Raw genomic sequence first — 137946 nt, 5'->3', positions numbered from 1 at the left:
TGTTGTATTCAGATTGGATGGTAAATTTTTTGTAAACTTTAATCACTGTTTATTCTGCATTTGTTGGAGGATAGGGTTGATTGCTATAAACCAGCAAATTATATCAATTCCCCAGAGTTGAAGCACCAAGGGGACTGCTCATAAGGATATCAAAGTACTAATACAAAGAAATTAATGCAGATATAGCATGGATTTATGAATGAATTAGACCAAAGTTTTCCTCATTTAATGACTTTTGGATCTTGGACAATGAGACGTAAAGCTGAGCTGGGCTGAAATGTTCAAGGAAATTGAAAGGAAAGCAGCAACTGCTACATTTACTGGGCCGGCGCTGGAGAGTCCTCTTCAGCTTACTATGAAGGAATGGTTATCATTCTTTTTAAAAGTGAATCAATGTATATGAAGGAATGGTTAAATTAATAGAGAAATAAAGAGATAAAGGCGAAGTAATGAGGATTTTCAAAGATCGTTGTCAAAGATTAAATCCTGATCACTCAATTATTCGTGACAAACATGAATATTTACTTCTATACTATGACTTTGTTGGAATTGAGGTATCAATTTAATATTTATTTTATCCTCAACAATTTTTTGGCCAATTATACTAAAGAATTTAAATACTACTCTTTTTTATTATGTTTTGTAAGAGCCTAAGACTCAGAGGATTATAAATTAAAATCAAACAAGAAAAATATATATTTTTAAAGCCACTTTTTTATACTCCTTTTGCTTCAATTCTATTAAACAATGCTAAAAATACTATATGAAAAATGAAATTAATATTTTAGTAGTTTGATATGTCCTTTTCTTTTATTAGCCAATTGATAATGATATGGATGCCAAATTAATAATATGCACCCTAAATATTTAACTATGGGTTAAATTATAAAACCAATTAATCTGACGAAAATTAAAATTTAATCTTTACATAATAATTTGAACAAATTTAATCACTGTACTTATCGAGATGTGAAACACCAATTCAAAATGTAACAAATTTAAAAATTGTTGTTAAGTTGTTTATGTGGTAATTTTTTTTTGGGTCATGTGGATTGAAGATGTGGTCTTTTTGGATATGTAAATTAATTTGGTGGTTCATGCCATTACGGCTCTTTATTGCCTCTCTAAAACTTAATTTGAGGCATGGGAAAAACTTGCTCGACTTGATGCTAGTATAGTAATATGGTTCATGGAAAGGAATGGAACAATGAAATTTTTTTTCATATATTGTTTGAAATAATAGGTATAATGAAAATATACACTACAATATCACCGCTATCCTCGATGCAAAAAAATTTGGTTCTTCATAGTATCAAAAACCATGAATGTGATTATAGAAAAAGATTCACTTACGTTAGTATAATAATTTTATGGTAATAAAATTGATATCAATGGAGGAGTTAAATGGCAAAGAAGGATAATAAAATTGATATCAATGGCGGATTTAAATGGCAAAGAAGGATATCTATGGATTCTCTCAAATATTAAACAATAAAAAATTTGAAAAAAAAAATTTCTCTGCAGAAAATGTCTTTTTTGAATTCTTTTTTCATTAATAAAATTAATAAATTTATAATTATTTTTTTATATTGAAAGAGGATATTACCATAAAAAATATTGGATTAGCTGACAACAATTTACATGATTCTCAATCATAAGAGCGATGATCCATGATAAGAAATCTACTATATATTAATCATGCAGTAGATTTGTTTTATTTGTCAAACCAATTATGGTAATAATTGATCCGAAGCAACCTCAATCACTCAACAAGCTAGGGGATTGAAATTCCTTAACCTTGGAAGCAAAAGCTGGACATGGCTTGATAGCCAAAAACAAAAGCGTAGTACTGCTTCTGTCAAAGAGGGGGTAAAGAGCTGTCCAATCACAATTCAAAGAGTTTCCTGATATGGATAAGAAAGAGGGTCACCTTAGCTCTAATGATTGTGTGCATATCCGTTAATGAACAGGACTATGCGTGTGAAAATGAGTCATGAAGTAATTGGTAACAATCGATATCGAGGAGAGGACCAAGGGAATCCCGTAGCAACAAATGCATACTGAATTCAGAGACCCAAGGCAGGCAGTAAATGAAAAGCAAAACCACCATATATATACATCGGACTTCAAGGCCAGGGCCTTGAGTGCCAAAGCACCCCTTGGCCTTGGGAAAGTCGATTTATACCAGCACAGAAAGGTGAGGAAACCGAGTGTCAAACTAGCTTTGTTTCCATGTATGGCAATTGAGGAATCGTCACACCACAAAAAGACAAGGAACCATCCCATTTTTCTCAGCTCCACCCTCTCCTATATAAATTCAATAGTACTGCTGCTATGCTATCAAACAGTGTGCGTGTGCGTGTGTGACATTGACATGTGACTGTAGCATCTATCTCTTTCAGCTTTCCTTGTTTAATATTGCACCCACAAAAGATGGAATGCATCGACAGGACCCAATCTCTTCACTATCTTTTCCACTCTCTTTCAGAAACCAGGTTCCCCATCGGGGCCAATGAATGTTACCCTAGATTTTCTTTTTGACTGTGGATCTTGGCTCCAATTCCCCCATCCTCTCTTAAAAGATCAGAGATAGCCAGTACTACAGGCCACTCTTGCTATCAAAAAAACCCTAACCTTGATTTATTCTGAAACCACACTCTTCCTTTTGATAATATGAACCTTGATGAGAAAGTTGGCATGGACTTGGTTCCACAATCCGAGCATCTTTGCTATGTCCGATGCAACTTCTGCAACACTGTTCTTGCGGTAATTTAAGTTGTAGTAATAGCTATCACATAGTTTGGGGTCTTTGGGCCATGTTTACTTCCTCATGACCTTGTTATTCATAATGAAATTATGCTACATTTTTTTTTTTGACGATGATGAGATTTAGTTTGGGGTTTGTATATTTTTAGCTCTCTCTTTCTTTCCTTCATCGTTTTGTTGTTCCCTTGAATTGTTTGATAGGTTGGGATCCCTTGCAAAAGGTTGCTGGACACCGTGACAGTGAAATGCGGTCATTGCAGTAACCTCTCCTTTCTCAGCACTAGGCCTCCACTGCAAGGTCAATGCCTCGATCCACAAACCAGCCTCACTCTCCAGGTACGTTTCCATTTTAAATCAAGAGAAAGAAAAAGATTATAAAGGTAAAGGCAAGTGCAGCCATTAGTTTACATATAGTAAGGAAGCAAAATTTTCCATTCTTTTTGGATTCTATAATTATCTTGTTCACAATTTTATGTAATTCCCACATATAAAAGTGAAAATATTGAAAAGATTTGGTGTGATTAGTAATGGAATCAAGTTGGTTCATGTCAAGGAGAAGCAGAGTTTCTGCGGTGATTTCAGGAAGGGTACTCAGTCTTCATCGCCATCCTCATCAACATCAAGCGAGCCATCATCCCCTAAAGCACCTTTTGTTGTAAAACGTATATATAGAAGCTTTAATTTATTATTCTGCCCTACAATATTCCTTTTGGATTTATGGGAAACCATTTTTTTTGCAGCTCCTGAGAAGAAACACAGGCTCCCATCTGCTTACAATCGGTTTATGAAGTAAGGGAATGACGATTTTACAATGTTGATTCTGCTTTGAAACTGTATTATGTTTTAATTTTCGCATATCCTATTTCTCATTGAAAGAGAGGAGATACAGCGCATTAAAGCAGCAAATCCTGAGATACCCCATCGAGAAGCTTTCAGTGCAGCAGCTAAAAATGTAAGTTTATATTGTTTCATCCCTTGAGAGCTTAATTTTCTTTAGTTTCTCATTATCTTTTTTCTTTCAATAATAACCTATTAAGAGTATCCTCAATTTTATCGTTAATTTTCATGATAAATTTGATTCTGACATTAATTTTTACGAGTTTTTGGACTACAGTGGGCCAGGTACATCCCAAATTCACCAGCAGCATCATCAGCTTCGGCAAGCAGCAGAAATGTAAGGAAACAAGATACTATTATGTTTGACATGCAATCAAGCATTAGAGAATGCTAAAAATCTTTTGATTTTTGCAAAGGGAACTGATGCTTTTAGGGTTTCAATCAAATTTTGCAGGATTAATGAAGTGATAATACATGAAAGTGCAACAAAAACAAAGCTGAGAGACAGCCTGGGGATTTGGAGAATGACTACTAGCAAAAATTTAGGTTATATTTAACCTAACTTTGTGCCTTAATCTTTCTTAATTTATGATCTAATTTTAAGGTATCAGTCTTTTAATGAACAACTATCCTAAGTATCTGACCTTTATATTCATATATATTATTATTCCTATATATTGTGCTAGACCTAATTGTTTCTATATATATGCTTGCCAATTGTTATCATTGATCTCCATATCACCGCTAAAAATAATTACTGGTAGTTCTTCTTAAAACAATAGTCTTTTATACTCTTTTGTATCAATGGTATAATATTAAAAAGTTTATGACGAAGTTAATTTGGGTAGTATAATGCCATCCTCATGATATTTCGATACGAGATTATGATGTTGCAAATAGATTGAAATCAACCCAAAGAACATTATTTTTCTTAATTAGATATTGATAAATTATTATATCACTCAGTGAACATTATAATAAAGATAGGAAGTTAACAGTGTAAAATTGAATATTTCATGTCTAAAAGTGATTGACATTGTAGGAATTACTATATCCAGTTTTTAAAATTTTATGTGATTTGCAAAAAAAAAAAAAAAAATGAAAGAAGATGACTATTGACTAATGTCTTGTTATTATTAATTTCCATGTATAAAATATTTAGAGTTTTTTTTAAACAAAATTTAAATTTATTATTTTATATATTGATATTGAATTAGGGATATAATCATAAAATGATATCACAATACAATAAAAATTTTGTCCATATATCTTATTATGAAATGAACTCATAGTTAAATTCTAAATTTGTGATATTAAAACCCTAGATTTACCACATGAAACAAAATACTTTAATTTGACATTTTGGCTTTGGTCATACCATTTTTTTTTTTTTTGCTGTTTTAATTTAAGAAAGATAAAAAAATTATAAAACAAATATTTTGAATTCAAGACTGTTTGACAAATCTCAAACAAATACCCCTAATTGCATGAGATAATAGTGTTTGACAGTCTCAAACTTCACCAAAGTTCATAAGCATGAAGCACAACCAGCATTTCAATTCCATTTGGCACAACTTTTCCTAAACAAACTTACATGAATACTTTTTAGATTGTGCAAAGTGTGATCTAGCAATTTACTTTGCCACTTAGATGAGCAAGGCAATTTTTAATTAATTTCAAGTGCTCAACTAAATGTGTCCAAGAGCAATCAAGCTCGAATAAGTTCAATCCAATTTGAATCATATTTGTGTTTAGGGTTTTAAATTCGAGTAGGTTTGATTCAAAATATTTAATTTAATTAATTAATGAAAAGATTATTATTTTATATATTGATGGTGAAATTTTTAAATTTTGCAAGCAAAATTATATTGTGATTATCATATATGATGGAAAGAAAAAGATTATAATTATAAAGTCTCTTTAATAATTAATTTATTTAATAACTTTAAAAAAACTACATGACACTAATCAAACCTTGAAATCTCATCTTTCTGTTCTGTCTTCTTGTTTGTTTTTTGTTTTTCTTGTTTGTAGCAATGAAGAAGATCTGTTTATATTAAGAGAAAATCTCAGGCTGTAAGATGCCAAGTTCACATGAAATCTCCACATTATGTCCTTTTTCCATAGAGAAAGTGACCACCCACCATATTGCTAAATTTTTTATTCCCATTGACACAAACCATTGTTGGTTTCCAATAATTTATTGTTGTTCTCTGACTTCTTATAGCCTTGAAAAGATCTTCCAAGTAGATGTGATAATTTGAATCATGATACGATGATACAACATGAACATGATATAAAAATAAATTGTTTAAAATTTTAATAATAATTATACTTAAATTTAATAAAATCAAAATTATATATTTTATATTTTTATGTCGATACGAATTGTGAAATATAATTTTTATGTAAAACATAATATAAATACAAAAATTTTAATATTTTGATACATAAAAATGTATGAATTGTCAAATTTATTTTTAAGTAAGATGTTAGAGTGCAATTAAATCTTTTGATAATCTAGATTGAACTCAAAGCTATCAGGATAATTGACTAGTTATTAAAGTGCCATTAGACTATGATATCAGATGTGACATCATTTTTTTATTAACTTCATGAATAGGACTTCAATTGGGGACCTCCTTAGCCAATTCAAACAACACATTTTTCAAATATTTCAAAGTCATGAATTTGTTCTTTGTCTTTCATAGTGAAGGATTTTGCTTACTGTTGCTTTATACCTCAAGTAATTCTTAATCAAAAGGAAAAAAAATTTAAATCCGAACGTTTAATTCAATGATAAATGCACGTATCTTTAATTTAAAAAGTTGGTTTCGAATTCGAAAGACGAATGATTTACAGCTTTTTCCTCATTGGTACTATGCATTTTTTATAGGCTTTCAATGGCATTATCAATAAATGAGCAGTTAAATACATTAAGGAATCATTTTCTGCAAACAGCCAATTTGGTCTCTACGACCCCAAATCACTATTTAAATTCAATAACTTATCCTATGAAAAGCAGTGCACCCAATGATTTTTCAAGTAAAATATCAAAGCTGCAAAAGACATGCATTTGACAATTACATTATGACAGAGTTCAAAGCAAGTTTTTGATAACTATATCATCTAGTGCCATGAACAATACATCAGCAATGACAACATGTTGGATTAGAAAAAATTTAGAAAGATAATCAAGTTGGAAGCCTGATAAAGCCACATGCACGCACACAACAATCAGACAATGCAGCAAAGATAATGTTTAAATAGGCTGATCTTCAAAAAAGCACTTTTAAAGCCATTTACAACTTACTGGCCAACAGAGCACTGAGCAAAATATTAAAGGCAAATGTGGTGGGTGAATGAAGTGGCCACCATCCATTTGTTCCAATTGGTTAAGGCATTAGAATTACAAATATATAGCTAAGATAAAGTACGAAAACTACTTTATTGCTTAGTCCTAAACTCCTAATTCATAAAGCTACATCCAGTCAAAACTCCAGGATTTTTGGTGTAATTTATACAAAATCATGCTCCAAAGACTTGAATTAATACGATCAACCAGCTCTAAAGCTGTAAAAATATTTGAACAAGGATATACAGTCCACTGCCAAGCATATCTTCTTCCAATGGCATGAACCACTTAAAGTTTTATACAGTATAAAAGTATATAAATAAAAGCTGTTAGTGCTACACGATTCCATTCTAAACTTTTTACAGGGATCTTATTCCAACTTGACTCTTGGTTGTTCCCATTGGACTTGCCCCTTCAGTTCAACCAAAGTGGAGGGATCTCAATAATCCAGCTCCTCCAACAGTATCATGTAGTAACAGAATCATTAAACCAGAAACAACATAAAATGGGGGAGCAAGAGTTCTTGAAAGGAACAAATACTGCTGAACTTGCATCAATTTACAGTTAAGAAGTCCAGAATTCACTGTTATATGCCAATCAGAAACGAGATGTACTACCAATGGTATCAGAATCTCGAACAGCCTACTGTGAAGCGCATCAACTAGGTAAAACACTTGATGCAGCACCTTTGCAACTCTTCCTGCAAACCTGCAAGAACTATTAGAACATCAACCTCTCTCTTTTAATCCAAACAGCTTTGTTTCAGCAGATATGATTGAAATCAAGGCCATTTATAGTCTTTCTTATTTGCATTTGACCTTACTCTTTCCTCAACAGATTCCCTAAGCCTAACTTTTTGACCTAACAAATTCTCGATTTATGGAGAACATTTGAAAGCAAAGAATCCACAGGTGGCCAGTTTGAGAAAATTATTAAAAACAAAGTCCATACAATGTGCATTTTCATTAATCCATTATTTGTTATCTGCTTTCTTTTAGCATGTTAAAGTTCACTAGGACAGTCTTGTGGGCTCCCCAACAATGCAACAGCCTTTTATAGTTAGATACGTGAGCTGGGAAAGTTTCCTACTTTCAAGGATAACTAAATATCTGGCAGAAAAGACGAAAATTAGAAAAAAGATGTTTTGTACACACACCTTGTCCCTCACATACTAATTAAGTGGTAAGGAAATAACATAGGTCCTCATTTTCCTGCTTTACTTGTATGGAATTCCTTTGTTGCTCCACTCTTTGGAGATGAGTTGAAAGTTGAAGCAAATCAATGGTGGTTCCATTTTCTGGAGAAAGACAATACCTTGCACTCAAAAGACCTGAGTCTTGAAAATATCCATCTGCTTGGACTTCAAAATTAACAGTATGACCAGCATCAGACACGACAACAGACCCTGCTTGGCCAACTCCCATTGGGTTCATTCCACATGAATAAAAGCCATTGGCTTTTTCCAAAAAACTCGCTGCTGCAGATTTCCCAGAGCTATGATGAGCCTGGCCAGATTGATTGATCAAGGACCTACTCATCTGAATTCCTATCGCATGGCTTGACAAGTTCTGTGATTGAGATGACAGAAGAGAGAGAGCACAATTTGAGCGTGCAACCCCAGATAACTCTTTGACTGTTGATGCTGTGTTAGGAGCATTGAACACTTCAGTTGCTGATGAAAAAGTTCCAGGAACATATTGTTTCCCACTGCCATGCATATGAAAGAAAGATTTTGGTTGTAACTGGCCATTTGACATCGGTATCGCTGACTGACTACTGTAAATTGGTTTCTCTTCAGATTTAACCTGCTGATACTGACTAGCTTGTCCATATCTTTCTGGATAAACAAGGTCATCTTGAAATATGTTGGGGATAACAAAAGGTGTTCTTTTTGGTATGGAGGTACCCACAATTTTGGTACCTGAGAACCCACATAGGTGAACAGTATGTTAAAATTTTGCAAAACGCTATAGCCAATTAAGGAAGCAAACCAAGCTAAGACCACAGGTTTGCTTCAACTCTGCAGTTCTCTTTTTAAATAGCAGCACTAAAACAGTATTATTACAAGGGGTTATGAAGAATTTTCAAAGAAATCAAGAAAAATAATTTGTATCTCGAATCATGGGATATTTGTATGACTGTTCTTCAACTTGCAGAAAATAAAAAATCCGCAAAAGCTTACATCAATTTAGCCCTAAACCTGTTTCCTAGCAGAAAATAAGTTACTACTATACCAACGCAAAGGATTTTTTTGCCTCTCAGGACAGGCTGAGTTTATATCTTAATTTCAAATGTATAAAGAAGAGTAACTTAATTTCCTCAGGAGAAGCAGAGTAAGGGATTGTTCATACCTTGATATGACTGCAGCAACTTATTTGGTTTTCCAGAAAGGGTATTGAAATGAAGCTTCCTTCTGCGCTCATTATGCCCTGCTAGGCGTTTACGACAACTGCGCTTACCATCATCAAATGCAGCCAATAAATGAAACCTGTTGAAGCAATAGGAATTATAATTAAATAGAAATAGGATTAGTAAGCTTAAATAGAACATTAAACTTTAAGCAGAACTTCCTATGAATTAAAGGATTAAATCATGTACAATCATTTCTTAACAAGTGGCACAATGTAAATAAATATGTTCCAGTAGAGTGCTAGTTTCTCTTCAGCTGCTGCTTTCCTTTTAAGATAAAGGGGATTGAGCTTCTGGTCTTTCCGAGGAAGGTCTAAAATTTTAATTTTGTTTAAGGAACGCTTGATGTTGCAGGGACCATTTCTTGATATTGCAGTCAGTTGGCTATTACAAAAGAAGGTCCTACCCTGATATATGTTGTTGAATTGTTACAAGTAAGGATAGTGAAGAAAATTTTGGGGAGGGCCTTCCTACCTGGCTGAAAGAAAGGACAATTATAAGGGTAACAACTGTATTAATTCATTTGCATTCTAAGCAACTTTTCTGAATTGGTTTCATTGCCTCCTTTGAAACTTTGAGTATCCCTATGAACTTGGGCAAGCGCCTTTCATTTGTTAAAATAGATCATTTATACCTTATCACCAATTACTTCTTCCAAAAACAATATCAACAATAGGGGAGAAAATTTCACATACAAGCAGATCAAATTGACGGGCAAAAGAGTGTTAAAAAAAAAAAAACCAACCTGCTACACTGCTGACAGAATCTCTGTTCAATTCCATTAACAATGACTTTGGCAGTCTTAGAGTGAGCCTCACAAACCTTATGCCTCTTGTGGTAATCTTTGGAGGAGCTAAGATCCTTGTTACAACCGAAAACTTGACAGCAAGGAGTATGAGAATTTGAGCTTGTCGTTCGAGCATTCTTCACCATCAAAGCTGGACGAACTGAAGAAACAACAGAAGTTTCCTTCAAAAATTTGCCATCCTGTGCATCTGTATAATCAGTCAATCTCCCTAGCTTAAAATTAATGAGTGAAGATTCCTGACTGTTAGACTCCATCAAAGGACTAGAATGCTTGGAACCAGATTCCTCTTCACCATAATATGAACTAGAGGTGATCATACAAGTAGGAGAAACTACCTTTTTAACAGAATCATTAACAAACTCAGCACCAAAAATTCCCATACTGGTGTTGCCATAAAAGGGTTTTTTGTTCATGTCAGCAAAACCAAAATCCATGAATTCCATACTCTCAACAGCTTCAGAATTAGAAGGCTTGAGGTCCCAACCTACCAGTCCTTTTCTACTTCTAGCAAAAGCATCAACTGGCAAGTCCATTTCATCAGTAAAAAGAAGGTCTTTTCCTTCAGAACCATAGCTCCAAGACTCCATCAGTCCGAATGATGTAAATGCCTACACATAATTCATAAAAGGAAGAAAAACAAAAAGAATCATTCGGCTAATCACATCAAAGAACAGATAAATTGGAAACTTGAAGAATGTAATGATTACTTAGCTGTAGACACAAAAAAAAAAAAAAATACGCTACTAAAGAAGAAGAGAGTAACAAAGATACAGACCATTGATTTCATTTAGTATTTTATTTCAATTTTGGCATTTCATAACAAAAAGGTGGAGAGAAAATTGCAGAGAAAAGGAATGAGAAAAGAAAAAAAAAAAAAAAAAAGAAAACTGAATGCTTATCTTCTTCGTTGGCAAGAGAAACAAAAAAGCCTAACTAATGAACTTCTCCACAAGAATTTAACAGAGTAAAGCTGAAGATTTGAGTTGCCAAGGAAGACTTTTTTTTTTTTTTTGTGTTTTTCAAAGAACAAGGAAGAAACTAGAAGGAAAAGAAAATGAACAAGTTCTTAGTGTTATTGCTTCCTTGATATTCCTGAGTTTTCCCATCCCGTAAAACAATCACATGAATCTTTGCTCAAGCAGAGATGCAACAATAGCTTATAGAATTAAAAAAAAAAAAACTCAAAATTCTTTCACATTTCAAATCCCAGGACAACAGAGTTGGTAAGAAAAGCTCACTCTTTGATTTCCAAAAGCTTAATCAACCAAAATAAAAGAAAAAGAAAACAAAAAAAATATAAACTACCCATTTTCAGAGATTAACAGAAAAAAATGATTGACATGGGTACGTTTAGTTCCCGTTATTAACTGTAGTAGAACAATTTAGGATGTTGCAAGATTCCCATCTTTCTCTCCTTTTCCTACAGTTTTCTCGCAAACCAAACAAAAAAAAAAAAAAAACCAAAAACACAGACCCTCAACAAAAAAAACAAAAAATAACAAGTCAAAATTAAAAAAAAAAAAAGTTATCGTGATTGTCTTTGGCTTACCACAGAGACAATAAGAAAGCAAATGTTAAAACGAGAGAAAGACAGAGAAAACAGAGAGAGAAAGAGAAAAGTTTTTTTTTTTTTTTATAGTATTATTAATAATCTTTTTTGCTTTCAGGTAAGTGGTGAGGACGAAGCAGATGCACTGTGAGTCAACATGATTTCCACTACTACTCGTTTTCTGTCTCAAAAGCATTTCCAGGTCTTTTGTAGCTTTTGAGGAGGTGTTTTTCTACCACCCTGAAATTCCACTCTGGACCCTTCTTACAGGGACAAAACAATCCTAAACCAGAGATGATTATTTCTATCATACTATGTTCTGATTTTATATATATATATATATATATATATATAATGTATCAGGTATTTTGGATTTTGTTAATTTATATATTTATACAATATAAAACATTAATAAATTATATATTTATATTATATTTTATATAAAAATTACGTATTATAATTTATGATAATAAAAAAATATAAAATATATTTTTAATTTATGTTTTTATATTTTTTTAATATTATTTTTATATTAAATTATCATATATTTTTTGAATTATTGTATCTAAATTTTGCTTTGTTTGAACCCATCCATTGATCAAAAGTTATAGCATGTTGTATTTGGGAAAAATTTTTTTGGACCCTTCCTTTTTTGCCCTTTCTGCATAAGCCTTTTTAGTTTCTATGATGGGAAGCTTGTTTTTTGCCAATTGTTATTCGAGCAAAAATTTATATGAAATTATTTAAGTAAAGTCTGAGAAATTTTTAATTAAAAATAATTAAATCAAAATTAAAATCAAAATATTTAAACTAATAAAATAAAATGAAACCAAAAAAAAAAAAAAATGATAGCATTCTATCATTCGATGAATTCTACATCAAAAAAAGTTATTTGAACTTTTTTTTATTGTTCAATTATTCATAAATGATATAAATATAATATGGATAGTATTTATTTTAATAAAATGTCAAACTTGTAATTTTAATTTTAATAATAATTATTTAAATCTTGATAATTTTAAATAAAAAATAAATATTAATAAAATTTGTATTTTATTATTTATATAATTTTATATTTATATATATTATATTGATAAAATTTTTATTTAATATTTTAATTTAAAAAATTAACTTAATAAAATAATATTCTAAAATTAAAATATAAATTATATTAAAAAATAATATTTTTATTAAAATTATATTAAATAAAAATTACTAAATTAATATATAAGATTAAATACCATTCATACATATAATTTAATATTAAACTAAAATAAAATAAATAAAACTATAAAAAATCGAATCGTATCAATATAGCATAAACTCGGCCTCCTAATAAAAAAAAAACTAAAAATTAACATAATTAAAAAATTTTTAAATTTTTTATTATTTTTTTGTGCGTTTTTTTGTTGGTAATTGAGGGGCAAAAGAATCAAAAGGTGACACCGCAAAAGTCGGAAAAATTGAAAGCCATTTGTTTTTACACAATGAATTGAATTTCGTTTTCAGGTAAAATATCATGTTGGGATATGAAAAGACCCTTTATTGCCACTTGTATATGTTAGTTTCTTGACACGCGTCCAAGTGGGAAAAGAAGGACAAAGCTGCTCTTATGGCAACCAACTTTTTTCATTACTGACAAAAAAAGCCAGCCATAGCCATTCCCCTCTCTGCAACAGCTTGTCCATAGCACCAGACCCTTTTCCTTGGATAAGATCAGAATTCAGAAACCTTGAAAGCTGCCCTTCATTCGCAAAAATTTTGAAATGGGTTTTAGTAAAATTTTTTTTTTCTTTTCAAATTTCTAACCCAAATTTTTATTTTTGATCTTTAGGTTAATGGCTAGATATAGTAATTTAAAATATAATATAATAATATAATATAAATATAACAAAAATAATATAATTTAAAATATTAATAATTATTATATATAAATTTAATAAAATTTAAAATATATATTTTATATTGATATGAATTATGATATATAAATACGTAAATTATTAAATTTATTTATAATTACCAATGAAATGAACACTTTGAAAATGTCGAAGGCCAACTAGGGTTGTATCATGTACGTGAATAAAATAGAATGAATCAAATAATTTAATTGATATTTTTAAAATTTTATTCAAAATTCGAGTCGAGTAAATTCATTGATAAAATATAAAATTGACAGATATTGTATGATTTTTCAAAAGGCATAAGACTAATTATAACAACTACAAGATTTCCATTTACTAATATCTGATTGGTTGTTAAACAAAATGCATTTATAAAAAAGTTAAAATGTGTTATAAGTTTATGTATTTTTTAATTTTTAAAAATTTTATTCTTTTAGTATTATTTAAAAAAAATTAATCTTTGCAATATCATTTTTTTAAAAATTTTAGTTTAATTGTTAACAATATATAAAAACTAAATTTCTTAAAAAATAATATTATAGAGATTAATTTTTAAAAAAAATAATATTATAAGAATTAATTTTTTTAAAATAATATTATAAAAATTAATTTTTTACAAATAAAAAATATAAAAATCTATCACGTATTTTAATCTTATAATAATCATAGTAATTCATATGATTTTTAAAATGGCATATGCTTTTCTCCAAGTTAATGATGTGAACCTATGCCTTTATCCAACAATAGAAAAAAAGAAAAAGAAAGGCAAAAAAAGGCAAGAGAGTGATGGCATAAGGTGGGGTAAGATGTGATGGTCACTAAAAAATGTCTAGCAAAAATAGATAATTGTTAATACATTTTTTTATTACATTTTTATGTCAGAGTGCATGAAAATTCATATATAATTTTGAGAAATATTATACATTTTGATAATAATTTTATAATTTATTTTATAAAATATATTTTATAAATATGAATTAATTTTTTTATATCTTATATACAACAATAAAATTTTATCATATTTTGATAAAAATTAAGATATTAAATAATGTTATATATATATGAAAAAAATAAGAGCCCTACTAATTAAGCACTCAAACTAAGGAAGGTGCGTATGTCCCATCACCAATCTAATCTCCTTGCCATTTATGTGGGGCAAAAGCTGCAGTTTATGCTTTATGGTAAAGAACAGTACACACTATTATCAGGTGCCACTTAGCAAGCATTTTGCATTGCGTTTTGTAGCTGAGACGGATTTGAGCCCATACATACAAATAAATTAAAAATTAAAAAAAAAAAAGGAAAAGACAGTAGTCTTTGGGCTGGTTTGGCAAGATGAAAATGGTGGGTTAATGGGTTTGATCATGAAACATGAATGTCTTTATTTTGTAACCTGTCCTCTCTCCCCAAAACCACATAAGAACAAGAATAATTCCCATTCCATCCAGCAAAGCAATACTAGGGATTTAAGGGGGCCTTCAATTCTAAAACTGCCATGTGTTGAAACCGTCAGAAAAACAGGCTTTACCCCATCAGGATTGCAACAAGTCAGTGCCATTTGTTATTCAATTATAGAGTGTGGGAATTGGGTTAATTGTTTGAAAGACCTTTTTTTTTTTTCTTTGTTCTTTTTCTAATTTTGGCATGATACAAGTGTGTCCTTGTCTTTGTCAGGTTTTGGCTTTAGCATGCTCTCTATTCTATAGGTAGAAAGTGTGGTGTAGCCTTTTCATTCACCTCTGAAGGGTTAAAAGCTTGAAAAAGCAATGAAAAGAAAGGCAAAATGTCGTGATAGCTAAGCTGATCACAACTTGGAGTCTTGGAGTGCCAAATCCCTTGCATGAACCTAGCGAAAGCTCCAAGTCCTAGGCTCTGTTACAAATAAAATATATATGTTCATCATTGAAAACAACCAAACATCATTGCTTTGCTTTCTTTTTCTTTTTTTTTTTTCAAACTCATTATTTTTGGTTTTAATTACTCAAATTTCGTATCCTTTATCACATATACACCAAATTTTCATAATCTAAAATTGAGAACATGACAAACTTGAATGGCAGGTTGAAATCCTCCTACTAAGTGAATATGTATTGAACTCTTTTCCTTTGTCTCATTTTTTTCCTATTATGTTTTTATTAAGACTGCATCCTACTTGAACAATTCCCTTATGTTTTGTTAAGCTATATAAACACTATTAACAATCTTTCTTAAAAATATTACTGCTTTTCCCTAATTTTCTGTATCTGAATGTGACTTATTGTGTTTTTCATGAATACTTTTTTTTTTCTTTTGGCAATCACTTTTTAGAAATTGATTCTTAGATGGCTGTGGAGCCAAAATTTCAGATAATTATATTTAAATTGGTAATACATTCATGAAGATTTCCCGCTTTTCTTTTTTTCATTTCTTGAGAAACATCTGATGTGATTCTTTTATTTATAGTATATAATAGTAGGCATTTGTGTATTTTTTGGCAATATTAAGATGATTCTTTGGTTGATTTTATGTATTGTCAGAATCAACTTTTTTATAATAATAGTTTCTTTTCGTAGTTATGGTTATCATCTTCTTTCTTCCAGTATGAAGCAGGCAATACAATTCCATCTTAGAGGAATTTGAGGTTAGCTTTAAGATGGATTAGAAAGCTTGGAGCAGCAGCTTAAGTATTCTCTGTTAGCACTATTGATAGGATTAATAATCAAATCTTCATCTGATTTACTGCTTCATCATAATTCATACAGGATACTGATATGTCAATGATCAATTAGACAATATTGGAACTTACGGTAGGCTCATACTAATAATTTGTGTCTGTCCTCCTGGAAGTGATTTTCTTCAGACAGGCAAGAATATTATGAAAATACCGAAATCGTGATTTATGATTATGTTGTTTAGGATAAACATGCGACAGAGTAGTAATTTCTCTGCAGAATAACTAGCATATTGTTCTCACCTGTTAATGCGATAGCATTAAGTGTCTAAATGGTCATAATTGTTCATAAATCAATTGTGACCATTTTCCATAAGTGCCTTTCATGCCTTGGAAATATGGTCTGATACCGTCTTCACAATGTTCTTAACAGGACATTTGGGTTGTACTTTGTGTAGATTTTCTAAATTTAACCATTACAATTAACATATCTGGTTCCTTAGTTGATGTGATACATGGATTAGATCGATACGATCAATTTTTTTCGTGATTCAAAGGAAAGAACAGTATTGGAGTTAATCTTGCAGAAATCGAAGTTTTTGTTTGTGTTTCACTTGGTAATCACATTTGCTTCGAAAAATCACAAGTTTAGGCCCGTCCGGGCTCCATCCATCCGGATGCTACGTGCTCCAGTGGACCCTTCTTGTGCCCCATGTATCATTGGTGTGTAAATCATGCGTTCTTTCAGCTTTTTGGTGCTCCTTGTACATCATTTTTTTCTTTCTAAAGGCTAACAATAGGTTTCATGATCAATATAGCTTTAGTTTAGGCTTTATTTTGATGCCAAAAGACACAGAGAGGAGAGGAGAAAAATCCCAGTTCAAGCTTTATACGCATGTTCTCACATAGATAAGATGAGAGCAACAACCTTTAAATTTGGCAATCCATCATTAGATTCTGTTCAAGGTCAATTCACCAATTTTTCCCTGATGCTAAAGCAAAAAATACATTATAAGAGATGGGTCTTGTTAATGAACTTGGTTTCTGAAATTAGTTGTGAACAGCTGTGTCTGGCAGTTTAAATCAGATTGTCTGAATCAGACAAATTCCAACCTTAAATCAGACCTAACCTTTTATAGTAGAAACCTGTAATAAGAAAATTCCATGGCACAGCCATTTGTGTTTGCAAATATTTCTGGCATAAATATATATTAGAAATTATTTCCTTTCGGACATAGCTTATCTATATTGGTACTAAAGTTGGTTCTTTACTTAATTAATTATTCCATCCAATCCTTAATGGATCGTGTAGTTTAGGCTTATCATGTAGTTTAGGCTTTTGTTCATATGCTTTCACTAGAAAATATATAGTGTATAAACAATACTTGACTTTCGATGTTGATTGTCTGATTGATTATGTGTGACATTTATCAAACTCTTAATGATTTGGGGCTTAGGTGAAAGTTCAGTATTGGGATGATAAAACGTCCCTCCGATATTTTACCCTTCCATGCTTTACAACTTCCCTGCTGCTTAACCCACCTTTCTGCATCAATGCATCTATCAGGCATGTCCTCTACATGCAAAAATGATGAAATTATAGAAAGCCTGTAATTTTTTTTTATCCACTGGATAGGGGATAGAAGATGGGAATGGTAGGGTTTGAACTTCTACCTTATTGTCTTCTTAAGCCTTCTTAACCACTGGATCAAGAAGCTGAAGACTAGAAAGCCTATAATTAAGTTCATTGAATTTACTGAAAAATGATTGGACATTGATCCGAACTGAACTTTAACATTTAAATATCTTTCTACATATAGATCAGATATAGGCATTAACATTTAACATGAAATAGGGGCCAAACTTTGTTCCAGCTGGATCAAGTCTACAGGAGGAAGGGAGCCCTTAAATTTGCCGACAGATTTGTTATGAGGTGGCTTAATCATCAAGCATGCAAAAACTTATAGAATTTCTTTTACATTATAAATGTTTGTTTTCCTTTTTCATGAAAAATAGAATCCAATATTTAATTTAATTGATTTATACAGTTATTTTTAATAAGTAATATTCAAAATATTCAGAATTTAAATTTCAATACGTTTAATTTTTTTTCTTTTTTCATATTATGGTCTTTTTTGTAAAAAAAAAAAAAAAAAAGGCAAAACTTACATGAATCACACGTGCAAGTAGGAAATATTAATTAATGTGTAACCTATTATTGTTTATTATCCAAGTCAAAAGAATAGAAGATATAATCCAAATAGTGTGATGTGATGATAGTTTTCGTGATGTTTCTCCATTAATTTTGTGGACAATCACTAATCATGGCACAATCTAAGCAAAAAAATTCCAATGGGGGACTTTTAATGTGTTTGCATTAATCCACGAAATGAAATAAGCTAGCTCCAAGGAAAGAAAAAGAGAAAAGAAAACTGAGAAAGGTAAGACAAACAAACATTCCAAACTGTACATACAGAAAAAAAAAAAAACATTCAACGAACTTTCAAAGAAGCAGGCAATGAGGAAAAAGAAAGCAAAATCTAGGGCATCAGTTTTCTTATCACAGCCTCCAATGGCAATGAAAACAAATGAAACCCATCAACATGTTGAAAATGTATACTCATAGGGCGCCATTGGAAATTGGTGCTCCTCTCTTGATGCTGTCCATATGTGTGGTTTCATACACAGGCAAACCACTCGAGTAGATGCCTAAGTCATAGTTTTGCAACTCGAACAGATCAGAGCTTGAATCACTATCTGCACCATCATCAACATCATTGAACTTCCTGAATTCTTTCTCCTCTGATGGATATCGATCAGCAAAATTCCTATCCTTCTCCTGATGACGCGTACCGAGATTCTTGTGTTTTTCTGAGTAGCCATCATTGAACTTGCGTTTCTCATCCAACCAAGAATAGTCTGTTGTATTCCTTTTGTCATCCAAGAGATCATTTTGTAAAGCTGCAGATTTTGTTTGCCCAATATTATTATTCTTTGGGAGAGATACCACTTGCTTGTGATTAGAATAGCTTCTAAATTCCTTGTAGGTTTTTGTAGGTGTGTGTGCATAAGGAGGTGGTGTCCTGAAACCAGAACTTGAAGAAGAATAAAAGGACTTTGCATCTGCTGCACTAGAGCTACGAAAATGGCTAATGCTGCTCCTCCTTTTCCTTCTCCCACCAGGGCTCTCTTCTTCATCTTTCATGGAGTGTGCGGTAGATTTTGATTTCTTCTTCTTATAGCCTGTTTGATTGAAAAGAGAGTTCAAGAAGCTTGCAAGTCTACCACCTGGAGAACTTGGTTGCTTGTATTTCTTCTCCTTAATTTGTTTTTCCACCACATGAGTTTGTTGAGGAAGAGGGTTTTTCATCGGTACATCCAAGCTGATCCTGCCTCCTCTCGATGGCTGCCTCTCTTCCCGCATGATCTTCTGAGTAAATGTTGCACAATTATAGCTACCCGTTTCATTGTACCCTGAAAAATACCTTGCAGCCTCGAACACATCAAGCTCACCAGAGTCATTCCTGCGATGGAATGGCTTCTTGAACATTCTATCAGGGTCTGAAACTCCTGTAACAGACATGGTCAGAAATTAAATGCTTCTGCTATGGGGGGTTTATGTCACAAGTGCACAAGGTATTTATTGGGAGAGATCAATAAACCAAAGGGATGGAATGAAACCATAAAAAAGAAAAGAAAGTGGTGAGATTGTAAAGAGAGGGGATTGTGAGTTTGAAGGGTTTGAAGTGATTGAGAGTTGTGGGAAGGGTAGCTTTATAGTACTAACAATAATAATCAATTGCACTGTCCAATAATATAATATGATGAAGAGTGTTTTTGGAAGAGACCCCACCTTGATGTGAATTTGTGCTTTAGTTTTATAGAAGGGAAGTGGGGTAGAAGGGAAACAAGCTTTTATCCTTCTCATACCGAGAAAACCAGAGCCGGTGTTGTGGATGGTGGGTGTCAAACACATGGTGTTTCCTTGGATTCTAGGGACTACACTGTTTTAGTGGGATTGGCTTTTGAGTGGTTGTTGCCCATGGTTCAATGAAGTGTACTTCTGCAAACTTGACCTGTTTATCATTACAATTTACATTAATTACAGGGTTACAGAATTTAGTAGATCTTATCCCATCTCTTTTTTTTCTTGGTACAAAAGTGGTGATAATTTGAGATAAATGTTAAGATTTAAACTTGAGATATGTTATATGTTATTTTTTAAAAATGATTGTAGAAATCAATTAAATTAAACTCTAAGCTCATTCCGTCATTTCTTTTATTGAGCTTGTAATTCACTCTTTAATTAATAGATTTACTGATAGATTCTTTCATTATAAGGGCTCTAATTAATTGCCTTTTAAGTTACCTTTGACTGATGTAAACCAACCATGGCCCAGTAATATCTGGCTGCCCCCTCTTTGGGGAAGCTCTGGGGTTTAAAGCTTCGAGTTGATCGAGCTAGCAATAAAAATTTACTAGTGGTATGGGTCAGAACTTGAACAGTGGCTTGAGTTTCAGGATTCAATCCTTACTTTGACAAGGTTTGGAATCAAGGATTATTCTTGGCATCATATTAATATTTTTACATTTTCCATTTTTGGATTTAAATATGGTTCCGACCATGTCTTTGTCAATACACCTGATAACTTGTTTTACTTGAAAAAAAAGGGAAGAGGAATGTGACAGAAACCAGCTTAGGATTTTTAAAAAACCTCAGGAAGACAAAGAATCTTCAATCTTGAAAGGATCGTCATCAATGAGTGGAATCATGTAATGCTATAGACAATGAAATCTATTTCAACAAAGAGTAGGAGAGTATTACTTCAGGGTCTGAATTTGGATATGCTTAGCAATTTTCTTACAGGCTTTTCCACTTTTAGATCAAAGGTGGAGATCATTCCAGGCAATTCAAGATTGATCCTTCCTCGTAAAACTGAGAAAAATGTGAGGACAACGAATTTTTGAAGTGGCTAGACAAGTTTTCTCCCTGAACCATCTATTCAGGTATTGGGTTAGTCACTCAATACTCCTTATATTTGGCCTATATATCAAAACGAAATCTCCATCTCTTCCTTCTGGGTCCAATTGTTGCAGCCAGCATGTGCGTGTGTGGGTATATATATAGACCATGACACACGTGCACGCATCCCGAACCGGGAGGCCACACGTGGCTTGCATGATGACATTGTTTGTTAGCTTTCTTTCAGAAACTCTGCTGGATCAACTTAGAAGATCCAACAAGGCCAAGTTTTGAGTTTGATGATCATGACAGTTGCATTAAGATCACTTGGTCTCTAGCCAATTTTTTGCAGTGAATTAATGATGTGGAAAAACTTTAATGTATGGTGGTCCTTCGGTTCCTCTTTTCCAACAAGAACATCCAAAGCAAAATCAACCTTTGGGGCTGAGTTGTGAAGATTCTTCACTGTCTCTATCTCGAGCAAATCTGCTCACGATCTCTGCTTAAAATTTGCCAGGGAAAAAGGCTAGCTTTTGCCCCCAATTCTTAAGCTAGACTTAGATGTGCTTCTACTTGGATAAGCAACAAAAACAAATAAAATTCTCATACCCACTTGTCCTTTCTGTAATAGAAGTGTGATCTGTTGAGAGAGTGTTGAATTCTTAATTAAAATATAATTAAGGCATAAATAGCAAGATAGGAAGGGAAAAGTTCATTTAACCTGGTAATATAAATCAAGTGCCTGAAATCTTAGGTCCAGGAAGGTCCTACACCAGGGAAAGAAGTATGAAAATGATTGGATGGTGGGCACATGCAATTGGCCCGCGTTAGGCTGTTTTGGTTAAGATCAAAATCATCATCATCATCATCAGCTAGCACACGGTACTTCCAATCTCCGTTGAACGCTTGTCAGTTACTTAATGTTAGTTAGTGTCTTCATCAACTCTTGCCCATGTTTCATGTAGTCTTGGATGGATTCATGTTTTATGTTGGGTTGCTTTCTTTTGTTATGCACCATGCATTCCTAAAGCTCCCTTTCATGGCCATGGTTCTTTGAGCAGTCCCATCTGATCTTACCCTATGTTTTCTTTCAAGGTCTTTGTTGCATTCCCCTCTTCATTTCATAGTTGGTATGGTATTAGACTAAACAGATGGATTTTTCAAGTTAATAATTAATGAAGTCCTAAAGCTAAAGAAGAGCTAGCACTTTTGTCAAGATATTGTATCCAACACCGTTTGTCAAAATTCAGTACCCCTACACCTAGTTTGAGCCAAACTTTTCTTTTCAGCCCATCCAAGGTTCTGGTTCAGGGAGCAAAGGCCCAATGGAAGACCCCACAAATACCAAATATTGTGTCTTTTTTGCAAAGACAGTGGAAGGAACTTTGACCCTAAATTGTCCCCTAATCTCAGCCAATGTAGTGGCCAAGAGTCTTACCTGCTGGCATGCACTACCAGTCTTTGTAGTGGCCATAAATCTTATTTGCAATATCTAATTGGACACTCTCAATCTTGGGTCATCAACAAGGCAGCTTTTAAAGAAAAATGATCAGACAAGATAAGGAGGGAGTTTTGGATATGTGGGTTACGTGGAATTGGCTTTGGAATGAAACAAAAATGAAAGAAAATTCTCAAAATTGAAAAGAATTATATGGAAAAGTTTGCTTGGTTAAGCCATTAAACGTGGCGATTCTAGCTACACAGATAGTGCAGTGTTTCCTTATAAGTATGTCTTGAAAAAGGGGGTTTTTTTTGGCCTTTATAACTTTGTTTAGAGACTATCAGGTTCCAGAGACATGCTATGAAATGAATATATATATATAAAAGTGTGTGGTTATTTGGGATTAAATCTTCATCGTCAGAATTAAAAGTCCAACACTTACACTTTATAACAGATAACACAAGTGAAGATGTTGATAAACTTACAGTAGCTTAGCTTATTTTCCCAAATTATACTCCATCAATCAAAAAACAAATGCTATTGGCCTTTGGGGAAGTTGATATCTGCAATCTGCAATTTATATGATTAATATTATGGTACATATATAGCAGGGGCCAGCTATTTCTGCACAATATAAAGTTTTAAACACAAACCTATAAAAACAGGCCATATGCTTTAAAAGCATGGGTTTGATTTGATGATGGTTTTGGTTGCTACTCCATTATTTTGAATCAGTACTCCTGGCACCCAGATTTTACACAAGAATAAGAAGCTATGCCTAAGAGCATACAAATCCAGCAAAGCCACTATTGTCCCCTTCCCATATGGAGGAATCCTTTCTGAACTGCCCATATCCAATCCTTTTTTTGGTTCCCCTTTGAACATTCACAAAACATGTGGGTACATGAAAGGTTAAGCAAATTGAAAAAGCTAGGAAAAGACTCAATTATTATTTCCCTTTAAGACATTTGCTTTCAATTCATTTTTTCAGTCAAAATATTCATTGGGAATTTTTTTTAACTCATGGGTGTATCATGAACCTGTATCTCTTTCTAAAATTAGAAGGATATCAGACTAGACTACTTGGAGTGTCACATGGAAATTTTCCTGTCAAATGTTCATTTTAGAAAAAAGCATATGCTTCTTGCAGTTGTACATGAGCACAACTTTTATCTCTTTCTCATCTATTATAAACTGGGAAAAACTTTTGAAATGTGACTGTAAAACTAGTTATAAAACCATCTGTTCATCTTTGGTTTTCTGTGTCTCGTAATCCGATGTCAAGTTGCTTCATCAAATATCATCATCTACAAAATCAATCCCTAGTCAGTCAGAGGCACCAGGAAAATGCCAATACAATATTGAGAGAAAAACACAGAAATTATGAGGTATCTTCAAAACATAATATGAAGGAAAACTTGGCAATTGATATAAAAAATCAAACTAGAAGCATGAAGTCCCCATTGTAACTTAAAATTGTTCACCTATCACATGAAGAGCTTATAGCTAGCTCCTGTTTAACATCTGATTCTCGATGTTTGAAGAATGGCATGTTAAATGAGATCATGATGCTATTATGATAATTTGATAGTTTGATCTCATAGCTAATGATTATCAAAACTCAGAACAGCTGTTAAATCTCAAGAAAAAAAGGGAATAATCGTACAAGCTTATAAGAAATGAATTACCTTGTCGCAAATTGGACAGCTTTCTGATCTCTCCATCCACTCATATATGCAACTAAGGTGGTAACCATGGGAACATTGAAGAACAATCTTTGGGTTTTCAGGGATGTATTCTGCAACAGAAAAACAATTGGAGAAATCAAGAAAGGGTAATGAATGAAAGTAAGCTAATGTACTTTAAAGCCCAATTCACCTGATCTATAAGCCGGTTGGGAAATAAGCAAGCTTTTTTATACAGGTAGTCAAGAGGTATTACCTTCAAGACATATGGGACAAACATCCTCATCTTCTGATAATTCACAGGCACAAGCAACTTCAGCTTCAGATTTCTCAGATGAGAACTTCAATTGGGACTGTGCTATTGATGTCCCTTCGAATTGAAGTCCGGTTGATTTGTTACTGTCATGCTCCATGTCAACTTGACCATTCTCCTGCTCTCTAATCTGCCCATCCTGTTTCTGACTGGAGCTTGTAGCATCAGCAATATCAAAATGCAAGATTCTTGGAGCAGATGTGACAATATGGTTGGATTGTATATTGTTAGATGCAACATCAGAACTCAAAGGGGCTGCCACTTGAGCAGTCGAAGTTGGGGCATCCGATTGCTCCTTGCTGAATATTCCTGTATACTGCTGAACGAATTTATATAAGCTTGGGAAGGTAAAGATGCGTTATGGAAAATTTCTATTAGAACACAATTGTACATAAATCATATTCAGGATATCAAATTCTGTTTCTTATGATCAAGGATGACTCTATGAATATATTTATGTTCTCAGTCATGGTTACTTGTCATGTTGGCCAAAACGTTTCATGGTAACTAGGTAATATTGGTCAAGGAAAAGGCATCAAGAACGTTATGGTTACTTTCGAATTATTCCACCGATGATTGCTTGAAACAATAACCAGTAGCTCAAAAACATAGAATCAGAATAGGAATGGCAGCTTTCTTCTAAACGAAGCAAAAAAAACTTCTCCAAATTGAAGGTCTTTCATGTTCAAGAGAAAGAACTTCATTCCCCTAATAAATAAAACAAAGTTCAGTCTTGTAGCCAACTCAAAGAGACAATAAAATATGGCACCCTTGTCATAGAAATTACTAAAGCAAAGTGAAATTCTTTACACAAAGCACTAAGATCTTTTTTAAAAATGCAATTGAAGATAGAGAAGAACACATGAAATTTGACATTATACCTTGTCCAAGAGGGTATGAATGATGCAATTGGGACAGGTACAATTCTGACAAGTGGAAACATCTTCTTCAGGCTCCCTGATGTGGAAACAACTACATATATTTCCCATGATCATGCTTTAATTTCTGCTTCAAATTTCAACCCTGAACAACAATCACAACCACAACTTCATTAAACAAAGCAGGGAATGCATCACTAGCAATTCTGTCTGTCATCTATAGAATAAGGACGAAGAAACAAAGCAAAAACAACAAACCCTCACACAAATTTAACATGAAAAGTTGAGAAAAAAATCCAATAGTCATCAGACAGACATCATGAGAAACGAGATCATCAATAAATCAATTCACTATGATTATAAAAAAAACCATCTTCATCAATAAAATCAAAGGGAACTTAACCATCAAGAAACTCTACAACAAATCCCCATATATATGCTCATTATTACTATACCTACTAAACCAATGATCATATATTACAACACAAAAACATGTAAAAGAAGAAAGAAAGAGGAAAAAAAACCCAAGAACCTTAGCTTGAAGAAGGCAGTGATGAATCCAAATTATAGTTTGAAACAAAGAAAAAGAGTGATCGAACTGGAAATACTGTCCTCGGTACATTCAAAGAAGAAGAAAACAACAAAGATTTAAACTTAATTAAAAAGAGAAAATTAGACGAATGCGACAAGGAATTATGATTAATAATATATAAAGAAGAAGATGTTCTACGGTTCAACTTGGAGTGGGAGGAGGAAAACAAAAGATTCTAAAGTTGAACTTTTATCAGTTTAAACCTCAGCTGCGTAGGATTCTTCGTCGACAAAAGCGCCGAACATAACGATTTTTGGGACCCACGATACTTCTTTTTGTGCCGCTGTTTTGCTGACATGGAAATTGAAAAAGCATATTATATATAATTATTTTATTGTAATTAATATTTATAATTAAGAATTACGTGAAATTTATTAAAATTTTATATAAAGTTCACCTCTTATATAATTTTTTTAATATGATTAAATAATTATAATATTGTAAAAAAAATTGTAAATGAAATATATTTGAAAATTGGAGGCTATCTTTATAATTACTTACAAATTACTCCAACTTTGATTAAGGATTTAACATTAATTACTTGTAATTTACTTGACAAAGTTTAAATAAAAAAAAATTTATATTTAATATATTATCAATGTATAAAAATAAATCAGATAATAGTAATTTATTAATGAGAATTAAAAAAAATTTTTTTGTGTATTTATTTTAAAATTAATAAAAATTTATGTTTAGTCATTGATGGGATGATATCGTCTGATTCATTAATAATGTATAAAATTTATATATTGATAGTGCATCAAATATAAATTTAAAAAAATTTTAATATTTTGATAATTAAGGTTTTTCAAATTGAATTCAAATCATTTAAGTTAAGAGTCCAATAACTTATACACACTACAATTGATTAATGAATAATTATATAATTCCAATAAAATGTTAGAAATTAATTTATATGTATAATATTTTTCGTAAATTAAAATAGCATCTAATTTAAAATTTTCTTTTTCAAAATTTTGTGTATGAATTAACTTAATAAGCTTTTGGCCTTATATATACTTGTGAAAATATATTTACACTTTTTTACTTAATAATAAGTGTATGTATTTCCTATTTATAAAAAAATTCGATTTCAATCTTAAAAAACTTGTGTCAATAATTTCATTACTGTATTATATTAATATATATATAGATATATATATATATATATCAAGTTATGGTGAATCTTTTTTAAGATGATTTTTAAAATAAAATTATAAATAAAAGATACATAGTAGAGTTTTGCAACTCAATCTTGAAGTGTATCCTATGAATCTTCCAATTTCTAGTTAAGCAGTCGAAATGGAGATTTGTTTCCTCATATTCTATTATCTATTACTCTGAATTGGGAATTTTGAATGGTCATAGACCAGAATTTGGATCCAAAGTAAAAAGTCTTGGTACAGTTAATCTAGGCTGCCAGTATTACTTATTGCTCATAACAATATTCATCTATGATGGTAAAAGTTTTGAGGAATGTAACTAATAGATTGGCGACATTGGTGAGACATGGGTGATTGAAGTTGAAATTTGGAAAGGATCTCTCACCTATTTGGCCTTACTTTTGCAAGTAATGCAGCAAGATTTTTGTGTTCAGGAAAAGTCAGTTTATGTCTCAGAGCTGTTCTAATTTGTTAGATTATTCTAAATCATCAGAACTTTTGTTGCAAATTTGCATCATAGATTTGAATCCCTTTTTCTCTTTTTTGCTTTGGCTATTCATTTTTTTTTCGACTTATATTAGATTTATAGCTTTAGTTCAAACTTCAAATATAGGTAAGATTGTACGTCTTAAAGAGGACTTACATTAGATTTACAGATCGTCTACCAAAGAGATTATTGGCAATGAGAATCGAAACTAGCTCTTGTAAGCAAAGTATTTGATTTTACCAACTCAATCAATCTTTTTGGCGGAAGAACTTCTAACACAATTTTTTTTTTTTTTTTGTGTTAATCATATGTTATTCTTAAAATGATGAGCTGGTAGCGTTTGATTCACACTAGATAAACCACCAAGAACGAAGAAACAAATGAAAACTCTCTTTACAGATTAGTTCTAGTATGATTATACCCTAAACATAAATATTGTTAATCTTGGAATAATCATTGCAGAAGATGGTGACAATACCAAACTAGGAATGGAAATTCTTTCATCCATAATTATCATTATATCTTACCTAAAGTAGAACTTATATCAACCAGAGGCTGATGATGATTGTGTGAATTTTGTTTTGAAATTTTCCGCAATGTGCCATTGTCTCGCGTTCTCATCGTTTTGTTATATAATTAGCTTATTTGTTTTTTTTATGATAAGTGTATATTATGAGGTGAATCTGCAACAGTGAATCTGATTATATAATTAGCTTATTCTTCTTGTCAATCAATCTATTTTGCTTCGGTGGGCCGCCATTTCTTTGTCACATCATGTTCTTTCAGGCAGACTTATCATCGCAGGAATTCAACAGCTACTGAATATTTGTTTGCTAGTGAATATGAATGATGCAGATTCATCAGTCTGAAGCATTTCAGTCGCTCAAAAACAAAAATTGGGATCAATTTCAACTCCAGAACTAAAATAGGCCTACATTCTGTCACTTCAACTATCAACAGAACATAGTATAATATCTTTCCAGGAAGAGGAAGGATTTTTTTTTCCCTTTGATTTCATTTTCTTTGAAGGCATTTTCTCATAGGCCTTTGCGCCTGATGATCATTACCCTTAGAGGGTGAAGAGCTGCAACCTGCAACTGCAAGGTTCAATGCCATTCATTACCTTTTTTAAATATTTGATTCATCTTTAGCAGCCCCCTCCCTCCATCCTCTAAGAAAAGAAAATTGGAGTTCAAAGACCAGTTCATAATATGAGCATGACATAGTGCTTTGCATTCTTGCAATTAGCCGTAGAACAGAGAATTTGGATATTACCACTAACATGGCAGAATGATCGGGGGCCAAGCAGCTGGTCTAGGAGGGATGGGCCTACAGCTTCATGATAGACACCTTCAGGAATAGCCCCACAAGGGAAAATAAAAAGGAATCAAAGACCGGTTATCATGATTAACAAACAAAAGAAAGCAAAAGAGGAAAAAAAAAAAAGCAAAGCTAGAAGAAATAACCCGTGGCCCAAAGCCCCAAATCAACATCTAGAAATTTGGTTCAGCAACAGGCGATGTCTAATTGTTGCTGTCTTCTCTTCTTGTTTACCTTCTTATAATTATTTGGTGTCTAGCCTAGTAGCCGACTCAGGAGATGGGCAGGACAGGCACAAGGTTACCAGGTTTCTGCCTAAACAGGATTAGGCCCCATGTTAGAGTCCGGTCTCCTCCAATACAAGCCAAGCCTAATGTGAATTTTTCTGACACTGATCAAAAGGATGAAATTTGTGGCAAAGTTGGAGAAGATAAATCCAGCAATGGAGAAAAACCTGGGTTTGTAATTGGAAGGAAAATCATGATCGTGGTTGATTCCAGCATTGAAGCCACGGAAGCTATACAATGGGCACTCTCTCACACTGTCCACTGTCAGGACACAGTTATTCTTCTTTATGTGACAAAGCCCTCGAAACAAGGTTGGAGCTCTTTATTTTCTTGTCATATATTTACCCTGAAAAAGTTTTGCTTATTGGTTAGAATCACTCATGTAAAGAGATAAACTGATTAGTATAGTTGAAAAACTTAATACAGTGCCAGTTACAAATGATGTGTCCGATAAGAGCGAAGCTCCAAGTCCAAGGGCATGTGAACCAGTTTCCTCCCTGAAAAATATGTGCAAGCAGAAGAGACCAGAGGCGGGTTGGATCGGATATATCCTTTAAATTTAATCTTCCCAGTTCTGAACCTCAAATTTTACTTAGTTTTGTTCTCAGTTTACAAATGATAAGTAAATTGGTTATTAGCTGTTCATAAGGCACATATACTAATGCTGTGGCTTTGGTCTGGCAGGTTGAAGTTGACGTAGCAGTGGTGCAGGGAAAAGAGAAAGGTCCAACAATAGTTGAAGAGGCCAAAAAACAAGGAGTAGCACTTCTGGTTTTGGGACAGAAAAAAAGGTCCATGACTAGGCGTCTCATCATGATGTGGGCGGGGAACCGGGTAACTGGTGGAGTTGTCGATTACTGTATCCAGAATGCTAGTTGCATGGTAGTTGCAGTAAGACGGAAAAGCAAAAAACTTGGAGGTTATTTGATCACCACTAAGCGGCACAAAGATTTCTGGCTCTTGGCTTAAACAAAACAGCATTATTTTTTATTTCCTACCAACTCTTTTCAACAGAGGGGATTGAGGATTCTATTCTTACTCCAGAATATATGTGATTTTTCCAGTGTTATGGTTTGTAAATAACGCTACTAATGTATATTGAGAAAAGGAAAAGGGGGTTTGGTGTGTGAATGAAAAAGTTTGTGTTGTGTCATTTTTCGTGGCCCTGGCGATTATGGCTGAAGGGAAAGACAATTGGGTCCCTTGACCACTTCAGGGTCTCTTCCGGATGCTGCAGTGGCCTAAAAGAAGCACATAGTTCAACAAATTTTGGTTTTTTGCAATTTATACCAGCAGGTAGAACAGGGTTGGTACTCTTAGATCCTCCTCAAATTGCCGACGTTTGTTGCAGCAGAGATGCTGGCAGGATGATCAGCTTTTCTGAAGCTGCAACACACCATAACTGCACCATGCATGGTTGTAATTACAATAATTTGGTCTTTGACATGGTTTCTGCTTTAACCTTGTAACTATATCTCAGTTGGTTTACAAGAAATGCTTTCGATCTGATTAATTGGCAAATTTTGTGTGATATTGCCATGTTTCTATAATCTATAGACCAACTTATTCAAAAAGACCATTTCAAAGGGGGGGTTGACCGCCAAATCAACCCTGTATGCTAGAATGTTGGTGCCAGAAATCCAACTAGAAAATGTATGGACTTGAACTGTTGAACAATTGCTGCTGAGGCTATAACTTAAATCCATTTCTATTCATGCTCCAAAGTCCAAACAAGATAGTTACATTGATTGGCCACATAAAACTGGTGGACAGTCTGTTATTGGAGCAGTGACCCATTGGTCATGCATGCTTCAAATGCACTTCATTGTTGCACTTATAACGACATAAATGCAACAGACTCCCAAGCAATTTTCCTCGTACCTTTTCTTTGCCCATCGTACATGGAGTATAGGCCATCAATTGGAAGAAATATGGATGAGTCTGATACTTGTCATAACTTTTGGGCCCCCTATTCCTTCAACATGGAGCAAGCACTTTATCCAAGCAACATCGAGGATTTCGGCCCCTATCACCACAAAAATGTCGAACCCAAAGCCCACCATAATAAACCCCGCACAGAACCCAAAACTGTGAACCCCTGTAATTCTTCTTCGTTTCCTTCATGTCCTGTTCTTCTCAACCGCCCTTTCATATGACCATGTCGCAGCAGCCTATGGTTAATCATTCAAGTGGGGAAGCCAAAAGCAAGAAGAAAACAAGGAAGAAGGACAGCAAAAAGGGCAGCCCCAGATGCCATCTCCATGAAGCTCAAGGCTTAAAAATCCAACCCTTTCGAGACCATCTGGTCCCGCTGCAAGTTCGACATGCTTGGCCAGAAACGCAAGGGAGAAGAACGCCGGATTGGCCTTGCTCGTTCCCTCGCCATCCAAAAGGCATGGGCTACCCCTGAACTCACACTTTTGTCTCTGTTTATATTTATCTCTGTTACTTGTGTTAATGAGAGTCTTTTGGGTTTGTTTCAGAGAAAGAAAACGCTGCTGAAAGAGTACGAGCAAAGTACAAAGTCTTCTATTTTTTTGGGTAAGAGAATTGGAGAGCAAAATGATAACTTGGGAGAGTTTGAAAAGGATATTATGTGATCTCAGCGTGAGCGTCAGGTTGGTTTCTTTTAAAATGCTTTTTTTAGTTCTTTTAACTGATTGGTTTCCATTGTAGACAAAAAATGATTGCTATATTCATATGTATGTATACATACATATATATTTTTTCTGGGAGTTTTAGAAACTTTGTTATAGTTATTGAGGCTTATAAAAGTTTGTGTCTTTTGCTTTTTCCTTAGTGAAATTTTAAAGCTTTTGCTTAGTTGTGGCTTACTATTAATGTAAATTAAGGTGGTTCTGCTGAAACTGGAATAGAAAATTTAGTGAATTGGGCATTGCCTGAAGAATATTAGGGAGAATGGAAGCTGGATGAGTTCCTTTATTCATAACAGTTTTTTTTTTCTTTTTTGAATAAAATATCGAATAAATGTTGCTAGAACTTGACTTTATTGACCTTGGCTTTTATTTTGTTAGTCGTGTTTTCATGTGCTTTCTTGGTTACTACTATTTGCATAATTGGAAAGAGAATAGCTAATTTTTGGGGTTAAGTCTATATAATTCTAATATTCCATTTTATTTTCTTTTTCTTTTATCTCTTTTTGGTTCTATAGTTGAAATTGGGAAAAAAGGGCAAGTTCAATTTATCAGATGGAGAAGAAGATGAGTTCGTCACACCAGGTTTTGGTTCCTTTCCTGAGAGGGATGATTTTGAGGAAGATATGCTGTCTGACGATGGTAATGATGATGACAACCGTGAGATTTGACTTCTGCTTTCCATTATGATAATGAATTTATAATTTGTCTATTTATAATCCTAAATTCCTCATAACTTTTTCATTTGTTCAAATAATGTGTTACTTTTCCCTACTGTAGCTTTTTCATATACAATACATAAGTGGCTTTAATCTCTGCTGTTTGTTTGTCAGACTTCAGTCTACGGCAAGGACTTCATATTCTTCTTTATATATTCTTACCATGTAGTTGAAACTCAATAAAACAGAGAAAAATATTTTGAAACTTGGTTGGCAGCATTGATAAACTTCAATCTAGCTTTTGTTAATGATGTCAGCCATCTTAAAGCAACTTAATTCTAATGGTGCACAGAGTCCATTGGAAGGGGATTTGATGGAAGGAGAGGAAAATGTAAGACCCATTCTTTTTCATTAAGAGATACTTGTTCATATTTGTGTTTGATGATCCACTCTGCAAGTTTTTTATGACTAGCTTGTTTTGAATTCTTTGGAGCCTGTAATCATGATTACGTTGGCAGATTTATCCTACAAAGGCATCTTCAAATGCTAGTTCATTTTCAGTCTATAATCTTGGTTAGCTGTTTGATCAGGCCTTAACCTTTAGTTATTGATTCTGGCGTGTTGCAGAATCAGAACATTGGTGTTTTGCTAGTCCAAATTGATATTTTCCGCTCCTTTGGTCTTATCTTCTTTATGGGTTATCTATGTCAATTAAATGATATTCAATTTCATGCAAAATCATTCAAGTCATATATGAAGTGATTAGTATACTCAAATTTTAGCTGCTAAAGAATCCTTTTTCCTGTGTCTTCCGGTATACACATTTTGTCATAACATTTGTAGTAATGTGATATGAAAAACACGCTTTTGCCTGGGTAATTTCCCCTTTCTTAATCTGACTGGTAAAGTTTTCTGAGGTTGAGCTCTTAAAGGTGATCTATTTCAATTGTTGATATCCACAATATGAAGCAATAGGAGTTACAGTGGAAGTGACTGTACATGCATACGTTATACTCTCTCCCTATCTCTTCCCTATTTGCACTTGGATTTTTGTGCATTCATTGTGGAGCATGTAATCGTGATGTGTTATTAGATGCCTTAAAACGTGACTTAAATTGATGGCTTTCATGCTACAGAAGCACAGAACCAAGAAGGAAATAATGCAGGAGGTTATTTTGAAGAGCAAGTATTTCAAGGTAAAATTCAGATGCACCATAAAGTTAACTGTATTATTTCCAGACTGCTCTTGAGTCTTGAAATCTGGTCTCTAATTTTTTATTTTTCTTATTTCTTACCAGGCACAAAAAGCAAGAGATGAAGAAAATGAGCAGTTGATGGAAGAATTAGATAAGAACTTCACATCTTTAGTGGAGTCCCACATCCTATTGTCTCTCACTGAACCGGGCAAGATGAATGCCTTGAAAGCTCTTGTGAACCAAAGCGTTCCAAATGAGCATGTGAAAAAGGAAGAGTTACCAGTTACTCAGAGAGCAGAAACTTATAAGCTGGTAAAGAATTATGGTTCTAGGCTCTATCTTATTAAACTAGCCTTGCTGGATGAGCACTCTTGTCCATACAAACTTCTGTCTTCATTATTTGCTATTGTTGTTTTCTGAAATCCTACTTTAGCACGCCATATTTCTTCACAGTTTAAGAAGTATGATGACAAGAAGGTGTTTTATACCAGTTAGCATTAAAACATTGTTGCTTTTAGTTTTGAAGAAAAGAAAGCTTTCTTACCATAATTATGACTGAAATTAACGTTATGTCTCTCAAAATTTCAGATACAGGTATACTTTGATGCATAATCAATGTCAAGCATTAAAACCTCTTTTTACTTTATTTGACAGCAACAACCTGACTCATATGATAAACTTATCAATGAGATGGTATTGGATATGCGTGCTTGGCCGTCAGACAGGACAAAAACACCTGAGGAGATTGCCCAAGAGGAAAGGGAGCAACTCGAGCGATTAGAGGTATCTGTGGTCAATACTCAACTACTTTTGTTAGTTGTATATGCTTTTTACATGGTTCAATTTTATTTGGAGATGCTATTAAATTTAGCTACAGTTCATAGGCTGTAAAGTTGATAGAGGTTTTCTGTGAGATGGAAATTCACATAAAACTGGGGGTTATCTTCTGCTTTATTGGCTGGAAATAAGATTGTTATTTAAAAGTTTCGATAAGTTTCTAAGATTTTTATTTGATATGATAGCTTTTCTATTTTATTTTTTTGATGATAACACTACCAGGACATGGTATTTATGTTGGACTCTGTGTTATGACCCATATGCTTTATCTGGGATTCCACAAATTCCAGGAATAGCATCAGAAGAGGATGTTAGCAACGGATTATTCTAGCGATGAAAATGTTGATAAAAATTCTGCCCAGAGGCTAAGGTCTGTCTAAGGAGATGATCTTGATGACCCCTTTGCACTTGATGAGGAGCCTGGTAGTCAAAGAGGCTGGGTTGATGAGATTCTTGAAAGAAAGGATTTAGATGATTCTGAGAATGAAGATGATGAAGATGAGAATGCTACTGAAGATTCAAAAAGTGCTGAAGATACCAGTGAAGATGAAGGATTTGAAGAAGATGATGATGATGATGAACATGAATAGACTCTATCTCTGAAGGATTGGGAGCAGAGTGATGATGGCGATATTGGTACAGATTTGGAAGAGGTTGAAGAGGAGGAAGAACATAATGATGCCATTGTTGATGAAGATGTGGAGACAAGAGGCTGTAACAAGTCAAATAAAATTGAACTTAGGAAAGAAGATGTAGAGTCTGTGGAAGCAAACAAAATCAAATCGTGTCAAACATACTTCAACTAAACAAGACATTCCCTTTATAATTGAAGCTCCAAGAAGCTTAGAGGAACTGTCTTCTTTATTCGATAATTGTTCTAATGTTGATGTTGTTGTGATTATCAATCGAATTCAGGCAAGCAATGCAATAAAGCTTGCTGCAGAAAATTGAAAGAAAATTCAAGTAATCTTGCTTCTTGTTGCTCTTTCCTTTCCCTGTGTGTGTGTATGCTTGCATTTGTTTTTGTTTGTGTATACTTGTGTATGTATCCATCTTGCAAATTCTCACCAAGGAAGTATACAATTATCTTGTTAGACATTGTACATTTTGAAGGATTATATTCACAAAAATGTTGAATTATGGTGTTGGAAATTTTTGTTACTATTATTGTTTTTTATTTCCTAAAATATATGTTTACAGCAAGAACAGTTATATTGAGTAGTTGCAGAGCATTTTGTTATGCTACTAACATTGTGATTGCCATCATTCATTTAAAACTGATATATCTGCTATTTGCCAGGTATTTTATGGTGTTCTTTTGCAATATTTTGCTGTGTTAGCAAATAAGAAGCCCTTGAATTTTGAGTTATTGAATCTGCTTATCAAGCCACTAATGGAGATTGAGTATGGAGATTCTATATTTCTCTGCAATATGGGCAAATCTTACAAACTCACACACAATTTTGTGAGGCTCTCAAGAACCAAGGTTTATGGTAGCTTGATTCTTTTTGTCAGTGGTCCGTCCCACTTTATTATCTCTAGCTTTGTCATTTGCAGGTTTCTTATGAAATGATCTATTTTTATGTTTTGCAGACAATGGATACTGGCCTACCTTGACAACATTGTTTCTCCTGAGGTTATGGTCCAAGATTTTTCCATGCTCTGACTTTCACCATGTTGTCATGACTCTGGCTCTATCATCAATGTGTGAATATCTGATGCGCTGTCCCATAATGTTGGGTCGAGATGTTGCTATTGGTTCATTTTTATTTTCCATGGTTCTCATGGTATGTACTGTTTATCTTTTCGCTCTATCCCCTATCTTGTCTTATAGGAGAATGGTCTCCTATGTTTTACCTGTTCATGGCTCCTCCTTTTTATTTTCTTTATTGATGGAAGAGTGCTAAGTTTCTTCCAAGATGCACTCTATGACATAATAGATAGTGAGGACTTTTATTCTCTTTTGCTTACTTTTTGTTTCCTGAAGCCACGGAAACCTGCTACTTTAAAGCATGCTGCTGTAATAATTTTTGGTGTTACTATTGAAAATTGTAATATTGTGCATATATATTTATTAGTCCTAGCCTTCCCTTATTTTCTTAAGCGGGATTTAAACCAGGTCTTTGCCACAACTACGTAGTTGATTCACATGTTTACCAATGTACCATGTACTGATGACAACTTGTAGTTTTGTGTTGCTACTGCTTTTTCTTCCTGACTTGTAGCTGCAGTTAATGACGTGATCAATTTTGGTACTTGTAGATAACCAAACAATCTCAAAAGTTCTGTCCTGAAGCTATAATGTTCCTACAAACTCTGTTGATGTCAGCTACAGACCAAAAACTAGCATCAGAGCAAGATTCTCAGGTATTATGACTCATGATTGGAGCTTATGAAGAATAAAGGGAAAAACGAATTAGGAATGGAGGAAATAGAGGAATTCTATATTGCCTTGTTGCATTTATTAGGATATTGGTATTAATTTGATGCTTAACTTGCTTGATTCCCTCTGTCCAATTATTTATAATGAAAGAAAAAAAAAATCTAACTTTGACTTAGTCGATTGGTTGATTTTGGCATGATTTAAGAATCAATCTGACATTTTACTTATCTGATTTCCCTCCCCCATTATTAGATTTCTAAGTATGTAGCAAAATAATAATAACCATAATTGAGACAATAGTTTTATAATCTAATGTTTATGTTTGCTTGTGTAACTTATCAGATTAAAGTTCTATTTTATGGACATTTCTTTCTTGGCAGTTTTATCATCTTACGGAGGTGAAAGCACTCAGGGCCGTGTTACACATACATGATTGTGTGGATGAGACTCTGAATTTTCTCATGGTAATGGAGATGTCATCAGATGATTCATTTTTCAGCTCTGATAATTTCAGGTCAGCAATTGATGCTGTTCTTTATTGTTGTTTTTGATGAATTATGATGAGTTGAAGTGCTTTAGTTTGTTGTTTTGTTTGTCCATTTCATTAATTCTGGTGGGCTAGGTTTCAATTTATATGGAATGCCCCTTTCTCTGGTTTTTTGCGACAATGGGATAACAAATAAAATTTCTTGTTCAGGGCTAGTGCACTGGGAACTGTGACTGAAACTTTGCGAGGATTTGTTGAGATCTATGATGGATTGAATTCCTTTCCTGAAATATTCTTGCCGATCGCAACATTTATTACTTTAAGTTTCACAGCAGAAACACATACCAGAGGCACTGAAAGATATATTTAATGATGTTTCTCAACTCCTTAAGAAGAAAGCTGACAGAACTCATATGCTGCGGAGACCACTTCAGCTGGTGAAGCATAAGCCAGTGCCTATCAAATTACTTAAAATTTTGGATTAAATTTCTTGACAATCATAGTATTCAGTGGTGCTATTTAGACTCTGGACAAGTAACTGCATCTAATGATCATGTTACCCTACAGCTTTGTTAAAGGTAGAGACTATGATCCAGACCGCGAACGAACAGAGAGAAGAAAGTTGCAAAAAATCATAAAATGTGAAGCTAAAGGTGCAATTTGCGAGCTACGGAAGGACAATTAATTCTCGTATGAGGTAAAGCAAAGAGACAAGGCATTACTGGAAAAAGAAAGAGCAGCCAACTATGGACGGTCTATAGCTTTTCTCCAAGAGCAGGAACATGCCTTTAAATCTGGACAATTAGGTAAAGGCAGGAAGAGAAGGAGATGAAGGTAACTTACAATGCTGCTGTTCCTTGAATTTTCTCATCAAATTTATCCATCTGTAACATAAATTTTTCGGATTCTTGATTGTGTTGTTTAGTCTTTCGGGTTGGATTGGCATACAAGCAGCATTCATTCAATATATTGTTAGGGTACTCATTTGTTTTGTATTTATTCCTTTTTCCAGGAGGCAATGACAACAAGCCTTGCAAAATGTCTGCTACTAAAGATTGTTCAGTAAGTACCCTAAACTCCCAATTTCATCAAGCTTCTTCAACCCACCAGGCCATGAAATCCATTGCACATTCTTCATAATGTTATAGAATCTTGCATATATCAATCTGCATCTTCCTGGCTGTATGGCAATGTAATTATGTTGAAAAATAAAATTCACACGCAACAAAATCCAGCTAGATGTGCTGAAATACAACACAACTATCCACTCCTTGAATTGAGAGAGAGATCTGTGATATATAGTGATTTGAGAATGGAAAAACATGACTATTAATATGCGTAAATTATTACACTGTTTTTTGAGTTACAAGAAGTGAACATACCATTTAAGTTCAAACAAGGTCATAACTATTATACATTGAGAATTCATAACTACTTTGATTTTAATCTAATTTGTTTTCCATACGATTTTAAAGGCAAACTCCTCCAAATTCACATAGTGCATTAAGGATTTTACTTTTTAGAGTGTTTACCATAAAAATCAAATCTAGATTGATGAGAAAAGAAAACTCCTTTTACCAATTGAACAAATCCCTTGTGAGTAATATATCTGATCGTTCCATAAAGGATTGAAAAACCTGAAACAAAAGTTGAGCTTAATTAGTTTATAAAGTTACTTTTAAAAAGTAATTTTAATAAGTTTGAAGTTTGAATTTTAGTACCTGTATTTCATTTCCTTATTTTTAAACTATACATTAAAAAAAAAAAAAAAAAAAGAGTGAAAAACCTTATCTAACTCGGGTTTTATTTTTAAAAGAAAAATCTAAACATGAAGTATAGAAAGAGTACCTGCATAGTTTTAGCACTTAATTGATCACCGTCCACTAGTAGACATCATGATATCAGAAAACTCCACCCCAAGCATCAAATCCGAGCTGCTTTGTGGGTATAGGCACTTTGTTGACGCATTTGAGTCGCTATCCCCGCGCATCAGCAGTTGCTCTAAGTCGTAAAGCACTTCACTCATGGATGGCCGCCTGACCCCTTTCTTTGCCAAGCATTGTTTTGTGATCTTTACAAAGTTTCGAAGAGATTCCGGTGAGATCTCTCCTTTCAGATGATGATCCACCAGTTGATCAGTATCTCCCTTCTCAAGACAATATGATGCTGGTGGAATCAAACATTCGAGATCATCACCACTGCTTACATTCTCATCATTTTCTGCTTTAAGATTCGAAGGCGCCGGCCTTCCAGTGAGTACTTCCAACAGTACCAACCCAAATGAATACACGTCTGTTTTTGTAGTAAATCTTTTATCCCAATCAAGATTTAGAGAACCAATGCTGCCGTCCATACTCGAGCCATTGCTGATTTGGGATGTCATGGTTGATCCAAAATTTGAAATCTTGGCTGTCAAATTTTTATCTAAAAAGATGTTGGAGGAATTGATATCACAATGTAGTATGGGGCGTTTTTTTCCGGTGTGGAGGTAGTGCAAGCCTCTTGCAATTCCAACGCAAATTTCAAGGCGCTGGTTCCATGACAGAGGTTTCTTCCGTTCTTCCAAATGTTCGTAAAGATGATCGGAGAGGGTGCCATTATCCATGTATTCATACACGAGGATCATCTCGAGGCCTTCTTGACAAAAGCCTAGCAGAGGGAGGATGTTGTGATGGCGAATTTGAGAGAGCATTTTTATCTCTTCAAAGAAACATTCTTCTGATGTTGCCTTAGCCATTCGCAAGATAGCTGCTGATGTAGCTATACCATTAATGGAACCTTTGTAAACCTTCCCAAAGCCCCAGTCGAGAATAACCAGTGAATTAGCAAAGTTGTCAGTTGCCTTTCTAATGTCATTAAAAGAAAAAGAGCGACAGTGGGATGAATCCTTGGTTTTTTTCATTTTCCATATTCTCTTTGTTTTGATCACCAAGAAAACAACGAGAAAGAAAAAGAGTGGAAATGCCCCACTAATTGAGTACTTAATTTCCTTTGGTAATCCTTTCTTCGACTTTTTGGATGGTGCAGCAGAAGGCTGAAACTTAGACTCATCTATGGGAGGGTTGAGTCCGGCAAGGTTTCCATCGAAGTTGCTTATCTTGAATATCTCCACTCCATTTAAGATTGCATCGTAGTACTCAGGTTTAACTTGGATGTTGGGGTGTAGCTCCAGCCATAAATCCTGCTTCCCAACAGTTTGTGGCGGAATCATCACAACATAGTCTCGATATACAGGGATACCATGCCCCTTACTCCATACCATCACATCTGCCTGGTTTTCAGCTGTTTGATTATTGATGAATATGAAAAACACCCTCTGGTTTTCCAAGGTCATACCAGGCACAATCTCACAGAAGTGGAGCCTGACTAGATATTTAAAACCAGTATCCACTGGAAAGAACCAGCTCAAGTTGTAGTTCTTGTTGATCTCATTAGTCTGACCCATCGAACGAGCTGTGCGGTAGACATCTTCAGGCGCTGTGTAAGCTGGAACCATCTTTGAATATTGAATTGGAAGAGTGAGATCATAATCTAGCTGGCCAAAAGCAGCTCCAAAGATATAAATCTCATCAGCATTCCAAGTGCGGAACATTCGAGTATCTCGATCGGGGGAAATGGTTTGGCCTCCCACGTTTGCTCTGTAAACCATCTCCAGGGCAAAATTATAGTCAAATGAGAGCACATTCGGTTGGAAGCCAACAAAAGGAAGATATACGTCGTTGCCACGAATGTACAGATTAAGTGGCATGGAAACAACTTCTATTCCATTTACAAAGCCATAAGCATTAGAAGCATCCGAAGTAGGGCCGAATATCAACTCTAGAGTATGATTTTCAACATGAATGATGAATTCCTTGAAAAAGTAATCCACTTTCAAGTATTTGGCAGTGAGGTAGCAGCTGAAATTTCTCAAGAGTGTGTAGCGACCAGCAGTGACAGTCAGAAAAGATTCGGAAGCATTGAGACCTCCATAAGAATCTGAATAGAAGTGAAGACGAATGAACTTTGGGCCTGGGGTCACATTAAAGGTATAAGAAAATTTGGAGTAGAAAAGCCTTGCAGTCATGTAAGGGACTCCAGGGACTGTTGTTCCTTTAGAGGCATTGGAGACAGTCGAGCTGCTATCTGAATTAGAAGCTGCAAATTGTGACCCGATGTCAGATGACCAGTTTCTACCCTTATACGATTGGCTTTGCTCTAATGAAGAGCCACAGTCGAGAAAAATGCTTTCTGATGGAAGATAAGCTAAACCATCTGAAGACACAAACGAAATTTGAAGCAGAGATGTCAAAAGGATAAGCGTCCAAGAATGACCCAATCTCTCTTGCCCAATTCTGTATGTTACATGCCAGGCATTGCTGCAGCCAAAGGGCCATAGTACATAGTTCAGATTCAGAACAATGTTTCCAATGGAACATGCACCGCAGAAAACAGATAAATGTTCTTTAATGTGGCGGAAATAGGTGTGAAAAGATGGAAATGTACAGATACCTTAGATGGGCAATCATTCTATATCTCTGATGTTGTTTCATCCAAGCAATTATTCAAATCAGCAATTTCACTACACAAAATATTTTTAACTTGGATCAGTTACATTGCCCAAAGTAATTAATTAGCTGATATTATAAAACATTGTTGAATTTGATTCCCTAGCAAATTTCAAAAATCTGATTAGAAATAATATTCAAATATTTGAAATGTAACAAATTACTTGATCTTGAAAACTTTGTTACTTATCTATATTTGATATCATTTTGAAGATTATTATTGTAACTTAATCATTGAAGTGATTTTATTATTCATGATCAATTTAGAATCACATTATTTGGTTAGTAATTATTAATTTTTAGAAATTAAAAACCATTGTGTTTGGTGTTAGTAAAAATTAAAAATTATTTTTTTCAAAGTATCAAAATAAGGAATAATCATATATATTGTATATGTTGTACAAGTTAATAAATTTAATATTATTTTAAAATAATAATTTGTAAAATATTAATAATATTTTATTTATTTCATGATAAAATATAATTAAATTATTAAATTAAAAAATATATTTAAATATAGATAAACTCATTTTTATGATATATATTATGTAAAAAATATTTGAATTAGAAAATAAAATTAATCTATTAAAATCATAAGAATGAAAAGCAAAATATTATATTATAATAAAGCATTAAAAAATTAAAAAAAAAACACAAATTATTTTTGAACTTCTTTTAATGAATATTAGTTTGAAATATAAAAATTTATAATATAAAATAATTACAATTTTGAAAAAAAATTAATTCACATATTAAATATGTAAATACTTATTGTTGTTAATTTTATATATTAATTTATCTCATTAATTAAAGTTTTTGACCCTTTTATATGTGAAGTAGATTATCTTTTAATACAATGATTTAATTACTATTAGTAATATAAGATCACTGTCACGTAAAATCATTGATTATTTATTATACACGTATTGAAATATTTTCAAAATATGGTGAAATATAATTAACTAAACATGATGTTTAATCAATGGGTCGAGAAACTAGTGAATAAAAAGCTATAAAATAGCCTTGGAAAGATTTCACAATAAAAAAAAAAAAATGCAGTCGAATACTTATACATGGGATTTGAATGCCATATGATTAACTTGATTCTGTTTCAAATTACATTTTGGCAGGGCAGTTGAATGACAAACCAGGAATGTCAACTGCCCTGACTGGAATTTCATTTTGTTTCAAATTTTCTCTAAGGGAAACGAATGCCTTAGGCAAGGAAGTCGAATATCATGATCAAGAAAACATTATGTTTCAAAATTACACTTAAGCAGTCATATGCTTTTGGCATGGTAGTTGAGTGCCTAGATTTGGAAAAATGCTCTGGAACAAAATTTCAAAGGGGAAGTCGAATGCTTACCACAGACATTTGATTGTCCTTCGTTCGAAAATTGTGGCAATCCTTCTCGGTCGTGAATATCAGAATAGGGTGAACCATCCCGTGGATATCTTTGCTTCGAAATAAAACAATTTCTGCTGAAACTGCTACTTTTGCTTCATTTGAGTTCTAAACTTTTCACAATATGATACTTCACTTGTAAAATAATTGCCACTGAAAAGACAAATTGGTTGATTGAATCAAAACAATTGAAGAGTAAAAACTTTAAAATAAAAATATTTATAAATAGAGACGATAGAAAATTTTCAAGTAAAGACCTTTGAATAGAATTTGATTATTTATTTCCTTTTCATTCTCAATTAAGAAGTAAGTCTATTAATCATTGTTCGTTGCAAAAAATTTTATCCAAGAAATATATTTCCGATCCCTCGTTAAAGGTCCATTTGCTTTATTGATTTAAGTTTAAACCATAATAGTTTTACAACTTATTTTCCATAATATTCTAGTTTTAAACTCATTTCTCAATCTCTAGTGTTTTTTTTTTTTTAATCATATCATTCATTACTCTACCATATTTTCTCAATTTTTTGGTAATTAAAAGAAAAATAAATTATAATTGATTTGTGTTACTCTTACCATAACTCTTTATCTCTCTCCTTTTTTCAAGCTATCTATTTGGATCTCTGTAAATTTTTTCTTTCTTTTAATCTTTTTGTCTCCCATTTGGTTATGGCGCCAGGAGCAAAAGTTATTTATTTATTCATTATATTATAATATAACAGTGCATAACAACATAAGAAAAAAATTTAAATGAAATTTTTTAAATAAAAATTTATAAAATTTTCAACTAAAAATGATTAAATAAAAATTAAAATTAAAAAATTAAAAAATCTCGTTCATAAATTAAGTGTATAAAATTAAAAAAAAATTAATAAATTTATATATATATATATTTTTAAATAAATATTTTTATTAAAAATATTAATAAAATTTTTATCATTAAATAAATATATGTAAAAAAAAAAAAGCATAAACTAAATGATGACCGTATCACTTCACGTTATTCTTGTTTATAAAAAAGTTTGGGTAAAGAAAAAGTATTTCATTTTAAAATCCAAGCATTTATCAAGTTTCAATAAAAATTTATATTAAACTTATAAATTATTGACAACTAAAATCAAATCTAATCAATAAAATATTGGATGCTTGATGTTTTAACAAACCTTTTGTTGTCTTTTTCCGTTTCTTCTTTGAAAAGTCTAATGGAGATTAGTTGTCTATCACCCATCTAAGTCTTAGTCTTCGATTTATTCATTTCGCAACAAAGTTGTTGGCAATAAGCCAATCACATCGAACTTGGAAGAAAGTTTGGTTTCATCCAGAAGACTTTTATTTATAGTGTAACATATTAAAATTTATATTTTATATTTTATATAAAAAATTATATATCATAATTTATATTAATAGAAAAATATAAAATATATTTTTTAATTTTATTAAATCTATAAAATTATTATTAAAAATTTAAATTATATTATTATCATATTTTTATATCATATTTATTTTATATATCATATTATAATTTAAATTATCTAATTCATCTAACGGTAATAATTGAATTTATTTTTATTTATTATTAGTATTTAATAAAGAGCAAGACTCAAAGTTCAAAAAAAAAAAAAGACTAAGACTTACATTATGTTTGGATAAATATTAATAAAAAAAAAATTTTAAAAGAAAAAAAAATATATATGTACCTCTTATTTAGATAATTAAAATTAATAAAAAAAAATTCTAACAATCATTATTTGGATAAAAAGTAAAAAAAAAAAATATTCATTATAATAATTTTTTTTAATTATAACATTTCATTACTTATGATTTTATAAAGTACTTCTCTATGATAATATGTTTGCTATCTTATCTAACCTCACAATTAGCATTATATTAATAGTTTTTAATCAAGTAAAATAAAAAGATGTTTTATAAACATGCATTGATAGATTTGTTGGTCATTATCAAAATTTTAGCACATTATCACTTTGATATCTCATAAACCTAAAAAATATGTCTATTCATATTCAATCATTTATCAAGATTAAATCATCAAAAAATTATAAAAAATTTTTATATTGAAAGAAACATGTAAAATTTATTTAAAAAAAGAGATGACTTTAAAAAAATTATAAAAAAAATTCGATTCAATCCGTATTGCATATCATGACCTAAGGACGAAATAAACCTAAAAAAATTATATTTATAACATGTTTTGAAGTCATTTTTTTTATACTCTATCTTGAAATCATCACAAAATTTCAAAAAGACCGTTCTTCTATTTTTTTTAATAATATATTGATCTAATGATTAAGAATAAATTATCATGATTTTTGAAAAAAATCTTGTATTAAAAACCACCAAAGTGTTAGAAGTCTGTAAAGTAAGAGAATCGTTCTTACTTTGCAAGTCTTTGATATAAACTAGCCAAGATTTGTAAAATTAATATGAAACATGGAAATTAAACATCCATTTGCTTTATTGATTTAAGTTTAAACCATAATAGTTTTAGAACTTATTTTCCATAATATTCTAGTTTTAAACTCATTTCCCAATCTCTAGTGTTTTTTTTTTTTTTTTTTTTTTGATCATGTGAATCATTACTCTACCATATTTTCTCAATTTTTTGGTAATTAAAAGAAAAATAAATTATAATTGATTTGAGTTACTCTTATCATAACTCTCTATCTCTCTCCTTTCTTCAAGCTATCTATTTGGATCTCTGTCAATTTTTTCTTTCGTTTAATCTTTTTGTATCGCATTTGGTTATGGCGCTAGGAGCAAGAGTTTTTTATTTATTCATTATATTATAATATAATAGTGCATAACAACATCAGGGAAAGATTTAAATAAATTTTCTTAAGTAAAGTTGAAGTTCTCAATTAAAAATGATTAGATAAAAATTGAAATTAAAAATAAAAATTGATAAATTAAAAGATCTCGTTATATAGATTAAGTATGTAAAGTTTTAAAAAATTTTAATATATATTTTTAGATAGATATTTTTATTAAAAATATTAACAAAATTTTTATCGTTAAATAAATATAAATTAAATTTGAATTATAAATAATATTTTTAATAATTTTTTACATATTATTGACATTCACAATATATCATTTTGAATTTTTTATTAAAATTTTTATTAAATTATTATTAAAAAATTCACAAATTCCGCCTAAAAAATTTTATATAAATTTTCTCCATAACTACCAAGTTTCTTCTGAGAAGAACTTATGCTTATATTCTGGATTGAAATAGGTTCCTGCTTCAGCTGTGGGAAAAACCCTTCCCTGACTGAATTTCAATTTGATTGAAAACGGATGCTCGTACGTTTTACTATACAATTATAGCTAGGTTAAAAGCAAGTAATAATCGTGATTAAAGATATAAATGACACATTAATATTTATAAATTATTTAAAATTAATTCAAATAAAATTTAAATTTTATTCGATTATTATGAAATCGAGTTCGAATTTAAATCATTTGACTTATCGATTAAGTTAAATTTGAGTTTTTTTATATTCGATTAAAGTAGTTTACGAGTTTAATAAAATTTTTATATTTTAATAAATTTTAATTTATAAAATATTTCAAATTTGAGTTCAAGTTTAGCACAAATGGTTGAACTTTAATCAAATGTAAGAATCGCGTTTATTTTTACATATTAATCGAACTTAATCGAGTGAGTTCGAATGACTCGATTTTTATTTCGAATTAAATTCGAACTAAAAAAATAAAATTCGATTGAATTTGAATCGAATTTTGAGCCTCAAATTTAAAATTAAACTCTAACTCAAACTTAATATTGTATCAATTTAAATTCGATCAATTAAACTCCTAATTTTGGTAACCATCCTAACTTTCCTCACTACTGTAAAAGTGACATGGCTTTAATATTGGTTCTCTCTTGGCATATAAATTAATCTCCCAATCTTGATATATATGTGTGGAGATTTCCGTATAGTTTACGAGATATATATCTCGAAAAAAATATTTTATACATTTAAATTTAAAGTTTTATTTATATATTATAACATGTCTTTAAAAATTTTCAATATAAAATTGAAACATCACAATAAAATCTAATTGATTTATGTTTTGATAATAAAAAAACTCACCGATACATATTCCAATTGAAACCAAACTCTCAGTATGGATTAAGGAACGCATCATTTCACTTCAGTTTACTATTTGTTTCCTGTAATCAGTTTACTATCCTGGACAAAAATGTAATTGCATTCATTTAATAAACACTATTTTTAAAAATGAATAGTTAAGGAAATAGTTTGAAAAAATTAGACAGTACTAAATAAAGAGGCCAAGCAGAAATGAATAGAAAAAATTCGAAAACTTTGCTTGATAAGATGAATTCTGAGAAAGAACGAGAAAAGAGAATACCTTGGCGCAAGATAGAAATTTTGGATAATGTAGTCTGCCTGGCGGACGGTTATATATGGTTGCGGGGCTGGGCCCCACAAATGTTTTTTCTATTAAACATTATGTTAAAAAAATTTAAATGGTTGTTCAACGAACCCTATTAATATTATTTTTTTTTGTAGTTTCATAATTTAATTTTATGCTTTACATTTTAAGAAAGCTAAAATTCATTATTATTTATTTTTTTATTTTACTTATCAATCATTTTTTAAAATTTTTTAAAATTATAAAATTTAAATCACGTGATTTTAATTTTTTAACTTTCAACAACCAAATATTTTTTGAGTAATATTTAATTAAAATTTAATGATTCAGACTTAAAAAGTCTTTACATAAGTCGTCGAAGAAAAGCTTTTTCTTTCGGTCGCCGTTCAGCAATAATCTTTGTATTTCAGAGGAATCTTAGGCGAAATGCTAGGGAAAGAAAAATCCATTTAAAAAAAAAGAATAAACGAAACGATGACCTTATCACTTCACGTTATTCTTGTTTATAAAAAAGTTTAGGTAAAAAAAAATTATTTCATTTTAAAATCAAAGCATTTAGTAAGTTTCAATAAAAATTTATATTAAATTTATAAATTATTCATTAAAATAATTTATTGACAACTAAAATCGAATCTAATCAATAAAATATTTGATGCTTGATGTTTTAACAAACCCTTTGTTGTCTTTTACCATTTTTTCTTCGGGAAAAGTCTAATGGAGATTAGTTGTCTATCACCATCTAAGGCTAAGTCATCGTCATATTGACATTAATTTTATTGAAAGTAGCTGGCATGCCAATCGCATCGAACTTGGAAAGAAAGTTAGGTTTCATCTAGAAGATTTATATTTATAATGTAAAATATTAAAATTTATATATTTATATTATATTTTATATAAAAATTATATATTTAATTTATGTTAATATAAAATATATTTTTTAATTTTTTTAAATTTATATAATAATTATTAAAATTTTAAATTATATTATTTTTATTTTATATCATATTTATTTTATATCATCCTATTATATTTTAAATTATTTATTTCATCCAACAGCAATAATTGAGTTTATTTTTATTTATTATTAGTATTTAATAAAGACCAAGACTTAACGTTCAAAAAAAAAACCAAGACTTAACGTTCAAAACGTACAGAAGTGGACAAATAAAGACCAAGACTTTCTCAGAAACCAGACATTAAACATTGAATACTGAAAAGCAGGTGGGGCCAGAAAAGCTGGTGGGGCCAGAAAAGCTGGTGGGGCGATGGCCGCTCCAAAAACGTTTTTTATACTACTATTAAAGATTAAAGATAATTTCAGGATTCTCAAATTATAATAAAATATTTAATATTATATTTAAAATTTAAAAATTTTTAATATTATATTTAAATTATAAATTTATTAATTAATATAATATTTATTTTTAATATAATTTACTTCAAATAATAATATATGATGAACAAAAATATCTTTCATTTATCACATTTTTCGGATAATTGAAATTTATGACTGTTTTTTACTTTCTTTTCTTGTTTAATGAAAATGGTAGGATTATGACATCTTGTTCAAAGAAAATGCATGGTAGGTTCTTCAATCGCTAGTTTTCTCCATTTGGAGTCAAATTTTATTTAATGTTATTGATTAATTTTTGTGAGAAGAAAGTATTATTGTCTACATCATTTCAATTCAAAAAAAATATCAATTAATTTTATATTACAATTAAGTTCTCTTTAATATTTTAATAAAATTCTTAAAAAATTCTTTAATTTCAAAAGTATTTAAGATTAAACTCATTAATTTCTTTTAAAAGATTCTGTCATCAAATTAATTTAATATTTTAATTTTTTTATTTTAATTTTTATTTTACCAACCTTGATTTTTTACTAACTATTTTATTAAATGAAAATGAAAATTCCTGTTGAAATATTTTCAAAATCTTTCTAGGTAAGGTTTTAAGAAAATTTCTCACTAAGGAACTCTAGGGACTGTTGTTCCTTTGGAGGCATTGGAGACAGTGGATTTGCTATCTGAATTGGAAGCAGCAAACTATGACCCATGTCAGATGAACAGTTTCTACCCTTATACGATTGGCTTTTCACCGATGAAGAGCCACAGTCGAGAACAATGTTTTCCGATGGATGATAAGCTAAATTATCTGAAGAAACAAACGAAGTTCGACGCAGAGAGATCGAGGATAAGCTCCCAAAAATTGACCCAATCTCTCTTGTCCAATTCTGACTGTTACATGACAGGCTTTCCAGCAGCCAAAGGGCCATAGTTCAGATTCAGAACAATGTTTTCCCATCGAACATGAACCGCAGAAAACAGATACATGTTCTTCAAACTGGCAATATATATATATATATGATCTTTAATGTGGCAGAAATAGGTGTGAAAAGATGGGAATGCACAGATACCTTACATGGGCAATCATCCTGTATCTCTGATATTGTTTCATCCAAGCAATTATTCAAATCATCAATATCACTGCACCAAATACTTTTAACTTGGATCAGTTGTATAACCCAAGCACTTACCTGATATTACAAAACATAATGAAATTTGATTCCATAACAAATTCCAAGAATCAAAACTGACTAGAAATAATATTCAAATATTTATTTTTTTATACTTGAAATTATCAGAATTTAAACTTTAATCATCATATCTAAGAGTTTAATACTTTAATAACAAGTGATGCAAATGTTGGCGATATTCAAATATTTGAAGGGTAACTAATTATTGAACAATTTGTTGCTTTAGAAGTCTTTAAAGCAAGAGAACCCTTCTTTTGAAATCTTTGATGATATAAACTAGGGCAAGATTTGTAAAATTAATAAGCAATAAACATGGAAATTAAAGCATCCATTTGTTTTATCAGTCTGCCATGGCTAAATTACCTCAAGTTTTAACAATCATAGATAACAAAAGAACAAAGCTTAGAGCAAAAATAAAAAAAAAAATTCTGAAATTGAATGGCCAAAAAGAGTGGTGATCAGAGAGAAAGGAGAAAAGAGAATAGCTTTGAGCGATGTGCAAACTGCAAGCAGCGTAGCAAAGGAACAAAGCTTTGGCTGCAAATATAGAGCTTATTACTAAATTATTATACAGCAAAAATTTTTTAATTTTACATTCTTATTTGATACTCTTTAATTAAAACTTAATGGCTTGTCTTAAAAAGTCTTAATCTTTGTATTTAATTCAAAATTAATTTATTATTAATGGAAAAATAATAATATAAAATTTTTTTATAAAAAAACCTCATATTTAATCAATATAAAATTTAGTTTTTCTTCAAATTATGACATCTGTTGTAAAAAATATATATATTTTTATTTTTTATCGCTTTATTTCTTTCTAGGGACATGGATGAAATATCCAAATTATATGGGTTTCGAAATTGTTAATCTACAAACATAGTCATTGACATTGACACAACACAAAAATAATTTTCCAAGCTACCAATCAGTGTTGTACGCCGGAAAGATAGAAAATAGAAGCAAGACATGGGTTGATCATGCCAAGAGGATCATATTTAGATAAAGTACGAAACATCAAATGTTTATTATTATTATTATTATTTATCTTATAACCTTTTGATATAGGACATTATCCATGTAATTGGAATTTATGATTTTTTTTTTACTTTCTTTTCCTGTTCAAAGTAAAGGGTATGATTATGACATCTTCTGTAGACTGATATTGGCTGATTATACACTTCTAGAATATAATCTGATTAATAATAATGGCTGACAAGATCCTAAAAATCACAATAATAATGCAAGAAATGATTTCGATGAAAATTATGAATTGTGACATAATTAATAAACATTATTATTTATCATGTAGTGGATAAAAGTACATATCTAATTTTTGGATGAGAATGTATAAATTGTAAGAAACAGAGAACCATAAGAGCTTCTATGACAATGGAAATTAATGTTTAGAACATCTGAAATTCATCGAAATTGAATTTCAGTACAAAGGTTTTAATCCATCACACAAGTTTTTTTGTGCCTGTTCCTCGTATACAGTGTACACTGAGTATACAGGGAATCAAGGGACCTCGTTATGTATTCATCCATGGAAACAACCAAAGCATCTACTGAATTAAGAAAAGAAGCATTAAGCATATCTATGGCTGCCTTGACAAATGATATCTACGACAACCCTTTTTTTTTTTTTTTTTTTCATTTTTATTTTGTAGTGGTGTTGATTAATTTGTCCTTGTTTCCACCTTTTAGTACTAAATGATAGCATTGGAACTAAATGTTTTATCAGTTACGTATGAAGATCATGTTCCTGTGAGTAATTTATTATCTTTTTATTCTGATATTTTCAGGATTCGATTCAAGATCAGGATGACTTTCCATGCATCTTTTTTTTTTTGTAACAAAATGTCAATACAAAACACGTTGTAAGAAGATTGGATTTAATATCTAGAAATTGTAAATGATTTAGGCTTTGCATCAAATCTTATGTAAAGAACTGACCCGAAACTGTTGAAAAGGAGATTTACTCTGATGTTCTCATTTTGTAGATTGCCAGAAATTCCAAAACAGAACCCCCCCCCCCCTTTTTCTTTCCCACAAGAAGCGAACCCTCTAATATATATATATATATATATATTGAAAGACAGAAAAGGATTTTATTAATTGGAAAACTCTCTCTAATTGGCAGAGTTTGGCAGTGATTTCTACAGGTACAGGTTTTCATGGGCACCGTGGCTTGTTCATACTCTACTAACTCATGTCATAATATTTTAAACAGTAGAAGCAAAAATTTTAATAATCAATTTGTCCCTTATGAAAAGCGGTTTCCGGTGAATATTAGCTTAGTGACCTTGCGCAGATGGTGCAATTGAAGTTCTTTAATATCACAAACATAGCTTTCCGTGCTGAGTGGTGAAAATTATGTTTCTTTACTGGACGAGTAGCCTCCATTCTGATCATATCCCTTCCTTATCGACTCACTCTGCAGAACAAACTGTGGCAATATGTTAGAATAAAAACCGAAAATCTGAAATTACTGTATTTGATAAATCTAAAATTTAGAAAAAAACTTTAAAGTTTATAACGGTATCACTTTCCTTAAAATTTTATTCGATTCAATTAGGTTTTCTTTTATATTATTTTTATTATTTTATTTTATTTTTATTTTTATTTTATAAAAAACTTAAAATATATATAAAAACTAAAAAAATATATAATTCGATTTAATTAGATTTTCTTTTTCAATTTTTTACCTTTTAATCTGAAATCTGAAATTTGAAATAAACTTCATATATACATTTAATATCTAAAATTGATCTAAAACGAATAAAAAAAAACCATATTAAAACAAATCAAATATTACAATTTCGAATTAATTTTTAATTATTTTGGTTTTTTTCTCACCCCTAATTACATGTTTAGAGTTGTTAGTCAACAATAATAGTAGTGGCCTTCTTTATATACCGCATGTTATCAACAGTAGAATCTTGATATCAAAGGCCTATATATATCAAAGAAAGCTCGGGTCAAGTGTGACAAGATAAAGCTATAGCAGCAATACATGGATGATCTAGCTCCCAAGCTGCCAGTCTTTATTCTTTCTAATGATTCTCATCAAGTTCTTCATCAAACTATGGTCGACACCAACTCGCCTACAGTCTATTATGAGTTCACAAGCAATCAAGGGCCCTCCTTACAGATTCCTGCATGGAAGCACCAAAGAGATCATAAACATGGGAAATGGAGTCATGATCAGTCCCATGGAGTTATCACATCATGTATTTCCTAAAATTCAGCCTCACGTTTATTCATGGATGAAGCTATATGGTAAGAGTGATCAGCAAGTTTTGAACATTTTGATATTCCTTATATCTGTATAATCAAATCACCGACTACTGTAACATACTGATTGAAGGGAAAAACTTCGCAGAGTCGCTCGGTCCTCATGCTCACTTAGTAGTTACTGAACTTGAGCTAGTTAAAGAAATTCTGAGCAACAAAGCCGGAGCTTATCCGAGGAGGCAGCTCGAAGGTTACTGGAAGATGCTCTTAGGGGATGGCCTTGTATCATCCAGAGGTGAAAAATGGGTTAAGCAACGAAAACTTGCTAACCATGCTTTCCAGGGAGAGAGTTTGAAAGTAAATTCCTGCATTCTTTTCATAAAGAAACCAAATTCTTGTTTCAGTTACTAAATTGTTGTTTGTTTCCTTTCTTGCAATAATCTTGAAGGGTATGATTCCAGCAATGATTGCAAGTGCGGAAGTGATGCTAGAAAGATGGAGAAAACAAGAGGTTAGTGTTGGATCTGAAACAATAAATATAACAATGTAAAAGCAATATATCGCAACAAACTCACAGTAATAGATAACAATCAATAATCAACAATACAGGAAAAATAAAGTACATAAAGATTTACGTGAAAAATCATCAAATGTAGAGGAAAAAATCATGGACCACCAGAAAAATCTCTACTATCATATAATGAATATACAAAGTTCTTCTTTAGTTAAAATTAGAACTAATCAACAACTAGAGAAACAATTAGAGAATCTCACTAAAGAAGTAACTCAATAAATACACTCTCGATTTATTCTTAGAGAGTTTCAAATCCGATTTTTACCATTCAGAATATAAAACTCTGAATCATAAACCTGTTGATAAAATTTCAGCTCAATCAGATCACGGATCAACTTCCGTTCAACCAACTCTTCCTTCTTTTTTTTTCTTTATTTTTTCTAGCTTTTCTTCTTTTCTTGATTTTGCGACACCACTTTAAAACAGTCTCATTTTTTTTTATTAAATAATTAGAGTTTTGTATAAAAAGAAAGATTAAGGCCCATAGCCTTTGATTGGTCGAAAAATCAATTACATGGGACTAGACCATATTTTTCTAACAGTTAGGGAGATGGACTTACTCTAAGAATTCAAGGTTTTAACATCAGAAATACTTGGAAGGTGAGCACATATTTGATATGCTGACGAAGATGGCTCTCATCGTTTCAAGAAATGCTTATAAAATCAGAATTCCTGGCTTAAGTTAAGCTTCCATGTCTTTGACCAATCTTGTGTAACTTAATTCGTTCTAAATCAGTAGAAGGAAACAGAAACCAGCAGTCAAACACTATAAGCTCTAAAGCACACAAGAAGCATTCACCTGATTATTTTATGCCATGATTCAACATTCCAAATGCTTGAAACCTCCTTCTGGTCATCAATTAAACAAATGTGACGAAAATTCTTTCCAAAATTCCCACAAGAATCTTTAAACTATGAATATTTGTCATTTTTTAAGTACATTTATAAATACTACCACAGTAGTTATGCAATTTTGTTTAATTTGATTGAAAAGTTCGGGTTATTGCGGAAAATTTCCGAAAACACATGATGATACTGAATCAGAGAAGCTTAAAAAAGGGATACAAAATTCCATCATGCAGGTGATAAAGAAAAGAGAGGAGACAGAACAGGACAAGTAGACACTACAATGATTTTCTTGGTTTACTGATGAAGGCTTATCATGATACTGATAAAACAAAATCGATATCAGTCGATGACTTGATTGATGAATGCAAGACATTTTACTTTGCTGGACATGAAACAACCACAAGCTCACTCACCTGGACCCTTTTCTTCTGCAATTCACACAGAATGGCAAGACAAAGCAAGAATGGAGGTGCTTGAATTAATTGGCCAACAAAATCCTACTGCAGATAGCATCACAAAATTAAAAAGTGTGAGTAAACCATATATGCTTTTATTAATCTCATTGCATCAAATTGAATTACTTTGATTCACTTTCATATAGATCTAAATTCCTCTCTTATTTCCTTGTAGATCAACATGATCGTTAACGAAACGCTAAGGTTATATCCTACTGTTACTTACATGACAAGGAAAGTTAGTAGGGAAGCCAGGCTGGGAAGTCTTACTCTTCCCAAAGATATTGAGTTGTACATTTCAATTCTAGCACTTCACCATGACCCTTAAATATGGGGCGAAGATGTTCACCTTTCCAAACCAGAGAGATTTGCTGAAGGGGTGGCTAAAGCTACAAAAAATAACGCTACGACATATCTTCCATTTGGTTTGGGACCCCGAACCTGTGTAGGCGCAAATTTTGCACTCTCACAAATAAAGATCGTGCTTTCAATGATTCTGCAACGGTACAAATTCGTTCTCTCCCCAACATATGTCCACTCACCATTTGTGCTCATTACATTATATCCGCAACATGGTGTCAAAGTAATTCTCCAAGAGATATAAATCAGAGTCCTATCTTATGCCTCAAGATGGTGAAGATTGGGGGCAGCACTTATCTACACCTAGACATTCATATCTAGATTTGTGACCTAATTAATGTCCTAAACTTTCTATTCAATATTATAATGCTCAATATTCCCTGTGAAAATATCTTGTAGTAAAAATGGCAAGTAGTCTGGCAAAAATTAGTTTGGTGTCCTTATGCTTATGGTGCAATCAAGATCTTCTATATTGCTGAGGAGTAATTATTTTGTTCCATTTTTCAATTCTAACAGGTGTTTTTTGTTGTTCATGGGCTCACTCTTCACAACTAAACTTCTTTGGGAATAATAGAAAGAATCATCAACTAAATTCATGAGCAAATTGGCTTAAATAAAGCAAACAAGCATGTTTTCTGGTATAATACCCTTGTTACTTGATAAATAACCTGGATAGATTAAACCAGCAACATTTATGATACAATTTTGGACAATAAATCAACTGCTATCAGGTGCTAAACACAACTGACACTACAAGAAATCTGACATATAGTAACGCTCAAAAAAGCATCGGTAAAATCTCAAAATTCATTAGTATAACACCACAAACCCTATATCGATGATTAAAATGTGTATTCTAACGAATTTTTAACCATTAGTATATCCTTTGTCGGTATAAACCTATACTGACTGTTTTTAAGGTATCGAAATAACTTATAAAGATATACTTACGGTTTAAGACCATCAAAAAATGTATATATGTTGGTATAGAATATGTTGTGTATTTCACCGTTATATCTTTTACCAACGGTTAACACCTATCAGTATAAACTTGTATGTTTTAATTTTTCTTGCCTATACCGACGATTAATACTCGTCAATATAGACTCGTATGTTTTATTTTTTTCAACTTATATCGACAGTTAATGCATGTCAATATAGCCTTATGTATTTTAACTTTTACCAATGTTCTGTGATGACTGTCAATATAGCTTGAAATATTTCAATAGTAAAACGTGTCAGTATAAATTTTAAGGTGTCGATAAATTTTTTTTTTTGAATTATATTTTTAATTATTAATATTAATTTATTTATAATCATAATATGATATAGTTTCATATAAAGTAAAAATACATGAAAAAAAATATTTAATAATATTTGAAATAAAACAACAACCAAATTGTTTTATAATCCACAAATTTAAAACAAGTAAAAAACTAACATCATTATACCAAATCCAAAAAAAAAAAAAAAATTAATATCTATAATTGAATGTCTACAAACATGATGCTTAAAGTTTGCATCAAAGAAATCTCTAAGTGCTATTACTAATGGCTGAACCTTAAATCCTCTATATATATTCTTAATAATGTTTTGAAGATTGTTCACATCAAATGCATATTAATCTGTTGCAACTCTTGTTGCAATGTAGGAGCCACACAATTCATTTCCTGATTAGCCAGATTATTATTTAAGAAATTCTTGCAAAAGCGCAACATGCATTAAAATTTCAAAAAGAAAGATTTTTTTTCTATGATGTTTTATCCAAAAGGCCTAAGAATAAGCTACTTACTAGATTAAGAAGAGAAGCTCCTCCTAGCTACATGTTCCATAATCACATTTATTAAGAGGCCACCAATCCATAGTAGAATAGATGGAGTTTTCATCTGTTTTTCCTATTGAAACGATTCCATTAATAAAAATAGTGCTGCTAATAACATTTTCAAGCCCTCTTTTACTTTTTAAAGTGACAAAGACTGGGCCTAGATTCATCCAATACAGTCAAAAATATTAAAAAAAAAATAGACATGCTTGATGACACAAAAGTGAGATGCAAAAAATGAAAAATACCTTTGAGAAATGACGAGAGTCTTGATGCTTTAACTTTGATTCAGCTCTAAAACAAAATGGATACCAATGGGTTTAAGTTTGTAGAGTTGGTGAGAGGTGGAGAGAGTTGGTGAGAGGTGGAGATTAGGCTATGGGTACTGACATGTGGAGAGAGTTGGTGGGAGGTGAAAATTAAATATATAGAGTTGGTGGGAGGTGGAGGTAAAGAAAATTATTTAAATTCATAAGCTTGCCATTTTTTTTGGATTATTCGAGGTATTTTTATACTAAAAATACCTTGAATAATTTTTTACAAAAAATTCAATGTGGTTATTCAAGGCATTTCTGGCCAAAAATATCTTGAATAATTTTGTAAATAAATTTTTATGAAGGGTTATTGAAAGTGTTTTTTTCAAGAGGTTATTGAAGGTGTTTTTAACCAAAAACACCTTCAATAACCCCCTCAATAAATTTTTATAAGGGATTATTGAAAGCTTTCAATAATTTCCTTAATAAAATATTTATGAATGATTATTAAAAATGTTTTTGATCAAAAACACCTTCAATAATTCTTTTCAAAATTTTTTAGAGGATTATTAAAGGCATTTTTGGCTAAAAACGCCTTCAATAATCCCCTCAATAAATTTTTATAAGGGATTATTGAAGGCCTTTTTTTGTCAAAAATGCCTTCAATAATCATTTTCAAAATTTTTTCAGGGGATTATAAAACCGCCTTCAATAATCCTTCATAAATTTTTATAAGGGATTAGAAAAGATTATTGAAGGTATTTTTTGTCAAAAACGCCTTCAATAATCCCCTTCAAACTTTTATATGAATTATTGAAGGCGTTTTTGTTGTTGTGAAGATTATTTAAGTCGTTTTTTGTCAAAAATACCTTCAATAATCCTTTCAATAAAATTTTTTGTATAGATTATTGAAGGCATTTTTGGATCAAAACACCTTCAATATTCTCTCTCCAAAATTTTTTAAATGGATTATTGAATGCGTTTTTTGTCAAAAACATATTTAATAATCTCATTCAATTGTAAGCCAATAGTTTTTTTTTTGTTTTGAGCCTATACTGATCAGTATGTAACATATTTATACCATCAAAAAAAACTTTTTTTTACCGATGGTTAAATAAAGTGTTGATATAAGTATGATATATTCTAATGGTATTAAAAATTCGTTAATAAAAATCTCTTTTATTAACGAAATTTAACCGTCACTAAATAATCCATACAAAAAAAAATTATAGATTATTGAAGTCATTTTTTGTCGAAAACACCTTCAATAATCATTTTTCAAAATTTTTTGAATGGATTATTAAATCATTTTTAGCAAAAAAATGCATTCAATAATCCAATTCAATTTTTTGTAAGCCAATTAAATTTTTTTTTTGTTTTGAGGTTATATTGACGGTTACGTTAATAACCGTCATAATCATCAGTATATAGTATATTTATACTGACGAGTAGTCACATATTGTCAGAAAAAATTTATTTATATCAACGGTTAAATAAAATATTAGTATAAGTATGATATATTTTGATAATATTAAAAATTTGTTAATAAAATTTTTTTTTATTAACGAAATTTGATCATCAGTATAACTAAACGTTAATAAATGAAAAATATTTTGTAGTGTGAATAAGAACCTTGTATATGAATTTGCTTTTCATTTTATTTTTGGAACTAGAAAACAACGGCTGCTACAAGGATTTCTCACCTAAGTATGGCCAAAACTAATCAGAAACCAAACCATGGCAACCGGAAAAGACGATTCTGCTATTGTCAGGTCAGGTAAACAATTAGCTGTCTGATGTGTCACATGATGTAAGTTCATCGTGTCATCGTCAACAAGTAAAACTACAGAAGGTTATTTAAATTGAGTTTAACAAGAAAAAATAGTATTTAATAGAGATATATATTAAGTTATGTATCAGCATTCTGATTAAATTAATGTTCTTCACTAGTTGTGGACGGTGCATTGTCAAATAGTTAATATTTTAGATGCCACATGTCAATAGATAGTACAAGTTGCCGACTTTTATACCTCCATCGACCAGGCGATTATATATGAGAGCTAGAATCTTGATTCTATCATCAGCTACAGCCAGACGAATAGTTCAAAGCCCTTTATATGTACCAAAGAGACTAACCATTGAGGTCATTCAAGTCTAAGTGAAAAGATACATTTGTAGCAGCAATGGGAAACTGGATAATCTATCTCTCAAGTTGTGTTTCTTTGTGCTTTCTATTGATTCTCATCAAGTTCTTAAACAAACTATGGTGGACTCCAATTCAGATACAGTCTTTGATGAGGTCACAAGGGATAAAAGGCCCTCCTTACAGATTCTTACATGGAAGCACCAAAGAGATCATCAACATGGTAAAAGGGGTAATGATCAGTCCCATGGAGTTATCGCATCATGTATTTCCTAGGATTCAGCCTCACATTTATTCATGGATGAGGCTATACGGTAACAATGATCGGCTAGTTAATCCTTGAACTTTAATTTTTTTTTATCTGTATAATTATTATCACTGAAAATTAACATATTGATGAAGGAAAGAACTTCTTATACTGGAATGGACCTCAAGCTCACTTGGTAGTTACTGAACCTGAGCTAGTTAAAGAAATCCTAAACAACAAAGATGGTGCCTATCCAAAGCCAGAGACTGAAGGCTACTGGAAGAAGCTCTTAGGAAATGGCCTGGTATCATCCAGTGGAGAGAAATGGGTTAAGCATCGAAAACTAGCCAACTATGCTTTCCATGCAGAGAGCTTGAAAGTAAATTCCAGCAGGCTACATTCTTTTCATTGAGAAACTAAACTCTTGTTCCAATCACTAAATTGCTTTCTGTTTTCATTTTCATTTTTTCAATATTACTTTAAGGGTATGATTCCAGCAATGATTTCAAGTGTGGGGATGATGCTAGAAAGATGGAGAAAACAAAAAGTCAAGGAAATCGAGTTATTCCATGAATTCAAGGTTTTAACATCAGAAATAATTTCGAGGACAGCTTTTGGAAGTAGTTGCTTGGAAGGTGAAAACATATTTGATATGCTGACAAAGATGGCTCTCATCGTTTCCAGAAATACTTATAAAATTAGAATTCCTGGCATCAGGTAAGCCTCCATATCTTGTTACATATCTTGTATGACTGAACTGTTTCTCAATCTGTAGAAGAGAACAGATAACAGGCAGTCAAATACCATAACTGAATGAGAATTTGAATTTCTGATTACTGCAGAAAGTTGGTGAAAATAGATGATGATATTGAATCAGACAAACTTGAACAAGGGATAAGAAACTCCATTACTCAGATGATAAGGAAAAGAGAGGTGACAGTAACAGGAGAATCAGACAGCTCTAATGACTTTCTTGGTTTACTTATGAAGGCTTATCATGATACTGATAAAACAAAATCCATATCAGTGGATTATTTGATTGATGAATGCAAGACATTTTACTTTGCTGGACATGAAACGACAACGAGCTCACTCACCTGGACCCTTTTTCTTCTGGCAATGCACACAGAATGGCAGGACAAAGCAAGAATGGAGGTGCTTGACTTGATTGGCCAACAAAATCCGACACTAGATAGCATCTCGAAGCTGAAGACTGTGAGCAAACTATCTGCTTCTCTTAATCTCATTGCATTTTGTTCCATTGCATTCACTTTCATATATATAAAAACCCCTCTCTTATTTCCTTGTAGATCAACATGATTGTTCATGAATCTTTAAGGTTATACCCTCCTGTTTGTCACGTTCCAAGGACCGTTAATAGGGAGGTCAGGCTAGGAAATGTTACTCTACCAGAAGATGTTAAATTGATCATTTCAAATCTAGCACTTCACCATGACCCTGAGATATGGGGTGAAGATGCTCACCTCTTCAAACCAGAGAGATTTGCAGTAGGGGTTTCTAAAGCTACCAAAACTAACGCTGCTACATGTTATCTTCCATTTGGTTTGGGACCCCGAAATTGTGTAGGCTCAAATTTTGCCAACACAGAAATAAAGATTGTGCTCTCAATGATTCTGCAACGCTACAAATTCATTCTCTCCCCAACATACATCCACTCGCCAACTGTACGCATCACATTGTATCCGCAACATGGTGTGAAAATAATGATGAAAGAAATATAAACCAGAATCTGTACTCTACTCATCACCACCTACTTGGATTTTCTTTTTACCATTTTCCTTTTTACTTCTTATGAGTTGTATTAGGGTAATAACTTTGCCCCAGGGCCCAAGTGAACATAAATCTTGGCTCAAGCTTTACTCGTGGTTAATTGGTGTTATTCTAAGCCATCAGGGGAATAATCAACATGAATCAGATGCTTCTTCAAGTCTGACGCTTCTTCAAATGTTCAATAGATCACTTAAAACTCTAAAATTAGCAAAGAACATTTCTCATTTTTACAAAATAGGAAGCAAGAAACAGAAGAATAAGAATTATCAACAAATACAAATCTATTATATATACACGATATCCAATGTGAAACACAGGAAAATAAGACTCATTTTTCTGTATTTCCTTCTTGATGAAGATAAGATGATTCAAGAGAAGAAGGCAAAACAAGAGGAGATAGTAGAGGAATCGGATCTTTACTTTGATAGATTAATGAATTAAATGAAGATGAAGACGCTGCTGCAGCTGCTGCTGCTGCTGCTGGTGATGATGATGATGATGATGATTGTAATGAATTTAAACTGCACTCCATTTCTTGTAATGCAGCCCTGCGTTCAAGAGAATCATTAGGCCTCACCTGCAGAGGACGAGGTGCTCGCCTTTGCAGCCTGCTAAGTGACCTTCTAAACACCAGTTCATCTTTGTGAAAACAAACTTGGAAGCCTGCGAACTCAGCACCAGAGTCCTCCATTGACTCTTCTTCTGTTGAAATAGAGATCTTAATTCTTAAGCATTTAAGGCAGACATAAAAAAATGTCTATATTCTATAGATAAGAGAGATATTATACAGAACAATTCTAAGTATATTCTATGGATAAGAGAGACATTATATAGAACAATTCTAAGTTTCTAGCAGATGCTTTGCTTTCCTCAGAATATAGTATGCATCCTTGCCTGGTGATTCGCAAGCATGAAATGGCACGCCATGGGAGAGTTGCAACTTGCAATATCTCTCGAATTAACTGTATAATTTAAACCTCCATGAATAAATTATTTGATATTTCTTAGTTCCAGGTAAGTCAGTCATACATGTGGAGAGATGGGGCTACCCTGTTGCTATACTTTCTTAAGAACTTGGATTTGCATATCTGCCATGTGAGTGAGGAATCAAAGCACACATTTAAAGAACCTAAAGTGTTCAGTGACAAGATCCTCAGAAGCACAGGACATTTCCCGATAGTTTAATTCAATAGCAATTTCCCATTGCGTTTTTTTTTTTTGCCTTTTCCTTTTTTAGTCCATTAGCTTCAAACCAAGGTTTCTTCTTTTCTTTTTGCTTTTCTGTTTTGGATTATCTAATGCTTTGCAATCACAGAATTTATTTGTAACGTCATAATCCCGTATCGAGATGCTTTGAAAATCTGTTATAATATATATGTAGAAGCATGATCCCAAATTTGTGAGAAGTTTGGTAAAACAAAACTATGAGACTTTCAGTTTAAAACAGACAATACCTTACAAGTTGGATACAGGTCTCTACAAATGGTATCAAAGCAATCAACAGTCGGACGGAAGCTAAGTGCTACACAATAGGAGCCACCTCTAGAATCTTAACGTTTGATGTGATCATATGATTTATGTGTGCTTTGTGTTGGGCTTACCCAACATTTGGTGTGACATTTGATATGATTCGATAAATCTGTATATTTTATGTTGGGCTTGACGAGAACATCAAGCTTTAATAGGGGGTGTTTGTAACGCCCAATCTCTGTGATCTATGTGTGCTTTATGTGGCTTACCCAATATTTGGTGTGATTCGGTGGATCTATGTATTTTGTGTTAGACTTGATAAGGACGTCAAGCTTTAACAAGAGAGTTTATAATGCTTCAATCCCACATCAAGATACTTTAAAGATCTGTTATGATATATATATAGAAGCTTAAACTAAAACTTGTGAAGCGTCTTTTGTGAGATAAAACCATAAAATCTTCAGGTCAAAATAAATAATATCTCATAAATTACGTGTGAGTCTCCACAAAAAAAAAAAAATTTATTTTCGTGATTAAATGGACTAATAATTGCTTTTGGTGAATATTGTACATACGTAAACAAAAATTTTCATGCCAGAGTTCTTCCGAGGCCAGGCCCTCTTAAATTCAATGCCAACTTTTTTGGATTTTTGCGCTCTATCCAACCTACTAGGTATTATCCATTTTGACCTAAAAGTCTTATGATTTTATCCCACAAAAAGCTTCTCACAAATTTAGATTTAAACTTCTACATATATATTATAGTAAATCCTCAAAGTATCTTGATGTGAGATTGCTATGATATTTAAGTTGAGATTTAAATCTAAACTCAGATCTCCACAAATGATATCAGAGTTATCACTAGTCATATGAAAGTTAAGTGCTACACGATGAGATCCATCTTTAGAATCTCAACGTCTGGTGTGATCTTGTGATCTGTGTATACTTTGTGTTAGGCTTGTTCAACGTTTGGTGTGATTTGGTGGATTTGTGTGCTTTATGTTAGGCTTGACAAGGATGTCAAGCTTTAACAATGAGAGTTTGTAACGTCCCAATCCTACATCGATATGCTTTAAGAATCTACTATGATATATATATAGAGGCTTAATCTAAAATCTGTGAGGCATCTTTTGTGATACAAAATCGTGAGACCTTTGAGTTAAAGTAGACAACACCTTATAGGTTAGGTGTGGGTATCCATAAATGGTATCAGAGCAATTACCAATTGGACGGGAGCTAAGTGCTACACTATGGAAGCCACCTCTAAAATCCTAACGTCTAGTGAGATTCTGTGATCTGTGTGTACTTTGTGTTGGGCTTGCTCAACTTTTAGTGTGATTTAGTGGATCTATGTGCTTTGATTTATGTGTGCTTTGTGTTAAGCTTAGCCAATGTTTGGTGTGACGTTTAATGTGATTTGATGAATATGTGTACTTTGTATTAGGCTTGACAGAGATGTCAAGTTTGAATTGAGGGAGCTTGTGATGCCTCAATTCTTATGATCTTTGTGTGCTTTGTGGTAGGCTTGACATGAATATCAAGTTTTAATGAGAGGAGTTTGTAACGCCTTAATTTCACATCGGGATGCTTTAAGGATCTACTATTATATATATGTAGAGGTTTAAACTCAAACTTGTGAAGTGTCTTTTGTGAGACAAAACTATGAGACCTTCAAGTTAAAGTAGATAATACCTCGTAGGTTGGATACAGATCTCAACAAATAGACTAAATCTTAAACTTATGAGGCATCTTTTGTAGAACAAAACTGTTAAATCTTCATATTAAAGCAGACAATACTTCGTAGGTTGGGTATAGGTCTTCACAAAATCATTAGAGTGGTGTAACAGAGACGTGATAGGCCCATAACCCATAGGTCCTAGGATCGAAACTCAACTCTGATACATCTATGGAGATTGGCACTCAACTTATGAGGTATTATTTGCTTTAACTGGAACGTCTCACAATTCTATCCCACAAAAAGTACCTTATAAGTTTGTGTTTACATATATATCATAATAGATCTTCAAAGCATCTCAAAGAATCTCATAAGTTTGTGTTTAAGTCTCTACATATATATCATAATAGATCTTCAAAGCATCTCAATGTGAGATTAGAGTGTTACAACTCCCTTCGTTAAAGTTTGACGTTCTCGTCAAGCCCAACACAAACACATATAGATTATAGGGATTAAGGTGTTATAAACTCTCCCGTTAAAACTTGATGTCTCTGTTAAGCTTAACACAAAACACACAGATTCACCAAATCATACCAAAAGTTGGACAAGTGAAGCACAAAGTACATACAAATCAAAGCACCCAAATCTACTAAATCACACCAAACATTAGGCAAGTCCAACACAAAGCATATACAGATCACAAGCTCATACCAAACATTAAAAGTTGAGCAAGCCCAACACAAAGTACACAAATCTATCAAATCACATCAAATATTAGGCAAGCCCAACACAAAGCACACGCAGATCATAGGATCACACCAGACTTAGGATTCTAGAGGTAGCTACATCATGTAGCACTTAATTTTCGTCCGACCAGTGACCTTCTAATACCTTATGTGGAGACCTGCACCCAACTTACGAGGTATTGTTCACTTTAACTTGAAAGTCTCATGATTTTATTTTACAAAAAGTACCTCACAGATTTGGGATTAAGCCTCTACATATATATCATAGCAGATTCTCAAAGTATTCCGATATTGGATTGAGACATTATAAACTCTCCCTATTAAAGCTTGACGTCCTTGTCAAGCATAATACAAAGCACACACAGATCACAAGATCAAACATTGAGATTCTAAAAGTGGCTCTCACCGTGTAGCACTAGCTCCTGCAGGATTTTAACGATGGCTCCCACCATGTAACACTTAACTCCCGTCCGACTAGTGACCTCTCTTTTACCATTTATAAAGGTAACCTCTTTGATACCATTTATGGAGACTACACCACATTTTCGTTGTGCTAGTCTGATGATTTTGTAAAAATTCACACCCAATTTATAAGGTATTATCTATTTTAACTTGAAGGTCTAACAGTTTTATCCTACAAAAAGCTTCTCACAAGTTTAGGATTAAGTCTCAACTTATATATCATAGCAAATCCTTATAATAATTTGATGTGGGATTGGAGTGTTATAAGCTTCTCTCGTTAAATCTTAATGTTCTCGTCAAACCTAACACAAAGCGCATAGATCTACCTAATCACATTAAACATTAGACAAGTCCAACACAAAACACACACAGATTATAGAATCACACAAGATGTTGAGATTTTAAAAGTGACTCTTACTATGTAGCACTTAGCTCTCGTAGAATTTTAGAGGTAGCTTTCACAACGTAGCATTTAACTTTCGTTTGATTGGTAATGGCTTTGATACTATTTGTGAAGATCACATCCAATCTGTGAGATATTATTTATTTTAACCAAAAAGTCTTATGATTTTATCCCACAAAAAGTACATCGCTAGTTTGAAAATCACTAGTTTGAAATTAAGTCTCAACTTATATATCATAATAAATCTTTAAAATATTTCAATGTAAGATTGAGATGTTACATTATTAATACATAGACATGATTTTACTGCAATTGCCATACCAAACTTTTTTTCTTCCATAAACTCTGTCCAACAAACGACATGTTAGGTTAATTTGATTGTTAAAAAGTCTGGGGCATGACATGTAGTGATGGTTCATCAGTTAAAAGCACTTATGTTATCTTTCCCCTTGTCCCTTTTCTCCCAAGATGCATGGATGCTTATAATTCCTCAGATATACTTAGGTAGCATGCTGTTTCAGTCAGGAAAGAACAGTGATTGATGTAGTTGCCCTTTCTCAAGTAAAAAATCCAGCAAAGAAATGAGATTCAGTTAACAAAAAACATATAGAACATGAACCCAAGCCTTAACCCCATTTGATTCTTGCAATTACCTTTAACAATTCACGTCTTATAAATTTAAAATTCAAATTTTAGTACTATACTTTTCATCATCATGTTATGTTCTCTTTTGTGTCAAAAAAAGATAAAAACATTTTTTTTTATTATTTTATGATGAAAGTGTGTAGATCCACATTAAATCTGAAAAATATTATTTATTTTGACAAAAAATTTTATCATTTTATCTCATAAAAAATACCTCATAAATTTAAATTTTTTCACTTTAAAATCAAGCTCAGTCCAATCACACTTTTTTTTTTTTTTCATCAAATTGCATCTAACAGTGCAACCATGACGATTTTGAACAGCTAGAAGTCTAAAATGACGAAGTTAAAGAGAATTCAAAAGGCTATCCATGCCACCTTTAGCATATCTTTTGCAAGATGCAAACATTGCTGGAAAGACAACCACATATTGGTTTTGTTTACGCCAATTATCTGGCTACTTCGTGGGATTCGTTTTTATCATGCTGACCTCCTGCTTCAGGTGGCGCATCCAACTTCGCATACGATCCGATGAGCCACGTGGCAGCACCTGCAATCGTGTTGCACGCCAGGCAATAAATCATATAGTGTGGAGAAGAGTATCATTGAGTGTGGACAAATATAATTCGAAAAGAAGACAGCATTTTCCCTTCATTTTCTTCCTTTCCACACTATAGGTTGGGATATTGGTTTGTTTTATATTGAGCTTTTCATACTCACATTTTCCACAGCATTTGGTCGGAAGGAAATGATGAAAATCGCTTTCGATTGGACTAGAAGGGTTCGGATGGAAAAAAGACTTAATCAACGACTTGGCTATTCATAAAGGCTTCAAGACTCCAATAGGGACTACGATTTTTAGACAAATAAACCACCAACCAAGTGAAGATTGGTCAAATTCCATTTTGGCTGGCTGCTAAATAGTTTAGTGGATCATAGCTGAATATATCAAATTAACAACTAGAAATGAGAAAACGATTCAAGGATATTATCTAAATAGAAAGGCATAGCCTAAAAAAAGCGGGCGAGGTGGGGTTTCCACAAGCTAAACCCATCTCTAAAAATGCGTGTTGCCATCTCAGAGTGATCGGTGATGTTAAAGGTTGGCATCCAAATCTTGGTATAGAACTTGGAAATTCGAGAAATGATTGTTACCAACACCAAAGCCGCCATCCTTATTTGCGCGTGTAATGGCTGATTCGGTGGGATGATCAGTCAGTGTAGGTAGTCTCCCACCAATTAAAAAATGCAATGGAAATTTCCAATGGCCTCATTTTTCTTCAAACAGTTCTAATTTAATTGGTTTGATAATCTTTATGGCAAGTAAGCTATAGATTTAATCTATGACATGGGTCCAAAATTATAGTCAACACATGTAACCTCAACTTGTCATTAATACAGAATAAAAATAAAGATAAACAAGATAACCCAATGAAGAGATTCCTTTTGTACAAAACTAAGAACTCGTTTCATTTTCTGCTTTTGTGGAACCGACTTTAGATTGGATACACGGTTAAAGAAAAGGGCTAAAGGGGGTGAGCTGGGAAATTTACAGGCCCTTCGGTTTCTATCTATGGGTTTCCTTTGCCAGAACTGATAAATGATTCCTCGATTTCAATCCTGCAACAGCTAAAAACAAGATCTATGGTAGGATCTAGGCTAAGTGGGTTTTGATTTACATGTGGAGGGAGCTAAATATATTCCTTAAGAATGATACCTAACCAAGCTGAAATTGACAAAAGATCTTGACTTGAAGAGACCACCAAAAAGGAATCTAGTTGGAGATTCCTGAGAAACTGATTTTAAGTCTTCAAGGCTGCCTTTAACTTTTAGTATAGTCTGCCCAATTGCTTGCCGGATAGAATCTATGGTCTTAGCATGAACAGGATACCCTGATGCATCACGAACATAGAATGTGTTAACAGCTTTGCCTGCTTTTGTTGTCACTTCTGCTCGTGTGACAGTGAGGCTATTCTCCCGGAAGATTCGAGTAAAATCAGATAGCAATCCAACTCTGTCTGTTGTGCAAAGTTCTAACTTTAAACCCTGGAAGAGACAAGTTAATTAGTAATACTAATGAAAGGAAACCCTTATAGCAACAATAGAACAGCAAAAGAGTAAATATCTGACAGAATAAACATCATCCATAAGGGAGACAACTAGATATTAGATACCATAATTTGACAAAAGAGTAAACATTGGAGCAGCAAGAGATCTATGACAACTTATAATGATTCCTTCAACATCATTTAGGTAAAATAATGTGATTGTCTAAAACAAAAAATCAAGAACACACTCCCAAATTCTGATATATGAAAGTGCACCCACCTCAGACACCCTTCTCTCAATTGCTGCTTCAAGACATTGAGTTACTCTTTGTCTCTCTGCCTCTGATTTCACAGGGGATCCATCTATATGTCGAATATAATATTCCTAAAACAAAAAAGGTAAGAAGCAAAGTAATTAGAACAAAATGAAATCAATATAAACAGAACCAACTTTCAATCCCGAACTCACAAGTAGAAGCTAGGCATTGAAAGAAGAATAGCATTACCTGATAAGACTCTGGCCCCTCAGTACCAATGTTAGCATGAAACACTACATAGTCCATATCTGTCAAGGTGCAAACCGTATCGAAGAGAAGTTTTGGTCTATCTTTGCACCTAATCGTAACCACAGAATAGTCCTTATCATACCAATTAACAACATTCACATTCGGCCTTTGCCTGTCATCCAAGACATCATCACCGGTTCGCTCATAATCCCTATCAGCAAACATCATCTGGTGAAGCCTTCTCTCAGTATGTGTGACTGAATGAGAGACTGCAGTTTTGGCTAAACTGGATTTGTTGCTTCCCTTAAGTACATTGCAAAGAAGTGTCTTTATCCTAGATAGCCTTTCGGGGTCACTTATTGCGGTTCCTGTTTCCTCATCAGTCACTTGCATCACAGCCGCAGCACGTGTATTATGTGTCCACAATTCAGCATTCACTATATTGCATTTAAGATGCCTAAGGACAGCACTCACTTCAGATAGCAATCCTGGTCTGTCACTTCCTATTAACTCAATTGCGGTATGGTCCATTGATTGCTTCACCCCAACGGATCTCATTAAAGATGTGAAGCAAGATTCTGGCCCTAGAGACTGAAGACAAAACCAACAATCAGATAGGCATCTACACAGAAGCAGGAAAAATAAAAAATAAAAATAAAAGAAATAGGAAAATCAATTGCAATTTTTACTGCTTACCTTCGTAATATAATCTAGAATCCCTTCATCTATGATTTTGTTTCCATCTTGATCAGTAACATTAAAAACTGGTTAAAAAACCCAAAAGCAAAATTTTGAGAATCAATTGACTACTTGGTTGACAATTTGATAGTTAACAAAAATACTGTTTTATTTTTAAAAACACAAAAGGAGATGAAAAATCTTACCATCCATGAACCAATTGCCATCAGAAGATATGTAGGCTTTAACGATGATAAGGTTAAGATCAGTAAGGATTTGTACAACCTCAAGAAGGATCCCATGTTTGTTTGCACTGTCAACCTGCATTACAAAATTGAATAAGTACCAAAAGCTACCATAAAAAGGGGAGATGGTCAAAGAGTACCCAAAAAAAAAAAAAATCAAAAGGTCATACGCGAATCACTGTTGCATTCTTGCAGGATTCATTATCAATCACAACCCTGACAAGAAAGGTAAATAAATATTACTTCAGGTTTCCAATAACTGTAATGAAAGTACAATAAAGAAGATGATTTTTTGCTTACCTGGGTGGATTCATTCTTCTAATTAATTTCTCATATTCATCATCCATGTCATGTGAAAAGCTCATGTTCATCTCTAAAAAGAGAAAAAAGAAATCAGCCAATGACATAAACTAAGGATATTACTTCAAAATAAGAGCATCCAATCAGAAATAATTAAAAGGAACGTTTGCAAAACCTTAAAAGGACTTGATTTTTGGGGGGTAAGGCCTAGAAAAGCACCTCTTGAAAACACATGAAGAAAAAGAGGGCATATGAAAGAGAAAGAAAGGAGATTAGGAAGGTGGGGGTAAAACTTAAAAACTCTCACCAGGAGAGAAAAGAAAAGTAAGGCAATTAAGAAAAAGAAGAGACAGAATTTTGACTAAACCAAGCCAAAAAAAAGCCAATCAAGACTTGAAAAAGTCATAGCCGAAAGCCCCATCAACCCCCAAGAAAAAAAAAAAAAAAAACAGTTGGTTTCAAGCCATTGAAAAACTTGAAAAGAAGAAAACCCAGTACTAGAAAGTCAAGCACAAACGCCATAGCATAAGATTCCAGCCCTAAAAGCTTCGAAAATTTTCAAGAAGAAAAAACATAACTAACAAAACCCACTCTCAAAAACAGAGATAGAAGCACAAGGGCCTACCCATTAGAGCTTTTCTTGAGAAATTTGAGATCTGGGATAACCAAAGTTCCTCTTTTTTTGCAATAGTATGAATGATGATAAAAGGAAAACAAATGCACAACTCTATTTATATACTAAAAAAAGAATTTTCAGCCTCCCCTGAATCCCCCCACTCTCATGAAGGTAAGAAAATAATTAAAAATATCACGAAAAATTATAACTATTTGACAAATAGTAACAACAATTCTTCATGAATCAGAATCAGACACACTCCGACACGATACTCCAAAAACCTGCAACTTCTCAAAGTACCACTCCTTCAATTCACACTCTCTCTGTCTTTTTTTCTTTTTTTTTCCTTTTGTTTTTTTTTTCATTTTCCTCTGCATAAAAGAAAAGAGAAAGGCGTAATTTAGCAAAGAAACACAGCGGCGTAGTTTAAAGAAGAGAAGGTGGGCAGGCGGTGCTAAAGTGCGCTCATTACATGGTAGATTAACCTACGTGTTAATTGAGGCGGCGGTTTGAGACTGACTAGAGGCGGTTGATCTTCCGAGGTTTGTGGAGAGAACCGCGGTTGTTTTCAATTAGCTGTCTTGTTGCCATTGGTTGGCTTTAGATATTAAGTCGTCTTAAACTCCCGTGGAACCCTAGCCTTGGATTAAAAAAATTAGATTTTTTTTTAGCCCTAAATCAGCCCATCACGCACCACTTCTTTTTTGTAATTTGATAAACTAATAGTTTAAAGCCCAATTATTTTCATTATGTACGAACAAGTTAAAAAATAGTACATGACATGTTATATCTTAGTAGTTACATCAACAGCATTACAGTTGCCACATCATCATCGTTTATACGAGATTTCAAGATAGATAATCATATATTAAGTTAATCACATCATTATTTATGATATATAAAAAAAATATAAATAAACATTTTCATAAAGCCTTTTAAAGATATTAATCTTTTCAATACGATGCAAATGGACTCTTGAAGATATTAAGGGCAATTGACTACTTTCTCAAATAGAATATCCAAATCATGAGCACTTGCTAGGACAATCAGATGCTCAATGATAGTTGCTAGAGCTTACTCCCTTATTACTTCATTCCAAAATTTATTCTATATTTTCAATACACATGCATTTTATATGATTAAAAATAATATTTTTACTTTAATATAATTTAAAAAAATATATTAAGTTTTTATAATATATACAACAAGTTTTACCTTCAGTATCTCCTGATCTTTTTCTTTGTAATAGATCTAACACACTCTTCAATTCAATGTCTAGTAAACTCTTCCATCACCAAACCAGAAATTAAATCAATATGACACATCAATTAAAGTTATTTAAGTGATAAATTAATTCATTAAATGGCTCAAAACTTTGATTTACATTGATAAGATAATTTTAAATGGCATGTCATATTTTAATTTGATGATTCCAAAAGTTTGTAGTTGACAAGAAAATAAATAAAGATAATGAAAAACATGTGGAGAAAATTATTTAGTACAAAGTACTAATCAAGAAAACACATTGGTGATAAAGGATTACTTTCATTTATTGTTATTTTATAGTTGAACTTAAAGTAAGGTCTTTGACAAAATCATATAATTAAAGAAAAGATTTTGTTATCGAGTTTAAGATTATCATATTAAGTTAATTATAATTTTTGTTCAAATGCATTGAAATTCACCATATTAACCATGAATTAGTGTATTTAATAAAATATGTTATTATAAATAAAATATTAACAAATCTTAAAGAGTGTTCTTATTTCGATACCTAGTTCAATTCTCTTTATTTTTTATTATTTTTTTAAAATTTTTTGTGACATCTTAATCTTACATTAGTAGATTTTAAGAATTTATTATAATATATAAATAAAAAATTAAATTCAAACTTATGAGATGCCTTTGATAAGGTAAAATCATGAGACATTTAGGTCAAAGTAGATAATACCTTACAAATTAGACGTAAATCTCCACAAAGAATATTAAAATAGTTACCAGTCGAATGAGAGTTAAATGTTTGCATTGTAAGGGCTACCTCTAAAATCTTACAGGAGTTAAGTGTTATACGGTGGTAGCCACCTCTATAATCTAACCAATATCTGGTGTAATATTGGTTATATGATTCCGTGTGTACAATTCTATAATTTTGTTTGTGCTTCGTGTTGGCTTGATAAGGACGTCAATTTTTAACAAGAGAGTTTGTGACACTCTAATCCCATATTGAAATATTCTGAATATTTGTTATGATATATAAATAGATGCTTAAATCCAAACTTATGAAGTATCTTTTATGAAATAAAACTATAAAATTTTTAGAGCAAAACGAATAATATCTCATAAATTGGATACGAATCTCTATAATTTTAACCATCATTATTTACAATTTCGATACATAAGAGACAATAGTTATGAAAATTCGGCTTTGAATTGTTGTAATCCTTATCGATTAATTATATTGTTATTAATTACATTGTCATATGCCATTTACGGTTAGGTAAAAAGAAAATGGTTCACCATTTTTTTTTTCATTTGTACAAATAAGGAAGCTTACCTTTAAATTCCCAATAATTCTTTGAACTTTCTCATGTACTTGCCATAAAAACAAAAAAAAAAGAAGGAAATGACTGCATAGAAGCAAAGTGAATTGTAATTGGAAAGAAGATCAAACTAGTCGATCACTTCCTTAATTGTTGATTTATTCCAAATGCACTTCACTAAGTAAATTAATGGTGCAATAATTTTGAATAATTGGAACTATGTTTATTCATTTTTTGTCTTTTTTTAACTATAGACCCACATCGAGTAACTTATAATATAAATATTTGAAAAAAAAATGTATATATGTATAATATTATAGTGGAAACAAGTTGAATTTGAATATATCAATTTTTTTTTCTTAATTTGATTAAGGATTTAATAATACTCAATTTAAGTTTCAAGTTTTAAAATCATGTTAAGTTCGAGTTTTAAAATGTTGATTCTATAATATCATGACATTGTGAAAAGAAAAAAAAAATCCATATTAACATTATTCAACACACAATTTCCTTATAATTAATCCTATATATCACTTTCAACTTGAAAGGTGACAAGCGCAAAATCTATAGTAAGCAAAACAATATGAAACAACAAAGGCAAATTATAGGCAACATGTTTATTCCATTATCCCTAAATCTCAAACAAATTAAGAACATATATGGGTCATAAAAATTATAGCTTTTTTGTGGGTTATGAATGCCACCACAATGTTAGGCAAACCCATGTTGGCTTGCCTCTATTACTTCTCTAGCTCCAACATATAATCAATTACAAGTGCTCTAAAAACATTTTTTAAATTAATATATTAAATAATTAAAATTCATAATATTAATGGTTAATTATCATATTAAATAAAGAATATTTCAATTAATTTTAAAAAATCCTCTTAAAACACTAGTTAACAAAATCATATATTTATGTAAGTAATGGTGTTGGTGCACCCTTACCCCACCCTCGCATGTCTTAAGCTGTGCATGCCGGGCTCTTGTCCCTTTCACTTGCCAGCCCTGTCAACTCCTCTTTTATTTTATTTTATTTTTAATTTTTGGATTGAATGAACCTGGATTCGTTCTTAATCAGCAACAGCAAAGCAAGACACAAAGTCAGACACAAAGTCAGACACAAATTTTTTAGTGTTTTTGTTTTAATTTTTCATGTTTGTCCTGTTATGTGAAAGGCTCATGGTCGGAAAGGGTCAGGATTTGAGAATAAATAAATACCAGATGCTTGTTATCTTGTATTTATTGTTTGAGATTCCAACTACTGTCTTAGTCAGACACGTGTAATTCTTGAAGTTCTATCATTTTTCAGGAATTGTTGTTCTAATCCCTAATGAATTTAAGCAAAATATTTGTAGAATAGTAGAGAATATGAATAACCGGCAAACTCCTGTTTAACTTCCATAAAGTTGGGTGACAGTTCCTAGTAATTTGTTCAGCTCCCTGGTTGATTAGTTTATATTAATTCTAATCTTAATTATTGACCCCTCAAATCATTAAAAATCGAATATATTATAAACCATTACTTAGTTTTTGGTATTTAGGACCATTAGAAATTAAACTTTGATCACTGAAATTGTTGGTTATAAACAGTTAGTTGTGTCTTGATTTTTTGTAAATTTTGTTGTTTGAAAAGAGGATTCGAACTCTGCTTTTTGAGTAGAAAAGCATGCGCTAATCATCGAGCCAAACATTCGAATACAAATATTGCTCCCCTGATGTAAATTAAGCATTGTAATGTTGTTCGACCTAATTAAATCCAGCCATATATAGCAATTGATTTAAAAGAACAAACAGGTGATGGTGAGGGAACCGCATGGTGTTGGTACTGCGACATCTATTGTATGAGCAGCACTGGTTTCAAAGGCAGCTGAAATTCCATGTGACAGGAGCATGGCAAGGTGTAGAAATGGGGCCATGATCTGAGTGGGCTAAAATGAGTGAACATGTGTAATTGGATAGAGGCAGCTGCTGGGGAGAAACCAAACTCTTGGGATATGCGTTCATCATCATCACCAACTGATAATAATTACAGTATTCCCATAGTTTTTCCCATTTTCATGGGAATTTTCTGACCATGTAACCTTTGTCATAGACTTAAGGGGAGTCCTTAATCCTACATCGAACATAATAGGAGGGTCACTGAAGTATAAAAGGGTTCACACCATTTTCGTCTTGTGAGGCGTCTTTTGTAGGATAAAACCGTGAAGTCAGGGAGCCAGAGCGGACAATACCTCACAAAGGTGTGAACCGTGACGGTTAGGCTGATTCGAGACGTCGGAAGGGTGATGCCCAGGTCCCGGAGCTGCACGAGTTCGGAGCTTAAGTCTCGACCTGTGACAAGTGGTATCAGAGCTAGTCTTAAACAGTTCGATCTACGCCAAGTTCCTCGAAGGAGGTAGGCAGGGTGATCAGCCTCCGTGATGAAGGCGTCACGAAGTTGAGTGCGAGAAAATGTCACGGACCTAAAGAGGAGTCCTGAATCTCACATCGAACATAATAGGAGGGTCACTGGGGTATAAAAAGGTTCACACTATCTCCACCACTTTTTGTAAGATAAAACTGTGAGGTCCGTGAGGTCAGGGGACCAGAGCGGATAATACCTCACAAGAGTGTAAACCGTGACGGTTAAGCTGATTCGGGATGTCGGAAGGGTGAATGCTCAGGTCTCGAAACCGCACAAATTTAAAGCTTAAGTCTCGACTCATGACACAAGTGTTGTCCTAATCAACCATGTTTGAGGAAATGTATATGCCGTGTATATTACCCCACTTGAAAGAAAGAAAGAAAGAAATTTAAGATGGCTGATCTTGGAAATGATATCCCTTTCACAACTGCCCAAGCATCTGGTTTACTTGGGACAACAGAAATTTGAGGGTTGTAGGCAGGTGTTCATTTGAGTTTCAAATTATGTTTTTTTTCAGAAAGTGATTTGAAATGAAGCTACCCAAATTTGTATTTGTTGGAATAAATCATTTGTCTTCATTTACCATAAAAAAATATGATAGAAATTGAGTTGAAAATATAATTGGTTAAGAAAAATATTAAAATTATATTATATAAATATGAAAAATAAAAAATTAGGAAGAACAAAATTTAGTGGTGGTTTTCCAATATTATGTCATTTCACAACACCATAAACAAGGACCCCTTTTCTAAAAATAGGGGTCAAAAGTTGAAGCAAACATCACCCCGAGGAATTGGCAACAAAAAGTATATTTTCTATTAATTTTCCTTTTTTTATCCAAGAGAAATACAATAAATATAGATTTGGTAAAAAAGGCGACCAAACATTTGGCAACGTCACCGCTATTTCAACTTTGCCAGCTTTCAGCGACGTGGATGCTTAATTGGCAACGACCCTTTGGATGCTCCAAAAGACCTTCTGAAAAATTATTTTATAAATATATAAAAGAAAAAAAGAAAAGAAAATCATGAGTGACAGCCATGCTGGCTCCATATGTATTTCTGCTCACGGTGTCTGCCCTCTGCGTCGTGTCACATGCAACTTTTCTACTCCCAAAGAATTTAAACCCATAAAAAAAGGAAAAAAATTGTTCAGTAAAATATGCTTTGCTGACAAAGAGGTCGGTATCAGTTTTCAATCCTCAATTGACTTTTGACTGAACATATTTTATTTTTTTAATGTATTAGCGACGGTTAACTGTTAACAGTAGGTTTGGGAGGAAAGGTATTGAATGATGGTTATGGTTATGGAAAATGTCAAGTGGTTCTCCGTTGCTTGAGTGATGGGAAACGTTGAATAAAGTGGAGGGCTGGCTGTGGCTTTCGAGAGTGTTGGATTTGAAGGATATTGAGTATGATGATGAGAAGGTCTGATTTCTTTTGTTTTGTATATTGTCACTAATGATTGTGGTAATATCTAAAATTAAAGGATAAGTTAAGGATGAAAAAAAAAAAAAGAGAAAATCAAAAATTAATTTGAAATTGTAGTATACGATTTAGTTTAGATCGATTTTTTTATTCGATTTGGATTAAATTTATAAAGTAATTTCGGATCAAATTTTATATTGAAAAATAAATTTTTAAAAAAATCAAATTGAATTGAATTATAATTTTTTTAGTTTTTATATATTTTTAAATTTTTATAAAATAAAAATAATAATTTTATATTAAAATTTACTCAAATTATTAAAATTTTATGTTAAAATAATATATAAAAAATTATAAATTAAAAATTGACAAACCAAATTGAATTAATAAAATTTGATTCGATTTAGTTCGAATCAAATAAAAATTTGACTCAAATCGAATTTTAAAATTTTATAATATTATATAATATCCATAAAAATAGAACCAAATTAATTTGATTCAAACAGTCATCATCCTAGGATAAGTTATTTTTCTGTTTTTATTAATTAATAACAAGATAAATCACACAAAAAAAGGAAGAATCAAATTCTGTAATTTTCTTAATTTTTAACTTACTTTTAAATTTTTTATTTTTGTTTTTATCTTATTAAATAATACATTATTGGCATAAATTTCTCAAATTTATAATCTTTAATCACTAATTTCTATATCATGTCAAATAATTTAAATTTAACAAAGAATCTACATAGTTGAATCCTTAATCTATGGGCGTAAGAGAAATTAATATTAGGGATCATATAATATATAGAAAAATAAATCTATTTATATTATTTTAAAATTTTTAATAATTTTATACTTTTTTAATTGTTAATTTTAAGAAATCTAAAAATAAGAGAGATAAATATACTTATGTAAATTCATTCTTACACACACACACACACATATATATATATATATATATATATGATTTGCCAAGCATACATTTATTAATTATTATACACCTTGACAGCATGTGAGTGCCACAAAGGAAAGGACAGAGGAGTAAGGACTGGTCCAAAAAAGGGCCGAACAATAGTAACAGGCATAAGCCCATAAGCCCTCTTTTGTGAGCTCAATATCCCCATCTTCCCCAACTCAAATTGTTCGACGAAAAGAGTAAAAAAGTTTCATCAGTTAGGCTTCATGTTGGAGGTGGTCTATATATTCCCGCACTGCCCTTTCATATTTAATGAAAATGGTATTTTGACTGTAACTTGTAAGCTTTATTAACTGTGTTCATGAGTCAAATCGAGCCTATTAGATAAAAAATGTTAACCCAGAGCCATGCTACTTCTCTTCAGTAATTTGGTCTAGTTTTTCCATCATCTGAGGAGTGGAATGATTCTTAGCATCTGCAATCTCACCTCTCCTGAAAAATGCCTTGTACTCCTCACCGTAGGCTAACTTTCCAGTCTTGTTCATCTCCAAATTGCTTAAATTGTCGAAGCTACATAGCCTCAATATATCATCCACCTCACTACTTGTCTCTTCTTATGACGAAAATGGGCATCCCAGGAACTGAGCCACCCTCATCAACTGGGCTTTGAGCTGCTCTTTTACTTCCTCATACTTCAAGACTAAGACCCTTCGAGGCTTTTCCAAGTTTTCTTTCCAATAACCCAAAACATGGTCCAAAAAGGGTTCATACAAACTCACAACTTCTGCTAAATTTATCGAACGTCTCTTCAAGAGAATCCTCACCCATATCGTTCATTCTCAGTTTGTTTGTGAAAAGCCAAAGCGATACAAAAGTATCCTTCGGATTACTGCATAAATACAAAAGCTTACAGGCAGAATTCTTGACACAGTCTGGCAATGAAACAAGGGGTAAGTAAGTTCCAGATAGCCTTGGAAAAGTAAAGGTGGTGAAATCAGCAACCTGGCTATCAATGTGTTTATCAAGGCAAAAACAAGGGCCTTTAACCAGGTTGCCCCTGATTTGGAAGTGGTAACAAGGAGGATATCAGTATCCTTAGCTTGAAAGTGGTTTTGACTTGTCAGAACTGCTTGCAACTGATGAGTAGTGTGCCGAAAGCCCTGATACTGATGGAGGTGCTTCGCAACCCAACCTTTCTCAGTCCGTAGTTAGGATATAAGCTGCCTGCATTCTTGGGTGAGACCGTCTTCCAGAAGGTATTTGGGAAGAGAAACAGGAGGTAGATCATTGGACAATGGACAAGCTGGTTCAAGTATGGGCATGGTCATTGGCTTACTGCTGGCTTGAGTGTAGCAATCTTTTTGTGGTAATGAGGATATTAGATGACTGGATTGTTGCTTGTTACCCTCTTCTGGCAGGTATTTAGGGAGAGAAACAGGATCAGATAGATCGCTGGGAAGTGAAAAGATTCAGTTATAGGCACGATTTTTTTGCCACATTGACTTTAAGTTGGCAACCGCTAGTGGTGGGCAGATAGCTATGTATAGATGGTTTTCAGCACTGTTACATTGGACGAATTGTAGAACACCCTATCTGATAGCAAAAGAAACCATGCTTGTGGGTATAATTAAAGTGGTAAACTGAGTTGGGGGTTTGACAACAAATTTGAATTTTTGATAAATTTAATTATTATACACAAGAATATGTCATATGTATAAGAGAAAATTGCTCTTTGATGAGATATCTTAATATTTAATATAAAAAAATTATTGCATTCTCTTACAATAAAAATTTTAAATTTAACATTCAAATGAGTAAGGAAACATATAATCTCTGAGTATAACAAAAGAATAAATTGAATTAGATTCCGAATTCAATTATATAATTTCCAACATTTTATGAGACAAATTTTTATAAAAAAGTTTGTGAATTTATTAGTGGAATTATAAGAATTATAAGTATTTTTTTAACATATAATAATAAATAAAAGCTAACATTCTCTCTAGTCTCATCTCATAAATTTTATTCTGTCCATCCAAACACTTTTTTCTATGTTATATCATATTGTTTTTAATTTCAAAAAATATATAGTGAAGAGATAAAAAGTTGCAACCAAACAAAAAAGATCTTTTGGAAATTTCACTAGTCGCTTTCTTTTATACCTTTTTGCAATATATATTGGTGGAATATAATTTCACTTTATAAAAGATTCAAGAAGATAATAAAAAGATTAAAATAACATATTTAATTATATATGATATATTACTCAAAGGTGCCTTCCACTTGCTTTTACTTTGGTAACATTAGGGTATGTTAAGTCATTGTATATATATTGTTTTGTTGCCAAAGGACCACTGATCATCATTATATTGTTGATCAATTTCAAGATTTTTTTTTTATTTTTTATGTTGGATAAGAAGGGAAGAAAATAAAGAGATGGAAAGAATGTGAGAAAAGAAAAAAAAGAAGAGAGGAGGAAAAAAATTTTTGTCTTACATATCAACTCCTCAACAGCCTTCCAACAAAGCAGCCAGTGATTTTCACCAAAACACCATCAACAAATTTGATGCTTCCAAACAGACTGTACATGAATTCTTTCCCCTAGAAGCATTTGCCATTCTTTTTAGCCATGAATTATTATCTGCTATAAGTTCTCCTGCTTGAGCACATCTTAGATACTATGGCACAAAGCCCCTTGATGCTTATCCCTGATTTCAGGAGCTTCAAGACCTGGCAGAAAAATGCAATTACTGCTAACATTTAGCACTATCTCAAATCGGCATCATCCGCTTGACTCTATGGTTTTGAAAAGTCTTTCAATGGCTAAACTCAGTCAGTCCAATCTCCAACAATTGTTAAAATCTTACCAGATATTTTGGCCCTCCAACCCAATTGGCAGCCAAGGGATTTGCAAACGAGAGAAAATCAGCATTTTCTATACATGATCATAGCCTTTCATGGTGATCAGTGGCTGCGATTGCTTTAATTCATCTCTTTGATTCAAGTTGTCAGGTGATTACTTAGGGTTATCAAATTTGACTTGATGAGATTCCAATTCTTAAAATATTATTTTAGATTTGTAAATTATAATTTATCATGAAAAGAATATATATAAATGCTTACTAATTTTTTATCATATCTGTTTTTGACTGAACAAAGCAGCGGCTTAAAGCATGGGTCTTTCCAGCCAAAACTGATTTGGTCATTATAAAACTTCCACAATTTGCCAACAGTCCTTGGGCTGTCAAGAACCTACCATTTCTCCATCATTGACTTCATTGGAACCGTTGGGTCAAGTAAAACATCCTCAGAATGTATCGGATATGAACATCCAACCAAGCCAGACCAAACCATTGGTGCTGAACATATGACCTTGGAAGCATAAATGGAGTTGACGTTTCTCAGGTGACAACAAATCTTGCTTTCTCTCAATAAAATCCAAAAAAACCCGTAACCCAACAAGAAAAAAGAATTAGAAGTGGAAGGAGGATGGCGGGGAGGGGGTGGGGGGCCGGTTATTCAAAGTCATTTCTATGAGTTGTAAACTTGCCAAAAACAATCCGAATTGGCCGACCAAGTCCCCATCAGAAATGTGTTTTTGTCCATTTGTCAATTATGTTGTTGAAATTGAATGAGACCAAACCAATAAGATCAAAGAATTCAGCAGATTTTGTCTCCTCCACACAGCCTCATTGGAAGCCTCACTTGTCCAATTCAACTCAATGCAAAGGAGCTTGGGTCCTCATGTCTGGTTTTGTCCCTTTTGATAGGGTTTGGTTTTTAAAGGGAAATGGCTTCTTCTTCTTTTTTTTTTAATTTAAACCCTGTTTTTAAACAAAAAATTATGCATCAATCACTTAATTGATTGTTTAATTGCAAAATTTTGAACATGAAAAACTTACAAATTAAATTCTAAAGCTATGACACCATTGGAATTGGACCATGATTCATGTTATGATTGCCATAACAAAGAAGGTGATGGATTCATTTTTATGAGATTATTATGGCAACTAGGGAATTAATGAATTAAATTGGGGCAACATCATCATATTCATTAGGTATCTTATTGGTAGATATGTACCAGCTGAACAAAAAAAAAAAAAAAATAGCTGTTAAGTTACTTCCAAACTTATACTACAACATCAATTGCTTTCATATTATTTATAATATTCATTTCATGGCTCATTTATGTGATATAAATATTCATCATTAATCTATCTTCTGATTAAAGGTTTTTTGCACATTTGAAAGCAATCTCCTTAAAGATAAATTATTTTTATTTATTAAAAAAATAAATTGTTAATTACTAAAGAGGAAATTTTATGATAAGAATTTAATATCAAATTTATTTATTAAAAAAATAAAAAATTACAGATATGATATTTATATTATTTTGTATTAATATAAAAAGGTTGATGTTGATTTATACATTAAAAATACAATTGTCTAGATCATAAATAGATAGTCAAGTGAAGGCATCGCCCATAAGTCATGACAATTGCTTAAAAAATACTAACCCTTCTTCTGTTTCTTCTATTTTAAGTATTAACTTAATTCATAGCAACCAACTAGTGGTTGAGCTCAATTGGTAGGATGATTTGATTCTTCTTTACATAAGAGGTTTTGAGTTTACGTTTAATTGATGATTTTTTGTTAAAATTATCTTAAATACACGACTTATAACTATTATTTTTTAGATTATATGATGATTTTTTGTTAAAATCATATCAAATGTACGATTTGTAAATACTATTTTTTAACTTATTGGATACAAGATTTTTAAATTTTCGAATGCAACATATTTTACTTGATCTAAAAGATTAAACATTTTATGTATGTTGAAAGTAAGAGAAAAACGTACGAAAGCATCGACAATAAAAATGAAAAGAATTATTTTAATTAAAGATACAAAATCCTTGATGTAAATGCATATGCATACTAAGTATAAACAAAAGAACTAGTAATTTTTATTTTCGTTATTACGAAAAGCTATTTTATTCAACGTCCATCAAGCTCAATCACTTGAATAAAGTGCAAATGAAAACTATATATATATAGAATATAGAATTAGGGCATGTGAAACTGTTATGAAAGTTCATATTTTATAGTAGTAGTATTTTATTTAACCGTCCAAGCTTGAGATCTCACTTAGGATCCCCATGCAAGTCAGAAACCTTCTATTTTTTTTGTCTTTGCTAAAGGTAAAACCAAACTCCTCTTTCTAGCCACTGACAAATGGAGATCGATCAAGTATATAGTACAAAATAATGAGCGGAATATTTTAAGAAGCCAGCGGGTACTTAACCAAGAGATGTGTTAGGAAAATATTTTTAAAATATGAAAAATATTAATCAAAGAAAAATTATGTTTAAGTATTTAATAGGTTATAGTAATATTTAATAATTAAAATAATTTATTTTAGACTTACATAAATAAAATAAGAAGCCTTATTATAAAAGTAGTCGGCTGCCTTAGTAAGAGCAATAAACTACAATCTTTTTGTCTCGAGCAATCGAATTCTTATGCTAAAGAAGTCAATTACATGCATTTCCAAAAGTTGCCAAGCTAGGCAAAATTTTAACAAGAGTATTCGATTGGTTATTCTCAAGAATCGATTGTTTTACCGATTACTATTAATTTTGAATGTTCTACAATTGAAAGAAGTCGACTTTCGACATCAAGTAATTAGCCTATCTCATGAAATTTTTTAGAATAATATATATATATATATATATATATATATATATAAAGAGGTAATCGATTGCTCTAGTGAGAAATTATAATTTTTAAAAATATAAAAAATTATTTTTTTAAAATGAAAAGATTAATCATCCAAATGAATCAATTCATCTCTTATAATTTAAAAAGATATTTTTTTATTAAAAAAAGTGATATTTAATTGAAACAACATAATCAAAGAGTAACAACTTTAAAATTGAATTTTTGTAAGTAGTGGTTTAAGAGATTGAAGAATTCGAAAATCATTCTCTTTTTTATTCCATTTTTTTCATAAATAAATATTAATTACTTTGATATTGTTTATGTATAAAATAATATTTAAAGTTAGATATTTTTATCTCTGTAAATGGATGTTTAATGGTTTGATATCATAAGTATAAAATGACATTAAATAAGGCTTTATTATATGTTGGAAGTATTTCGGTTATATCATTTTTGCATAATATAATTGGTAGGGACAAAATAAGCATTAAGTGAAATGGAATTTGCAACACACCTTAAAACCATTTATGTTCATGATTGAAGATTTCATTTTAAGTTCAACACAAATCTTAGGTAGCGTTTGGTATTTTTTACAAAATTATCATGGTAATGTAAATTATCGGGGTGATCTTATTATCTAAGTGTTCTTAATATTTATGATTTGAAATTACTTTATTTAATTAACAATGATTAATTCTTAAAAATTAAAGGTTATTGTAGTTAGTTTACTAAAAATTAAACATTATTTCATTTAAAAGTATGAAAATAACCATACATATTATAATAATTATATAAATTAATAAGTTTAAAATTGTTTAAAGATAATAATTTGTAAAATATTAATAATATTTATTTATTTTATAATAAAATTTATAATTAAATTATTAAATTAATAAATATATTTATTGATAAGCATATTTATTTTTATAATATAAATTATGCAAAAATATTTGAATTAAAAAATAAAACCAACCTATTAAATCCATAATAAAAGGAAAATAAAAATTTATATTATATAAAATATTTAAAAAATACACAAATTATTTTAAACTTATTATAATAAATATTAGTTTGAAAATACAAAAATTTATAATATAAAGTAATTATAACTTTAAGATGCAATTAAATTTTAATTCACATATTAAATAAATAAAATTAATAGTTAATTTTACATATTGATTTCCTTTGATGATAAAAGTTTTTCACTTTTTTTATATAATAGTTATAAATAAAATTTCAAGATAGTAATATGATCACTCTTAATAATTTAAAATTATTGTCATATAAGATCATCATTCACTAAATACTTTTAAATATAATAATTTAATTACTGTATATAAATTATCATAATTTTTAAAATAATCACTCATATCAAACAATACCTTAAATAAAAATTATAAATGAAAAATCATCTACCACAAGTTTAGGGAGAATCAAGCTTTGTACTGTAAATTGTAACTAACTAGATCCAACTCAAAAGAAAATTAGTTGTTAGGATCAAAGGGGAAACATCGCTATGGCCTTAGTTATATGTGTAATTAATCAAATTCAAGTTAATATAGTATTAAGTTTGAGTTCAAGTTTAATTCGAAATTTGAGACTTAAAATTTGACTTAAACTCGATTGAATTTTATTTTTTAAACTCGAGCTCAACTCGAGATAAAAATTGAACTACTTGAGTTTGCTTGATTAAATTCAATTGATATGTAAAAATAAGTTTGATTTTTATATTCGATAAAAATTCGACTATTTGTGTTTGAACTCAAGCTTGAGTTCGAGATATTTTTATTAAATAAAATAATAAAAATATATTTAAATATAAAAACTCGATTAGGCTCGTGAGCTATTCAAGTCGATATAAAATGCTCAAACTCGACTCAATTGATGAATCAAGCTACTTGAATTTAAGTTCGAGCTCGACTTTATAATTATTGAGTCGAGTTTTAGTTTTATTCGAATCAAACTCAAATAATTTATGAGTATTAATGTATCATTTATACTCTTAACTTTAGTGCTTAAATCATGAAACTTCATTTTGGATTTTAATTTTTTTAAAATATTAAAGATAAGGATGAATATCTGCCCTAACATCAATGTGGTAGGATAGGACAATTCAATTTAGTTTGAACCATGAATCAAAGAGCATATGATGTAGGCCAAATTTGTATTAAACTTAAAAGTTAAATTTCAATTTGTATTATTTTATCATATAAAAAATTATATTTATATTATATTTTATACAAAAATTATATTTTATAATTTGTAATTAATATGAAAATATAAAATATAATTTTTTAATTTATTAAATTCATTTATAGTTTTTTTTAATTTTAAATATTATTTTTTTTATTTGTATTATTTTTATATTATATTATTATATGGTATTTCAAATTATCCATCCTACCAAAAGTTGAAAACGAAACTTAAAAAGGCTTCCACGTTTCTCTCGCTGCACGCTAGCATTTTCCCCAATCCATGATATCATCCAAGCCGTGTGTTGCAGATCCCAAAATAAAAAGGCGTTAACCATGAGCTTCTATCCACTGCTCCATACTTCTTTTCAACAACCTTACACCCATCCCTCATTTATAATAAATTATTTGAGTTGGAATGGAATTTTTTAATTTTACAAATAAAATTAAACTATTAAAATATGTTTTATTTTTTATTATATTTAAAGATATGTTTCATTTTATTTATAGAAATTAAAAAATTTATTATTAATAATATAATAATTTACAAATTATATTATGTATGTCAAATTTTTAAAGCAATATTTATATATGAAATTGGTTAATTAACAGTTAATTTTATGATTTTGAAAGCATTAAAGAAAAAATTATAGTTAATATATTTTTTAATTAAAATTAATGAAAACAATGCATTAAATATATAGTTAATATATTGTTTTAATTAAATTTGCATTAAATGCAATTTTTTTAAATTAACATTTTAATAATCTTTAACTAATATTTAGATTTGATAATTTATATATTTATATAGTATAAAATATTAAAATTAATATATTTATATAATATTTTATATAAAAATTATGTATCATAATTCATATTCATATTTAAATAAAAATATATTTTTTAATTTTATTATATCTAAATATCATTATTATTAAAATTTTAAAATAATCATTTTTATATCTCATTTTGTATATATTTGTATCATATTATTGTATTATATTTTAAATTATTAAATTTATTAATATCTATAATAACATAAATTATAAAATCAAATAGAAACCTATATTTACATTACGATTTACAATCTCTCAATTACTCTTTTCAAATCTTGATGTTTAATTAGCCCTTAAGTAATTAGTTTAATTTTTTTTAAAATAAAATTTTAATTTTAAATATTACGAATTAAAAAAATAAATTAAAAAAATTTATTTCTATTATAAGATTCGACTCGATTTTAAATTAATCAAAATCTAAAAAAATTATTAAATATCAAAAAATCTCAAATAAAAATATCCAATTAGCTCAAAATTATGATTCATGAATCCATATGTCCTGAAAATTTCTCGATGCAAATATTGTGATCGTGCACGAATCACCGTGCTTTAGCACAACCCAACGGCTGATCCCTCGGTTCCATATTGAAAGCCGTTGTTGAGGATCATTTTCGAGAGAAGACAGAGACAGAGAGAGTTTGACTCGAAAAAAGTGGAGAGGATGAAACTAGACAAGGTAAGGGACCCACACTAAAACAAAGCAAGTAAATAAAAAAAATGACAGCTCAAGATCTCCTCAAGACATCATCGTCATCTTCATCGTGTTCACTGGATTCGCCCCTTTGTGGCTTTGTTTTTGTTTCTCTGCCGTTTTTACTACAAAAAAAGAAGACATGATGATTTTATAGCTTGAACTGTTTTGACTTAATAAGAGAGCTGGGATTCTCCGACATCTCTGTCAGCTTCAAAAAAAGAAAAGACAAAGTCGAAAGGAAAGGAAAGAAGAGAAAAGATAGTTCTTTTTTGCTTCTTTTGCTGTTTGGTTGGAAGGAAAATTTGGGTTTTTGTTTCTTTTTTCTGAGAAAGTGAACAGGTAAAGTGGTGTTATCAGTGTGGTTAATATAGTTCTAAAAGTGGGGCGGTGATGGTTAATGCTAAAACTGAGCGTAATAAATAAAGGAAAAAAATAGAGCCGTTTGATTGGTTTGGTTGCTATGGCAATTACTGACACATAGGTATGGAGTTTGACCTTTTTTATTGCATTTGTTTTTCGACAATTACAACTCACTCATTTCTTTATTAATTCAGATTTTCTGGCTCTCTCTGCAAATCTCTCTCTATTTATTAACTCTGTGCTCTTTCCTCTGTTATCTAAGAACACTAAAAGTTTCTTCTATCTTTTATTCAAAGTTGGGTTTTGAGTTTGGTTTCTAAAGCTTTTAATTCTTTGATTATTTGCTTTGCTCCCTTTAGAAACCCCCAAGCTCCAAAGCCTTTTCCTTTCTCTCAGGATCTCCTTTGTTTCATTAATAATCTTGTTTTCACTTGGATTTTACAGTGAAGATTGGTGAAAGTTCTGAATCACAGGGAAAAAAAAGGTACAACAGTAATTTATTTTTATAATTTTAATGACTCTGTTTTTGTATGATTGTGTTTGTTTCTCTTTTTTGGGTTTTTGTATTTGTTGGGATCTGCTTCAGATCTTTAATATTCTCTCCTTTTGGTTTTTACTTCACCTTTTTCATGAGGTTGAAGATTTAACCAATCTGAGATTTTCCTTTTTTTTTTTCTTTTTAACAATTATAATGGATTAGATCTGGTTAGAGCTAGAAAACAGAACAGATGGTGGCAATGGCATTGTTGAAACAAGTGAAAGGTTTAAACTTTTGAGTTATAATTTAGTGGTTGAAAGTATGTGTTAAGCTTTTCAAAAAGTTAAAACCTTTTTCTCCTATTGTCATTTTGTATATTGAAGGCTGACTAAAAAAAGATTCCTCATGGTGAACTGAAAGGTTTTTGGTCATGGAGCAATCTCTTCATAACTATTACTTGTTACACTGTTATTGTTGTGTATAATTGGATGATTATCAGCACTTTTTTTTGGTTTACAAAAAATGACTGTGGTTTGGATTTTTAGGCTCTATTTTTGGTTCATATAATTGGATGAATGTTGGTTTTTCAAGCTAATAAATGAGCTTGGATTGCATGGTTCTTCTGATCTGGTTTATGTAGCTTTCAGCACTGGTATCATTTTAGCTTTGCTTTTGAATTTTATTCCTTTTTTGGCTTTCTGTTCTAATCTTTGGAGATCAATTAGTTTTTGGGTTAAGGCTGCTCATGAAGTTCATTTCAGTCCTGTATTCCTTGTTTGATTTCATGTATTTCTATGCTTGGCAAAATGTTTGAGAAAGCAATCATGGAGGTGGATGATAGTTTTCTTTCTTAGTAATTTAGCCAGTCAACGTTATGACTCGGTGGTTGAATACTTCAATTGATCATATGAGCTGCCTCTTCTTAGCGAAGCCTTCTTATTCCATCCTTTTTGAACAACTTACTATGTCTGCTGGTAGCTGTTTCCATTTTCTCTTTTTAACTTGTCCTGCATTTTATGGCAGAGTAGCTCTCAAATGCCATATGGTGTATGGTTGAAGATATCACTCTTTGTAACCTCGAAGCCAACTGATGTATACCATGAAACTTGGTAATTTATTATATGTTTAATTTACTCAAAGAGGATTAATCACTGCACTGTATTATAAATAAATTTGAAAGCATGAAGGTGCTTAACATGGCTACTAAATGGTTTGAAATGTGTTGGTCTACATTTTCATCTTTCAGATGTTACTGTCATCGTGAATGTTATTCTGCCAGATACATTTAATCGTTATATATGAAGATTATGGTTCTTATTGGATATTTTTATGTGCTCGCAGATAATGACCAAGTGCTTTGCCATTCAACTATAGGCTACAAGAGCGACTCAAGGCCTTATTCCTTCTTAGCTGACACTAAACCTTTTGAGAACAAAGAAAAGCCTTTGGATTCCACTGTACTTAATGCAGAAGGAATTGTGAAGGAAAATAATCCCACGATATATCTAGAGAATACACGAAATGGATGGCCAGCATCAAAACTCGATTATTCTATGAGTGTAAATGACTTTGTCAATGGTAATGAAAAGGAGTTCAGAGATTTTGTGACATCAAATACTCATTCTTCAAAGAATATGGATTCATTTCAGGAGTCAGTTTTTTATTTGGACAAAAGTGTGATGGAATGTCAATTGCCTGAATTGGTAGTTTGTTATAAAGAAAGTACATATAATGTTGTCAAGGACATCTGTATCGACGAGGGAGTTCCAACACAGGACAAGTTCTTGTTTGACAGTGGCGTGGATGTGAAGAGTGATTACAACTTTCCACCTTCTGAAAAGGATCAAGATAGTAAACTGATGAAAGAAAAATTGGAAATTGATATGTCCTTGCAAGTTGTTTATGTGTCTCCAGAAGAAAATCAATCCGGCAAGGATATTGACGATGAATGTGGTTCTAATAAAAAACTCGATGCTGATACACGTATGCAAGATATTTCCTTATCTCTAGAAGAAAATGAGTCTAACAAGGGAATCCCGAATCAATATGATTCTAAGGATTTGATGCTGACAAGGGAAATGAAAGATGATGCAATGAAAGTGGTCACAGATGACGTCTCCAAAGAATTGTTTACCCTTGGAGAGTTACTTTCAATGCCTGAACTGAGCACAGTGAAATCCAAAGCCATGTCTTCTGATTGCAAAAGTGATGGAGTCGAACAACAGTCTTTTCAGGTAAACTCCCAAGGTTACTGAAATTTCAATGTACTATACCGAAATTCCTTGTAATAACAATATGGATTCACCTATATATTACTACATATTATCACCTCCAATATTTCTGCATTCATGTTTGAGATAGAATTGAAGGCACCTTTTTTTCTAACAATTCTATATGTTTACCACAACAAATGGACCTTTATGGCCTAAAGTGAAAACAATAATTGAAATCATGGTAATTTTATTTTCCATTTGTATGAATATTTATGTTAGAAATCTATAAATATCGGACAGGTATTGAGATTGTTGATGATAGTTTTCTATTAGGGGTTCAGGAGAGGGTTCACATCTTAGGAAGTAACATGATGTATTTTGATTTGTATGCAGAACTCGAGCGAAAAGGAAGTCATGGTGACGCCCCCCTTGGTTTCTGCAGCTGAAGAATCATACAATAGCAGTGAGGAGGCAATTCTATCAGCTCCTGCTTTGGTCTCTGCAGCTGAAGAATCAGACAGTGGGAAAGGGGAAGCTACCCTGATTAGTCCTGCTCAGGCCTCTGCTTCTGAGGAATCAGCCAGCTGCAGCCTTGTCAATGAGGTATCTTCTGATAGCAAACTAGAGACTGGAAGTATCACCGTTGATTATGATTCTTCTGCACCAACAAGCAGCAAAGATGAGTGTCACCACAATCTTGATCATGGTCCTCTTGAGACTGGAAGTACACCCAAGCTTGAAGATACAGCTGATCAGCCTTTTTCAAACAATCTTCAACGTGGTAATGGAGAGTCCAGTTTCTCTGCCTCAGGGCCTGTAACAGGTCTAATAAGTTACTCTGGACCAATAGCATATTCAGGCAGTCTCTCTCTTAGATCAGATAGCAGCACAACAAGCACTCGTTCCTTTGCCTTCCCTATGTATTCTACTGACAAACTCTTTGTTTCTAGCTCCTAACAACTTCTTTTATATCCAATTTATAACTAATTATTAGCTGTTTTGATTTTGTTTTTTCCTCTTATGTGCAGATTGCAGTCTGAATGGAATAGCAGTCCAGTAAGAATGGCAAAAGCTGACCGGAGACATTACCAGAAGCATAGATGTTGGAGGCAGGGCCTCCTTTGCTGTAGATTCTGAAAAGTTCTACTCTATCCATAGGTTATACAAATTTATTGTTTTTGCTTATCAAGATATATACATCATCTCCTTTTCTCCACCATGGCTTGTAATGTGCAGTAGCTTTAGAGTGTCATACTTAGAGTTTTGATCTCATGCATGCAAGTTGAGCTGTAAGCTATGTCCTATAAATTTCATGCCATTATATTATTTCTTTTTGGTTTTTTGTAATTGTTTCCCTACCATTGCCTCCACTTTTCCTGTTCATAACTTCAGCTCATATGCAAATTCTCCGTTCCAAGTGGATTGGGCTACAGGAACAGCTAATGTGGCACGCAAATCAGGATGGTCAAAGCTGAACATTGAGAGCAGCCTTTCTTTTCTCTTGGTAAATGCTTACAAACAAGTTGGTATAAAATCATAAATGAAACATTCAAAACAATTTTATGCAACTTGGCCAAATGCCTGAAAGGATTTCAATGTTTAGATTAAATGTGAGATACATGGGAAGAGAAAACCTGCCTAACTTATAACTCGTGGTCTGCTTTAAAATCTGCTTTCTGTTAGTACCATGGCTTGTTATATTATGGTTGAGAAGCTAATCTGCCATGTCAGGAAATCTACTACAGTGAGTGGGAGGACAAAGGGAATGGGAGGTGTAGAGTTTGAACTCTAGCTTATTTAGAACTGATGATTTAAAACATAATAGAAAAAAAATACGAAAGTGTCATTTAAAATTTTTGTAAAAAAAATGAGTTTAACAAAAATAAAAAAGTATTTCTTGTTTTTTATATCTATTCGAATTTTGATATATAATTTTGATATAAAATATAATATAAATATACGAATTATTAATATTTTTATATGATATAAATATACGAATCGTAAGATTTAAACTTATAAACTTGTAATTAGAGCATAAAGATAATATAAATCAACTTACTTAGGATGGATTCCTTGGCTAATTTTGATCCCTAAGAAAAATCTCATCTTTTTCTTAGAGATGGTAATGTATAGTAAATAAACGGATATTTATTTTTATTTTTATTTGATTTATTTATATTAAATTCAGATAGTTATATATGCATAATTAATGAATTATGATAAAAGATTTACTATTTATGACGGATTCGAAGCGGATATGGATAATTTTTTTGGATATTTAATATTTAAATTTGTTTAAATTTTAGTAAATAATAATAGATATTTGAATTCGTATCCAAAATTATTATCTGATTATTTATATAAAATATATAAGATGTTATGTATGTATAAGGTTTTGGACCTTAAAAAATATTTTTTATTTATTATTAATTAAGAGTGAATTTAAATTTAAATTTAAAATATTATTTATTTTATAATTTAATAAAAAATTTAAATAAATGAATATTATATTGGATTTAAATATTTAAATGAATAGTACTTATTTAATCAAATTTAAATTTAAATAAATTTAGATATTATAAATATTAAATAAATTCAAATACGAATATCTAAAAAATAATGAATATCCACGCCAGTGTCATTCCTATTTTTCCCTAATTCTTCTTTCTTAGTTACACCTTATGCCAGTTTTAACTTATTCCCAGGCTAGTAAGGGAAAAGCCATTTTCTTTTATTATTTTAAGTGTCTTTGTAATTTCCTTGAGACTTACAAATTTGTTTTTCTATTGTACCAACTTCTTGCCTGTTTTTTATTGGCAATGGCAAACATATCCAAGTTGGTATGGTTGCGGCAAACCTATTTTGCCTAGCTAAGATTAGGAATCATATGCACGTGTATTGTCTTTGAAAAAACAAAATGCTTCAAACAGCAAAAAATAAGATTATTTTACTGTCTCCTTCCTGTTTCCGACCAATTATTTCATTTGATTGGGTTTGATATGTGTGTTCTTCTAAGTCATTCCATGAAGTTTGTATACATTCATACATTTTTTGCACAGTCTAGTGCCAACTTTGGTACGAACAAAAGGAAAGAAAAGTGATCCTTTTATGCTTCAGTCTTCACTTGTTCAATTTTCTTTTTCTCAAAAGACAAACAGAAACAAGAAAATTTGATTTGTTTTTTGATCAATAAACATATATAGTATATAGGATATAGACCTTTTAATTACTTTATTGATCCCCCGTTAGGCAGAAAAAATATACAAATGAACTATTCGATAACATATATATGAGCTGGCCTGAAACTTTTTAACTAAGAATTACAAGAATTTTGAGTATCATATCATAATCAAATGATCAAATGTTTTGTTTTCTCTAATATGCTGTTAAAAGCTCATAAATTACTAAAATTAGCAACATATTTGTGCTTTAATGGAGATTATGTCTTAGGCTTTGTTATAATAAAACAAAACCAAGGGTCCTACCTTGCTTGTTGACAAAAAACCAACCCAAATGGTGTTTTGGAAATCTGCATTTTTGTGCTTTGTGACTGTTCTCTTTCTATCAGTTTCTCTCCCTTTCTTTCCTCTTTGTCTATCGTACTTTGGTAGTTTGGTTGATATAAAAACAACCCACACTCAGAAAACAAAAGATCTTCAGAGAATTGAAGTGATATGGAGCTGATAGTCTTCATTACTGTGCTTTGTTTTAGCTTCTTTACATTGCAAACACCTTGTACTTCCCTGCAAATCCAGCTGCAATCATCAAATGAGCAAGGTAAACTATATATAAAGGTCTCTTTGTCTCTTGTCTCTGTCTCCTTTTTGTTTCATTATTTATTGAGTTTGAAGTGCTTTGATCATTAGCAGCAAAAGGAGTTCAGCTTTCTCCCCACACACTGCCAAGGAAGCTCAGCTTCACTGAGGAAGTAACAGTATGAATCTATCCAGAAAAAATACAATCTTTTGTGTTACAAAATTACCATCTCTTTCTTAAATTCACGTGCCTTTTGTTTTTGAAACAGGTTAAAGGAAATAAGCTCAACAATCAATTTCAAACACCAAGCTGAAGGAAGATGTTTCAGGTGACCTATCTAACTAGATCCGGCAATTCCAATATCTATGCCGTGTCTGTTTCATATCAAACATATCTAAAACATGAAAATTATCTTGTTAAATTCGTGTCTACAGATTAAAAACAAAACATATTCTCGCTAAAATTTTGAACCATGCGGCTTTCATTTATTTTTTGTATCATTTTTGTTTGTCATCATATAATTTTTAAAACTTTCGTTTATATTTTCGTATCATATTTAAAATTATCAGTTCAATTACTTTGAAGCAGGGTTGATAGTAAAACTATAACAGAGAGCTTCTGCTCAAGTCCCATGCATTCAAGCTCATTGTTTTGCAATTTTTCTTTTTTTTGAAAAGTGAGAATATTGGACAGGCAAAGCATACCAGAAAGAGCAAGCAACAATGCATGGAAGTGGAGGCACAAGGCAAGAATGGGTGGAGGGAGGGCCCGACATTTCACAATATTTTACCATGGATTATTCCCATGTAAGAAGACGACGTCCCATACATAACAAATCATTGCCGGTTGGTCCTTGAAACCCGAGGGGAGAGGGATATGTATAGTTCCTGCTGGCCTGCTCCTTTCAGTCCCCAACAGTACAGAACAAAACTTTTGTAGTACTAATGCTTTTGTAAGTAGGGAAATGAGGAATCCGTCCTCTTTTATTTCTGTTTATGGCCGACATTTCTTTTACCAAAGAAGGAACCCTAAAATTTTGTCATCAACTTTTAGGCTGGCTGTTTTTGGGCGAACTTTGAATGACAAGGAAATTTAGTTCTTGGTATTTGATTGATTTGTGGTAAATAATCCGGAATTTGAAGAACTAAGGTCCAGATAATATGATAATATGTGTCAAATATATCATTAGTCAACGCAAATGATTAAAATTTAAAATCTTAATGGAAAGCTTTTAAATTTGAATCTCTTGATCTCTTTATCTTGATATTGAAAATTAAATAAGTTTTTTAACTCTCATTTTTTTTTTTCATATCAAAAATAAGAAAAAAAAATTAAGAATTAAAAGAAAATTTTTTATATTTTATTCAATATTGGAATTGTTATAGTTGTAGATTTTGTGTAAGTTTAATCATTTTATTATTATTTTGATCTATAAAATATTAAAATAAGAGATAATTTAGAAGAAGGGAGATTGCGTTAGGGCTAGTTTTTTTCTTTTTTTTTTTTTAAATTGTAATCTGAAAATCGAAAAAACATTACAGTGCTTAAATTTTAGGATTTTAGAATTTTTTAACTATTGCAAAATCAAGTAAAAATTTTCATTTGATTGCTAATATTATTATTAACTTTTTTTTTGTAAAAATTATTAATTATTTTTAAAAGAAAAAGAACTAAAATATATGTAGATAAAAAATTACTAAAAATTTGAAAAATAAAAATTAAAAATATAAACATTTTTGTTATGAATTTCAAATTTACTACCTATTTTTTATTTTCAAATGAAATAAATATGTATAAATTGATGTTTCACTTATCTATTTTCTTATTTCTACTTGAATTATTATTTTATTTTTATATACTTATAAAAAAAATAAATAAACCGGGCCGTTTTATTTGATCGTACCGTGAGAAGATCGTTTTGGTACCAAAAACGACGAGTCGTTTCACTGGATACCAAAATTAGAAACCTGAGCTCGAAACGGCGTCGGTTGCTTAACACTGAAATCAAGAAAACGAAAGTACATAAATAGCAGAGAAGATCATAGATTCATATCCATCGGATCCCAAATGGAAGATTTTTGGAAGCGAGCGAAATCTTTCGCGGAAGAAGCGGCGAAGAAATCGCAAACCCTAACGGCGCCGAACAAAATCGCCGATCTAGTCGCCGAAACCGCTAAGAGGTCCAAGGAGCTTGCTCTGGAAGCCACCAAGAAAGCCGATGAGCTCAAAACCGCCGCTCTCAAACAAGCCGATCAAATCCAAATCCAAAGCCTCTCCAAGTCCATTTCCGATATTATCCCTCCTCAACTCTCCTCCCTCTCCATTACCTCATCCGCCTCCACTTCCTCCGATCCTCCGCCAATCTCGGAGTCGGAGCTCCGGAAATTTGGACTCACTGATGATTTGAGGGACTTTGTTAGAGGTTTCACTTCTAGTACTTTCCTGAACTTCCCTTTCCCTGTCCAAGGTAATTTTTTTACCTAATTTCATTTTTTTTTTTTGGGTTAAAATTAAAACTGAAAGTTTATACTTTTTGAGTAGATGAAATGGAGCCGTCCGATGGGACGACTACGGGCTCAAATGTACGGAAGGATCTGAGTGAATGGCAAGAGAGGCATGCCACGCTTGTTCTTACTACTGTTAAGGTAAAAAAAAATTACCTTTCATTGTAGATTTTATAATTCTAAGGCTACGTTTGTCTTTGCGATTGGAATTGCTTTTTAGATTTTTGTAAATTTTTTGTTACAAATTTCAATTGCAATGGTAAAGCCAAACTAGACCTAAGTTTATTGAGAAACGCAGGATAAATTTTAGATTTTTGTAGTTTTAATTAATTTCTATAAAACATTTATCTTTATGCAGGAAATCAAGAAATTAAGATATGAATTATGCCCACGTGTGATGAAAGAAAGAAAATTTTGGAGGATATATTTCACTCTTGTTAGCACTCATGTTGCTCCGTAAGTAATTAATTAATTATTATTATTACACTAATGATAATTTAGGATTAGCAATCCAATTTTTATTTTTTTGGTACAAAGGAGTCTGTTGCCTACGGATAGAGAAAGGGTTTGCAGGTGCTGGGATTAGAATCCCAAACTTGCTAGATACCAACTCTTAAGGGCAGCTGCACGCCTACACCAACTGAGTTATTTTTATTTTGATGTAAGGTATTTATATTTTCAGTTATGAGAAGCAGTACATGGAGGAAGTTAAACAGAAAGAGGAGGCAAAAGAGGATAAATCAAAGCAAACACCCACAGTTAAGATAGAAGAGTCGGAAAGTGGTCTGAAAAGTAAAACTTCGGGTGCCTCTACTGAACAAGATTTGGATACCTTTTTGCTGGGAGATTTTGAAGATAGTGATGGGGGTGGAGGTATATCCTTCAAAATCCTTGTATTGATTGTGGGTTTATAATATCTTCATACGTTTTATGTTTCATGCACTTTTGATATTTTGAATTGCTTGCTCTTGAAGTAACTTAATGGTTTTAACGTTTAAGTTGCTGACTTTATTTTCAAATTATATGTCCAAAAAGGATGTTTTCCCTGAGAGCCATATTAAAGCCTGATTATGGATTGTGTAGCCTAGCTTACTATGGCTGATTCAATGTTACACGTTGGTCTCATCAGGTGTTTATATTCATGTTAATACATGCAATACTGGATAACTTGATGCAGAAATTATTGCAATAATGTGGCAAGCTTCATTGTTCATGGAAAACCATTTAGAAATGAATTGGACTTGGATAACATGTTTTTCTGTTTTAGATTTTTTCTTCTATGATTTTTTTACAGTCAATTTGTTTATATTTGCACTTCTTTCAGATGATGCTGATGCTGATGGGAGCTTTGGTGATGATTTTGACAAGATTGAAAATTCTGTAAGCTTGAATAACTTTATTCTACCTCTTATTAAGGTGTCCTAACTCCTAGTAATGGCTGTTGCATCCTAAGATCTACATCTTTGTAACATGTTGAAGTTTTGCCTCATTTCATTGATGTTTGTTCCTAGGTTCTTCATTCGTTGAATTGGTTTTAACATATGTTTCAAACTTTATGGCAACTTGCAGGATGTAGAAGATGAGAAGAAGAATGCAGCGGGAACTAAAGCTTAGAATTCCAGCCAGATGAAACCAATTGGAGTAAAAGCTAGAACTTTGCTGCTAGGGGGAGGAAAAGAATGCTGAAAGGATAGCAGAAGCAGGTGCTGGTTCTCAAAATTGGATTCGGTGATTGGGGTTTGGTACTATGGTGTATGTTGCTTTATGTAAGAGATAGCTAGCTATTTGTTCATCTGTTTAATGCTGTAAACAATTGCAGGTTCTGATACCTGTTTGCCAGGGATTGAGGGGAGGCTAGAACACCATTATTTGCCTTGTACAGAGAATCTCATTCTGTTAATCAAATTGTTCTTGTTAATGCTTCTGAATCTTGAATTTTGTTCATGCCATGTCTGGACTTAAGAAAACTCCACTCTCTTCTTGTGGTGGAACAGTGTGGGGAGTGAACGAAGCTATCGAAACAGCGCATGCATTCTTCTGTATAACCGGTGATTTTCGGAACCTCCGAGGAAATATTCTGTATAAGTATCTCAGAGACTACTAGACATCTTGTGTTCTTTGAGAGCCACAAGTGATCTTCATAGAAGGAACATATTAAGCCCAGTTTGAAGATTTTAGCTATGGATGAGAAGTGGCTTGGAATCTGGATCTGGGGTTTTGACATCTTTGCTGGGAAAAATATTATTTTGGAACAACTTCCATATTACTTGCTCTAGGCTGTAGACGACAAGCAAATGCTGAATTCAAACCTTTTCTTTGGGGTGAGGAAAAGATCTGAAGCGTTTGAGCTTTCCTCAAGATTCATAGTTAGAACTTAGAACAAACTTACTATTGCAATTCACTAAATATAAGATCAACATACAATTCACTGAATTGAAGAGGAAATTGCAATTCTTAAGTGCAGAAATAATACCAGTATATACAGCATAAAAAACAAATTAAAGTAAAAAATCTCTGGTTAATTACCATATTTTTTATTTGTTATCCATACAACCTGTTAATCGGGATTCGGTAGTAGTTAAATGAATAAATGGGTTCGTTTTTTAATACAATGACAGTAAAATTTTTTAACTCTCTGCTTTTCAGCTTTTCGAACTGATACTTGACTCAAAACACCCTCTTTCTCCTTTTTCTTTCACCTTGATCTCCCTATCCTCTTCTTCTTCCTCTTCCTTTTTACAAATGCAGAGCATAGCTAATCTCAGTTCCTTCTCAACTCCCTCCAGTTCCCAAAACTGTTTCTTTCACAGTTTCCCACCAAGGCTATTCATGGCAAGATCCTTACCATTGAATGCGCCACATCAACGACCCTGGCTTCTTTAACTACCTCAACCAAGAAAACTCATATGTTCAAGCTTTGATGGCTGACACTCAAGCCCTACAACGAACTCTGGTCTCTGAGATGAAAACCCGGATGCCCTCCAAGGTTTCCACCATTGTTGAACGTTTTGGACCCTGGTTTATGGATTTTAGTACGACCCATTTAATGGTTTTCAATAATCTTACAAATAAAATATTCGATTCTTGTCAACTTAATCAGCTGTTGTTGACATTAAATAAATTCGGTTGTACTTATAAATATTTAGTTAATGGAAATAATTAGTATTATGACATATTATAAATACAAATAGTAATTTTAGAAAATGATAATATAATAAATAGTTTTAAATAAAAAGAAGAAAAGACAAGTTTTCTTTATTCTAGTTAAATCGAATTTATTATATTAATGGAATGAACCCCATAAAATTATGTTAAACGGATTGAGAAAAGAAAACAAATTCTTCTTGCATTTGAAAATCAATAAGTTATATAACTGGATTTCTGTATGTCACCCTCATAGTTCCTGAATTGGATAATTCATCGTTTTGGAATGATTACAGGTAGCTAATTTTTCTCATTTCTTACTTTTTTTCTTTTACTAGCTCATGTCTGCCACCTTTTTAATTTCTTTATAATGCCAGATGCTATGAATTTGTCGTTTGATCGATCATATTTCTGAAGAAATTTCATTTCTGATATGGCAGTCAGTTTGCAGACATATTTGATGTAGAATACTTCATTGCATCACTGAAAGATGAAGTTCAGATATTGGAAGCGCTGCCTCCTGCGCAAAAGAAAAAATAGCTGAATCAGTCTTCTCAATGCCACCACGGGGATAGGTTCAGCAATTTTTTCGAGATATCTACTTGTAATATATATAAAATTTATGGACGAATTTACTAATTTTATTGGCAAATTTATTAAACAAAAAGGGTGTCCATAAGAATTAAATTATTTATTTTTATTTTTATTTATCTCTTTTATTCTTAAATCTATTAAAATTAATAAAATATTTTTAATTTTATACAATCTTTCTCAAAAATAAAATACTATTAGCTTTTTCCTTTTTTTTTTTTTGTCGAAAAAAAGCTGAGAAATAGTGAAAATTAGCTCGTCTCCAAGATAAATTGTCAACCCACAAAATGATTTTATGAAATTTTTTTTCATAGAGACTTATTAATTGCCTACAAATAAAATAGATTATGAGGATTTGAATTTAATACTTTATATTTAGACACTAAATTTTAATTATTTGCGTTAATCCTACGAATGGTTTTTATTATTCAATAACCACATTGAAAATTTTATATATTCTATCAATTTTAAGCAAAATTCAAGTGAAATTCATTAGTTTCAGAAATAAATATTCGGTTTGAATGAAAAATGAACACTCCTGGTTCTACATGAAAGCCCCTTTTCTCCATCGACATAAGCATCAGCAAAATGTAATATCAAAAGTGTTTTCTTTACTCTCCAAAACCCCTCTCCACCTGCCAAAACCACCACCATTCCACTGCCGCAAAGCACCATGAACACCGCCCCTCCCGCCCGCACCCTCCACCAACAGACATTCCTTAACCCAATCCCTCCTCTGCCCCTCCATCAACCGGACTCCACTTTATAGTCAACACCATCCTCAAACATCTCTGCAGCCACGGCCCCAAAGCCCTCCAATTCTTTCACCTCCTTCTACCATGTCATCGACATAGCTGGCAGTCTCCGCTACTACGCCACCGTCTTCACCCTCCTCCACCGTATGCGCTCTCTGTCTAAATAATATATGGCAGATTTGGATAAAATTTACCCTAAATAATATATGGAGTAAAATTTTAATATTATTCTTTGTACAAAATGACATGGATTTTTTTTTTTAATTTTTACCAAATATTTATTCATGTATTTTGTTATTTTTGGACAATTAAAAATATATCTATTCAAAGATGTATTATAGATTTAGTCTGCCAATTAAACAGGACAAAGACGGATTGATATGCAAAGATATGACAACTTATAAAAATTTTGAAAGAAAAATTTTCTTTAGACACTTCAAAAAAAATTTTTGACGTCATTTTCATCAATAAAATTAATAAATTTATTAACAGTTCTTCTATAAATCCGGAAACAATTAAATTGCCAACGCGTTAGACAACACATCGACAGATTTGCAAATAGGAAAAAAAAAATCAGAGTTTATAAAAAATATCAATTATTTTGCTATCCATTGATAGTTTTTACTTAAATCAAACGATGCATTTTAAATTAAATATATAAAAAAAATATTATTTCAAAAATTTTTTTTTATAAATATTATAAATAAATATCTTTAAAAAAACTGAATCTGTCAATAATAAAATAGTAAATTTAGATATTTATCTCTTATATAATTAATAAAAAAAATCGTTTCACGTAATATTTTATTAATTTGTTGAATGAGATGAATAAATTTTATTTTTTTTTAATTATTAATTTCAATATATATATGAATAAATATTTGTACAAGGAAGTGTTCCCGTACTGTATTCTAAAATAAATTGATAGTTTCAAATACAACATACCAATAGACATGAAAACAACATAAAAAAATCGTATATGTATTTTAAAAAAATATATATTTTGTATTTATTCATGTAGATACAAAATTTGACATAACACAATTTGTATCTTATATCTGTAAATACGATTAAACAAATGACATGACATGAATAATATGTTTAATTTAATTTTATCATACGAGTATACATTTAACATATTTAATATGTTTAACATAATTTTTATATTTATTTTAATTTAATATAAATATATAAAAATTATTTTAATTTTTCATATTTTAATTATGGTACTTAATTTACTCTTTAATTTCATGTAAAAAATATTTTAAACTTTTAATTATGATACTCATTTAATAATTATTATAAAATTATTTTTTTATATTAATAATATAAATACAATATAAATATTAATATTAGTTATATACATTATTATTTTATTTTTTAATCTTTAATAGTTTATTATTTTGAATTTGATGTTAAAAATTAATATAGTTATGTAATATATATTAAAATTTAAATTATATATTAAATACTTATTAAATGATTATTAATTTTAATATGTAAGTATTTTTTTATACTATTAAATGCTAAGTTTATTAAGTTATAAATGATGGATAGTTTATAGTTATCTATTATTTCTGTTGTGTTTTTGTAAATATTCGTATTAATTATGTCTATTCATGTATATCCGTGTTAGTTGTATCTATTCGTATATATCTATGTTATTTGTATTTATGTATGTTGTGTTTAAACATATTAATTGTACATATGTTAATCATGTCATGTCGCATGTAACATATATAATAAATGTATCGTATTTTATGTTTAGGATTTAAACACGTTTTATAATTAGTGTCGTATTTGTGTTTTAATTATTTATGTTATTACATATGTCAAACACGACATGAAACACGATATGAAAATAGAAATTGTCTAGTCTATCCTAGAATATTGAGATCCTAAGTAAATTAATTATATGAGAAATGGAAAATGCCTTTCTTTGCCACGTGCTAAACATTTAAACATAGTTATCAGAACAGGATCGGATATTAAATCATTCAAGGTTTTGGGTTATCAGGTTAATGATTCAACCACCGAGTCAATTAGGTCAATTATCAATTCAATAAAAAATATTATAAAAAATACAATTATTTTAAAAATTCAACTTTTAACTCAAGTTATAGTTTAATAGTTCAACCATGAAACTATAAATTTTAAGATATAATTTAAAATATAAAATTTATAAAACAATTAGTTAAAAATCAAATTACTTAACATTATATTAAAATCATATTTTGTATTTTAACAGTTAGAAATAATATTTATATTTTAATAAATATAATGAATAATAACTAATAAATAATTGTAAATAATAATTATTTTTATTTATTAAATATAAATATTATTTATTAATATATAATAATTAATCTTTATGTAATAAAAAGGAAATATCTATATATAAAATTAATAAAAAGGAAATATTTATATTTATATGAAAATTAGTAAAAAAGATATTAAAATCATTTTTATATTTTTTTATATGAATATAGATTTTTTATTAATTTTACATATATACATTTTTTTATTAATTATTTTCGATCATGGTTAAATAATTAATCATTTTGATTAACATTTCATTTTTTTATTAATTTTATATATTATTATTTTTATAATTATATTTAATTATGGTATCAATTAATAGAATTTTTGTTAGATCATATTTTTTTAAAAAAATTGCTTATTTTTACACATGTATAAGTTTTTTTTACAATATCATTATTTATATGTCTCAAAATATATTAACATATACAAGAGTTTTGATAGTAAAAAATAAGAGTTGATGGATTTGTTTAGATGAAATAATAGTATATGGCTTAATTATATTATTTTAAATACTTAAAGAGTTTTTTTAAATATTTTATCTAAATTTATTAATTTGTATTAACCTAATCTAATTTTAAAAAAAATCATCTGATTTATTAATTTATTATGTAAACCGTCAATTTATAATTATTTAATTATAAAATTGATATAATAATAAAATTAAATTGATTTCAACACCAATTCATTAATTCAATCAATCGAATCAACGATCCCATCCCATTCTAATTGGGGTGCGATACTACCCAAATAAAAATGTTGACACAGGAAAATAATTAATGAATAATGGAATATCGCGGTCTCAAATGCAGCAATTATATTGTCCACATCAGAAAAGGAAACATTTCATTGCATATGTAAAACAATTTTTTTTTTCCATTTTTGATAGTCCCCTAATAAAAATATTGACAAAGGAAAATAATTAATGAATGATTGAATATCACGGTCCCAATGCAGCAATTATGTTGTCCACATCAGAAAAGGAAACATTTCATTGCTCATGTAAAACACTTAAATGTTTTTCTCATTTTTGAACAATGAATATAACAAGTTTAAGGACAATGTTAGAATATAGATCTAATAATTAAAAATATAATATAATGATATAATATAAATATGATATAAAAATAAAATAAAATAAAATAATAATATGATTTAAAATTTTAACAATAATTATATATAAATTTAATAAAATTAAAAAATATTTCATATTTTTGTGTCAATATAAATTATGATAAATAATTTTCGTATAAATTTTAATATTTTATATGATATAAATACATAAATCATCAGATATATTTGAATGTATGATATATTATCAATATGTTTCAATCAAGTAACTAATGACAGAAAAAAAATTGATCTCATATGTTTGAATATTAATTGTATAACATTTTTACATGTTTAAAGGAATAAAAACTTATGAATTAGATAAAGAAGGTTTCTTTTGATGGGTTTCCTCATGTTTCACAAATTGCTAACTTGTCTTATTTTATAGCATTTTCAAATTTGCACTTGTCTAATTATTTTTTTATTGAGAAATATGAGAAAAGGTATTTGTTGATGTACTTATGAGTTAGGAGAGACCAGGGTCTGAGCTAATGAGTTTGACAAACAAAAGTAGATTTAAATGTAAAATTAGGGTATTTATTATTTTTTTTATATAAGCTAAAATTTTTTATGCATCTAATGATAGCAAAATTCTTTACGGTACGATTACAAATATTTTGTGCTTGATTATTTTTTTATTAGTATATAATATGTTATAGAATCTTACAAAAAAAAAAGTATAATATAATTAATCCCTTAAAAATATATGTCAAAATCCGTTACTGATTATTTATATTCTAAGTTACACATAATCCCTTAATCAAGAGTCAGCAACCATCGAATGCAGGCCGCCAGTTTTTGAGGGGTTGCTTGACCGCATCGGTCACTTACTCCGTTGTTTTCTCTTCCTTCTTATACGGTCAGCAGCTACTTTCTCTCCATATCTCGATACACAAGACTATCGAGATCAATGCTTTCCTTTTTATTTTATTAAATATCCATAGTAATTCAACAGCTTAATCTTATTCAAATAATTAATGAATATTAATGAATCATTTACATCTTTATCCTTCACTTTTCTTCTAATCTTGCATTTTGAAATATTCCTTACCAGATAATTTTTGTAAACCCACATTCAAAAAACAAGTGATCCCTGGATTCTCTTCCCTGTTATCACAAGTAGCATTGTTCATCCACCTCCATTCGAAAAACAGATAATTATGGAGTTTACGGATACTCTGAAAGATTGAAAAAATTTTTTCTTAGACAACTTAAAATTTTTTTTAAACATCATTTTCAATAAAATTAATAAACCTGTAAATAAATTCTTAAATATATTATAACTGTACACTTAAAATATTTCACATCATGTACCACACAGGGATTTGAAGGAGAGAGGGGAATGACAGGTAGGGCCAATGGTTGGGTGGATAGGTAAGCACCGTATTGGCTCTCATGATCAGATGGGAGACCATACGAAATCCACAAATGAGAGAGGTCTGCATTTTATATCCGTTCCTTTCATCCAGGTACGATGTAATAAATACAACAATAATTAATATTGTCCCAACCCAAGAAAACAATTATAATTATAATTAAAATTTATATTTAATATATTATCAATATATAAATTTTATATATTGTTAATAAATTATATGATAATAATTTATTAATAAATAAGTATTAATTTTTAAAATTAAATATACATAAAATAAAATAATTTATTCATTAATGAAGTGTTATAATTTGATTTATTTTATTAATAAATTTTATTATCTGATTCATTGATAATGTATGAAATATATATATTAATAATATATCAAATATAAATTTAATTTAAAATTAATGCTTATAACAAGTTTTTTAAGTACAATTATATGCTATGTAGTATTAATTTTTTATTTTTTTTTTGAAATATTAGTGTTCCAAGTATTGAATGAATTCGTATAAAAATTAACCTTCCAAATATACAGTAAAACTTAAAATTTTGAAAATACAATTCTCATTCTCAAATCCAAGTAACAAAGTATATATATATATATATATATAAGAGATTAATTTATACAGTGTAAAATTTTTTTGTATAAATTGATTTTTACTTATATACTTTAATAGATAAAGATATTTAAAATTAAAAAAGAATGATCATGTATATTCGATAATTTAATTCAATAATCAATACTTTTTATTGTTTATATAGGATGGAAGAAGTAGTATTTTTTTTTTCGTATTTCCAAAACTTAACAAATTAAAATAATTTATATTAAATGATTGTTAGTGTGTAAATGCTATATCTTATCAGTGATTTACATAATGATACTTTATAAAAATTAATTTTAAATATATTTTTAAGATTAAATGCATTTACATTTTAGAATTTTTAAAATTTTAAAATTAATTTTTTATGATCGAGATATCGTTATATAGTTTATTGACAGTGTATAATATTTATACATTAACGGTACATAAAATATAAATTACTAAAAAATGCAATGATTCATTATATATAATGGACATTAAAGCCCAAAATTAAGCAAGATACTTTCTTGAATTTTTTTGTCATAGACCATCTTATATGTAAACAAAAGAATGATGTGAATTATTGCGTACCAGGCATGAACATGTTATTTTCAATTCTCACAGGCCCCTAAAGCATGTTTTTCTGCTGATCAAGGTAAATACATAATTACATAAAAGAGCAAGTGGAACATTTATAGCAAAACGAAAAACACAAAATAATAAAGCTGGCTTTGTCTTATCCCGACGGTGACGAGAAATTGAAACTTAACCTCGTGGCTTGCATGTGCTAACTATAGGCTGCAGTATGTCAGCCATGACTTTCACAGCAACCCATTTCGTTAGATATATCAATAGCCATTCATCTTCTAACCCAAATTCCATATCAAGATTGAGTATACAATAACTCAAATATCCATATTGTTGTTTTTCTTAACATTTTATTTTGTTTTGTTTTTATTATAATTTTACTTATATTGTTTAAGTATCTATATAACTTTATATTACGTGATATTTAAATAGAAAATATCAATAATTCTAAAAAATTATTTGCATATATATATGTGCCTACGTGTGCCTCGAAGATTTGATCAACGAATCAAGGTAAGTTATGATAACAATTTGTTTCAGAAAAGGAGGAGGTGACGGATTGTAAGGATATTAGTCAAGGCATCAAAGCTAAAAATCAGGAGATTATGGCTGCGAACTCAAAGCCTCAACCTTACTTAGCTGCTATCAAGTTCTGGGCAGCCGTGGCCTTGATCTTGGTAACCCTATTCTGGGTCTGGGGGCTGCAGCTGGCAACACTAGTCAACGATGAAAATACCTTGTCAAAGTCTTCATTTTATGATGCATTGCCACCAGAAAGTGAGTGATCATTTCATATGTTTGATTGTTTGCCATGATTAGGATAAAAACAAAGAAAGATTTGATAAAAAATTCCCTTCTTTTCTTTTATTTTTCAAACAATTTACCTTAATTTTGGGTGATTCTTGCATTACTATTGCAGGGTTTGACTAACATCTCTTCTTGATAGAAGATTAATTAATAATAATACAATTTTTTTGTTTATTATGGCATTTTTTGTTGGCGAGATTTTCTATTGATTTTTTATTCATGAAGTTTTGAGGCTATAGAAAATTACTAATCAAGAAAAATTAGGAAGGGCACAAAAATATAGAATGAAAATATTTCTTTTAATACACATATTAACCTATAGAAAATAACTATAAATAATTTACATAAAGAAAGAAAAATTGATAGCTTTTGTTGATTTTACTTTGCTGCTTTTTGTTTAGACCATGATTTTGATTTGTGTCAGTTTGGTTTTACCTTGGTCTTTATTTTTATGATCAAAATTTCTCAATTAATCAAAATTAAGAAACTAAAATTCTGGTTGATTGCTTAAAACAAAACATTGCTTTTTTTTATAAACTTTTTTTAAAATACTATTAGATTTTAAAATGAGTATTTAACTATTTTAGATTAAAAAGTTTCATCCTAAAAAACAAAACTTATTAGTTTATATATAGATTTATATTTACTTTTTATTATTTTAAAATTTTAAAATTAATTTTTTTTTATAAATTATCGATATGTGATTCATGAATAATATATAACATCTATATATAACATTTAGAGTGCATCAAACATATACTCTTATTCCAACCCTTTCAAAAAATATATTATACCTAGTAAATTTATATTTTGGAATATTATTTTGAAGGGTTGTTTGAATATTTGTTGTTTTTGTGATACCCTGATCTCGTAGTGAGATATTTTGAAGATTACTATAATAAATAAGTAGATATCTAAACTCAAATTTACAAGTTATCTTTTGTGAGATAAAATCATAAAATTTTTATATCAAAATAAATAATATCTAGTAAGTTGAGTGCGGGTCTTAACAAATGATATCAGAGTAAGGTTATTAGTCAGACGAGAGTTAAGTATTACACGATGAGAATTACTTTTAAAATCTTAATATTTTATGTGATTTTAGTTCTGTAATTTTATATTTTTTTATGTACTTTGTGTTGGGCTTGAGGTTTCGATAGAATGTCAAATTTTAACGAAAAAATTTATGATACTTTAATCATATATTGAGATATTTTGAAGATCTATTATAATATATAAATTAAAATTTATGTTTAAACTTGTGAGAGATCTTTAATTTATAAGATGAAATCACGAGATTTTCGAATAATATCTCGCAATTGTAGGTCTGCACTGTTTTAAGTGAGGTTTTTGTTTATGATGCATGTGCTTTGTCTGAGTTTTTAGCTGTCTACGTACAAGACTATAGATGGTGATGCTGTCTCCAATCTCCATAATTGCACTTTCTTTCTGCATGGGTTGGGAAATTGAAAGCTCCACGTAATTTACTCCATGGAAAAACCAAAATGGAATTGATCTTGAATTTAGATTAATCAAGATCGTACAAATTGACATGTTTTTTTCACTTATGAAAAAAACTAAAATGTGGGTTATTGACACTGAAGTGGTTATCATGCATGGTCGCTACAGGGGTTTATAAGAACAATGGATACCTAATCGTTATAGCCAATGGAGGATTGAATCAACGACGACTTGCTGTGAGTAGTCTTCGTAATTAATTTTTAGGATTTAGGGTTTTAATCAATAAAATTTCAACAATTTCCGATAATGCTATTAACTGTTGTTTGAGCTTGACAGATTGCAGACATGGTTGTCGTTGCAAGGTATATGAATGTCACCCTTATTGTTCCTCTATTTGATAATGGAACTTACTGGAATGATAATAGGTGAGCTTTTTTTTTTTTTAATTTTTTCTCTTTGGATCCAATAATAATGATTTCATCATATGTTGATCTTGGTTTAGAAAAAAAAAATTTCAAGACACACATATCTCATTTTTCAATGAATCAAGTTCGAATCTATTTCTTTTTTTTTTTGTAATAAAAATCGTCAATCCTTGTCCCTTTACGAAATGTATATATGTATATCCATATATAATCCTATTTCTCTTCAAAATGCCATTCACTAGGGCAGACTAGTTGTATATTGTCTTGCATAATATATGCCAAGAGTTTAGATTAAATTAATTAATTATCTTAAAATTTAACTTCGATCCAATCATAAAACGTAAGTTTCAACACGGTGAGAAAACTCTCAACACGTTCTCAAATGTAACAAGAATGATGAATCTAATGTTTTTGTTTAATATGTTTTGCAGATGATAATTAATTAGCTAGCTACTGAACAAGCATTAATTCTTGATTATATGGCAGCACATTTGCAGATATATTTGACCTGAATCATTTCATTACATCTCTAAGAGATGAGGTTCGCATATTAGAGGAGCTTCCTTCAGAGCTAAAGAGAAGAGAGGAGTCAGAGTCATATTATTCTATGGTTCCAATAAGTTTTGCCAGCTTGAGATATTACTATGAAAGGGTTAGTTTTTATTTTATTATTTTATAAAAGAAGTCGCAACCTAAAGATAAAGGAAGGCAATAGCAGATCCAAGATTTTTTTTCGGGTGTGTCCACTTATTGAATATATAAACAACTTTGATGAATTTACCAATTGTTGACGAAAAAAGGCATCAATGGAAAATTTTCCAAGATGTCCAAAGAAAATAAATTTTCTTTTAAAATTTCATATTTCATGGGTGTCAATGAAAAAATTTTAAAGGTGTCCAGGAAATTTTTTTTAAGGTGTCTTTAGACACCCTAGTTCTAAAAGTGAATTAGCTTCTTTAGAAAAGAATTATAAATGTTGAGTTTTGAATTTTGAACATGTTAAATGATATCTCAGACCGCATAAACAAACCGTTAGCTCTCTTTTTCATCAAGCATAAATATTTCAAATAATTCACATGCTTGTTTGATTTGCAGGCTCTTCTTCGCATACAAAGGCATGGAATTTTGCAATTCCCACTAACTGACGCTAGGCTAGCCAACAATGGGCTACCAGATGAGGTCCAAAAGCTTCGATGTAGAGTAAATTATGAAGCATTGAGATTCACTCAGCCAATTGAGGAAACTGGTAGAAAAATTGTTAGTCTCCTGAGGCAGAAGGGTCCATTCTTGGTTCTTCATCTTAGGTATGAAAAAGACATGGTGGCATTTACAGGTTGTATTCAAGGTTTAACCAAGCAAGAGATTAAAGAGGTAACTGAAATGAGGTGAGAATCAATCAATTATAGTTCTATTTATCCTTAAGTTTTTTTGTTTCTTCGATCGAATGGCTATACGAAGAACCGGTTTGGTTTTGTGATTGTGATTAAAAACAATTGCAGTGGCATTATTTATGATCAAATTTGACTATCGCAATCAAGATTGCAACGGTAGACGGGCTCAAAAGCCAGTAGGGTATGCTTGCCATGAACAAAATCTAATAAATTTTGGATTGATCAGGTACTCTTATGATGGTTGGAAGCATAAACCAATAGATGCTAGAAGGAGGAGAGAACGTGGTTATTGCCCTTTAACTCCTGAGGAAACTGTTCTTATATTGCAAGCATTAGGTATTGATAGAAATACCACAATCTATATTGCTGCTGGAAAAATATACAATGAAGAAAAGAGAATGGCAAACCTACTAATGGCTTATCCAAATATAGTAAGTTAAATAGAATTTTTTTTTTAAATAGTTAATATCACGAACGAATAATCTTTAAATTATAGTGAAATATTTATTATAATACTTGAATTTTAAAAGTATTTAATATAATACTTAAATTATAAATTTATTAATTTCAAATAATTACATGTGGTTGACAAATAATCCTCTAAGTATCAAATTAATTAATAAATTTATAATTCAAATGTTACATTAAAAATTTTTAAAATTTAGATATTAAATTAAATATTTTACTATAATTTAAAGATAATTCGTGATATTATCTCTTCAAAAAACTTTTAGATTAATTTTGACCGGCTAGTAATTTTGATTATGTGAAATGTGAAATAGGTGAGGAAAGAGCTTGTATTGGAACCCCGGGAGCTTAGGCCCTTCTTAAATCATTCAGATAAAATGGCTGCATTGGATTACATTGTTGCAATTGAAAGTGATATTTTCATTCCTACATACGGAGGAAACATGGCCAGAGCCGTTGAAGGCCATCGTAGGTACTCAAATTACTTATGTTCTTAACAAATTTTCATTCCTACCAGTGTTCTTAGCACTCTTCTGTCTCCAAAACATTTAAAGCAACGGGAAATTAAAAATGCAAATAAAAAGGAATACTTGGAGGAAAATTAGTAATTATTTGATATGAATATGGGCATTCAACTTTTTTTTTTTCTCAGATACATGGGATTCAAGACAACAATTGTTCTGAACAAAGCGATTCTAGTCAGCCTGATCGATGACTACAAGAAAGGAAAGCTGAGCTGGGATGAATTTGCTCTACTGGTCAATAAAACTCATGAAAATCTTACAGGGAAACCAGCCAGAAGAAGGGAGATTCCTGATTATCCCAGATATGAAGATTTTTTCTATTCTAATCCACAAGAATGTTTGCCACCATTTGTTAATCAACCACCAATAAGTGCTACATTATAATCTGAGATTTTTTCTATTCTAATCCTCAAGAATGTCTACCACCATTTGTTGATCAACCACTAACCTGTGGTTTTATATTTGTGTCTGTTTATCTTGTGTTTTCTGTGTTTCTAATCTTGTTTCACACATTTTAGCTCACCTTTGAACTATTCAAATAAAAAATCATCAAATTTCCGTCACAAAATTGAAAAAAAAAATCAAGACAAATGAAACAATGAGTCTGTTCTGCAAGAAATGGACATCAAGAGGATTTGCTATATATATATATATATATATATATATATATATATGTATAAACCGATATGTATGATACATCCGCGATGATACAAGTAAGCATTGACATCCCCTGGACAGAAATCTGGGGAACTGCTCTTACCACAAATACAATTGATGCTGGGAAACAAAAGGCAACCAACACCATAGCATATACAATAACCAAATGAAACTGAAACGAAACAGAAAGAAAAAAGGAATACTGAGTAAAAATGAAATTTCAAGAAACACCATTGCCAATCTTATTTCTTTAGCCGCTTTCGAGCATGATCAAAATCCTCTACATTACTCACATCTCTAAGATGGGTCATTGCCTGATTGGGGGAATTCTGTGGCTCCTATAAAAATATTGTAAACAGGTAAAGATCCAGAACAACTTTAGACAAGATCTAGTGTATGTTAACTAATTTTGTTAAAACTAGGTCATATTCCGTGTGTTGTTACAGATCTAATGCGTTAATTTGATTCATGCGTATTTATGCTATTTAATAAATATGTTAAACTTAAATTATATTAAACACCACAATTAATTGGATTCATGAATATCATAGCTTCATGAATGATTAAATTCGTGAATAATTAGATTCATTCAATTTGGATTTGATTCATTATTAATTAATAGTAAATATGAATCTATCCTCAAAATTTAAATGACACGAAAAGTACATTTATTCACAATTAATTGAGTTTATGAATATCATAAATTCATGAATAGTCAAAGTACATTCATCCATAGTCAAAGAAGAATAACATTTGACATGGCAAATGAATGATGCTTACATAGCAAGAATAAGAATCATATCTGATATGGCAATGAATGATGCTTACATGGCAGTATCCACGTGACACAATATTAGAATCAGGGATGAAAATATATGTAAGATAGTTGTAAAGGTTTACCAAGGGATGGCAACGGTTTGGGGCGGGTTTTTGCTCACCCCGAATCCAACCCGATTCGATCCGAAATTAATAAAATATTATTTTTAATATAAATATAAAATTACATAAATATATAAATATATAAAATTAATTAATTAATTAAAAAATAATTATATATATATCGGGTCAGATCAGGTTGGGTTTGCCTAAAACAAGATCCCGACCCGACCCCGACTTTTTCTTATATCCAACTTGACCTGAAATCCGATTTAAAAAAAAGAAAAAAACCAGCCCTATGAGATTGCGTCGGGTCGGAACTCGTCGGGGACATGTTGGGCTGCCAACCCGAGGTTTAACAAAGAACATGGAACAATAAAACCTATAACAGGACCAACCAACAATTGGAGACCAAGATCTTTCTTTATTTCAGTCGTACCTTAGCAGATGTTCCTGATGTTAGCCCTCTGTTAGCACGCTTTCCAAGATCAATCTGAACCGAGATGTTGGCTTGTGACAGGTCCAAGCCCGAGCTCTGCAGAGCTTGTGTCAGAGAGTCCAATAACCTGGTCCACATCAAAATCCATAAACGTTATCAACTTATAGTTCGGCACCCTAAATCTAAAGGAATTTTGTTTCAGCAGGAAAGTATTATAGCAGGCCTTAAGGAACTGAGAAGTATTAGAAGAAGAAGCCACCATCTCCATTCCCCATCAAACAATTTAAGCATCCTCAATGGCAAATAAGATACATTCAATAAGTGTAAAAATTAAATCCACAGAAGTAGACAGCTTATAACATAGCCTGACAAAGTCCAAAAATACCGGACAAAAATAAGTGGCATTGACAAAGCTTGAGACTTATTACATGCTTGAGCTTTCAAATATTAAAACTAAAGTCAGCCGGAACCACTACCAAATAGAAAACGCTTAAGGTATCCAAGAAAACAGATCACTAGCACAAACACAACAACCTCAGCCCTCAAAAAACAAAAGCAAAAAAAGGGTATCAGAAGAACAAGTAAATAATAAACATCAGAACAATTCCTCGCACTCCTTCAAAGAGAAATGAAGAAGTGTTATGATGTAAAACATCAGAACAATTCACAATTTATTCAAAACAAGGGGCAGTGATGTAAAAGGTGCGAGGGGAAAGTTCCATAACAACAGTAGCTAACCATGTAATTGATGCACCAAACACTTTCAGGACTGAATATGCAAAAGAAGATATACCCACCCTTGCGAGTAGACACTAGAGATGCTAATTGTTCTGCCTTCAATAATCAGATCTTCCTGTTGGTTCAATGTATCATTGCTGACAAGGCACTCAGTTGATTGAGCCTCAGAGACTGGTGTCGTAAGGGGATGTGCTAGCACATTATCACCTCTGATTGGCAGAGGCATTCCCCTATTTGACAACTCAGATTGCTGATCCAAAGCTTTGGATGTAGTGTCCCTGATAGGATCAGATTCTACTGGATTCTGTGCACTTGTGATCATTGTGGGGTTGATATTGATGTTATTCTCATCAAACTTCAAGGCAAATGTTGACCCTGGGCCAGAACCATTTTGAATGTCTTGTTGGTGACCAACAAAACTCTGAACACGCCAGTGACTATTTCTCTATTCAAGTAAGGACAAAGTAAATTATTAATCAGAAGTCTAATACCACAAATAAGCAGGCACCATGCACAGATGCATTCTTCAAGAATATGTAACTTACTAATACAAGCAATTAACACCTTGAAAATAAGTAATACCAAGCGCTGAATCATGGCAACTATTCTAGCAGTGCCACAGCCAGAAATTTATTTAACAGGAATCATACAAGGACTAGAATACATTGATATCAAACAAGAATATTATCTCATTACTTAAAAAAAAAAAAATTGCTTCAATGACCAAAAAAACATTGCTTAAGCAATGCTTCTCCCAAGATTTTATGCATATCAAAGAAAACAGTAATAAGCCCAGTAAAATATCATGTACATCATTAACAAGCCTACATAAACTGAATTTCCATCAGAAATAATAATTAAAAGAAAACAGAATCATAGAATACCCAATAGCTTAATGAAGAGGATATACAAAAATCATCACGACAAGTCTTTTTAGACTGCAAATTAACAGCTAAACCTCATAGATAGGAAGTATTCAGTACAAGAACATACCCATGGCGTTAATTTTATGGGCTCAGAACTCCATCCCTGGTATGAACCCTCATATTTTTTAACCTTCTCCTGTAAATATTGGACATACTCTATTACCTGCAAAAGAACATTGATTCAATCAACAATTTTCAAGCAGAATCTTCTCAAAAGGTAAATAGATACATACCATATATGACAGTTTTCATTTCCAGATTCATGACATACCTCTAGCAGGAATGAAGCTGTATCTCTCTTTTGATCAATGTTTGGTATTAGCTCTCTCAGTATTTGAAATCTAAAGGCATCAGAAAACTTATCAGTATTAGTATTCATGAACAAAAGCAAGCATCATAAATTCACAATCTCTCTTAAATTTTGTTTCCAAGCTTTTTACGCACAACAAGCACTTAATTCAGTGCTAGCAAAGTAACAAGAAAACATTTTCCGGTCCCCTATTATATCCCACCATCACATAACCCATAACATCTTAATTTCTGGCGCCAATTCAAGTAAAACATTTTATAAACTAAACTTAACCATTATTTTAAACCAATTCATCTGCAACTACTGTTCCTAACGCAATCAAATAGCTTTACACAAAAAGAGAACTCTTCAACAAATGTTCAGTAGAATCATCATCCATTCATTAAACGATCAGTTAGTTACACAGTCCACTTCCTTTTCAATCATCAATATTTCCACAACAAAAGTAAACCTAAGCTAATAAAGTTCTAAACTTTCTTAGACTCAAACTATCCCAAGCCATTACAATGAATGGTTTATGCAATTACCGGGAGATTAACCAGATAAACATAGAATTAATTAAAGGGTATGACTAAAAACTTCCACTTTCCAAAATAAAATGAAATAATAAGAGATGACATTGAAACTGGAAGAAAAGAAAAGAAGTTACCTTTCATTAATCTTACTCCTCCTCCTCTGCTCCGTGACAGAGTGTTTTGATCGCATAGCGTTAGCCTTATCACTGTTTTTCCCATCTGCTTCCACACCGCCAGCAATATATATATATATATATATATATATATATATATATGTATATAACAAATCCAGGACAGGAGTCAGGAACAAAAAAAAACCCAGAATTCAAAATTCAACAAAAGAATAAGAAAAGTGCCCTTTAAGAAATAATCATCTAGAAATGTACAAATAATGAGGAAGAAAAGGAAAAGAGAGATCTGGGGTGATCCAATCTAATATACCTTTGTTGGTGTTGTTATTGGCGTTGAAAGACATAGTTTGATTAGAAGAAGGCCCTTGTTCTTTGGAACCAAGCTCTTCTTCCTCGTACTCTTCCTCCTCTTGACTACCCTTTCCCGCTCTCATTTCTTTTCCTTCTCCAGATGTCACAAACAAAAACAAAAATACTACAAAAGTCCCCAAAGGTAAAGATTGAAAAAAGGGAACGAATTGGATAAGAAGTGGAAAGGAAACATATGGAGTTTTCTTGATTAGTTGGTTGGTTCCCGGCGAGAACGGCAGTGTAGTTGAACTAGTTTCCGTCTCTATAGCTCTTCTTTTTTTTGTCGAGGAAGTGGGGAAAGAGACGTTATGTGGGTGAGTTCATGGATTTCCAGTGAGATTTACTTAAATTGGGCCTTGTTGATGAAATTGAGAACAACAAAGCCCACATAAAATAAATCAATTTTGGGCCCTGTCAGAGCAACATAATAAGGGCTGATATAAAAGTCGAATTGGTTCGAATTTTCTTTTTATAATATTTAATATTATAAATTTTTAAAATTTTATTTGAATTTAAAGGATCTTTTCTTTGAAATCGATTCGATTATGATTAAATTTTATCATTCGATTCAGTTTATTAATTTTTAAATTTTAAATTTTTATATATTATTTAAATAAAAATTTTAATATATTTAAATAAATTTTTATATAAAATAATTATTTTTATTTTATAAATATTTAAAAATATATAAAAATTAATAAAAATATATAATTTATTTTGATTGAAACTTTTATATTTCAATCTAAAAATTATATAAATTTATTAAATATTTAATATTTAAATTTAATTTGAATCGAATAAAAAAATATTTGTATAGTATAATATTTTAAAATTTTAAATAAATTTTTTATTTTAAAAAATTTTTTTCACTCCCAAGTCTCAGCTTTAGCACAAGGATATTTCCGTCTTTTCAACGCATTGAGTACTTTATATCGCCGATCAAGTCGGCGAAGAAAAATTCGTAAAAAAGGGCCATTGGCGAGCACCGCCTGGAAAGACGGTGACGCCACCACGTCAGCATCTAATCCAGTATCTCCATGTCACCGCCACGTATAAAACCCCAGTGACAAAACCCATCCAACGGCCCAATCACTCTTCCTCCCCCCTTTTCCTCCATCCAACGGTCCAAATTCGTCTTTCTGGATCCTTCCATTGCCATTAACAAAACTGCAGGCGCAAAAAACCCAAAATAGGAAAAAAAAAAAAAGCAAGAGAGAGACAGAGACAGAGAGTAGAGTAACAGGATTAACTAGGGTTAGTTGTTTAACCCGTTAAAGGAAAGGTACGGCAACTGAGTTAAAGAACCTTTCTTCGACGAAGGAGAGACACAGCTGGAAGGGAAAAATGGAAAAGAAATAGAAAGAGGGAAGCTTTCCTGTGTTAGACAACTGAGTCAACCCTGACGGTTCCTTGCATCCTTAAACACTTCCTCTGATTCATTTTCTTCATTCAACTCGCCAATTCCGATTCTAAAATCAACTCAGGATTTTATTTGTTTCTTTTTTTTTTCGAAGTTGAATATAATCGACGAGTTGGGTAATGGAGATTTCTTTTTAACTTTTCTTCAGATCTCGACATCTGGTAAGTTCATTGTCCTGAAGACGTAAGTCATAACTGGTTTTTTCTAGGTTCAGTGTCGGGTTTTACATGGAACGTTGAAGATTCAATGTCTGGTTTTTTTAGGCGTTTTGTTTTCTTTTAATTTGTCAGTTCTTTTTCTTTAATTTCTTAAAAGAAATTATAGTAAGACAAAATTTACTGTGGAAGTTTCTTGGATCGGTTGCTGATATGAATGCGTTTGAAGCTGATATTCATGTTAGTAGCTTACTTGTCTTGTAGTAGATCTTTTGAGTATTGAAGAAATGGATTGATTTTACTGTGTTTTTGGATGTGGGAATCTGGTTGTTTTGGTTTTGATGAATGCATTAACTTTGGTAACTGCTACTTAAATTAGCTAGCTTTGCAGTAGTTTTTCAAAGTCCTAAACATTTAGGGGATTTTGGGTATATATAATGATAGTAATTTTCTAATGTGCTAAGTCAAAATCAGGTTTTTGATTCAAATCTTGGTCTTTTGTACAGGTTTTATGGGGTTTTCAACTGTTTATGGCTGCTGAAGATGGCTTGTTCAATGTGGTATAAGGATAGATTTTCATATTGGTCTGCTGAATCTGTCGATTGGGTTCTTTTTCTTTACTCTTTTGTGTTGTTGGTTGGGGTTTTTAGTTGTGGTTTTATTGATTGATGATTGCTGGTGAATTGGAGTTTTTCTTGTTCATTTGCGATTGGCTTTGGAGTTTGGGTCTTCTTGGAGGGGAAGGAGCTCTCTTCTGCTGTTGTCTCTGCCTTCGGCTTCCAGGAAAGCTGTGATTGTTTTTCTTGACTTTTCATGTTGCATAATTCAAACTCAGATGGCTGTGGCAGTTTTTAAAAGCCCTCTTAGAGGGGAATATCCTAGGAACACTGGAATGGAAGGGAGACAACCTGCTGGGAGGAGACGGGTTTTTGTGCAAACAGAGACAGGTTGTGTCTTGGACATGGAGTTGGATCGCAGTGACAATGCTCATATCGTTAAAAGAAGGTTGCAGGTTGCCCTTAATTTTCCTATGGAGCAAAGCTTGCTGACTTTTGGGGATATGGAGTTGAAGAATGATCTTAGTGCCATTCGGAATGATTCTCCACTTCTCCTAACTCGTAACTATCTACACAGGAGCTCCTCTACTCCATGTCTTTCGCCTAGTGGAAGTGATCTTTGGCATAGAGATAGAAGTGGTCCTATTGAGATACTGGGACATTCTGATAGCTTTGATGTGTTAAAAGTTTTGGTGAAGGAAATTGTTAAGGCAATTAAGATTGGTGTTGATCCACTTCCTGTTCATAGTGGTCTAGGGGGTGCCTACTACTTTAGGAATAATAGAGGTGAGAGTGTTGCAATTGTGAAGCCAACAGATGAAGAACCTTTTGCACCAAACAATCCTAAAGGCTTTGTTGGGAAAGCCCTTGGACAACCAGGTTTGAAACGTTCGGTTCGGGTAGGGGAGACAGGTTTCAGGGAAGTTGTGGCTTACCTTTTGGACTATGGACATTTTGCAAATGTGCCTCCGACGGCACTGGTGAAGATTACTCATTCAGTCTTCAATGTCAATGATGGTGTGAATGGACATAAGCCTCATGGGAAGAATCTGGTTAGCAAGATTGCATCTTTCCAGCAGTTTATACCACATGATTTTGATGCTAGTGATCACGGAACCTCAAGCTTCCCTGTTTCTGCTGTGCACCGCATAGGGATACTTGATGTACGGATATTTAACACAGACAGGCATGCAGGAAACCTTTTAGTGCAGAAGCTTGATGGTATTGGGAGGTTTGGTCAGGTGGAACTCATTCCTATTGATCATGGCCTTTGCTTGCCTGAAAATTTGGAGGATCCATACTTTGAGTGGATTCATTGGCCTCAGGCTTCAATTCCGTTCTCTGATGATGAACTGGTGTATATAGAAAAGCTAGATCCTCTTAAGGACTGTGAGATGCTGCGAAGGGAACTCCCCATGATACGAGAGGCTTGTCTACGGGTTCTGGTACTCTGCACAATTTTCCTTAAGGAAGCTGCGGCTTCTGGTCTCTGTCTTGCTGAAATTGGTGAGATGATGAGTAGAGAATTCCGGGCTGGAGATGAGGAACCTAGTGAGCTAGAGGTTGTTTGTCTCGATGCTAGGAGGTTGATAGCAGAGAGGGGGGTCTCATCTCCTAAGTCCAATGTGGGAGATGCAGAGTTCCAGTTTGATATTGACTGTGAGGAACAAGAATCAGACTTAACCCCCAAAATGTCTACAGATGATTTTATGACTAGAGCACCATTCCAATTTGGAAATGGATTTGTGAATAGCCGATTTCCACTTTCAAAGCTGGAGGAATGCTTTGAGGAAGACGAGGAAAGTGAAGGAGAAGCAGAGCTGGAGGGGTTTTTTGCTTTCAAAGCTATTGAAAGGAACCCATCCATTTCAAAACTTTCAATGTCACTTAAAGATATCAGCTTAGTTGACAAGAGCCAGAAGATTTCAAAGTTTTCTGGAACAAAACAAGAAAATGGCTATCTTACTACCTCATCTGGGCATAGGAGTGCAAATGAGCAGATTCCTGCGAGTGTGAGCTTTGTGAAGCTGGCTGACTTGAATGAGGAGGAATGGACTTTCTTCTTAGAGAAGTTTCGGGAGTTGCTTTACCCAGCATTTGATAAACGAAAATCCGTTGCCTTAGGTCAGAAGCAGATACAGAGGCTAGGTACTTCATGCCAGTTTTGAGATTGAGGTGCCACTATATCAATACCAGAGTTGAGTTAACTGAAGATGAAATAAGACTTTGTAGGTTTGTTGGGACTTGGGATGAAGGATTGTTAGGATAGATTCGTTATATGGGTTTTCCCCGGGGAATGTCGTAGTTTGGGAGCAGCTGTAGGAGGAATCCCTGTAAATATTCTTTGCTTCAGCTAAGTGGAGAGCTGAGTAGAATTGGTTGCATTTTATCTTTTTGATTTTGTTTTATTTTTCCTTCATTTCTTTCACCTCCTCGTGGACATTGTTTGATAAATAATTTGTAGATTGGAACCATAAAAAAGAAAAGGAATATTTATGTGAATAGGGATATTTTAATCTTTTGTGTTCTGAAATCCTGTTTTCTAGTCCATTGTTCTTCCATTTGAGTATGAATACCGAAGTGATGGCATGGTTTTTTTTTTTCATTTTTCATGGGTTCTTTTGGTTGTGCAAGAAAATGAATAATGATAAAGAAATTCAATAAAAAAGGTTCATATGTACAAAGTTATGCCTTAGTAGCTTGCAAAAACCCACTTTCTGATTTTTTTTAAATCTTCAAAGTGTACCAAGAAATGATTTCATTATGACCCTATTTAAATAGTTAAATTAATCAGATTATTATGAATTTTTTTCTGGGTACATAAAAAAAAAATTCAAAAAAAGTCAGAATCCGCTGATTATGAACATCACATATGTTGGGGTCCCATTAAGAATGGCATGGGGTGGAATGCATCTTTCAACACTTTGGCTGGGTGTATTCTATGCCAATTGCCATGCTCTAATTTGCTTTTTCTTTTCATTGTCCTCTAGTGCCAACAACTTGGAGCTTTTCCTGTGGATACTGGCACATAGTTTGTTTGTTTGTTTGATTTTTGGAGAAGTTTGGAGGTTATTTTCCTTCTGTTGCTTGTCCCAACTGATTTCTCAAATGAAAAAGTAAATTTATATAGACAAGTAAACTCCAAACTCATCTGATCTTTCCAAGTTCATATTTTGTTGCACTGCTAGAATCTACTTAATATACTATGTAGAAATAAACTGCTCATTCTCTGTTTCTTTCATCTGAAAGAAAAACCGAATTGTAAGGGCTTTTATTAAGCGAAACAAGCGGTGGAAGTACACAAAATCATCATTCTATACCATATATTTCTGCCTGTTTGAATATATAGCAGCTATAGCCAACATGCATGAATAATTCCTGCCTTGCGTTAGCATTCGATCAGGAAATTTCCTTGCAGATGGATGGCTATAGTTGGCATCCGTGTGGGTTTTGTAGGTCAACATCACCAAAGTCAAAATCACATGCACAAGCCAAAGCTTATCTAACTCAGGATAAGCATTCAAGGTTCGGTGAAGTTCTAGCTAGCAGACTAGGCCTTTCCACCTAAGATTATAATCATGAAGTTGGCTTAAATTGACCACATAAAGTACTGTTGTGATTATTAAATTGGACGTGGCAGCCTAATCTCTTACATGGTTCTTGTTTGCTTATCTTGTCTCTGCAGTGAGGGTCTATCTGCTATTGTTTGCATTGATTGTAGTTCAAGATAAAATGATAAAATCACCCAAAAAGCTTATCATGTTTGTCCCTAATACCTTGAAGCAAAATAGTTACATTGGTTGAAGATATCATAATTATTCAGGACTTTAGAGGACAGTTGAGCGTGTAGAGAAAAAGTTTCCAATGATCCTTGTTGGTGATCACTTTCTTATCTCTGCAATAGTCTATGAATAAGTTCAGTTGACTGTGCCCACATGGAGAGCAAAACCTGGAATATTTGCTAATAGATCTTGGAGTTCAAATGACAATTCCATCATATGCTTCATCCGGAAACTGCAAGACTTGTCAGGATGTATAGAGCTGGAGCATTTACGTCGTTCATTTTCAAACACGGAGAGCCGAAATCATGGAATGATATTTGTCAAATGGGGATTAGCTGAAGTGTTTCATTCATCAAGATAAAGATGAATTGCAATGAAATTCTTCATACCACGCAATTTTGCAATCCAAGATTGACCAATGATTTAGCAACGTGATAAATCAAACCCAAGATTCAGCTTTGCGAGTAGTGACCTAATCCAAATGTTCTTGTGCGCAGTTGAATTTGACATAGGATGACTAGAGAAAAGACTAGCCCATGTGCTGCATTCCTTGTTCATCAAACTAAATGCATTTTGGATTTGAAACCTGACTTCCAAACAAGATTTCTGATGACTGATTGTATAAAGTGCTACACGCTCTAGACTTTTTTTTTGTACATAGGAGGCTGCATAGGTTCGAACTTTAGATCTTTTGGATGTCACTTTTTAAGGATAATTGTATAAATCAACTAAGTTTTAGGTTTTGATCAGGATCATGAGAAACCAGGCATAAACAATATTGAGCTAAAGATTTATGAATTGTCCAACTCAAATCGATAAGATTGTCAAGCAATAATGCTTGGTATAATGTCAAGTTGTTTTTTTTTCTCCAGGCTTAGAATGAAACTTACTGATAACCAGGTAGTAGGGAAATCCATGAAGTCTACAGACGTTTTGTAAATAGTAATATTAGGCATTCAACTGTTTGCCTGAACAGTGCACCACTGAAACAAAGTGGACTTTCTCTACGTAAAAGTTTGTGGTTGACTTGCGTTCCTCCTACTCTTGACTGATGGGGACACACGAACTAATACGCATTTGTTTATTAATCAGTTTAAGTGTTTAAATCAAATAAAATAAAGTAAATTTTGGTGATTGAGTTCAATGATTGGCTCCCCTACGAACACCTTTCATCCACCTAATCTTGGTGACGACCAATGACACAGTTGACAGACTTTGATAGCTTACTAATATGGACAGAAACAGGATTACAATTATTCTATTGTTATCGTTAGGACATCAACTCCATAATCATCATCGTCCTAAATATACTCATATAGCTAATATGCTTGTTGCCATAAAGTAAATAGAATGAAGAATGAACTTATAGTCAACCTCAATGATATTGAAGATTTTAATGGTTGAGCTAAATTATGATGGAAATGACAGCAATTTGAGAATGCATTTTTGTAACCAATGCATACTTTTAGCATAAGTTTAGAATTGCTCGTATTTAGGGTTTTTTTTTTTTTAAAGGAGGTCACATTTTGAGGATAAAAAAATAATTACTGATATTAAAATTTAAATTCAAACTTATTAGATATTAAGGTGATTGTATGAATTAATTGGATTAGTCTCTATCTTCATTGGTATTTAGTTGAATCCAAGAAATAAATCTCAAATTCACGTTTCTCTACCTATATACTTCAAGAGATTAGGTTTTCTTAAGTGCAAAAAAAAAAAGGGAAAAGGGACTTAAAAGTTAGTAGAGATGTTAAATGCGACTCAAAGGCCTGCACATTCGTTGTATCTGAAACAATCAACCAGATGATCAATCGTCAATCCTGCTGCTTGCATGAATGAATACACAATCACAGGCCCAACAAACCGAAATCCTCGCTTCAGCAAGTCCCTGCTAATGGTTTCTGCTTTTGGAGTTCTAAGAGGAACATTTCTTGGGTATTTGTATTTGTTGATGGTTGGTTTGTAATTCACATAACCCCACATTAAGCTGCTGAAAGATCCATATTCCCTCACAATCTGTGTTTGGATAAATAACTTCATTCATTAATTGAATCTAATAATTAAAATTGCAAAGCAATTTCTAGTTTAAAACTTGCCTTCAGTATGCATTTGGCATTGTCTATTATGCACCTCACTCTACTTTCTGCCAACATGATTGCTTTATTTGATGATATCTCACTGATTTCTTTATCCCCCATTTTTGCAACAATATCAGGATCAAAACCAGAGAAGGCTTGTCTATATGATAAAAAGAAAACAGCAGCTTCAGTTCAATGTTTATAAAAAATGTACATGCAAATTGAAGAATGTACCTGTATAGCTCCTTTCTTTTCAAAATTTCTGTCCAGTTGTAATCCATCAGCATTCCGGACAATGCTAGCAGCTCGAACAATTGGCTGTTTGATCACTTATCACTTGAAGATGTCAAAAAATTGGATAACTTGTGGGAGAGATGTGATATTGTTGATGAATTCGAACAACTTACTTGTCGTCATAAACAGGAACTCCCCACTGCTCATCATGAAATGATAAGTACACCTTATCTGTATCAAAAATCTTTGTTAGTTTCTTAGCCCAAGTCAGTAGCAACTTCTTCCATCGTTTTCAGTGTTCTTTTCTTTATTTTATTTCATATTTTCCGGCCTGTTCTTCGTATGCATATTATAATAATTCATAGGTATATCTGAGGTCTCAGGAATCTAGAGTTGCCATATTCCATTCCTTTCTTTAGGCAATTATTCTAAAACATAACAATGACAAAGGTTGGTAGAAAGTGATAGGTACTTAAGCCAAGTTTCTTTTTGACTAAGGTTGTCTGATTGTTGCTGGTGTTCTTGCTTTACAGGTAAAATGTGATTGTAGATACCATTCCACAGCTTAACCACCGGAAACAATGTAAAAAATTGAGCACTAACGCAACCACTTAGATACAGTACACTGTGAAGGATGGGGTATGATACCTGATTATCTCACTTGAATATGAAATTTATGCCTGTTTTCGAATTTATTAGCACTACATAGCAAAGTTTAATCAAAGCACTTGATAAAATTTTCTTTCATTTACTGACCAAAAATTTTAAAAAAAAAATCCAAAAGTTTGAAAACATGTCAGGTAGTAAGAATGCAGGTGCGAGAGCTGGCATCAATTTTATCATCTTTATTCTTTAGTAACATCATGCTGGCAGAAACAATTACTGTTGAGATATTTGCAAAAAGAAATGATAGAATTTGAGGTTGGTATAATGTCATTCTGATATCTTTGTGAAGAATTTGAAGCGGTCTGCAGAAACGGATCAATCCAATCATATATTCACTGCCTAATTGAGATTCTATTAAAGAATTAGAGGGTGTTCTTATACTAGTTTTTTGTATTGTGCTTGAACATTTCATATCAGGTGCAATATCAGAAGAAAGTAAAACATTACCAAACTCTAGGTATTATTAACTTACCACTATTCTTTGTAACCCAATTGCACCTCCTCAGTTCTCCACTACCAGGATCCTGACTTTGTTGTTGGTGGACAGTTTTAACAACCGGGACGAATTCTCTTCTTTCTCGATGAGGAGCAATCAAGCTGAGTGCTAATGAAATCTTTTGCTCCAGGGGAGTACTAGAATGATCTGTTAGAGAGGAGTCATCTGAGTTCTGTGACAAAGACAATGATATGGATGATAGTGATAAGGATGAAGTGCTCCTTTGAAGCCCAATGGGGTAGATTTTCTTCAGGTTTAGGACACTTTGTGCTGCAGGTTTCTCTTTTTCTTTAGGACTTCTGTTCTTCTCCAGGATATGTCTCCTTACATTAGCTTTAGACATGCTTGAGAAAATCAAGGAATTCTCTTGCTCCTTGTTCTGTTTGAGGGTTTGATAATGTTTGGGGGCTTTATAATTGTGGGAGGGAATGCAAAGCTGCCAAACCTGAGTTGGTGAAATGTGAATTCCATTATGAATTACTCCATAGCAGTAGGTTGAAATATATATATATATATATATATATATATTCTATGTTAGATCATCAAAAAGAATAATGCAGATAAGTAATTCTAGATTATTGAATTAGTCCTCTGAAGCTAAACTGATCATAGGGTTTATGATATTACATGCATAATTTATATCATACAGAAGTCAATACCTGTTTTAAATGTCTATGTGTCTGGTAGTTTTATTGGGGTTGGATTTTTCAATTAATTTGTTAGATTACTTGTACTAATATGAAGATCATGACAAATATTGTTGAAAAATTATATGTTTTTTGTAATATACCTTCAATTCCTTTTGAGTGAGTACTAAAATAGTATATCTTCTCTTTTTCAGTTGGCCAGTTGGAATAATAGTGATTATTTCCTAATATGAATTGCTAACAATAAAGGAGAGGATTCACACCCGAACATTTGGATCAGTAGTTGGTGCTTAATTTCTTAAAAAACGGATTTAAATTACTTTTTCAAATAAAAAACACAAAGAAAAAAAAATCTGAAGGAGAAAATTGCTTTTAGTGGTTAAATTTAGTGTGAAGGGTCAATTTTAGGTGTAATGGTAATGGCATGTTTCAAAACAAGAAGATATATTCTAATGATTTAATAATAGCTTTTTAGTTACAGTGTTTTTCTCAATGCAAGAAGAATGGGTCCAAATTAGAAGTCTTAACTTGCACTCCTTAGCCCTCAAGGTTTGAGCCAAACCTGTGGCCTCCATAGACAAAGAAATCTCATCCATCATTCTTCACTCTCTTCTCCTTACACTTCCCACAAAAATTCTGTCGCCCTAAAAGGTTTGAATAGGTCTTGTTTGCCAGTCAAGTAATGAATTTTTTTGAAAAAAAAATCCGAACTTGCTTTTTTAATAAAAAGATATATGTCCTAATTATTGAATGCTTGATGTTTAGATAAGACCCATATATTAGCTTTTTTTTTTTTTTTTTATCAATTTTTGTCTTGCCATTGGGCAAATTTAAAGAGGTAGAGACCAAATTTGGATTCAAATAAACAGGTAAAAGAAGAAGATGAAAGAACATAAAAGGAGACAGACATCAATATAAATTCATTATTTTCCTAATCCAATCCTCGAATCAACCCTTGTTGATCTATTTTCTTAATTCATTTGGTTTTAACTTAATAAAGAAAAAATAAGAAAATAAAGGCAAGAAAATACGAGAACTAGCTTCCAACTTCTTATTAGGTACATTGGGAGCATTTATTGGTCCAAAAGACATTAAGATTTTTTTTTATTTTATTAAAAGCTATTAATAAACAGTTAAAAATATTTTAAACATTTAAATTGATTTAATATATTCAATTTCATATTAAGTTGATCACATCATTATTGTCCCTCATAGATTTTTCGTTTTTTGTTTATAAATAAAAATATTCATATATTATATTAGATTCTATTCCATTTTTTTTCAAATATTTTTACTTTTCTCTTGTTCCAACCTCTTTCATAGTAATTTTTGATTTATGTATTAAAATGCAAATGCAAAAATCACTTCTTATTTTTATCTCTAACCACTCTCTTTTCTTTATTGCATTTCCAAACTTATTTTCGGGTTGTAGCTTGGTGTAAACAAGTACTTAAAGCCAAAGTATGGTGGTTGTCATACAAAGACACATCTCTCATTTATTACTAGAATCTAGGATAGTTGATGGAATAGTTATTGTAGTTTCTTATTATAGTACCATTTTTTTTTATAACAAAGCTAATAATATAAGATAATGGAAAGAATTATAAATATTATGATTTAAATTTTAAATTTATTGGATATTATTTATTAAAAATAATTATATGAATCAATTTGAATATCAATGTTTTATTATCAAATGTTTTTCATAAATTAATTTTTTTTTTTATCTTTATTGTCTCTAAGCAACTAAGGCTTGAAGAAGAAATATTGTAACCTTGTCATGGAATAATAGAAGCAAAAAAGGAGCACATAATTTGTGTTTTTAAGTCTAATGTAATATAATTAAATTTGATAATTTAAAATATGATATAAACATGACACGAATATAAGATATGAAGATGATATGATTTAAAATTTTAATAATAATTATATCTAAATTTAATAAAATAAAAAAAAATATTTCATATTTTCGCATCGATATAAATTATGACATATAATTTTTATGTAAAATATAACATGAATAAATAAATTTTAATATTTTATACAATACAAAGATATAAATCATTATATTTAAATATAATAACATGAATTCATATGTAATTCTTTAATTTTATGAAACGCTTAATTCTCAAATTTCACAAATAATTATAGATTTTTATTGTAATGACCTAAGAATCTCGTTAAAATAAAATTTTATTCTAATTAAGTTGTTATCGATATATTAAAGTATTAGAATAAAAAATAAGTTATTTGGTTTTTTAATCAATTTGATATTTATGTGGCATCTATTCAAAACATTGTCTTTGTTGTAATATATGATTAAAAAATGAATTTATATTAATATTAAAAATAGTTAAACATATTTAATTAATTTGAAATGCTATATGCATGATGTATACGAATGAAAATAAAATAAAATTATTAGATTAATAAAATATAAATTATATAAAAAATATTAAGGAGCCTAAAACTTAAATAATTCTTTTGTACTTTTTTTTAAATGACTCTAAACTTAACATAAAAACGGCATCGTTCGAATGAGAAACGATCTTCCCTCTGAGAGATGAGTCACCTTCCCGGTTTGGCTATCTTTCCAAAACCCTCCCCTTCTCTCTGAGTCTTTAAAATTGCCGGGAAAATAACGGCTCTCTTAAACCCTAAACCCCTAAATCTCAGATTGAATCCCCCTCCGAAAAGCCTAATAAATAATTATTACCTTTTGAAAAAAATTAACATCCTAAAACCTTTAAACCCTAATTTTCCATGATCCATAAATTGAAACCCATCAATTTTCTGGCAAAACCTCACTTTCTCTCCCCTCGTTCCTCCCTAATATTCTTCAAGCCTTCAGTATCCGTTGCCAAACTCGTGGAAGAAGAACCCTCTCTTTTCCACCCTCGTAAAGACCCTGTTTTTGAGATCCTTTCTGGGTTGAAAAAATTGGGTTTTAGGAGGTTTTTAGCTGGGGATTACTTTAGGAACATTGTTTTGAGTTTGGATCAGTTACAGGTTGATAAAATTATAAATGGTCTGAGAGTTGAAAGCCCTGATTTTGTGGTGGTTTTCTTTGATTTTATGAGGAAGGAGTATAGGTTTCGGCATTCAAGATTTTCACGGTTCGTTGTGGCCCATGTTTTGGCCGGGCAGAGGCGGCTTGAGGAGTTGCGGTTCGTTTTGGAGCAAATGTTAAAAGAGGAAGGTATTGTGTTTTTGGGGTATTGAATTGGTTATTTCTTTTTTCTCTTTGGTGCTTTTTTGTTGGATTTTTTCTGTTATTTTGGTTTTTATTCATAGAAAATTTGTTATACATTTCTTGCATCTTTTATTAGTGATATATGTTGTTGGTGGTTGCAATTGTTGGGTTTGTGTCAAACTAGGCTTGCTTTGCATCTGGGTGCAATAATGTTTTAATCAGATGATTACCCAAATGCTTTTTAGCTACAATGTTTTTTTCTTTTCTTTTTTTGGTCAAGGATTTGAAATGCTGCTCATTTTTTTGTTTATAGATTTTGTGTGATTTCTGATAGGCTCTGATTCTGCTCCTTCACTCTGTGAGCTCCTTTGGAATGGCTTTAGGGACTGGGACAAGAACAGTTGGGTATGGGATATGTTGGCTTTTGTTTATTCGAGATTTGAGATGGTTCATGATGCTCTCTATGTTCTTGCGAAGATGAAGGACCTTAAATTGCATGCTTCAATACTGACCTATAACAGTCTTTTATACAACTTGAGGCATACTGATATCATGTGGGATGTGTATAATGAAATCAAAGTTACTGGAACTACTCGGAGCAAACAAACTAATTCTATAGTCATAGATGGCCTTTGTAGGCAATCCAAGCTACAAGATGCAGTTTCATTCTTGCGAGAGACTGAAGGAAAGGGGCTTGGGCCTTCCGTTGTTTCATTAAATACAATTATGTCAAGATATTGCAAATTAGGTTTTGCAGATGTTGCAAGATCGTTTTTTTGTATGATGCTTAAGTATGGACTACTTCCTGATGCATATAGTTACAATATTCTTATTCATGGACTATGTATAGCTGGTTCCATGGAGGAAGCATTAGAATTCACAAATGACATGGAGAAACATGGGGTAGAGCCTGATATAGTAACATATAACATTCTCACAAAAGGGTTCCGTCTACTTGGCCTGATGAATGGGGCTTGGAAGGTCATTGAAATAATGCTAAATAAAGGATTGAATCCAGATCTTGTTACATATACGATACTCATATGTGGCCATTGTCAGAATGGGAATGTCAAGGAAGGATTAAAGTTGCGGGAGGAGATGCGTTCACGTGGTTTTCAGTTGAGTAACATCTCATACAGTTTATTGCTCAGCAGTTTGTGTAAGAGTGGACAAGTTGATGAGGCACTGGTGCTGCTTCATGAAATGGAAGCTGATGGCTTGGAACCGGATCATTTAACGTATTCCATCCTTATTCATGGGCTCTGCAAGCAAGGAGAATTACAAAGGGCTCTTCAATTATACAAAACAATGTGCTCAAAGAGAATTGACCGTAATTCGATTTCAAGTGGGGCCATTCTATCGAGTTTATGTCAGAAGGGGATGATATTGGAGGCAAGAATGTATTTTGATTCTCTGATAATGAATGACTGGGGGCAGGATATTGTTCTCTATAATATTATGATTGATGGGTATGTAAGGCATGGTAATGTTGAGGAGGCTGTACAGTTATATAAACTAATAGCTGGAAAAGGGATTACTCCTACTATAGTCACTTTTAATTCTCTCATATATGGGTTCTGCAAAAGAAGAAACTTAGCTGAGGCAAGAAGATTGATGGACACTATAAGGCTGAATGGCTTGGAACCAACTGCTGTAACATACACCACTCTTATGAATGCATATTGTGAACATGGAAATATGCACTGCATGCTTGAGTTGCTTCGAGAGATGGATGCAAAAGGTGTTGGTCCGACTCATGTCACTTACACTGTATTTATCAAAGGGCTATGTAAACAGAGGAAGTTGCAAGAAGCTGTCCAATTACTTGAGGATATGTGTGATAAAGGTTTCAACCCAGATCAAGTGACATATAATACCATCATCCAGTGTTTCTGCAAAGCTCAAAATATTAAAAAGGCTTTTAAGTTACTTAATGAGATGTTACTGAGTAATCTTGAGCCCACACCTGTCACATATAATATTCTCATACGTGGTCTCTGTGTATATGGTAACCTTAAGGATGCTGATAATTTACTTATTTCTCTTCATGAACGAAATATCAATTTGACCAAAGTTGCTTACACCACAATAATCAAAGCACATTGTGTGAAGGGTGACGTACACAGTGCTTTCATGTTCTTCCACCTAATGGTGGAGAAGGGCTTTGAAATTTCAGTAAGAGATTATAGTGCAGTTATCAATAGATTGTGCAAAAGGTGTTTGATAACTGAGGCACAGCATTTTTTCTGTCTGATGTTATCTTATGGCATTTCTCCAGATCAAGAAATTTGTGAAGTTTTGCTCGATGCCTACCTTCAATGTGGTGACTTCATTTCAGTTTATGAAATGCTCGCATGGATGATCAAATCTGGCTTACTTCCTCAAAATTCATGAGAAATGATGATTTTAATTTTTAATGCATCTTTCTTTGAGAAGGAACTGCCAAATTAATGATGCTGAGGTTCGTCACTTGAAGGTATAGGCATTAAATTATAGATATATATTGCTTATGGTTTTTCACTACAGATTTAAGTTAAATGGTTCATAAGAAACAAGCATAATGCTTTTACCTCCTCTTACTTTTAATAAAGAAAAAAATTATGCTGTGAAATTTACAACAGTTAGGCTGATAAATGCCTAGTTACATAATGTGTAAAGTGTTGTTTAACGCATGGGAATGCTTTTACTCACCCTTTCCTGGCCCCATTTTTATGTCTTGTATCATGTATCCATAATCTAGACCTTTTCCTTCTAAAATAAAACAAGAGGTTTTGATTAAAGCTTGAAATTATTTGATTTATAGCCTAGAACAGGTATTGTTTTCTGATTTGTGACTTGGAGTTGTAATTCGAAAAGGAGGATGTTGAATAAGACGATAGGAAGGTTACTCCTGCATGTCTGAATGCATGTTTTGATCCACATTAAAGTGTTAGAGTGGCCCTATATATTGCATGGGATAAGTTCTGCTACTTATCTCTCATGTAAAGATTGCTGGTTCATTTAATGCTTGAACTGAAGGTAATGTCTCATTGCGGTTGGAAATTTGAATTTCTCATCACATACTTGTAGTTTGCAAGTTTGTGATGAGATATTGACAAGTTTGTGAGTATTGACAAGTTTTTGCAGATCGATCTAAGTAGGCTACCTCAATTGGATTCAATTTCCTTTGAATGTCACCTTGGTCTAAAAATCTGTCTAATTTTGCTACCGAATCTAGTTTTCTTCCCTTTTGTCTAATTTATCCCATGTGAAGACAAACCAGCTTCAATTTAGGTTCTTGATGGTGGTATTGTTATTTGTTCAAGCAGTTGCACCTGTGGATGACTACTCAAGGTATTAAGGATGCTTGGACAGATCTACAAACACTTAATTGCAGATTCTTAATGGTGAGAACACGCAATATAAATAAATAAATATATATAGTTAGTTAGTTAGTCATTTTGCATTAACTATATGTGAAAAGAGCTAACCTGTTTTTTTTTTTTTTATTAATCACATTTTAAACATTATTTTTCAATTTTTTTCCGATTATAGCTGATTTATTAGTATGATGAGTGGGCTTAGTCTTGGAGGATTGCCATTTTGCCACTACTAGAGATTTTTTCTCAAATAAGTGTTAAAAAATTAAAACCACTTTCCCCTCTCTTTTCTTTTAACTTGAACTCCACTTATCTTTTCTCCATTTGTGCTTCTCAGAATCTGATTTGACAGCCCATCGTCCTCATTAGGCTAGTTGCACATATCAGATGCAGTAGCCGCATTCATTGACATACTGGAAGATTTGGAGTCCTAACCTCTTTTTAGCATCAACCAACCGTCATCGTTCATGAAACAGTAAGGAATGGTAAGGAACACAATTTTCCTTCCTGTGCTTTAAATATGATTGAACAACAGCCCTCCTTATTTTCTTTAGCATGAATGTTGAAAGTCTTAACAATATTAATGACATGTTATTGTAGGGGAGGAATTTGTGCATCATTGTTATATCAGTCAGTCTTTGGAAATAAAGGTCGCATAAGAGTTGAACCAGTTGATTAAAAGGTCTTGAAGTCTGCCTAAAGCGGCCATGATGGCAAGGTTCCTGCTGTTTCCGAGGCCTTTAAAATGTTCAACGCCGGATGGGGTGAGAGGGCGTGAAGGGAAAGGGAGTATGAGAGGAATGATGCAAGAAGGGGGAGAAGAGACGAGGGAAGAGGATAGAGGAAAAGGAGGTTTTTAGGGGTGAGAGTTGGTGGGTGAGGTTGAGAAGAGCGAGCATGCAGGGGAACACTGGTATGTGGGGGTTGGCTACAGTGGACACGGTGGAGAGACGAAGAAGAGCGGAAGCTGGTTTATGTGAAGGAAGATGATTTGGTGATGATTTGACTTCACAATTGACTGTCAGTGGCAAAATGCAAATATTTCAAGATAGGTGGAGACTGGAGAGACACATCTACATCGAAGATTAGAGGAGTCATCAAGGTGTTGTGTGTCTGAAACAGTGAAAGTACGAAAAGTACAAGGGACTTCTTTTAGCCACCAAGTTACTAACTGATTTATACTGTTAGTACTCAACTATCTTTTAACATTCATATAGATATGATAACACTGTTGTTAATTTAACATTCTTTGTTGACAACCATATTTTTGCTTAATTATTAGTTATTCTTAGGTGGGTGGTGCCTGGGCTCATGATAATCAGCATTGAAAGCCGTGAAACCAGACTCATCAACTTCATCAGAGAAATGACTGATGACAGTGTGTTCGCAGCCTAAATTATTGCCACATTTGGAGTTTGTAGTTGAAAACTTTGAAGCCCCTCCAACAGTAGCACCACTTATTTTCACGTCCTTTAGCTTCTTCATTTGTCTGTCCAGTACCACCATTTTTCTTCCTCCTAGCCAATTCTTGCTTGTTGCAGCAGCAGTTACTGCATGTTCACCGTCCAGGAGCCCCTAATTGAACCAAAAAAATTTCAGATACAGAAGTCATGCAAAATATTGAATTAGAATATAATGTAGCCACCTTAATTATTATCACCTTTCCAATAGAAACTATCTTATGGTTTGAATCCAGAATCCCACCTGATGAAAATAAAGAAAAGGTACATAAATTCAACAATAGCCTAAATTATAACAATACTGAAGCTCAAATAAAAAATGCATTAAGTTTAAAGAATGGAAGAATTACAGCTAGACTTTTAATTTCAGTGATTAGGATTTAAATTTTAACAATTTAAACAAATAAAAAAAGAAATGAAGAATCGCCATATTTATATATACCTTGCCACCTGGCTTGTGCAAAGGAAATCCATGTAGTAAACAGAAGTAACATCAAGAGGCATGTTACCATCCCAGCATTCACCTTTCTTCCTAGGAAATGAAAACAGAAGTAAAGGCTTTTATAGCAATGGAGATGATCGAAACCAGGTCAAATATAGATTTTAGCACCAATAGGATAGGACTATGAATTTCAACGTACTCCTTTCCAAAGTGCATATAAACAAGAAAACTTGTTAACATGTAAGATTTTGAATAAAATATACCGCATTCAACACTCGAATCACCCACATGTGTCGACGAGATTGAACCATATGGAAATCTCAAGGCTCCTTTGAATCACAAAAAAAAAAAAAAATCATATAGATAATGAAATTTCAAGGTCCAAGGTAAAAATTGGGTATCATGAGAGGGCTTTGCATGGAACACAACAAACCGAAGCTATGGTAACCGTGCCAAATATTTGAAAGAACAAAAAACAAGGTAAAATGAAAAGCGAGGTTATCAAGGCATTGATGAGTGGTCCATCAGGCTGTGTAGTGTTAGAGGTGGTGCGTTCGATAACGTAGAATGTAAGGTACGTATGTTTTGCGCCTGTCAACATGCCGCCATGCATTCAACGAGAGACAATCAACTTAATTTGTTTGGTATATGGTTTAAATGCTGGTTTCCCATATACCAATTAGCTAAAGCTAAAGCGTATTTTCTAACTACATTTGAATGATTCAGTGGGTATTTCTAGCTATAGTTTTAAAACTAAAGCTAAAGCCACCAACGGCAAACATATTTCGCACTCGAAATTTGTGTGATAATGTATCGAACTACAACCAGAAGCATGTTCTGCCATATGGCCACCATGTACATAGTACGAAAA

The 137946-nt window shown here is 31.8% G+C and overlaps 14 protein-coding genes, 1 long non-coding RNA gene and 6 pseudogenes across 32 annotated transcripts; 12 read left to right on the top strand and 9 right to left on the bottom strand.

Annotated features, from left to right (window-relative positions):
- The first annotated feature begins 2363 nt into the window (after nucleotides 1-2363).
- On the top strand, nucleotides 2364-6683 carry LOC111289052 (protein DROOPING LEAF-like; annotated as a pseudogene).
- Nucleotides 6684-6883: 200 nt separating this feature from the next.
- On the bottom strand, nucleotides 6884-11906 carry LOC111288651 (squamosa promoter-binding-like protein 6). 5 transcript variants are annotated; one of them, XM_089760100.1, is made up of 6 exons: nucleotides 11725-11862; nucleotides 10664-10783; nucleotides 10113-10556; nucleotides 9310-9446; nucleotides 8115-8879; nucleotides 6884-7666 (listed from the first exon to the last, which is right to left on the bottom strand). In XM_089760100.1, the coding sequence occupies exons 2-5, from the start codon at nucleotides 10744-10746 to the stop codon at nucleotides 8134-8136; spliced, it is 1410 nt and encodes a 469-aa protein (XP_089616226.1). In that variant the 5' UTR covers nucleotides 10747-10783; nucleotides 11725-11862; the 3' UTR covers nucleotides 6884-7666; nucleotides 8115-8133. The 5 variants fall into 5 exon arrangements, with proteins under 5 accessions (XP_089616226.1, XP_089616224.1, XP_022735357.2 ...); XM_089760098.1 differs by having other exon boundaries at nucleotides 10113-10783; nucleotides 11725-11906; XM_022879623.2 differs by having other exon boundaries at nucleotides 7034-7675; nucleotides 10113-10783; nucleotides 11725-11893.
- A 6811-nt stretch (nucleotides 11907-18717) lies between these two features.
- Nucleotides 18718-20171, bottom strand: LOC111288202 (protein BIG GRAIN 1-like E). Its single transcript, XM_022878987.2, has one exon. The coding sequence runs from the start codon at nucleotides 19856-19858 to the stop codon at nucleotides 18896-18898; it is 963 nt and encodes a 320-aa protein (XP_022734722.1). The 5' UTR covers nucleotides 19859-20171; the 3' UTR covers nucleotides 18718-18895.
- Nucleotides 20172-23044: 2873 nt separating this feature from the next.
- LOC111289051 (E3 ubiquitin-protein ligase At3g02290-like) lies at nucleotides 23045-26201 on the bottom strand. 2 transcript variants are annotated; one of them, XM_089758883.1, is made up of 5 exons: nucleotides 26088-26201; nucleotides 25559-25700; nucleotides 24621-24993; nucleotides 24368-24477; nucleotides 23045-23986 (listed from the first exon to the last, which is right to left on the bottom strand). In XM_089758883.1, exons 2-5 carry the CDS (start codon nucleotides 25670-25672, stop codon nucleotides 23960-23962), a joined length of 624 nt encoding a protein of 207 aa, XP_089615009.1. In that variant the 5' UTR covers nucleotides 25673-25700; nucleotides 26088-26201; the 3' UTR covers nucleotides 23045-23959. The 2 variants fall into 2 exon arrangements, with proteins under 2 accessions (XP_089615009.1, XP_089615010.1); XM_089758884.1 differs by lacking the exon at nucleotides 26088-26201 and having other exon boundaries at nucleotides 25559-25820.
- A 2739-nt stretch (nucleotides 26202-28940) lies between these two features.
- Nucleotides 28941-31797, top strand: LOC111287129 (universal stress protein PHOS32-like). The gene is made up of 3 exons (XM_089760097.1): nucleotides 28941-29715; nucleotides 29831-29934; nucleotides 30089-31797. The coding sequence occupies exons 1-3, from the start codon at nucleotides 29397-29399 to the stop codon at nucleotides 30371-30373; spliced, it is 708 nt and encodes a 235-aa protein (XP_089616223.1). The 5' UTR covers nucleotides 28941-29396; the 3' UTR covers nucleotides 30374-31797.
- On the top strand, nucleotides 31527-38963 carry LOC111289041 (uncharacterized; annotated as a pseudogene). The gene is made up of 13 exons (XR_016341823.1): nucleotides 31527-31797; nucleotides 31888-32022; nucleotides 32577-32718; nucleotides 33035-33108; nucleotides 33854-33913; nucleotides 34016-34225; nucleotides 34568-34696; nucleotides 36051-36267; nucleotides 36344-36537; nucleotides 37013-37117; nucleotides 37514-37647; nucleotides 38188-38454; nucleotides 38633-38963. The product of XR_016341823.1 is annotated as an uncharacterized LOC111289041 (transcript).
- LOC111288637 (receptor-like protein kinase FERONIA) lies at nucleotides 38926-47993 on the bottom strand. 4 transcript variants are annotated; one of them, XR_016341821.1, is made up of 7 exons: nucleotides 47968-47993; nucleotides 47688-47786; nucleotides 43534-43725; nucleotides 42112-42181; nucleotides 39469-41978; nucleotides 39342-39367; nucleotides 38926-39257 (listed from the first exon to the last, which is right to left on the bottom strand). XR_016341821.1 is itself a non-coding variant. In XM_089760095.1 (6 exons), the coding sequence occupies exons 4-5, from the start codon at nucleotides 42150-42152 to the stop codon at nucleotides 39494-39496; spliced, it is 2526 nt and encodes an 841-aa protein (XP_089616221.1). In that variant the 5' UTR covers nucleotides 42153-42181; nucleotides 43534-43725; nucleotides 47688-47786; nucleotides 47968-47993; the 3' UTR covers nucleotides 38926-39257; nucleotides 39469-39493. The 4 variants fall into 4 exon arrangements, 2 of the variants coding, with proteins under 2 accessions (XP_089616221.1, XP_089616222.1); XR_016341822.1 differs by lacking the exon at nucleotides 42112-42181; XM_089760095.1 differs by lacking the exon at nucleotides 39342-39367.
- A 5556-nt stretch (nucleotides 47994-53549) lies between these two features.
- LOC111288339 (cytochrome P450 CYP749A22-like) lies at nucleotides 53550-56532 on the top strand (annotated as a pseudogene). Its single transcript, XR_016341820.1, has 6 exons — nucleotides 53550-53811; nucleotides 53900-54123; nucleotides 54215-54312; nucleotides 54891-55034; nucleotides 55335-55718; nucleotides 55820-56532. The product of XR_016341820.1 is annotated as a cytochrome P450 CYP749A22-like (transcript).
- Nucleotides 56533-59708: 3176 nt separating this feature from the next.
- LOC111287819 (cytochrome P450 CYP749A22-like) lies at nucleotides 59709-62402 on the top strand. The gene is made up of 5 exons (XM_022878488.2): nucleotides 59709-60537; nucleotides 60626-60849; nucleotides 60955-61187; nucleotides 61313-61685; nucleotides 61781-62402. The coding sequence occupies exons 1-5, from the start codon at nucleotides 60264-60266 to the stop codon at nucleotides 62210-62212; spliced, it is 1536 nt and encodes a 511-aa protein (XP_022734223.2). The 5' UTR covers nucleotides 59709-60263; the 3' UTR covers nucleotides 62213-62402.
- A 126-nt stretch (nucleotides 62403-62528) lies between these two features.
- Nucleotides 62529-63291, bottom strand: LOC111287818 (uncharacterized). The gene has a single exon (XM_022878487.2). The coding sequence runs from the start codon at nucleotides 62950-62952 to the stop codon at nucleotides 62590-62592; it is 363 nt and encodes a 120-aa protein (XP_022734222.1). The 5' UTR covers nucleotides 62953-63291; the 3' UTR covers nucleotides 62529-62589.
- Nucleotides 63292-69021: 5730 nt separating this feature from the next.
- LOC111287898 (ACT domain-containing protein ACR4-like) lies at nucleotides 69022-72571 on the bottom strand. The gene is made up of 8 exons (XM_089760094.1): nucleotides 72064-72571; nucleotides 71439-71511; nucleotides 71309-71354; nucleotides 71100-71214; nucleotides 70912-70979; nucleotides 70216-70806; nucleotides 69990-70094; nucleotides 69022-69707 (listed from the first exon to the last, which is right to left on the bottom strand). Exons 1-8 carry the CDS (start codon nucleotides 72065-72067, stop codon nucleotides 69366-69368), a joined length of 1344 nt encoding a protein of 447 aa, XP_089616220.1. The 5' UTR covers nucleotides 72068-72571; the 3' UTR covers nucleotides 69022-69365.
- Nucleotides 72572-79754: 7183 nt separating this feature from the next.
- Nucleotides 79755-80949, bottom strand: LOC111288476 (cytosolic sulfotransferase 13 pseudogene; annotated as a pseudogene).
- A 7860-nt stretch (nucleotides 80950-88809) lies between these two features.
- LOC111287217 (uncharacterized) lies at nucleotides 88810-93185 on the top strand. 5 transcript variants are annotated; one of them, XM_089760092.1, is made up of 6 exons: nucleotides 88810-89126; nucleotides 89592-89631; nucleotides 90649-90734; nucleotides 90967-91859; nucleotides 92232-92758; nucleotides 92867-93185. In XM_089760092.1, exons 3-6 carry the CDS (start codon nucleotides 90716-90718, stop codon nucleotides 92973-92975), a joined length of 1548 nt encoding a protein of 515 aa, XP_089616218.1. In that variant the 5' UTR covers nucleotides 88810-89126; nucleotides 89592-89631; nucleotides 90649-90715; the 3' UTR covers nucleotides 92976-93185. The 5 variants fall into 5 exon arrangements, with proteins under 5 accessions (XP_089616218.1, XP_022733314.2, XP_022733309.2 ...); XM_022877579.2 differs by having other exon boundaries at nucleotides 88810-89268; nucleotides 90654-90734; XM_022877574.2 differs by having other exon boundaries at nucleotides 88810-89268.
- A 1277-nt stretch (nucleotides 93186-94462) lies between these two features.
- LOC111287220 (uncharacterized) lies at nucleotides 94463-96722 on the top strand (annotated as a pseudogene). The gene is made up of 4 exons (XR_016341819.1): nucleotides 94463-95615; nucleotides 95708-95772; nucleotides 95863-95922; nucleotides 96288-96722. The product of XR_016341819.1 is annotated as an uncharacterized LOC111287220 (transcript).
- A 912-nt stretch (nucleotides 96723-97634) lies between these two features.
- Nucleotides 97635-100016, top strand: LOC111287218 (uncharacterized). Its single transcript, XM_022877585.2, has 6 exons — nucleotides 97635-98061; nucleotides 98136-98239; nucleotides 98457-98554; nucleotides 98781-98971; nucleotides 99423-99478; nucleotides 99668-100016. Exons 1-6 carry the CDS (start codon nucleotides 97662-97664, stop codon nucleotides 99710-99712), a joined length of 894 nt encoding a protein of 297 aa, XP_022733320.2. The 5' UTR covers nucleotides 97635-97661; the 3' UTR covers nucleotides 99713-100016.
- An 8750-nt stretch (nucleotides 100017-108766) lies between these two features.
- Nucleotides 108767-114197, top strand: LOC111287001 (rhamnogalacturonan I rhamnosyltransferase 1-like). Its single transcript, XM_022877130.2, has 9 exons — nucleotides 108767-108869; nucleotides 109105-109341; nucleotides 111001-111068; nucleotides 111169-111257; nucleotides 111744-111909; nucleotides 112353-112642; nucleotides 112875-113079; nucleotides 113431-113588; nucleotides 113769-114197. Exons 1-9 carry the CDS (start codon nucleotides 108782-108784, stop codon nucleotides 114022-114024), a joined length of 1557 nt encoding a protein of 518 aa, XP_022732865.2. The 5' UTR covers nucleotides 108767-108781; the 3' UTR covers nucleotides 114025-114197.
- Nucleotides 114198-114297: 100 nt separating this feature from the next.
- Nucleotides 114298-118888, bottom strand: LOC111287002 (transcription factor BIM2-like). The gene is made up of 7 exons (XM_022877131.2): nucleotides 118543-118888; nucleotides 118236-118320; nucleotides 117548-117617; nucleotides 117344-117439; nucleotides 116410-116795; nucleotides 115613-115739; nucleotides 114298-114635 (listed from the first exon to the last, which is right to left on the bottom strand). The coding sequence occupies exons 1-7, from the start codon at nucleotides 118664-118666 to the stop codon at nucleotides 114540-114542; spliced, it is 984 nt and encodes a 327-aa protein (XP_022732866.2). The 5' UTR covers nucleotides 118667-118888; the 3' UTR covers nucleotides 114298-114539.
- A 656-nt stretch (nucleotides 118889-119544) lies between these two features.
- Nucleotides 119545-123248, top strand: LOC111286999 (phosphatidylinositol 4-kinase gamma 7 pseudogene; annotated as a pseudogene). The gene is made up of 2 exons (XR_016341818.1): nucleotides 119545-120164; nucleotides 120665-123248. The product of XR_016341818.1 is annotated as a phosphatidylinositol 4-kinase gamma 7 pseudogene (transcript).
- Nucleotides 123249-126158: 2910 nt separating this feature from the next.
- Nucleotides 126159-128625, bottom strand: LOC111288482 (uncharacterized). Its single transcript, XM_022879389.2, has 5 exons — nucleotides 127951-128625; nucleotides 126986-127043; nucleotides 126813-126896; nucleotides 126597-126738; nucleotides 126159-126516 (listed from the first exon to the last, which is right to left on the bottom strand). Exons 1-5 carry the CDS (start codon nucleotides 128315-128317, stop codon nucleotides 126262-126264), a joined length of 906 nt encoding a protein of 301 aa, XP_022735124.2. The 5' UTR covers nucleotides 128318-128625; the 3' UTR covers nucleotides 126159-126261.
- Nucleotides 126771-128160, top strand: LOC149519384 (uncharacterized). Its single transcript, XR_016341292.1, has 3 exons — nucleotides 126771-127262; nucleotides 127346-127935; nucleotides 128026-128160. It is a non-coding gene; the product is annotated as an uncharacterized LOC149519384 (long non-coding RNA).
- A 2492-nt stretch (nucleotides 128626-131117) lies between the features above and the next one.
- On the top strand, nucleotides 131118-136435 carry LOC111287978 (Tetratricopeptide repeat (TPR)-like superfamily protein). Of its 2 annotated transcripts, XM_089760090.1 has the most exons (5): nucleotides 131118-131820; nucleotides 132149-134290; nucleotides 135123-135200; nucleotides 135511-135658; nucleotides 135774-136435. In XM_089760090.1, the coding sequence occupies exons 1-2, from the start codon at nucleotides 131385-131387 to the stop codon at nucleotides 134206-134208; spliced, it is 2496 nt and encodes an 831-aa protein (XP_089616216.1). In that variant the 5' UTR covers nucleotides 131118-131384; the 3' UTR covers nucleotides 134209-134290; nucleotides 135123-135200; nucleotides 135511-135658; nucleotides 135774-136435. The 2 variants fall into 2 exon arrangements, with proteins under 2 accessions (XP_089616216.1, XP_089616217.1); XM_089760091.1 differs by lacking the exons at nucleotides 135123-135200; nucleotides 135774-136435.
- The last annotated feature ends 1511 nt before the right edge of the window (nucleotides 136436-137946 follow it).

This window comes from Durio zibethinus, chromosome 4 (genome assembly GCF_047325235.1).
Source record: "Durio zibethinus cultivar Kanyao isolate XHJ-2024 chromosome 4, ASM4732523v1, whole genome shotgun sequence".
In the NCBI taxonomy this organism is placed as follows: Eukaryota; Viridiplantae; Streptophyta; class Magnoliopsida; order Malvales; family Malvaceae; genus Durio; species Durio zibethinus.
The sequence above is the reverse complement of the archived record's forward strand: the minus strand, read 5'-3'. Positions and strand labels throughout refer to the sequence as shown.

What these genes read in the sequence shown, in the direction of transcription:
- LOC111288651 (XM_089760098.1), bottom strand. Translation starts at nt 10,762, where the DNA reads ATGGAGTCTTGGAGCTATGGTTCTGAAGGAAAAGACCTTCTTTTTACT. An exon ending in TTCTGTCAGCAGTGTAGCAG is followed by an intron (nt 9,447 to 10,112) that starts GTTGGTTTTTTT and finishes TTGCTTCAACAG; the next exon opens with GTTTCATTTATTGGCTGCAT. An exon ending in GTTGCTGCAGTCATATCAAG is followed by an intron (nt 8,880 to 9,309) that starts GTATGAACAATC and finishes GTGGGTTCTCAG; the next exon opens with GTACCAAAATTGTGGGTACC.
- LOC111288202 (XM_022878987.2), bottom strand. Translation starts at nt 19,858, where the DNA reads ATGTCTGTTACAGGAGTTTCAGACCCTGATAGAATGTTCAAGAAGCCA.
- LOC111289051 (XM_089758883.1), bottom strand. Translation starts at nt 25,672, where the DNA reads ATGATCATGGGAAATATATGTAGTTGTTTCCACATCAGGGAGCCTGAA. An exon ending in TTGTCCCATATGTCTTGAAG is followed by an intron (nt 24,478 to 24,620) that starts GTAATACCTCTT and finishes TTTCTGTTGCAG; the next exon opens with AATACATCCCTGAAAACCCA. An exon ending in GCTGTCCAATTTGCGACAAG is followed by an intron (nt 23,987 to 24,367) that starts GTAATTCATTTC and finishes TTGATTTTGTAG; the next exon opens with ATGATGATATTTGATGAAGC.
- LOC111287129 (XM_089760097.1), top strand. Translation starts at nt 29,397, where the DNA reads ATGGGCAGGACAGGCACAAGGTTACCAGGTTTCTGCCTAAACAGGATT. An exon ending in GACAAAGCCCTCGAAACAAG is followed by an intron (nt 29,716 to 29,830) that starts GTTGGAGCTCTT and finishes AACTTAATACAG; the next exon opens with TGCCAGTTACAAATGATGTG. An exon ending in GCAAGCAGAAGAGACCAGAG is followed by an intron (nt 29,935 to 30,088) that starts GCGGGTTGGATC and finishes TTGGTCTGGCAG; the next exon opens with GTTGAAGTTGACGTAGCAGT.
- LOC111288637 (XM_089760095.1), bottom strand. Translation starts at nt 42,152, where the DNA reads ATGAAACAACATCAGAGATATAGAATGATTGCCCATCTAAG. An exon ending in AGAATGATTGCCCATCTAAG is followed by an intron (nt 41,979 to 42,111) that starts GTATCTGTACAT and finishes CTTTGGCTGCAG; the next exon opens with CAATGCCTGGCATGTAACAT.
- LOC111287819 (XM_022878488.2), top strand. Translation starts at nt 60,264, where the DNA reads ATGGGAAACTGGATAATCTATCTCTCAAGTTGTGTTTCTTTGTGCTTT. An exon ending in TCCATGCAGAGAGCTTGAAA is followed by an intron (nt 60,850 to 60,954) that starts GTAAATTCCAGC and finishes TATTACTTTAAG; the next exon opens with GGTATGATTCCAGCAATGAT. An exon ending in GCATCTCGAAGCTGAAGACT is followed by an intron (nt 61,686 to 61,780) that starts GTGAGCAAACTA and finishes ATTTCCTTGTAG; the next exon opens with ATCAACATGATTGTTCATGA.
- LOC111287818 (XM_022878487.2), bottom strand. Translation starts at nt 62,952, where the DNA reads ATGGAGGACTCTGGTGCTGAGTTCGCAGGCTTCCAAGTTTGTTTTCAC.
- LOC111287898 (XM_089760094.1), bottom strand. An exon ending in AGAAGAATGAATCCACCCAG is followed by an intron (nt 71,355 to 71,438) that starts GTAAGCAAAAAA and finishes CTTTCTTGTCAG; the next exon opens with GGTTGTGATTGATAATGAAT. An exon ending in AGGGGCCAGAGTCTTATCAG is followed by an intron (nt 70,095 to 70,215) that starts GTAATGCTATTC and finishes TTTTTGTTTTAG; the next exon opens with GAATATTATATTCGACATAT.
- LOC111287217 (XM_089760092.1), top strand. An exon ending in TCGAACAACAGTCTTTTCAG is followed by an intron (nt 91,860 to 92,231) that starts GTAAACTCCCAA and finishes ATTTGTATGCAG; the next exon opens with AACTCGAGCGAAAAGGAAGT. An exon ending in CGTTCCTTTGCCTTCCCTAT is followed by an intron (nt 92,759 to 92,866) that starts GTATTCTACTGA and finishes TCTTATGTGCAG; the next exon opens with ATTGCAGTCTGAATGGAATA.
- LOC111287218 (XM_022877585.2), top strand. Translation starts at nt 97,662, where the DNA reads ATGGAAGATTTTTGGAAGCGAGCGAAATCTTTCGCGGAAGAAGCGGCG. An exon ending in TTGTTCTTACTACTGTTAAG is followed by an intron (nt 98,240 to 98,456) that starts GTAAAAAAAAAT and finishes ATCTTTATGCAG; the next exon opens with GAAATCAAGAAATTAAGATA. An exon ending in AGATAGTGATGGGGGTGGAG is followed by an intron (nt 98,972 to 99,422) that starts GTATATCCTTCA and finishes CACTTCTTTCAG; the next exon opens with ATGATGCTGATGCTGATGGG.
- LOC111287001 (XM_022877130.2), top strand. Translation starts at nt 108,782, where the DNA reads ATGTCAGCCATGACTTTCACAGCAACCCATTTCGTTAGATATATCAAT. An exon ending in AAATTCCATATCAAGATTGA is followed by an intron (nt 108,870 to 109,104) that starts GTATACAATAAC and finishes AATTTGTTTCAG; the next exon opens with AAAAGGAGGAGGTGACGGAT. An exon ending in AAAGAGGTAACTGAAATGAG is followed by an intron (nt 112,643 to 112,874) that starts GTGAGAATCAAT and finishes TGGATTGATCAG; the next exon opens with GTACTCTTATGATGGTTGGA.
- LOC111287002 (XM_022877131.2), bottom strand. Translation starts at nt 118,666, where the DNA reads ATGAGAGCGGGAAAGGGTAGTCAAGAGGAGGAAGAGTACGAGGAAGAA. An exon ending in CCATAAAATTAACGCCATGG is followed by an intron (nt 116,796 to 117,343) that starts GTATGTTCTTGT and finishes TTACTTGAATAG; the next exon opens with AGAAATAGTCACTGGCGTGT. An exon ending in TCTAGTGTCTACTCGCAAGG is followed by an intron (nt 115,740 to 116,409) that starts GTGGGTATATCT and finishes GATGTGGACCAG; the next exon opens with GTTATTGGACTCTCTGACAC.
- LOC111288482 (XM_022879389.2), bottom strand. Translation starts at nt 128,317, where the DNA reads ATGTCTAAAGCTAATGTAAGGAGACATATCCTGGAGAAGAACAGAAGT. An exon ending in GTTCCTGTTTATGACGACAA is followed by an intron (nt 126,897 to 126,985) that starts GTAAGTTGTTCG and finishes GTGATCAAACAG; the next exon opens with CCAATTGTTCGAGCTGCTAG. An exon ending in ATGCCAAATGCATACTGAAG is followed by an intron (nt 126,517 to 126,596) that starts GCAAGTTTTAAA and finishes ATCCAAACACAG; the next exon opens with ATTGTGAGGGAATATGGATC.
- LOC111287978 (XM_089760090.1), top strand. Translation starts at nt 131,385, where the DNA reads ATGATCCATAAATTGAAACCCATCAATTTTCTGGCAAAACCTCACTTT. An exon ending in GCAAATGTTAAAAGAGGAAG is followed by an intron (nt 131,821 to 132,148) that starts GTATTGTGTTTT and finishes GATTTCTGATAG; the next exon opens with GCTCTGATTCTGCTCCTTCA.